The sequence below is a fragment of the Rissa tridactyla genome, chromosome 8, assembly GCF_028500815.1.
Source record: "Rissa tridactyla isolate bRisTri1 chromosome 8, bRisTri1.patW.cur.20221130, whole genome shotgun sequence".
Lineage (NCBI taxonomy): Eukaryota > Metazoa > Chordata > Aves > Charadriiformes > Laridae > Rissa > Rissa tridactyla.
Genome location: NC_071473.1, coordinates 39759898 through 39904076, shown reverse-complemented (window position 1 = coordinate 39904076; position 144179 = coordinate 39759898). Strand labels below are relative to the sequence as shown.

General features: G+C 38.4%; 2 protein-coding genes and 1 long non-coding RNA gene across 20 annotated transcripts in view; 1 reads left to right on the top strand and 2 right to left on the bottom strand.

Annotated features, from left to right (window-relative positions):
• TTLL7 (tubulin tyrosine ligase like 7) overlaps positions 1-47791 on the bottom strand; it is a 74638-nt gene extending 26847 nt beyond the window's left edge. For 3 of the 10 annotated variants that reach the window (XR_008468215.1, XM_054212878.1, XM_054212871.1), the window contains exons 1-14: positions 47652-47783; positions 45942-46061; positions 27181-27356; positions 26898-27026; positions 25857-25978; positions 25093-25160; positions 20660-20818; positions 19059-19275; positions 16345-16509; positions 15364-15522; positions 4375-4469; positions 3581-3728; positions 3426-3499; positions 353-488 (exon numbers count right to left, since the gene is read on the bottom strand). Coding sequence is in view for 9 of the 10 variants with exons in the window: in XM_054212878.1 (XP_054068853.1) it covers positions 353-488; positions 3426-3499; positions 3581-3728; positions 4375-4469; positions 15364-15522; positions 16345-16509; positions 19059-19275; positions 20660-20818; positions 25093-25160; positions 25857-25978; positions 26898-27026; positions 27181-27205 (1497 nt within the window). In the remaining variant the exon portion in view is untranslated. Of the gene's footprint in view, positions 1-352; positions 489-3425; positions 3500-3580; positions 3729-4374; positions 4470-15363; positions 15523-16344; positions 16510-19058; positions 19276-20659; positions 20819-25092; positions 25161-25856; positions 25979-26897; positions 27027-27180; positions 27357-32788; positions 33045-45941; positions 46062-47651 lie in introns of all 10 variants that reach the window. The other 7 variants (XM_054212872.1, XM_054212873.1, XM_054212875.1 and 4 more) reach the window with 7 other exon arrangements.
• Positions 47792-57252: 9461 nt separating this feature from the next.
• Positions 57253-67112, bottom strand: LOC128913297 (uncharacterized). Of its 4 annotated transcripts, none has more exons than XR_008467902.1 (5): positions 65936-67112; positions 63664-63982; positions 63121-63572; positions 61431-62054; positions 57253-58480 (listed from the first exon to the last, which is right to left on the bottom strand). It is a non-coding gene; the product is annotated as an uncharacterized LOC128913297 (long non-coding RNA). The 4 variants fall into 4 exon arrangements; XR_008467904.1 differs by having other exon boundaries at positions 66442-67112; XR_008467901.1 differs by having other exon boundaries at positions 63664-67112.
• A 646-nt stretch (positions 67113-67758) lies between these two features.
• PRKACB (protein kinase cAMP-activated catalytic subunit beta) lies at positions 67759-143837 on the top strand. 6 transcript variants are annotated; one of them, XR_008467900.1, is made up of 11 exons: positions 106560-106835; positions 123628-123689; positions 124643-124771; positions 128467-128565; positions 129585-129667; positions 130200-130326; positions 132598-132693; positions 135138-135260; positions 137327-137491; positions 141520-142498; positions 142948-143837. XR_008467900.1 is itself a non-coding variant. In XM_054210560.1 (10 exons), exons 1-10 carry the CDS (start codon positions 67786-67788, stop codon positions 141643-141645), a joined length of 1056 nt encoding a protein of 351 aa, XP_054066535.1. In that variant the 5' UTR covers positions 67759-67785; the 3' UTR covers positions 141646-143837. The 6 variants fall into 6 exon arrangements, 5 of the variants coding, with proteins under 5 accessions (XP_054066535.1, XP_054066537.1, XP_054066532.1 ...); XM_054210560.1 differs by lacking the exon at positions 106560-106835 and adding an exon at positions 67759-67831 and having other exon boundaries at positions 141520-143837; XM_054210562.1 differs by lacking the exon at positions 106560-106835 and adding an exon at positions 73464-74065 and having other exon boundaries at positions 141520-143837.
• Positions 143838-144179: the final 342 nt, after the last annotated feature.

Genomic DNA, 144179 nt, shown 5'->3' with positions numbered 1-144179 from the left:
TACAAGTGGATGAATAGGCTGGGGACGTTACTGGAGGAAGAAGGAGGCAATTACCAGCTCAAAAGCAGTTTCTGCCAACCTCTGGTTTGGCCAGGGGTAAGGCTGAGGATCAGGGAAATGGTAAAGTAGCTTAAAGCCATCTAGCCTGTCTCCACCCTGGGTCCACTGCAGTTCATCCAGATTCAAGGATCTGGCCCACAAGCTGCACAAAGAATAATAATAATGAAATGATGGAAACATTATCAAATGCTATTTATTAGCCATCACATATGATTATTGTGAAGCTAATCCACAAGGTCATGAATTCCAAAATAAATAACTCGTAAAGCCAATACTTCTTGTGCTTCAGTACCTTCATTCTTTTTAAAGGGTTATTCATTTCCCGCTGAAGTGAAGCTGCTCTCCCAGCAAGAAACGTCTGAAAAGCAGTGGCTAATAAACTCTCATACTTTTCAAGTAATGTCTTATCATCAGGAGGGTAAATTCGCCTAAAATAGGGGGGAAAAAAATGAGTTTAAGATAGAAGCTGAGCTACTTACACACTAGGAACAAAAGTAATGCGGCTAATTCACAGTCTCTTCTATAATGCATCTCATCTATAATAATTATATAATATCATATCATAAAATATATACTCTGAACATTGCTCTCTAAATCTAATTTTAACTCAGTGAACACACTGATATTTAAACCAGCGATTAGCTAGTCAGGTCACTCCAGAGATATACCAAAACTCAGTTTTGCAGTACTCTGAAACTTCAGTGGGTGTGAATGATACACACAGGTGTGAATGATTCATGAAATATTACAAAATATTGCATGTAAAATTCAGAGCCACAAAATAATTTGTATTATCAATAAAAGGACACAAAACGGTGAAAACCTGAACAATTGCTTTGAGTTAATGGGCATGATGTAAATTAAAGATTGAATAAGGACTGCACATGAATGCTAAATCCTCCAAAATAATGAACAGGAAGAAATAGGTACTATAAGAAAAAAAAATTTCTGGTACACAGATGTAAAGGGTGACTCTGATTTTCCATTAGACCAGCTATGCCATTATTCTCTAAAACCGCAGGTAAGGAGATGATGACAATATGAGAAGCAGGACTTGGCGATTTATTCATGCTCATCAAGCAACAAGGGGCTTTGAAGAAAACCACTCCAATCCATTTGTCATGAAAGCCTGAAACACAGCCAGAAATTATGAAAGTGGAAGACTAATTTCTAATGTATTGCAAGGAGTAATCCATAATTAAATTCTGCCCGCACTGTGCAAAGCATAGGTACCATTTGTATATTGACCGGCATTATGTGACTTTTATGGTTTTATGGATCTGTTGTGAACTTTTTTACAAGGTCCTTTCTCCTCCCTTTTCAGTCTTTTTCTCCTTGAAAAAATTCATTTCATGATGATTTTGTTGCAATGAAAAAAGGATGATTCCATTAGACTCAGGGCAGTTTTACAGAAAGTGAAGATGGTTCCAGTTTGCATAAAATACCTGTAGGAGCTCTAATCTAGTTGCGGTCAACACTTTTTAACGGTGTTGATATTTTTGCTGAAAAAGTGCCATAGAACAATACTTTAAAGAAAGGATATTCATTTTGATATATGTAGAAATACACTGCAGCTAAAAGCCATATATATCCTTTTCAGTTCCTCATGAATTCACAAATGTTTGAAAGTATGGTTCCTACGCTGACCACCCCAGGACTCCTACTAGAATCAGTGGGCTAGTTATGCTTGCAGACACTCGACTAAGCCAGCTGCTGAACTGACATCCATAGATTAAATCAAAGCCTGCTGAGGTTGATTGACGTTTCTCTGGATTTTTGTTCAGAAAGCAATATTAATCCATGCAGCAATACTAGCACCCAAAATTTCCATGATTCTATGGCAATGCCTGACAGAAGTTAGTCCTTCTCTGCAGAAGAACATCACAAGGAGAAAATACTGCATAATGCTCAGCTAAAATTTCTCTGCGTCTCTAGCCAAGATTCCTTTACTTCTCAGGCTCTGCTGATTCTTCAGCCTTTTTGCAAACACATGGTAATAAGAAAACACAAAGCTGTTCTGCCATTTCACACGTGCACATTCCTCATGAAATGACACTTCATTTTTTCCCTAAGGCAAAAAAAAAATATATTTTTGCATTTTTATTGATTTACATTAACCAAAAAGCTAAATAAAGAGAACATTTGGCTCATTTTCAGCCAAGAACTGAATAAGCAACCTACAATGTGATCAGTTAAAAAGTTAGACTATAAAGTTATCAAAAAAGCAAAATGTATTAAAGCATCATGATGTTTCTCTTTCTTATAGTCTAAGTAGCACGAAAATAACTGTTTCATTGTGGGGGGGTTTGTTAGGTACTAGTTGAGCTCCACATATGTCAAGAAAGGATGTGATTAAAACTGGGAATGTTACAAAGGAAGGCTTTTTGTAAGCAAAATGTTAACTCATCAAAAATGAAAATTTCAAAGAAACATCTATCTGTTTAAATGAGAAATTTACTGGGAATTATAGAACAACTGCTCAAAAAAAAAGCAGAGATCAAGAAGAGCAGTAAAGGCATTTTGACTAATTCAGACTAAAAGATGTGAACTCGGACCTCCCACATCCTTGATGAATGTTATAAAGAGTGGGCAAATACTCCCATCATCTCTTCTAGACATACTCCACTCCCTTTTGCCAAACATTCATAGGCCTTGCTTTCACTTCTCATTAAACAAATATAAAGAAATAATAGTAATAATAAAAACATCGTAAAACAAAATTATTGTTTTCTGGCCAATACCTATTATAGCCAACAAGTTAAGTTAAAGCTTCCTTTTCAGTGTATTTTACCAAGCAATCTGAAGATACTTACATTTAAGCCTAGTAAGATCCGAAATCAAAGTGCAGAAATATGAATATAGTATTTCAAATGCCCTTCTATCAAAAATGATGGAAGCACCAATAATGTTTCTGAACTTTTGGCAAGCCTCATAGATAATATTCAGATTTGATTTTTTATAGGGGAATACTCAGATTTGATTTTTTTATAGGGGTATACTCACACCCATATATTGTCCACCCTAGAGATAAGAATCATCGTACGTGATTATAGAACAGGCCCATAATGACAGTCATGGTTCTTGGTACACTGAATGTGAACAATCATGTCTTTCAGGCAAATGTCTTGTACAAACACTAGGAGTAACTGATGTGATATAAATTCCTAAGTGCACGCACACATTCGAAATGAGAAAAAAGAACTTATCTAAAAAAAAAAAATTTACTACCTGGTGTACATGTATATCTTCTCTATAAATGCCTACATATTTCTGGCAGAACATGATCATCTACCACAAATACTTGTTTCCATTATTCCTAAAAAACGCATGGAATACTTCCTACAAATACAGTCAAAAATAGTTACCTGTAGTTCCCCATGTGTTTATTTTCATGCTCCTCTTTGGAAATCTGTTTACGTACTTGTGCAAGTCTTTCCTTCTACAAATCAAGAAAACAAGACAATTAAAACAAAGAGAGCATAAGCCATGGGCAAGAAACAGCACATTTTTTCCTTCCTACCAGTTCTTCTTTTCTCCTTTCCAGTGTGTGGCGCTGCTTCTCCCACTCTGAGGAACCTGGCAACAGTTTTTTCATTGAACCTTGACCATAGAGTCTTTTTTGAGCCTCAGCCTTCTGTTGAGCTAGATTTCTCCTTTTATCACTTGTCCTGAAACACAGATGATATTAAGATATGTCAATCCAATGCAGCTGACAGTGCAAGTATATCATCTGTATTTTCCCATCAGTCATGTGCAGTTTATGATATAAAATTAGAATTGACACATTCATTATGAATTTTTTTAAATATTAACTTTTATGGCTACAATATTTTCATGCTTTAAGGTGTACTGTAATGACTTTGTACTATAATTTAATGTACAAACATGGTTGTATCTATTTTCCTGAAGTGTAGATTTTTTCCAACCTATCCCAACTACAAAGTTTTCCTGTAGAGGAATATGGCTTTTGACTATATATGGAACTATCACCAAAGCAAATTTCCTGTATGGCCACATGCCCATGACTGCACTTACATCCCCACTTTGAGACCTGTTTGAAAAATCATTAAAAAAAAAAAAAATGTACAAAAATTACTATTACCGCTCATTTTTTGCAAGCACATGAACAAGAAGAAACATTAAATTTGGGTTAATTTCAGTAGCAAAACTGACAGCAAGGGAAACATTTACATTCTGAAAATATGAAGATGGAAAAAAAGTCTTCATTTTCTCCTAGTCTGGTTGAAATTAAAAAAAAAATAATAAAAAAATAAAGCAACAGAAAGAGAGGCAGACTGAAGAGGACAAGTTTACCGTATGTTGAGAAGCTTTAATGCATTTAGCAGAACGCCTTTTTTTACATCATAGTCTATTTTTTGATCAGTTCCAAAGCTTGGGGCACGATTAATCTGAAAAAACAAGATACAGCAGACTCAGGAATGTTCAGCTTCACTGAGAATCTATATTCAGTAGTAGCTGAATATAGTAGTAACTATATAGTATATATAGTAGTAACTATATTCAGTATTCAGGAGAAGGCTACTTGGACTCAGTAATAGCCTTCGGAGAAACCATTCTTTCAAGCGTAGCAGAGAATAAGAGAACACATGTTGAGAAGCTCATTTCTGTTCATATTTTTAAAAAAATAGAGCATTGAATATCACAGATACTGGGAGCCAGATGTACCTTTCAACCACCAAGTCATCCAGACACTTGCAATGAACACCGTTCAAGTACTGGCACTGTGAATCCAGTCTAATCTATCCTTGGGTGCTGCAACCAGAAAATTTGCCGTGCAAAGTGCTGTTAAACACATTATAACAGACTATGTGCCATGCTACGGTAGTCCAGCACAGGCAGAGTTAAACTCTTTTCTAGTTCCCAGTCTGAAAGCAACTTTGAATAACTTCAAACTTCTTTAAAAAGTAACAACTATATAAGGACAGAAAGAGGCTCTAATTCAAGGTCTTCTCATGTATATTTAAATAACTATTCAGCTACACTTTACAGCAACACCTAGAGATCTAAGTTATTAAATCAGTACGTAGTGTGAAAACAAAAAATAATTAACAGTCTCGGTAACAAAAAGCTTATAGCTAAGTACAAGATAAAAGATTAACATTGTCACCATAAATACAGAGGGACAAGGGAAATGCAACTGGGAATCACTGAGACTAAACCACACACTTTATAGCCAGGAGTCTCAACCAACCACCACCAAGCTTTGGAGCCCCTGCAGAAGAACTTCAGCTTTTGGAAAGCTTTGAGGAGGGATCACGAAGTAGCCGCATCAACACTTCTAGGAACACCTTCCAGGCTGGTACAAAAATTTAGACATGAGTAACGGGTTCTAATGAGAGGCAGGAATCCTCTCGATTGATAGTGAACGAGCAGTGCTGGTCACAGAAGGGACAGATACTAAAGAGCTTCAGAACGGAAAACTAATACCTTGTGCCCCATGCAAATAAGATGTGGGATAGTCGGTATGTCCAAAGCAGAGGGCAAGAGTGGTTCATTAAAATTGTGTTTTAACACTTTAGACACATTAGAGCATCTTAGAACCTCTACAGTAATGGGACAGAACTATTCTGGCTGATGAGCCACCGCCTGTCCTGTTGCGGAGTCCCAGCTGCCCCACCACTTATGCTTATTGCTGAAGGGTACCCTTTGGCTTCGAGAATCAGCTTCTTTGCTGGCTTTGCACACAGGCTAGCAAAGTGGGCAATGAGATCTGATGTTGAAAGAAAAATAACAGAAAACCAGCAGAAATAGCGAAAACATGTATACATATTCTTTTTTGGAAGACTTTCCTCCAAATATTTAATTGGCCAACCCCCTTAGACTGACCTGTTCATCTCCTCTCACATCACAAAGACTAAATTTTTTTTTCCTGTACTGTGATAGCAAAAACATTTATTAACTTTTTCTTTTTAAAAATGTGAATGTTCCACTTGCAGCTAAGCAAACATGTAAACATTCAGAGAAACAAACACAAGGATTACAACCCAGTTCTCCAAAGTTCCATTAAAGAATACTGGCAGTTGACAAGACCACAGACACATTGCATCTCATTTTCAACATGAAGTTTAAACAAAACACGTCAACAAGAGCTGCATTGATTAAATTCAGCTGATAACTGAAATAAGTTTGGAAATACTCTGATTTTGAGATATCATACTGTCTGATCCAGGAAGGACCTATGTATGTTTAAAATCATATGCATGAAGATCCAATATGCAACACTATGCTTCAGTCCAGCGAATACCTCAATACACGAAAGGCTCACTGGACTGAAAACAGAGACATAAAATCAAGCCCCACCCCTTTATTCTGGAGAAATGTTAGGTATTGAACAAAATTATACTCTGTACCATGGTATTGCTTTTTTTTACTCCATATCAACATGTAGAAACTACCGATATTCTACTTTGAAATAATGGTTTTGCATGCATTAAAAACAGGTGAACAGACAGAAAGATATTTATTAGAACTTCCAACAAATTAATTTCTAATTTTTTTATGTATAACAAATCCTTAAATCTAGTGAGACTGCAGCTAGATATGACAACTTATTTGGAACATGTAAAATGCTATGTTGGTCCAATAGTGAACTCCTAGGGATGCACAGACACACACAGAGCATTGAAGCATCCAACTTGAGAGCATACAAAAGTGCACACTGTTGTATTTATATTTAGTTTAGGTACTTGCTAGATTTACAACAATTTGAAGTATAATATTGGGCATAAATTCTGCATTAATAAAAATTTTATAAATATGTGTTACTTATATGAGCACCAGTGAGAATTAACACTATGAAAAGTGTAAAATAATTTAAATAACGGTTTCTCTCCTACAGAGTGAATTTTGCCAAAAATCTACCTCTGGCACTTCTGAACAAACAAAACCATATTGACTGTGTTAATCAAGCAGAAAATTAAAGTGAGGTTAGGAAAGATGTAACAAGGCATTTGAAATGCTATTATGAAGCAAAATGCTATTATGAGACATTACGCAATCACTCCACATGAAGGTTTCTGTCACTTTAATGCAGTCATTTAAAAGCTACGGCACTCATAGTGAAAACTGGAGCACTGCCGTATCACCTACATCGTCGATTTTTTTGGCATACCATTCATGACTAATGTTTGAGATCTGAATCCTACTGTGGCCTCAGTCCTGGGTAATATCCTCATCCAGCATTGCTACCAAAACTTCATAACCTGAACCCACTGCTTAAGTCTCTGGTGTGCAAAACCACCCATACTCTTGAGGTAAATCTGCAAGAAATCACAATTAAGTCACAAAACAAAGGGTTGAATCCACAAATAACATTTTTAGAACATAAAAGCCCTCTTCGATGCCAGAAAAAAACCCCATGCAGCAGACAACCTAACCTCCAGAGCATACAGATAATATACTCCCTGCAAAGAGCACAGCTGACTAAACTGGCTAGCACAACGTTTCACAGCCTCACCACACAATACCTTTTCAAGGCTCCACTCAGTTGTGCTCAGAGGTAACTAACACATTTTTCCTTCGCAGCATCTTCATATTATAGACTACCTGGGACTTCACTCAAAGGAATAAAATAACTACATGCTTGATCTATCTGAATGCCTTCCATGACCAGCACTACTCTTACAACTAGCAGTTAACTGGTTGAATCTAGTCATCACAGATTTCATAACACTAATTCTGGAGTTACGGCACTGTCGTGCATTAGGTTTCTTTGGATAAACTATCTTCAAAACTTCAAATTTTCTAACCTGTTGTATACAACAATGCACAGAAAAGAAATACTGCTTAATAAACAAATACAAGTATTCCTCTATATAGACTCCTGGACATAGTGTTTCTCACATCTCTTATTTTTACAATATCACAGTTTTATCTCCCAAGTATCTGCTTTACTGGCAATGATACTTTAGCTTCTTTACTTTCTGACTTCTCAATGGCTATAGAACTGAATTGTCCACATAAGCTTTTAATTCCTCCAACTGAAATCTTTAACTTCAGTTGCATAATTAAAATTTCACTGAATATAGCACATACAATTAAACAAACTGCTTGTAAGCACAGCAGTTGTGTAGCTCCATGTATTTCATAATTACACACTGGTCAGTAGAGACCTCATATCTGTAATGCTTAAATTAAGAAACCTATGTTGAAGTACCTCCTGTGAAGGCTCCCATCCACAGTTACATTTGCAAATGATTCTGATTTTACAAAAACTAAACTCCGTAAATATGTAAGATAGATACACTATTTTCTTCTTCACCAAGACATGGGATAAATTTCAGCCTGGCATTTCACCTCTTTACCAAAACAGTCAAAGAACATATTCTCACCTCCCACTGCTGCAGCCTATTAGTATGGAGTAGGAAAAGAAATTTTCTACTCTCTGTCACACATACCTGTTGAAAAGGCCGTTCAAATATAAAGAGAGATTATATGAATGACTTTATAAACCTAAAATCAATTGAATAACATATTACATCCTTTCAATAACAGGGATTTAATCTCTGTTCAATCTGTAGGACAGCATTAATGTTTTGGAAAGGATCTCATTCTTTATTAAAGTGATTGAGATTGCTAACAATAGAATTCAAAAAGTCAAAGAAATTTATAAGCCATAAAAATCCTATTATACGGATTGCTGTTAGTGGCTATCATTGAGCAGATCTTTGATTAGAGACAATCATGAAGTTCATTCTAATCACTCATTTCTAGACTTCACAAACTGTGAGAGCGCTCACCGCCTTTTTCTTAGCTTAAGCAGAAGGCTCTTTTTCCATGGCAGTTTAAACAAATACGAATCCAAGCTGCCGTACTCTGCCTACCTCACTGTCTTGCCACTCGGGTTCACAGAGAGCGCAGAAGCTGATCCCAATGATCCACACAAAGATTAACCTCACCAAAAATTATTTCTCATTGGTCCTTGATCATCTCAGGAAGGAATCCTACAAGCACCAGTGCCATCACAGGGAAAGGAGCATGCCTTTAACAAAGGCCAGGAGGAGGGAAGAGATCTCACAGCCGGTACATTCGTCAGTTTAAGCACCACAGAACCGCCTCATACAGGTGCAGTTTCACATTTAACCTAGTCCAGTGTGACTGCAGGCTGCCAGAAAGGACTGGTGCTGCCCCCCTCTTAGTCCTGCCTTCACATCACTTCCCTCTTCTCCACACCAGACCAAGCGTTGGGAAGTCCCTGTGTGAGGAAGTTTTACAGGTAAAATTAGTGTAAAATTACAGTTTGCTTCAAATGGTAAATGAGACATTAATCCAAAAAGAAACATCTCACCCAATAGACATGATCACTGGATAGAGGCAAGTTGCTAGACCAGCTCTTTGGGCAACTGTCCACAGTAATACCATATTATACGTTAAACCAAACTGCAGCATTTTTCACTCTTTATTCACTGGAAAAGTGGTAAGAGTAGGAGTTACTACAAATATTGAGCCAGTTAAAGCCATGTCTGCTTAGTGGGTTCACTGCTACTGTTTGAGAGCAAAGAAAACCCATGTACAAGTGTCAGATAGAAGAAAAAGCCAGCAGACAGCAGGAGAAAGAGCCCTAAAAATGGTTCTCCAACATAACAGAGGGAGAGACTGCCTGAGCACAAAAATAACTGAAAGGAAGTCTTCTTTGTTCTACGTAAATAAAATTAAAAAGAAGGAAAGAATTGAACCAAAGAGCTAGATGAACAGTCTCATCTGTTGCTCTTCCTAATGGTAGCTGGCAAGGTTCTAAATATTACTAAATGCTTGGGTCAAGGGAGAAGTGAGCTTTTGCAGCTTTTCTTTTATACATATGTATATATACACTCGTCACATAATTGAAATGCTGACCTTGCCGAGGACCATGGGAGGGCAGCATTAATGGCGCTCTGTGCTCACCTCACTGATCATTAACGCCTGTGCACCACTCCTTTGTTAACACTGCCTCACTGACTGATATAAAAGTGCTTTGTCAAACACGTACAGTTTTTACTAAAGAATATGAGTAAAGGAGGTGCTCTCTGTTGCAAACCTACAAAGAAAGCGTTCCTTTTCAAACATACAATAAGCGGCAATAGAGGTTTTAAGAAAAGTGTTAGTTACATCAATGAATATTTGAAAAATCCAACGCTTTAATAGAGATATATTTTCAGCTTTCATTATGTTTTTACAGACTCTTGGAAGCAGAAGAATGGGAATTTCCCATGCTTAAAGTTTATATTTACAAAGCTCAGAATTCCTTTGTTAAAGTTATTAACTACTCATTTCTGGACATAATGTTAACAATTCTACTTTATACAATAATGTAACTATTGTACTATTACTTTTCATACTATTCTTATTTGGACTTCATACAACTTAAGTGAGACACTGAAGTGAGCTCTTCTCAACAGAGTAACAGTGGAGGCTGCTCACCCTGACATCAGAAGTTGCTGGACTGTGCTTCAGTAAGAAACAACATGAACTCTCAGGTTCTCTATGTGTTTTAAATAAGCTGAAATTTGATTTACAACGTCGTTATGTATTTTGAAACGTACCAGTTCAGAGAAAAGAAAACATCATGGTCTCCCCAGTAGATATTTGTATAATACACATACTCTCAAAATGGCAGCCCAAGAGCTGTGCCTGATCATGTAAGGTGGTGAACACTTCCTTCAAACAGAATGCTTTTAAATCCTCTTAATTTTTGTGACTGTTAAGAGCAATCTGAATATCACAGAGGACTGTCTGTACCTGACAAATTACTCAAAATGTTCTCCATCCACCGGTTTGAATATAATTCATGTGCTTTGTGGAAAGCTGACACAATACGCAGCTGGCAGAATTCTTTTTTTTTTTTTTTTTTTTAACAGTTCTAAATTATAAAGTAATAATGGCCAGCCTCACAGTAAAACCCAAAGGGGTTAAATCTGTGTGGAAACCATAGGGGCATAACAAATTTGCGTGCCCAAAATGCCAGTTCAGTTGCTTTTCTGATGAGAATCTCACCTTAAATTTTCTGTATGAAGTTTAAGCTTTTTCCCCTTGAGAAATAATTTACAGCACATTTGCTTTGCATAGTTATCTATGTGCATTTATCAGAGCATCACCAAGGGATGTATTTCCCTATTTCAAAACAATAAAAGAAATCCAAAAGATCACAGAGAAAGCTTTTTTTCATACTTGTTTCTCTTATTCTCTTTCTCTTCATTCAAGCAACCTTTCCACATCATGCTGTTATGCACGATTCCGGAATTCTTCCAGCCATTTCACTGTGCATCTCTGAGGAGAGCCTGACTCCGATGTCTCTCAAAGCCCACTTCAGGTCTGCAGTTAGATCCCACAAAACCCTCCCTTTCCAGGCAAAGCAAACCCAGTTCAGCCAGGTCTTCCTCATACAACATACGCTCCAGCACTCTAAGCACCTTAGCACCTTTCTGATGAATTCACTATGGTTCATCAACGTCTCTCCCTTACTCTAAGGGATAAAAATGGACAGAATATTCCAGATGTGGCCTCACAGGTGCCAAACAGATCATTGCCATCAACCTGCAGGTCCAGTTAGCCAACGTCACTGTAAGTACACGTTGTTGACTCATGCTCGACACTTTGAGAGAGATGAGATGTGACTGAATCTGTTTTGTTTTGCTGAAGGTCAGTCATTTTCCACAAGCCATGTTGCTGATTGAGATGCAGAACTTGATCTCAAACAAAAAGATTACATTTATGCAGCAGCTTTATGAAAAATGGTATCACAGGAAAAATTCAAATGCCAATGAAATGCAATGAGATACATAGGAAATGTCTGTCATCTAAGTAGTACACAAAATGCAGATACCATTACCCTATATATTCAGCTGTTTGATATCTGCATATAATTTTACTCACGGGGCTAAATACTTGCTATATGGAACAAAGTTTCTTGCATTGTCAAATGTGATCATGGGTGAGAAATCTTGAGAAGTCTTGGGCAAAAGCACTACCTTAAGAAAACTGCTTTTCCCTTAAAATATCCCTTAAAAGAAAGTACTGTCCCTTATTTTTCATGTGGCTATCCCTTGTTTCCAGACAAGAAATATTGTTGCTGACTAATCGGTAAGACAGCAGCATTGTAAAGTAATCTTGATAACGCACCAGTGATACTGTCACAATAGGTATTCATAACTGGTTACCAGAGCATTGTCTATGTATCTGCCTCCTGAGAGACGATTATTTAGAGTTCAACGACCTGAGAACAGGACACATACATTACTAGGTTGTGTTAATATAACATGTAATTTTATCAGAAAGGCACATCTTGAAGATTGTTGGCAAAACCAGGATTCTATGAAGGCCCGGAAAGCTACAAGCAATGATAGCAAAGGCCTTGAAAATCCAGAGACTCTGAGATATACACTGATCACAGTGGCCAAGTAGTATTCACTACAGGAATGCAATAAAGACAACCCTAAGTGAAGCTAAGAGCAATGAAGAAGAAACCTTCACCATCAACAGTGTGTTTTTCCTGCTGAAGAACACAAGACACTGAAAACTTGCTATAACCACCTACCCACCTTTTTTTTGGAGAAGCAGTCCTCTCCTGCCCCTTGTCGGCCTTTGGATCTCCAGGGGCATAGGCAGGGTAAGCATAACACAAGAGAAAGGAGTAGATACCAGAAAGCTTATATATGTGAGCTTTAACTACTTTATTAATAGAAATTTGCAATAATTGGATACTTTGGCCTAAGATGCCCAAAGTCCTTTTAACTGGATGGATAGCAAAGTTTGGAACAGATTTGCTAGTTCACTTACACTAAATAATAAATCTGTGGACCTGTATATAAGGTGAGTTTCTCTCACCCACATAAATCACAAGGGAAGTGGTAGACCCTGCACTTTAGGCAGTTATTAAAATGGGATCTCCAAGGATCACAACTTTGTGATCCCAACTGGATATAACAAGGTTGAACAATGCTGGAGTCCATCCAAGAACTTCAAGTGTACGATTTTCCTATGTACATAAATTAATTTAGCTTGGAAGTTTTAGACAAAAAGAGTAAAACTGGATTTCCTGGGAGCAGAAGGGAGATCTAAGTAGTTGTTGCTACTCAGAAAGGATGGAGGCTGCTGGGGCTGCACGGATGCTTGCCGGAGACATTTGGTGCCACAAGATGGCAATCACGCATTTCCCACAGCCCTCACTTCGGTAGAAGGTTCCGGAAGTTCAGTAGCATCAAGGAGCAGGAAAGCTACATCGCATCAGGGCAATATAAACACAAGTCATCTCAGGAAAGCAGGGTCATTATAATGTTGCACAATTTATTTCTTATAATAGCTTATTAAGCTATCTTTATAACAGAAAAACTACATGAGCTATGGAAACATGAAACTAGATTTACCATCTTAATCCTATTTTGGCAATTTTCCCATAACATTGGGAACATCTGGAGCCTTGTGATTAGTACTTGTTACCACTGTTAGAAAGAATGATTCACTCCCCTAAGGGGGGTTTGGCAAGAGGGAAATAGTGGAAAAAGAGTGGTAAGCTAGGGAAGAAGCCTGAACTAGTTTAAGAAAAAAAAATTATAGATAGATATACATATATACACTCGCTGTATATATATATATAATTATGTATAGTGCATATTTTATCTTTACTACACTACATACAGTATACATACAGTGTGCACACATATACACACTGTGTGTTTGTTTTGAGATCACTGCAAAAAACATGAACAAGCACAGTAAAAATGAGTACAGAAACTAAATTACTGTTTCGAAGTTTGACATTTCTGTTAGTTTAGTTCAATATCTGGCAAAATAAGTTCAAGGATACCTGTATCACCAAAAGCAGAAGAGGAAATAATTAGACTTCTGTATTTAAAGAAATCATAACGAGGCATACAACTCAAGTATTCTCCAGCAACACAAAATACCAGAGCAGCATTTACTACTTTATGAGATCCCTCCTTCACAAACAAGGAGTCTGGGATAGTATGATTCTCTTCTCTGAGACCCTTATCATAAATGATGAATCGAACCCCCTAAAATCTCCATACTGCGTGTAAACATCCACAGAGACAGAGGGGTGTCCTTCAGCGGATTCACTACCCAGGCTGATTCACCATCTCTCACAGCAGAGGTCTGTCACCATTTGCTTCACGGCTGGATGAAATGCATACACAGACCAACTTCAGTCTGTACTTAAACAACTCCATACACTTATGTGCAAGCTACTGGCAACCTATAGAAGATAATCTGGAAGCGTAGAGCTAAATCAAAGGGATGGTAGGCTTTGATCGATAAAGAGATGTCAATGCAGTACAGACTAAGTTCATGTCATGTGCTGCTTTTGGCTAGCACATCAAAGCCAGCAAATATGCCTATGTCTGGCATGGCAACAGTGACGGAATTTGTGCTTTTGTAATTAAAATTATACCGAACCCCTGAGAGAAATAAGCGCAACAAAGCAACTGTTGACAGTATTAATGGTCTGAGAACAAGGTTATAATTTAGTAAATTAATTGTGTACATTTTGCTCATCAGTAGCCAAACAGATTTTTTAATACATTTTGCTTTTTAACTCCAGCTGTACAGCCTCCCAACCAGTTAGCATAATGATATAAGACAATCTGAAAAAAGACGAGTGAAGCCCATGCATATATTAGTAATAGTGTAATTAAAGAAACACAATAGACAAACCTCAAACATTCCTGTCTGAAAATGTGTTCAAGCACCACTTAAGCTTAACTGTAACCAGTAACCACTTAAGCTTAACTGTAACCAGTAACCAGTCAGAGGAAAAACATTTCTTCCAGTCCATTCAGGCCAATTGTTTGACAGCATTTCATGTACTCTGAATTAGTTTCCTCTCTTTGTGTGGGTGCTTTTAAAACCCACAGGAGAGGAAAAGAACACATATCCCCCCAAAAAAGAAAATTAAGACCATACAATCACAAAAGTTGCCAGAACCATATAACAGAGCCATACTCATGAAGGAAAACTACGTAGCATCCAATTGCTATAAACAAGGTCCTTCAGCTACAATAATGACTGGATTAACATCACAACATCACATTTTTCATTAAAACTTTCGAAAACATATGAAATGCTGCACTCCTCCAGGAAGACAATTACCTTTACCAGAGTCTCCAAACATCACTGCAAGTCAGTGTTTCCATATGGACGCTGCAGAAAAAGCACCATCTATGTACTCAACAACAGTACTTCCTGCAATGCACCGATTTTCATTGTAAGCTTTCTTACATAGATACATTTTCACCAGGGGGCTTAGTTAACTTTACTCTTAAAAATTTACGTTTGTTTAAAGAGGTTTACCTCTAGGAGCCATGGTTTTAGTTTTCTGTCCAGCAGAATATCAAATCCCAGGACTTCAAAGCAGACACTGTCACTTCCAGGTGCTTGCCCTGGCCTGCACATGCGATAAGCATGAAGAACATGTGGCTCTGCAACTATGAGAGTCTTCACTACTAACTCCTGTAGGGATTTTTTTCAGAAAAATTCATCAGGAGAGAAGATACCAGTATATGTTGAACTAGTGTGTTTCATACTTTAATCTTTTACATGTCATTAAAGTATCTACTAAAAAGATTTAAAATACCAAATAAATGGTCTATAATAAATAAACTATTCCTATGGAGTAACATATATGGTTTCTTATATAACTCTGGAGAATATTGTTCTACTTTCGATAGTACATACATACCTTTAGATATGTAATAACTAAAATGCTAAATGTATATTGGGAACAAAGTACAGTATAGCAAATCTTCACCCATATCATTTTGCAATATAATTTTCAATAAACATTCTCAGAATCATATGTACAGATGAGGCCTAAGCTCTAACAATCTTAGGCCTATTCCTCACCTAAAGATACCTGTAACATTATCACTGGACTTCAACGGCACAGGTTCCAGTCCACCGATACACGCAACGCTGACTACAATTTTGTAAATATTCACACATAAAATTCACTTTATATTCTAGAAAAGTCTCCAAGAATTTAAATGGCATGGTTCCTTTGTATCACGTTAATTACATGAATTGCAGTTTGAAAGGGCTTTTGTCCCTCAGAAAAATTTTAACATTAAATTTATAATCAAACTCTGAATTTAGCCTTTTAAAAACCATAATCATCATTTATAGTATGTCCTTTGTAGCATGCATCACTGAGAATTTGGATAAATAAAGTTTCAAAAATCACTCTGGATTCCAGTAAAGTGGATGGCAGAAGCAATTGATTTTTTAAGAATATACATACATAAAACAAGGAAAAGTGTATTAGTTTTATCTTACTGAAATATCACTCCAGAATTTGGAGACATCAAGATTATTTGTTTCTAGAAACTCAGTAAACCATTTTATGGAGCGTTTGCTTCCTTTGTCTTCCGTTTCATCCCGTTCAAAGTGTTCATTATGTTTATTGACAGAGTAGTTAGTCAGATGCATATACAACTGACTCTAAAAAAAGGGAGAAAAGACATTAAAAAGACCTTAAATACAACTCTAGAATGGTCAATTCAAAATAACTGCAAGAAAAAAAATACGTTAAATCAATAATGACAGTTCACAAACAGTTCACATTAGCAAATAACACTATGTGCAGATTTAGCATTTCTGAATCTTGGAGATTTCATCTACTAAATGTTTTAGCCTTCTTATAACAAAACCTGTGCTCGGATTTAAGCCAGCTGCAGTCAACCGACTAACCACTCAACATCTGCTTAGGCAATATAGCTGCCATTTTTACAGGTCTGCATGTAAACAACTATCTGAAAAAGTGAAGCGCAATTATCATAACTTACAGAATAATTACATTCCACAAGAAGCAAACAATAAAGATGGTATCTGAAGTGCTACTTTAAAAGTGCTAAAAAACATTCTGGCATCTGCTTCATAGACAATCCCACATTTCAGTTTTCACTGTAGTTTATTTATGAGAAATGTTCTCATGATGGTGATACTTTAAAATATCTTTTACATATAAACTCATCTGCCATGTTGATATCTGCCAAAATTGCTCATTTTCAACTGGCTGGTAGCCATACCTCAGAGGGAGGTAAATTTCAAGATATACATTGCATAGATGAGCGAGTGCTCTAGTTCCTTTATGGAGCAATATGTCACCAGCAGCAGATTCATGTTATCAGTTGCATTTAAAAAAAAAAAAAATTACCTTTCCAAGGCTAATTTATAAATTATGATTTATATGTTTACATTATCTCCCAGTACAGATATTAACTCAGCTTTCCACCTACACTACCATAATGACCGTCCTCATCACAGCAAGTTCTCTGTCATGTTTGATTGTTCGCTTGAGTATAGCTGATGTTCTAGCTGACCACAAGCCTTCTGTTCCAATTCCTTTTTGATAAGATAGCCAATAGATAACACAAGCCTTCTGCTGCCATTTATCACACTGCACTTACATTTAAAAAAACCCACTTAACGAAATTAACAAAAACAAGCAACTTAATTGCAGGCTAGTTAGCAATATATTGTATTAGCACTACAAGTAATTAATTTCTCCCATAGCTTCCAATTACTGCTTTGAGAATCATTCTGAAACATATTGTTGTTGAGTCATTATAAATGTCATCTTTCCATGACATTCAAATTATTTCAGACAAAAGCAATTATTTTTCAGACTACAAAAAACAGAAGTGTTTTTAGAACATTTGTTAAACATCTTAACTAATCTTCAGTCTGAAGTTATCTGGAACAATGTCACTGTGAACAATGTCATCCAAAGAAGTCATCAGTGATAAGCCAGGTTATTTCATACAATAGACAAACTGCAACATGAACAGTTGTGAGAACACAGAAACAACTGCCTGTTCTGTTTATCCACTCAGAGCATATTTCAGTGCTGCTAATGCTGAGATTAGTAAGAATAGAAAAATATTAAAAGCAAACTATTCCAAATATAATATTGGAACTCTTCCAGTTATACCATTTGTACTGGGCTCCAAATTATACCTGCATTCTTCAAAGGAGCACTAAGAGACAGTCACGATTTTAAGTGACAAGTAGGGAAAAAAGCTCTCCATGCGTTGTCTATTGCATAATTACACTGAAGCAGCTCTAAAAGTATGTGGTACGGAAAAGGAAAGACATGGTAGTAATGGAGTACAGTTAGGTATGAGAAACTCAAATCTACTGATGCCTTTCAATGCTTCAAACCTAGTTCTTTCTTAACAGACATCTGCATTTTGGTCTGTGCCAGAAGAGAGGGGTTATACCTCTCGAGAGGGGAAGATGCTATACAGTGAACAGGAGGATTTAAAGAGTCCAAAAGCGTTACCACGTCCCTTACCATTTCTTGTTTCTCTGCAAGTTTCTAGGCAGCCCTGCTGCATCATCCTAAAGTTGTAAAGTACATACTCCTTTCCCTGCTGAAGCAGTCACTGACAAACAGCACCACCAGCAGATTCCCTCGCATTCAGGGATTGCAGTGACCACTCTCACGCGCTGGTCTTTGTATTGCTGCTTCTCTGTTTTCTGCATAGGTTCCCAAGACAATGGCTGAAACATTGCAGGATCCTCAGCAGAAGCTCTAAATTTCAGGGACGTTAAACAAGGATCTAGCAGGAGAGAAACCTTACCTCTTCCACCTAACCAAAACTTAGTCTCAGATAAATCTAAAAGCAATGTAACTGTTTTTGATGTGATTTGCTTTACTTCATTTTTTCTGAGTTGAACGTCAGTAATTGACATCTATTGCTTTCTTTTAGGAAATATTTAAACTATTTAGCATGCATACATGCAAAGTTATATAAAATTTTTATACATAAGCAATAACGTGGCTATACTTGTGATTTTGATAGAAAAGCATGAGTTAAATATCTTTCATTTTAATTTTTTTCTCTTCAATAACAATGCAGAAGTTCAGCCAGATGAATACCAAATTAAATCTCATGTCACAACTTACTTTATTTTACCTCCTCCAAACACAACACAGGTAAAAGTCTACATGCATAAGCAATAAATTGGAATAAACTTCAACTTACCAAATTTGAGTCACTGGGGGGATGGTACTTTTCTGTGCCCATTCTCACCAGTCCATCATGATATAAAAATACTTTTAATGGATCACAGGAGGTTACAAGAATATACACACGTAAATCAAACTTGTAGCCTTCCATAAGAAATGGCTTGTCAAGATATTCCTGAACAATCAAGTGATCCTGAGCTTGTAACTTTTCTCCATTTCTTATTAAAGAGATCCTGGTAAAAACAAAAGTTCTTTTGAAAACATGGAACTTCGACATTACTCTTCATAATAGATTTTCATGGTCACCCAGCCAGGTAGCCAGGCTAAAGTCTACCTGGAGAGAGAGACTTACATATCTGATTTGTATGGTAGAGAAAAAGTGCTGCATGGCTTTTGGTTTCCTGTTCTTTATGGTGCTTCACTGGATGAAATGAGCCATTTCAAAATAACTTTCTGCTTCCTTTGATTCAACGATTTGTAATAATGGGTTCCCTCTACACTTCGAAATTGCTTGGCAGAACGACCAGTTTCCAGGTTCTGTGATTACACCCCATGCAGCAGTAAAAATAGGCTTCCAGTCTTTGTCACAACTTCTGCCCGAGGTACACATTGTAAGGAACTTTCAGTGCTAACCTGACTCAGCGATGACGTTTGCAAAGCAGGACACTGATCGGTACGACTAAGGATGGCATAGATTAAGCTCAGTATTTCTGTATTCCAGTTTTGCCACATCCGAATGAAAAATGGTTTATACACAGACTATAAACTGGCAGTCCCTAACCACACAGGCTTTTAAATAACTGTAATAGCTAATTTTCAGCATATAATTATTAACCTCGAATTCTCATAGCTTTGTTGCCTTAATCTTACTCTATTATTTATGATACATTTCAGTGTTCTCGTGCTGAATACGTCGAACACAATGAAGTACTTTCCAGACATTTCTCTGAATTATGCTGCTACCTCTCCCTTCAGCTTATCCTTGGCCTTATCAAGATGAATGAAAATTAAGGAAATGGAGAAGTTTGGTGGCCTTACCTTTACAGTAATTCTGATATATTTTTAATAACTAAGAGCTTTACTATACTGTATAATCCAAATTGATATTAAAAGCAATAAAAGCTAAAATTGAAATATCTAAAAAACAAGAACAGAGTGAAGAATGAAATTGCAATATTTATCTCATTGTTTTTACTGTGCAGCCCTGTCACAAAACTGTTTCAACTCAACTGCAGGTCACAGTCTCTTCAGGGCTGTCCCTTCTCCGGCATGGGTGTCACTTCCTTCCAAGAGTGCACCTCCAGCCACATCCCCAACAACATCGCCTCTGTTTCTCCTACACTTTGTGGCTGCCGCTTAAATATGTTTGTGCTTCTCTGACTGGCTGCAGTTTTGGCATGCAATAGGGTGGCCGGGCTGGTCTCAGAGCTCTGGAAGATCCTGACCTCCTCTACACATGACACCCCTGCAGCCCCCAGCCACCAAAACTCTGCCATTTATGCCCCATACAACTTGAAATACAATCTTCTTACTAATACACAGCTTCTGTTAATGTTGTAAATGGCACTGAATTTCACCTTTAATGGGTAAGAAGACTGAAGTTAACGCACAACTTACCCATGTCCCATTGCACCGTTAGCTGGTTTGACTATGAATGTTTTCTGTCTACGTTTCTTCTTCAGTTCTTTTACATAGTTCTGAAACTGTGTGTATTCTGCAGGGAAGATCCATGTTCGAGGAATAAAACTATACTCCTGAGGCTGACTCTTGATCATTCTGCAATAGTAGAGCAAAACCAAATACAAGGTTAAGACATCGTAGGGAACAATCTCCAAAACTGAATCTGGTTAAAGGATGCGGCAAGGTCTTGATCTCTCTGCTTTAATAGCTGTGGCAGCTGAGGTAGTGAACATATTTCATTTTATAGCTCTGTTGCCTGTGCAGAAAAGACAAATAGAAGAAGAAAAATGGTAGAAAATTCAGTCAGTAGAAGTTTCCATCACCCAAAGCTGTGTATCTGGCAGACAAGAAGATTATACTCACACCAGACTGGCAGTATGCGCTAGATACACATGGGTTAGCTTTAAACAAAGTAGCTTTAATAGTGGTTAACAGCCAAGTTGTAGGAGCAATGTGGACTTGGTGGTACTATGCAGACTGGTATACCACAGTTCCCAGCAGACTAAATTTAGTCTTTGCTGAGTTAAATACTGGTGCAGCTAGCTTGTTTCAGGAATCAGAATACCTGAAACTTCATTCATAACCTCGTATGAAATTAGTTCGGGTAACTCAAAACTACTCTGTAAATTAGGGTGGACACTTCTAAAATACAAATTACCCCAGACCAACAGAAGGTGACTGGCTGAAAGAATTAAGTGACATAGGAAGTTTCCCAACTTTGATTTTTTTAAAAATCACACTATGATGAATTCTAATACTTTTTAATTGATTACAGACTTAGGTATACTTCTCCTTTTGCAAAGAAAAGTAATAGCATGAGGATAACTTAAATGTAAAAGAGACTTACAATATCATTTCAATTTTTCATTTCTACTATGAGCCTACATAATACTCCTGATGCAGCATAAGAGACTTTTTCTTTAAGTAGCTCAAATACTAATGGAAAAAACAGAGCTGCCACCCACATCTGTAAGGCTAGGACCGTAGCCAAGCCCTACTGGTATAATAGATACGCTGTCACCAAATTGTTTAGCCAACTACTCAACAAACACTCTGCAGAAACCACAATAGCTATAGTAGTCTTGAAGTACTGCATGAGGTTCAGTGCTTCCGCAGCTTCATTGCAGCTATTATTTTTACAAATCTGGTTTGATGAAAGCCACCAAATATTCATAATCAGTCTTAAAAAACATAAATAGATATTATAATTCGTAATTCATGCAAATTTTTAAACAGCATTCCATCCACTATATATTTACAGATGTTATTACCTCGCTAACTGAATAGCATATCTAGGCAGAAATTATATCATTTTTAGGCAAAAAGCAATTTCTGTGTTATTTTCCATCCCTCTCCAAATGATTTACCATATGCATCCTGAAGTGCTACATGATAGAGACTTGCTATTTAACTTACTCACAGTTTCAATACACATACTCCCTACTCAATGAATGGTATTCTAGATATATAAATATTACTTTGTGATGCCAAGTACATCAGTTCTACATGCCTTTCTCTATCTTATGCATAACTGGGTAGACTACAAACACTTAATAATATGAAGCAGAATACTTAAGCAGTGTTTACAAGTTCTAGTGCTCACGAAAACTTTCAACAAAAGAATTCAGCTCTGTTCTTTCCCTGCTTGGCCCTATTCAGAAATAGCTTAGGATCACCATGAAGTAGCTTGCAGAATCAAGGCCTATTCCATTACAATAGCCCTGTTTTCCAGCACATCTGCTATCCACTACTGTGGGTAACCACTTTTTCACTGTGCTGTTCTATCCTTTAGCCTTTGCAGTCCTTACCAGGAGATCTGAGAATTAAACAGCAAATTATTGCTCTTCTGAGTGCTATTTTAGCTAAACAGATGTGGTCAGACTGTGCTCTTGTTTTTCAGAGTGCTTTCTGTGCCAAAGAATAAAAGGTGTTGAAGAAAACGTAGGTAACTAAAGACATGACTTCTCAGTCTAATAATGCAGGTTCCGCTGCCTAGGTTTCAAGATCCTCTGACTTTTCAAGTATGAAAGGAGGTTAGGGGGTACGTATAGATGAGAACAATTCTTGGTCCATGATCAGTTCACAAACCTTTTAACATAAACAACAATGGTGCAGCAAGAAATACCATCTCACACATGGGTACGTTCCCCTTCCCATTCATTCCGTACACCTTCTCTCCCACTTATTGTATTCATTCTGTAACCACACTTACCCTTAACATGAGGAGGTCTCATCTAAGAGACCATTTACAGAAATTAAGATCTAGTTGGCCCTGCAATGGCACGTCTTTTTTTTTTTTTTTTGTCTCTTTTTGTCTCTTTTCTGTGTTCTGATTATTCCCCTTGAAAATGATACTTGTGTCTCCTTTTGTTCTCAATTACATTCCTGCTTCTATCTCTTCGTTTACTCTGTGTCCCTAGACTTTCTGTGCTGGGTTGTCTTCTTTCATATCATATGACGCTCCATTCCACCCTTCTGCATGTGAAAACCACATTGTCCTGTGATCCAGAGTGCCTGGATATTGCTGTAAGAGGAATTCCTGAAGTGCAATTCCTCCTGAAGAGCATTTGCCTCTCAGAGTCCAAAGATTTTTTTTGCGCTTCATTCCCAACAGCTTGCATAAAAAGGAAGGGCAAGATCAGCACAACAACAAAGGTGGAAGTAAAAGAAAAAGAAGAGTCTCTTCTCCACCAATTCTCAGCAGTTGTTTCATGAACTCTCAATGGTATAAAACCCACAGCTATTCTGTACGAGTCAGTACCACGAATAGAAAAGGCTGCATGCAGCAAAAAACCAAGAAAATAGAATTAGTGTTTCTGCACTATCTTGTTCAAATAACTTTTAAGACGAAGAACAGCAGCTGTATGGAACAAAATCCTCCACTCTACAGACAAGAGCCTGCCCAACCATGTATCCCAAATGACTTGTGATTTCACATACATATGCCTATTTCACAAGCAGTCTCAACACATATAATTTTTATTTTTATAAATTATGAACACTACGTATTGAATTGTGAGGCTGTGAAAAACAGGCTGATTAAAACCCTGCTATATCTAGTGATATTAAGTGAAGTCGCAACATAGATATGTCTGACCCAGAGTTACTGTATCAGAGAAATTATTCCCATCTTATCTATAGGATGTGAAATCTCTGCATCAAGTACCTTTAAACTGTTTCAAACTCAGAATTCAATAGCTTGAGAGAGATATAATCAGACTGTATTTGAAAACAATGTGTGCCTTTTGTCCATTTTGCACGTTTATTTAAAAAAATCACAGAACTGTCGCAATACACAGGGATACCACTCCCTACCACGCTGACCAATGTTGTTCCACTGTTTCCAGGACCTCTCCAAATAGCTGTTTGCTTCCATGTGCTATCTCTATGATTTTACTTAGAGTTTAAATCTGGAAGGGGCAGTGGAAAGTGCGTGAGTAGCACGCACTGACAAAAGGGAGTTCTGGCCCCACACGTAGGACATGGAGACACCATAGCAATGCACGTAATATTTGCATCATAATAGTTACAATACATTCTACATGCTATGTGCTGCGGGTACAACACAGAAAAAGAAATGGAGAAAGAGAGAGAGAGAGAGAGAGAGGAGATATCACATTAATCACATTAATATATGAAAACAAATTCTGTTCTGGTAACAGGAAATGCAGTGTAGGTAATGTTGGGGGCCAAAAGATTAACTCTATTAAACATTGCTCTTTAAACTAATTGAGATCAGAAGAATCAAAATATTCACACACATTTATCCCTAAACTTTTCCTTATTACCAGACTGTTGAATCATTATTTAGTATTGTCTTCTTACAGGTCTTACTCACAGATTTCTCAGCTAGGATAACTCCTCAGAACCCAGTTATTCCACTAGAGTGAGGAGAATTTATAATTAGACAAACGAGCCTCTCTGACATTTCTTAGATAAACAGTAAAATGCTTCCCATTTTTTAAGGTTGATATACACAAAAACATAGTCATTAATTATTTTAAACAAATAATATCCATCCACGTACTAGTTATTTTTTCTGTTCTACCATTACAGGATATAATGCCTGGGTGTATTATGTATTAAGTGTATTACACAATAATTTAAGGCTCTCCTACATTCTACAATGCGTAGACAGAGAACTGAATCCACATCATATTCCACTGGAGTCAACTGGAGAGATACAGTGGCCCACTCTACTGCTACACATCCAGGACCAAAGCCAAAGTTATTAAGAAACTTTGGAAATTATTCTTGGTCCTCTCATAGCCTCTTAGTAAAATTAAACAAACGTTACAAGCAATAATTCAATGTTGTACTGCATTAAATACTATGGCTGAAAAACTTCTTAATAGTAAAAGAAAGATTACTTAGTCATGTTTCTCGCCAGAAAATCCTTTCTGCAGATCTCTCCCATTCCTGGAAAATGGTTGATTCTCTAAGGAAGAAGAAAAAAAGAAAGTCAGTTGGTACTTTTTAGTTTTACTGGCATACCTAATATAATCATTTAATATGTTCGAATGCATAATCAGGCAAACATAATTAGGGTAACATATAAATGATTTAAGATAATATCTTACATTATACTATGTATTCTTAGCAATACTAAAGATGCTGTAAGTTGTATTCTCCTCCACCAACATGAGTATGCCCACTGATTCCATTTCAGACATGAAAGGAGACTATCACACTCGTACTCACAAAGCTATCTAGGAACAAAGAATGCTATCACAAAGTAATGGTAAAGAAAGGAATTATTTATTCACAGAAACTGTGGAGAGCTCTGCTTGTTAACTTAGTGCTTAAAAGCTTATGAGCAACTGATAAATGATGTTCTGCATCTTCTTTCAAACTCTGATCATTCACAACACCCAAACTGGCAGACAAAAGCATGAAAGAACAGCCCCAAATATTTAAACACCACATTCCAAGTGGTATGAACAAATAGCTCTGGAAAAGAGTAGGATTTTAAAACATGTAGTAGTATAGCCTTAGCACAGTCTGGTTGGTGGTGGTGTTTTGTGGGTTTTTTTCTCCCCATACAAATGTAACTGACCACAAGTGACACATTACTGACCATTTCAGAGTGAGGCAGTTTACTGAAACCGGTGAGAAATCTTAACTACCACTCTACCTGATAGTTCCGAAGTTCAGCGATCTTTTCTTGTTGCACAGCAGAATCACTCCATATAAGATTAGCTGTTTCATCTTCATCACGTGTTTTCACAAATCCCATTTCTTGTATTACTACGCGTACTACGGAGAAATCACATACTTAGGGAATATTTTGCATCTCTAAAATAGATTAATTTTCAAAATTTAAAAAATCAATTAAGATTTTAAACACTTCCAATATTCAACCCTTGGTCCGAGAACTATGTTAGCATGCAAGCTACTCTTTATCTTGCAATATTTCCATCAGTCTATTGCTAACCTGTCATTACAACATTACAGCACCTTGTACTGAGGCTTGAATGAGAGCACAACCACTGACGGGAACTGTCAGAGCTTTAAGGCATTCCACAATCATCTAGTAAAAGTCTACTTGCATGGCTTTTAAGACTTAATCTTGGCTATCACATACGTTAATTTTAAAACAGTGATGACTACAAGTGTCACTGCAGACAGGGGACAAGAATGCCTCTTTAGTCAAGGTACAGTAGTTACAAAAGCAAATGCATACATTATTTTAATATAAAAAAAAAGAGAAAGATTAGGTGGCAGGCATAACTCAGATTCTAGAAGAAAAGATTTCTCTGAAGTAGTCCCAAGCATCAAAATAAAAAACATTAGTAGATCTTATTGAGAAACCTCTGCATAATAATTAGAGTATTTAACATGAAATTTACACTGTTCATTTTTCAAGGCTTTAAGTAAACTTCCAAACACGTACGTAATTCATAATTAGAGGGGTTTTCCACAGCCTTCTAGGTAACTTATGTTTTTGCATTTCAAGGCCCTTCCCTGAGTAACAAATGGGGAGTAATAGATGCACAGTGTTCAAAGCTATCAACTCAGTATTACAAAAAAAAGAACAAAGATTTCTTACAAAGGAAAATCCTTTGGAAACGTCTCACTGTCAGACTGATGCAAAGTCCATTAATTCACCCCATTAGTTAGTAATTCCCTCACATCAGTAGCTATTAGGATGAAAACAAAATACGTAGCTTCCTACCAATTTCATATTTTGTGCCAGCGACATTTGCAGTGATGACTCCATTCTTCTTCTTTCTGACTTTTCTTTTAATTGTGCTTTGATAGGGTAGTTCCGAACTCAAAGTCAGAGGAGCAGTTCCATGGTTATCTTTGAAAACCAATGTTGTAACTATCAACATCTTTATCTCTCAAATAATATATACAAATAAACTAAAAATACAAACGTTTCTTTTGCTGCAACTTAGAGGTACAAGCATACTGAATAATTAATAGGCTATATTAAAAATCCAAGACTAGCATACCTCCCTCATTAGGCAAGGATGGCATTATAACCTAGGATAGTGCAGAAGCAGAGCCCAAATTCCGTTCCAAGTTCTCAGAAAACGATGGAGCTGTCAAAGCCAAATTATTTAAAGCTCCAGTCATACCATTTCAGTCTCTGGTTGTAGCAAATATTAGTTCTGGAATGGATAAATATCTGTGTTAAAAAAAATATATGAGAGACTTTGTTATAGAGAAATCCTGAAAAAACATAAACAGCAGAAAACTAAATACTGAAATGCTTTTAATAACAAGTCAAAAGCAACACTTAATTTAAAAGATTGATCAAGTTATTGTAAATATAAAACTTTGTTCATTACAATTCAATTGTTTTGTTTCTGGCAAGAATCATTTTGCAGAATTGATTTTCAAAATGAGATTATATTAACTCATTTTCTTATTTTCATTTGTGTATGGGAGATTTTGGGCATGAAAATAGGTAACACTGAATTCAACCAATACTGCAAACTTTTTATCTCCACAAAGCTCACTGAATTTATAGCAATTTTAAACCATATTTTAATTAAAAATTTAAAATCAAACACACTGTATGAGATGTTTTCAGGTACCAAATGGGAAATAACTGAAATCATCTTAATAATCCTTTTCCCACTTTTTCATTTTTCAACATTTTTAAAGCAATTGTCCAATAATCACTTTGTAACACATGGCTGCAGTTTCATGACCACTTCATGACACAGCAAACATAATTTGAAAGACACTTTGGGTTGGCCAGTATCTAAATTGTCAGTTTGTAAAATTAATCAACTGTTTTTCATGTCTACACTGATGCAAAATTTCAGGTTTTTTCCTCTATGAATACACAAACACATATGAAAATCCGACATATTAAAAAGCTTTTCAAGTGCAGCTTAAGCACATAAGAACAATGGGCTAAATATTAGGAAAGAACCTCAGGAATAGAATGCCTCTAAACACACTGCTACGTGACTTCAGGTGTGCAGCACTGTTATAACGAAGTCTGCAAGAAAACAAATGCTGTTTTGGCAGGTTGTCTCAAACAAATCTATGAGTTTTCAAAACATATACAATATAAATCACTGGTTTTTAAATGTTTTCATTTCTTTTCTGTAATTATGTGTATGGCAAAAGTTCCTTACACTAGTTTTAGGTTAGTTTACATTGACACTTGTGATTGCAAAACTTATTTTAAATAGCTTTATCTAGAGCATGATGAATTTCTTCTGCTGTCAATAGCAGAAATTTACAGTAAAGTCAAATTCAGACATGACTTATGATGTGAAACATATTTGGTAGTAAGATTGGACAAAATGTGTATTAGCAAAATTACCAAAATATTACTGACAAATCCTCATTTTTTATTTGTGTGTGTGTGTGCGTGTGCGCACGCACACATCAGAGAAAGAAAGAGAGAGATACAATTATATTCTGGCCAAGTCACCCTCCAGGTAAGAAAATATAAAAGCAGATACCTTAAATTGCAAGATCTTATTTCCTTTAAAGACAGAAATTTACCCTTAACAGTCCATTAACACAAAAGGATAAAAAGAAAAGATTATGGTTCCTTTATGACTGTTGCCAACATACTAGGGGCCAAATCCTGCTTGGTAATGATACAACCAAATCTCCCTCATGACCATTTACTGGAGTGCCACAAATTAACACTAAAACATGATCCTGTGTACTTAGCCAGAAAGCAGGAGATGTTTTATACACAATGTTCGACAGCACAGTAGTAAAACCCAGCCATACCTACTTGCAACATACTTTGCTGAACCATAACTCACTAAGAAAATCAGAAAATCCCCCCCAAATTGACCTAAAACTGGCAGGTCATTTTACAGTTTTAATGTTTTGGATGCCATCATCTGAGAAAGTGGCCTGAAAGTCCTCTTGTCCGCTGGCCTACTAAAATTAGACACAGAGATGGGAAAGCAAAGCATTCATCCTCCTTAAAACCACTGTGAAGGAAAAGCAGTGCTGGGCACAATGACTCACTGAATATTGCATGTTATCTGTTTCTCAAGCTAAGAATACCACCAGCGTACACAACATGTTTAATTCCTGGGAATAATACTGAAGTACGTCCGTTAGCCAATTAAGGACTTCTATGCATGTACACGAATGCCTAGCAGTTGTTCCTCTACCACACTGACTAAAAACTTTTAACAAATTTGGAAGAATGTCAAGACGACTAATATTTCCCTGTGAGAAACGCCAGCCCTTACTAATACAGCATGATTTACAGGCTATGATATGGTAATGAAAAAAAAAAAGTTGCTCATAGAGCTTTCGTTCAGCTTATAATCACAGAAAAATATCTGCCCAAAGTTACTAAAACACATTGTATTCCGAAGGTGGACGATAAAGCTCCAAACTGTGTCGGAGACAACAACTGCCACGTTGAACTACTGTTTGTCTTGTTATAGAAACTATTCTACTCTTTCGAGAAGAATACTCTTTTGAGTTTAAATAGAAAGCACCAACACTCAAGGCCCATGACTTTCAAGCAGTCAACTTCTTAGCGCACATACTCGAGTTTATGGCAAAGATTTATGGTCACCTTTAGAATATTCTACGGACAATTAGTAGTTTGGCCATATGGAAAACAAAGGAATTAGACTGACGAACCCTCGCAAAAATTTCTGCTAACTGATCACTGAAATAACTCTTTTCTTGACAAGATTATGAATGACATAATTTTTATCATCACAGCTGAAGCATGTACTCGTCTAATGATGTCAAATCTTGTTACAAAGACACATGCAGTCTATTTGTCAAATCCTGATTTAAACTGAATTCTTCAAAGACAGAAGGGATCATTACCGTACTCTGTATTTAAACTTATTCTAGGATTTTGACTTTTCACAAGCAGTGTCCATATCCTATGCCAATAAAGTTAAACTGTAATCCACTTTAAGCTTGTATATAATAACTCAAAATTGTCTCACAATTGCTCCACTTCTCTTACGTCGCCGTTCTCCAAACAACCATTTCACTGAATACCAAAACACCAGCAGTCCAAAATTAGAAGTAGTTTTCCAACATATTTTACATTTACATTACAAGATGCAATCCTTTCCTTTGCTCCTACCGGAACCCACCTCCTTTCCAAAGGGCAAATATGGGTCCAATGAAATTGGACAGTCTCAGCTTTTCTTCCCACCACGTCAAGTGACAGATGAGAGGTACAGCATCTCATCTCAGGGAATACGTTACCCAGAACACTAGCTGGGATTGTACAATAAGCCATGGGAGCAGCAGACTTGCTCCTGCTTAGGCCTCCATGCTTTGTAGGTCCCCAGTGCGGCACCACGAGAAGTTCCAATTCTTCAGCAAGAAAACCAAGACCAGGCTACTGAGGAAGTTGTAGTCCTCCAAACTAAACTGCAGCTGTTCCTCAGACTACACTTTAGATGAGCAGTTCTCTCACTGGGGGAATGGGTCACTTGGGAGAGACAGGAATACATCTCCGAGAGCAATAAAGGAAGGGCTGTTGCTGCAGGGAGGGAGCTGGAAGGAGAGAGGCACACACTGACAGAGCACCGAGATGCAACACTGCAATGCCACGGGCCCTGGCAGCCACACGCCGTTCCTCTTTTTGACTTCTATACAGCAGAAATCACCCCTGAGTCACTTCATTCTCTGACCCAGGTCCTCCCCAGGCACCTTTTTCTAGCTCACATCTCTTGATTTGTTATTATTGCCCAGCCCTACCCCCAGTCAGAGCACGGTTGTCTCAGGCCTGCTGAAGGAAAAAGACCAGCTGCGCAGACCACTCTGTGGGCAGCCTCTGCTGCCCCGACGGAATGGCCAGGTACAGGGCGAAGCTTATTGCAGGGCCCACCGGATCATGCAACAGGAACAGGAGCAGCATGGTCAGGTTATGAATACATCAAATTGCGAGTCAGTTCTGACAACTGTGACAAGCTCTTACTTCTAAAATAAGCATAACCTATAACCTGCGTTCAGCTACAACAACATAGAGACATTACCTCTCTAGTAGCCTACCTGAAAGACCTGTTTCCAACAGATTGCTTTTAATAACATGGAAGAAAGTATTTTATTTCCAAACTGGGACTGACAGAGCTTGCTTAATCTTGGCAAGTCACCTATCAGGAATCTTTGAATTCACGCTCAGACAGAAAAGGATCACAGTTCCTGCTGTCCGTGCTGTATATACCATTTCCCTCCTGAAATCACGATAAATAGAAACTAGTGGAGGTTTGCTGTGCACCCATACTCATTCAAGGGTGGCTGAACAAAAATGGTTAACCTATAAATAGAGAAAGACTTGTGAAGAAGAAATGAATGCACCTTCATCAGGTTAGCACATTCTTATACAAACAAGCACTTTGAATAAAAGTGTTCTACAGGGAAATAAAAAGATGAGGAGTTATCTTTAGTGTTGCCTGGCAAAGGTGTGAGAGAGCCAGCAAGAGAGATACACTGCACACAATCCTGCCCTAGAAAGAGACAGAAGGGGGGGGGGGGAAAAAAAAAAAAAACCACAAGGAGCTTTTTTTCCTCCACGGACAGCAGAGGCGTGGTACTCTTGCCAGAGAGCAAAGTGTTGCACACAGACAGAGACCAATGCAGATGCTTGAGTCCATCTAAGGGAACAGTCTAAGCAAGGTATGAGGGTACCTGGGCTGAAGAGCAGAGGATAGTGGGAAGAAGTGCTTTCACAGTTAATGGAGTGATCCATGTTTCCTTAATTACAAGTTGTAATAAGTTATAGAAAAGAAAAAAGTATTTTTTGCTGTTACACAAATTAAGTGTATCATAAGTTAGTAAACTGCCTGAAAAATATTCTTCTAGATTATATAGAAGTATTTTTAAACAAATCCCTCTCATTTCCTAAATTACTTGCTCCTTACTGCTCACAAGTGACCTCTGCCTTTCATGATCTTTTACTTTATGTAATGATGCAGGATGGAGCTGAAAAGGTTATTTTTAATCTCTAAATAGGAACTACATACCACCAGACCCTTCCCCCCCTGCCCCCCCAAAGAGTAAGCATCCTAGAAAAAGGTTGAATTAATCCAATCAAAATAGAGAAGGGAGAGTCCAATCAAACTTAAAGTGGTGCACCTTGAGAATCTGTTCCGAAGAATACTCAAATCAATGAGATTCTTATAGCTAACTTGGATCATATCAGTAACTATGAAACCGCTACTGTGTACCCTAGTAAAAAGAGACTAGCTTGCATATGCACATTTAAAATAGATTTAATCTAACAGATTTAAGCATTAGGAATGGTAGGATCATCTGCTATCAAAATACTCCATGTTCTAAAGGAGAGGCAACGCTGTATCACTCAATACAGTTTTTCATGTGAACCTCCTCCTTCCTTCTAGCTATTGTGACACTACTGGCGACCAGTTTGAAAAGCTCCACGGACTATGCATGTGCTCAGCTGTACATACATGAACTGAAAATGTGACTTCAGATCTTAAGCCATGCCACATACGACGAGACCTCTAAAAGACAACTAACATTTTTTAAGTGTCTTCCTATTTATCTAGGTGAAATGCATCAAAAACTAAATTGTCCGTTTTATTTTCATTTCCTGCATTCTTTGTGTAGAGACAAGTAATCACTCACCAACAGTGGAATATTTTAGAGTAGATTTTAAAACTAGCAGACTGCTCTCCTCTGAGCCCATTAATGCAATTTACTCAGTGCTGTCAGAAGTGTCTGGAAACGCACAGCAGCCGGGAAGAAATCCTCAAAGCTCCTGACATAAGGAGCTTTCGCCCTGAAATGGAGACACGCTGAAGATCTAGTTACAGAACTTGGCGGATGACCACAGGGATGGAAGGACAACATCACAGCACCGCAATCCCTGCTCCCCGGTTGGCTGGAAAATTAAAATAACAAAAATTTCACAGAAACATGAAAAAGAAAGAAGTGAAAATAGTCTTCAGAGCATTGACCTAGCAAACATCTGAGTTCTGGGGTTTTTTTCAATCTGACATAAATAATTAAGCTTTTTGCTCCCTTAGATCTCAGAGTGTGAAAGTCTGGATACACCGTAGTGAGGGGCTCTGCTCTTTATCACAGTTATACAAAACTATAATCTACTGTTGATCTGGAATTAAGCTATAAAATGCAGATTCAAAATGAGATTAAGACATTAGCAGAAATTATAATAAATAAAAATGCCTTCTTCACTACCACCCTCAAATAGCAAGGTAATAATAATTTGCAGTAATTAAACTGCAGAATTAAAAGCATCATACCCTTTCACGATTTTTTTTAACGTTTGTCTTGACAAAACCTATGGTGAAGTGTTCCTGCTACAACCAAGCAGTTTTATTGTAACATGCTAAAAAAACAATTTGGTGGCAAGTTCTCACTCCTACAGAGAAATTTTAGATGCAAAAAGCAATCCTCACTTTGAGGCTCAATGTGTCAAAGTGACAAGCTTGTTTTTAAAAGGCTATCTCTGCTGGCTTAAAAATGCATATACATTAAGGCTTGGTTCAAAATACTCTGAAGTCAAAGGAAACCTATTAATTTCAACAGCCTTTGCTCTCACCATCAAACAAGACGAGATGTTTATTCAGCAGCTCGTTCAGATAAAGTGAACGTACAGAGTTCTCGGGTGTTTGATTTGCTAAACGGACAGCTACACGCTACACAAGAATACAAACAGCATGATTTACACAACTTAAAACTTTTTTGAATCATGCAGTTCTGTACAACAATTCTCTGAAGTAGTTCATCCAAATGGCCAGCATTTCTAAAACTTCCAAAATACCTCTGAAAAGGACCAAACCAAGCTATGGTATCAGCACTCCACCTTTGAATTCATAAGTTACAGTTGCTTTTGTGTGAGTTTAACTTTACAACCGCCATTTACCGTTCAAGACCCCAATCAGTAAAGGCCCCAGAATCATTCTTAGCCTTCTGCACCACAGCTTATATAATAAACAGCATCTTACAACACCTATTTAGTAATACTGAAAGCATAACCTATCCTGACCCTCCCAAGTCTACCTTCAAAACACAACGCAAAACAGAGTTTGTGTCACAGTTGTGAACCTTATCTTTTGCTGGAGAACATAAAAGGTCTGTTATCTTAAATGGTTGGAGTCAGGTCAGAAGACAACCCTTCAATGCCAGCTCCAAGGCTCAGCCACGCATGTCAGCACAGAGCCTCGGCAACTTTGCAGTCTCAGTTCATGGGAGATTTTCTTTTGTTTTTTCCTGACTTTGTACTTCACAGCTTTGGGTTGGGTTTTTTTCATTATCATAAACGGCCAATGAAATGGCAAGTATATATCCCAGACTCAGAAAATGGGAAATTTATTAGAAGCTGTTAAGACAGTGGAAGCATCACAATGTAAGTGTTTCACAGGAATTAATCACTTCACACTCACAATTTAGAGATCAGGAGTGGGCACAGAATTGGCAATTTTTTTTCTTTTCATTGCATCTTCAAGCAATATTGCTTCTTTTGGCTCTCTCATTCATTCATTTCACAAAAGGAACCTTAACATCCTTGGCCAAATTCAAATCAATTTCAAAGCTTTCAAAGCTGAAGATTGATTTTCTCTTTAAAAACGACCTCCAAAGTGTCTTTCATAGCAGAGCACACAATGTGAATATCTGTTGGCTCATTCTCACCCTTCAAAAGCCCTTTTTAATGTGATAACATATTTCAGACTGTTAGCAAAATGAGTGGTATAGAGTTTCACATTTATGTTCTCAATATTGAAAAGAGGGTCATCAAAGAAAGCAAGACAGAATTAGAAGACCACAATAAAAAGGACAACGCATGAACCTTTCTCTTGTTCAGTAAAACAAAGGAAATATATTAATTGTCAAGGCAAGTTAAAAGAACGTGTAAGACTTAGAAAACAATAACATAAATAAAATGCAAGGAACTTTAATAAACATTTAGCATTCATAATGGCAAGGAAAAATATTGTCAAAATATCCCAGGCAAAATGAAGCACAACCATGTTTTTACACAGTAAAATCTTAATTTCAGAAAATTTATATCTGCATCACTCACTGCTAAAAAAATATCAGCTCTAACGTTATACTCTGTCAGCAAAAAGCATAGACAACATATAGGTCTTGTACTACTGTTCGCCACTTTGTAAGTGTTGATAACACCATAAATCTGTCAGCAGGACAGCATTTCACTAACTCTAGAACAGACAGTATTCCTAGCCCCTGATCACAATGAGTTCCACTGAACAGTGCTGAATGGAAACCCATCTCTATTTAGTGTAACTACCTACCTCAGCAACACCAGCAACCATTCCACCTTCACTTAAAATAGCGTTGGAGTGATCTAAGCATTTTCAGCCTAGAAACGTACCCTATGTAGAGTGCACTGGCCATACCTACTCTGCATGCGACAGCTGAGCAGCACGATACCTACCGCCCAGAGGAGGGATGGACCCCTGTCACCTCAACTGAAGTATTCCCTTTAAAACAAATAGCTGAAGGACCCTTGTTTGCTTTGTCTTGGGGACCAGGAGTGCAGGAAGCTGCGCTGACTATCAGACTGCCGCACACTAAGGGCCAATGTTCTTTGTGGTGAGACAACCATGGCCACTAATACGAGAAACAGAGATGATAATGTGCAATAACGATTATGTGTAATAGCGATACTGAAGCCTGACATTAACCGTGTGGTTTTGGTAGGGGAAAGGGTAAAACAAGAGAGAATTAGGAGAGGAACTGAGTTGTAGCACCTGTGGGAAGATCTCTGCTCTGCTTTAGACTTTGCAGTGCACCATCCATGCTTTTCCTTACAGCATGCCAACATACACCAACACATATCACAGGATGTTTTAAATTGTGTTCACCATACACTAATCACTGCTGGAATTAAATTATTCCTTTCTTTTTCTGTCATTCACTTCTCAAAAGATTTATTTCTCTAGCAAGAGCTAGAGATCTTAGGGATCTACAAAACAGGAAAATTTAACATTTTGCATGTATAAGCATAGTTGTCTTAGTATAACAGAAAAAGCAGTAATCCTTTAATGAAGCTGATGTATTTGCAATGATTCCTTTTATTATAAATAGCCCCTGAGGGGAGATTTACTAAGGATCCTGGGGAAGAAACAAAAAAAAAAAAAAAAAAAAAAACAAAAAAAGGATATATTTAGAAGGTTCCCCCTCACACATCAGATTCTCCCTCCCTTCTTCAAGTTGGTGGCATTGGCTTGGTGTGAAAACAGCCTCAAGTTCAGGGATACGGGTACACAAATATGGTTACAATTATTTCTACAGACTCAGTGTGTTGCAAGAGCCACACCTTAGCCCCGCATGAAGTCTGCCCCATTACATCTCCTATTCGACAGGCCTACACTTCATGGACCTATTTCAGCATCGCTAAACGTGGACTGCAGTCATCACACATAGCCTACAACAACTCTGATTGAGGATTACATCATCCTAATTCACATGCTGCCACGTAACAGTGTTTTCTAGTTTAGCAACAAGGATGACATTCCCACAGCAGCCTGAGCTATAAATTGGCACACATTAGCATGCCGTTTCAGCACCTGATGTGAAAACGTTAAACAAAAATCAGGCGTTGAATAAGCTACCAAGGGCACTGACAAGAAACATCTATTCAAAGTCTTCTTGACCATGAAAGTACAAGAAAGTTGCTCATACGTGATCACCGGATTGCTTATCATATTATACTGACACTTCCAACCAATTTGCTCAGCTCCACTGGGAATACCTGTATGCTTGTATGAGAGTTAGTAGACTTCTAATATTTTAATGACTGTGCCATATACTTCTACTCCGTAAAGAATAAATGACAGTCAGAAATACTCACAGTTGGCCTACAGTATCACTAAGACTACTGTGACCAACGCTCCATGCTAGTAATATTTTACAAACAGCTGATAAAGCCAGACAGAAACTCCAGCAGCTACAAAATATTTCAGCAAAAACATGCTTTCCTCCCTACAGCTTCTTATTTGGGGCTCAATGGGGTACCACTGATTTGAAAATATTTTTGCAAATGAAAACAGGAGTAAATCAGCAGTTTCAAAAGGATGCAAGTCCTCAGAAGCTTCTCTAACTGGAAATGACCCAATTTAGAAAAATTCCGTTAAAAGGCTGGATTGGCTCCAAATGCCCTGTGTCACGCTATTTTTATCCATTGTAGGGGATCTAAATAGAGTCACTACCCTCATCAGTAATGAGATGAGACTCCAGTAACTTCCTATAGGAATATTTTGTGTATATACTGCTTACCCGTAGAGAAATACAGCATGTAGTCAGAAAGTCTAGAAAAATAACATGCCTTAAATATTGACACTGAATTGAATACTTTGAATATGCAAAACAAGAAAGAAAAATGAAGTGCATCAGATGTTACACACACTACCTTTAATTTTTGCTTAAAAGAACAAAGCATGAGAATAGCCTACCAGAAAGTAATTTTCTGGGATATGGTTGAACTCATAGGATCAGAATAATGCACCTTCTGAATGAGAAGTACAGCATTATTGATGCAACCCTTTCATATTGAACAGTTTATTTACTGAGTAATCATACATTGTCTCTGAGATACAGAGACCATGCTGACAATGGCATCATAGCTTTTAATGCAGTTTAAAATAACTCCAAAATCTGAGGAGATAACTGCCTTAAGCATGCCTACTTGCCTTCATGACTTTAATCACAGCAGCAGCACAGTTCCAAGTTTGGAACAATAACACAGTTAGCCCTGTCCTCATCCATCTTGGTCAGCTCCCAGAAAGCAACACTTGAAAGCAATTGGCTGTGGAGTGTGTCTTTGGTGTTTGGTTGTGGTTTTGTTTTTGTTTTTTTTTTTTTTAAAAAAAAAAAAACCTCATTGTGTGTTGGTTAAGAGCTACGCTTGAGAAGTGTACTGAAATAAAAGTCCTCAGGCAGAGGCTAGAGCAGTGGGATATTCAATTCATTTAGCAGGGCTCAATTTGATTTTTCATTGCTTTAATCTTACATTGCTTTAATCTTTTTAAAGGCGCGTTCTTAATGCAGCACAAAGGCATGAACTTATACAGTCAAATACATGCTGGCTGCAAAGTTAACTGGTTTTCAAATATTGAAAAGAAACATACATTCATTTTTTGTTATGTTATAGCAACACGCACCACCACCACCCAAAATAAAACATGACTGAGAACTGATCCACACACTTCTTTTTTTAATCATCATATTATCTTAGGCTGAAAATTACAGTGTTTATTGTTTGGTGCTTCTGACTCCCTCAGACGTATCACATCATTCATATTACAGAAGAATTTTTTTGTAGCCAGGGAGTATTATATTTACGTGATGACCACAGATAAGGAAAAAAGAAATGCACCAAACTGAGCCAAATGCATTTATAAATGCAAAGGTATGGAAAAGTTACAACACATCTATTAACAAGAAGAATAAATCTTTCAGTAAATGTTTAATGCAAAGTGTTAGTAGAAGTGAGGAAAAAGGAGAAGACCATTGATAATCCAAGCAGAAAGAAATAGAGAATAAGCCGGGATTCATAGTTGGTTATTGATCCAGGACTCTGATATTATTTCACAAATACGAAACTACTTGCCAATTTTCACGCTCCTTTGACTGCTCAAAGGAAGAAAGCTTTTCTCCAGGAATTTCCCAGTTCCATTATTTGGAAGAAATGTACACAAAGTACAAAATTTGTCTCAAGACTATAGTGTAAATGAGATCAAGCCATATGTAGCACAATCTTTTCCACAGCCCAATGATGTAAATACAGACATTTCTACTGACTTTTGTGGACTTTATAACATAGTGTTTCAGTTCCAGAACAGCCCTGCTGGTGGTACGATTCAGGAATATCATTAAGACACAGACTCATTTGGTAACAAGACCAACCTATGTCTCATCCATGTCAAAACTACAGTCTATTTAAATCAAATCTTCATCACAGTACCGATTACTGCTAAAAATAACTGTGTTGCCTCTGAATTTCTCTCTTTCTTGACAAAGATTATAAGCTTCAGGTAGCACTTTCAGAACTGCTTGGTTGTCTAGATGCAGCACGTCCTATTTCATAGCTCATGTAGGATGCACAGGGACAAAATCAGGGGTTACTATGCAGGCGATATATAGATATATCGCCACAGAAAAAGCTTCATGCTGTTCTCCAGAAGCATATTTTGTCTAGCTAATGGATCAAGATTTACTCTATTCAGAAGATGCTCCTGAATCCAGTTCTCTATTATAAGGAAAGATAAACTGGAAGTTCAAGGATGGATGAGAAAGAACATAAAAATGGAGAAAAGGAACAAGGAGCCTGGAAAAACAACACATTCCAAAATATACGTGGTGGACAGAATGCATAAGCATTCAAACTAAAGGTATTGTATTTCAATTAACACAGTCTGCAATAGAGAGCAATAGGGAAAAAAACACCAAAAACAACTTAGCAGCAGCATGTAGCAGGATGAGATGATATACCAAATTCTTCTGCATACAAATTACTGACAAGAGTGCAAAATGTTTATTTATTATGGATTTAACTGACAACATTACATACTGCAGAATAAACAGTCATACTAGGACCTCCCACAGATATGGAAACGGATTTAAAATAATTCTGCAGCAGAAGTAGCAAAATGAAATCACTTACCGTTAGTGTTGCATTGCTGAAACTATCTGAAGAGTCAGCCCTCGGGAAACAGATTTTTCTATCCATAATTGACAACCGATACAGCTTCAGGCAGCGCTGGTACACCAGGGAAAGACATGGTGCAGCACTAGCTCCTTCCCATTTAGCCTGTCCCTGGCACTTTTTAGATTTCTTTCTTAACCCTTTCTAGGTATTTTCTCCCTCTGTTTTGGGTGAAAAGAGAAAGGCACGATACATGTTGTAAGAAAAGAATGCATTATTTCCCACTTTACTTAGAGAGTGGCAAGAGCCGTGGGAAGAGAGTCAGTAGGATTTAGTCATAACAATAAGCTAAAGAGAAGTAAAATCTAAAAGCAGAAAATGACTCAGTGACTGGGAAGGAGTTATACCAGAGACATGAGGTACTGCAAGCAGAACAATGACTTCTCCAAATGTAAAATTAAGAGGTCAAGACCACAATAGCATAAAATAGTAGCAGAGAAGTAAGCTAAAGAAGATTTATAGTTCATAAATTGCTACAAGAAAAACGGTTATGATTCTCTTCCAGCCTTGGACCAATGAGATCTGGGTTTTGAAATCAAACTTATTTGGTTTCACTGAGGCCAGGATTACAATCTCATAGAGCAATTTTTAAAGCAAATGAAATCTGAAGTGATGGAAAGAGAAATATTACTTCCTTTCCTAGGATAACTCTTCCTGTAGTATTCTGAAACCATCCACATTTCTTAAATTTGGTTGTTTTCTTTTACAATGTCGATTTATATCAATGAGATATTGTTTTCTGACATCATTTCACAAGATGATTTTTCTTTGTCATATTATTTTTCTTTTTCATTAAGAAAAGATTGGTCTGATCTGACAGCTCAGTACATGTTAATAAGGGTGGACTGTGGACCAAGGAGGCCATCTGATAATAAAAGGTTTGGAAAGTTCTTTTGTTCAAATGGGTTATTTCTACCCACGGGGGGGGGGGGGGGGGGGAAGAAAAGGAAAAAAACACCACCAAAACCTGGAGAAAACTCTGGAAAAATCAACTGCACTCCATTCTCTTGTGTGAGTTTTACAGCAGTCAGGCCCAACTGCACTGCTACTGTCACACCTGTAGTACAAAGTATTGCGGAGAGACAGATTCTAGTGAGGTGGAGAAGGACATATTCACATAAAGTGGCTGTAGTCCTACTAGCTGTACTGCCATCCTTCAGGAATCACACACAGGCAGAACGAAGCTGGAAGCCAAATGTGCAAAGGCTACAATATACATAAAAGACATTTCCTCTTACTTCCTCCCCCCTTAGTTTATGAATTGCAAGAGTAGATGTTCTTTCTGAACCACAGAGAATGTCTCTCTTGCTTGCCCACTCGAGTGAAATAGAAAATAAAACAAATGTGTATATTTGTGCATAAGTGCAAAGAAATAAGGCTCTGAAAACTCAGTAGCTCTGCCACAGTTTGTTGCCATTTTCCCCAGCTTACAAGAAAGTTCTCCCTTTCACCCAAATCAGTATGGAATAACACTACAATGAAATCCCACAGGTGACACTGCAATCACATTTATTCCTCAAATATGAAGACACAACAGTGGATTCATCTGTATAAACGTAGACCCCCTACAATGTAGATTTTAATCTGGTTTCTCTGGAATGCCTTCACTGACAGCCTACGTATAGTCAGTGTAGGCAGCTGCAGGTATCTGCATTGTAGATGTATAAACATTGGTGACATGATTCCTATACAAGTTGCTCAGCATGAAAGTCTCACTCTACTTAAAATAAACAACAAACGAACAAACAAACAAAAAACAACCCACCAAAGATTAAGACCTCTAGCCTAGCCATAATTGGACAGATACATCTTTCAGAACTGAAAAAGAGATGAATTCAAGGACTTTGAAACAGTGGGAAATGATGGGAAGAAACTCAGTGCAACCAAGATGCAATGTCCCGTGGAAGCACAGAACTGGCAGTGAAATCGGGACATCTCTCCTGAAGTCTCTTCCCACAGGCAACTTTTCCCCGTGGCTCCTCATACTGTCTTGGTTCCAGTTTTCCTACATCCAGCTGTTGCACAGAGTGAGCCTCAGCTGGACCATTGATCTGTTATCCTCAAACAGCTGGAACAGCATTACGCATGCATGTCCCATGACTGACTGAGAGGTATTCTTTATCAATGAAACTAAATGGTGGGCTGACTGTTTGCATCAGATATTCCCAAACATCTACTCACAAAAATACATCTTTTTTTTTAATTTTAGTTTTTCATAAATTTTATTTAATTTTCTCAGAAAATATCAAAGATTCGCTTCCTATACATGTTTGTATTCCTGAGTGTTGCTTTAGGCAGAAAGGCCACAATGCCCTTTTCATTTTCTCTTTATAACTAGATGCAATAGAAGAAAGTAATATATAGGCTTTTTTAAGCAACTGCTTGGGGTCATTAACTAACTGCATCATTTCTCAACTGGTGTCCAAAATTTCAAATCTAACTCTGTATTTTTCCTTTACTTTTCTTCTATTTCTTCACTTGTGGATGCTGCTCTGGGTCAATATCCTACAAGATTCCCAACTCTACTGAAGACCTTGTAACAATTCACAACAGCACTGATCCCTGCCTCATCATGCAGTGACGCTTTCTTTTACTTACTGAATATACCATTCTCCATCCTCAGAAACATTCTTGTCAGAAAATGCTTCCATTTTTAAAATGGTACAAAATGTAACAAAGACATGTTCTCACATCACTCTTGTTCATTTTTAAGCAAAAAATCTTTTATTCAAATTAATGCCTAATTGTTAATGCTCACTAGTAATTTATAGTCTTTCAAAGACTTCAGGTTGACATAAAGATAAAAAGTTAGGATAATATTATATCCCTCTAAAAAGCCACATGAAATAAAATGGAATAAAACAGGGTGGTTTTTTCCTTGGTGAATAAATTGCACATCTTTCAGATCTCTTTCATCAATAATTCATATAAAGTGTTTTAGCACATTTCTTCCACCCCCCACCCCACCAAGATAAGCTTGAAAGAATAAAACAACGTAACAAATTCGCAGAAATTTCATGTTCGATGAACACTAAACACACGACAACCACCCACAAAAGCAAAGAAAATGCAGAGTTCCATCACATAGCTCTATTCTACATTTTTCAAGAAAAGTCCATTTTTGATCAAGCAAATAAGAGCAATTTCCCCATCAAATCTCACAATCTTCTGCCCTGTCAGTCCACTCTTTTTTGTGTTCATGAACAGTATCCAGATCATTGCCTCTTCACCTGCATGAAATCAGTATTAAGCATCTGATTTCATTTTCCCATGCTATACCCCAATGCTTCCACTGCACCCTATAGGGATATTACTGTGCTGGTTTTCAAGCGCTAAAAATAAAACAAACACATGTCAACCCAAGGACAAAGTTGGAAGGAAACATACTTTAATGTAACCAAAGAAGAATATATTTAGCATTTTGCTACTAAGCAAGGATGAAAATAAACTTGTCAACACATCGCTGTGTCTAACTGCGAAGCCCACGCCCCACTCAATTCTTTCTGCAGCGTTTGTTATATATGAAAAGTGGATCCAGGCTTGCTTTCTTAAGAGAGTGACTCTTAGTACTCTGCTACGACTGCTGGCCAGAAGAGACTTCTGAACTGCAGCATAAAGCGCTTCCATCCTTCTAGTCAGCCAGGTTTTCTATCAATTAACAGTAATATGGCCACCTAAGGTGCATTTCAACAGTGGTACCTATTAGACTTCAGTCTGGAATCCTTCCAAAACCAAATACAAGCGTAAGAGGGAACTGGCATGCCACTTACTCCACACAAAGGAAAGTGAAAAGTGAGTCCTAAACCATAACGTTGTTTTCTTTTGTATTTCTTTCATTACTACTATTGTTAATTTGGGCTCTCCATAAAGCAGAACTGTTTCTGTGTCCCCAGAGATGAACGCTCATCAAAAAAAATGTGATTATATTCTTCAATATTGCCTTTGAAGCAAAGACATTTTTCAAATGATCACCTCTATTTTTAACATTCTAAACTATTTGCACTTATATTTTTAACATTGGGAAAAGAAATATTACAACTATATACATTGGTCTTTATTTTGGAGATCCTGTATTCCAATTAAAACTGATAGTGAAGGCAAGAACCATTATCCCTGCTTTATTTAGTCCTTCAAAACACAAAACCAAAAATTTATTCTGTTATGGTAAAGCTTGATTCCTGGTGGATGAAATTCAAGACAAGTGCAAAAATGTCGACAAATGTATATAAATTAACATGGTAGTATTTTAAAACTATTTTGTACAGCTACAAGAACATTTAAGAGAGAAGGCAGGGAAGAACATTGGGAACAAGCAAAAAGCTAAGACTTTAACCCCTACAGAACCTGTAGGTTCCTGCATCCACCACCATGAAGAAGAGTATCCAGTAGACCGAGGCACAATGGAACCTCATGGTCTGAAAAAGCTTCTGGCTCCAAAAGGGGTGCTATTGTGGAACAGGAAGACTTGCTCTAATACCCAACAGATTGAAAGATTGACTACTTCAGTATATCACATTTTTTCTCCCATATTCTCAATTACAGATTATTCTCTTACCCATCAGTGTAGCAGACATCTACGAATTCCATTCTAAATTTAAAATACATTAGTATTTTAAATATTAATGTTAAAAAGTCTTATTGGTTCCAGTAAACTTTAAAGGAGGCTCATAATGTCTGCGCAAAAGGAGTTGCAAAGTACCATTCTGGCAGGGGTTTAGGTAAGCATTAATGGAGCTCTAAAGAGCTTCCTCATGCTTAATAAGGGCCATTTGAATCCTACTGCCGGAAGTCAAATGGCCCCAATTAACTTCTAGGTGTGTAGAAAATAAGACTGAATCTGGGGCTAAATATTCTAAAATTCACAGGGAAAACCAAAATCCAGCTAATATGCCCCAATATGTATGCTGTGGTACTTGCAGGAAATTTTCTTAACTTTGACAGTTTGTACGCATATTTCCAAATAAAATGAACGCCCACTATCTTCATACAGACTCTAACCTTCTTTTAGGAAAATACAACTATTCCCTCCCCCCTCAGATCATTATAAAGTCACTGTGTCAACTCTGGATGATGGAAATACCCCATCAAAAAGGTAAAAAGACTGAGAAGCATTTGTGTTTTTCTTCCAGGACTGATACAGAATCTAGCAATACAATTCAAGGTCTTCATAATTTAGGATTGGCCCAAAAGTCACAACACTTCGAGGCAGTAATAACACTCAGAATTTTCTGAAGGTTTACAGAAACTTACAGATACGAGAAATAAGCATTGTTGATTTCAATAACCTGTCTTTACACTGATAAAATTATAGCACAAAACCAAAAAACATTAGTGACACACACATCAAAATCTTGTCTTGCAACATGTTATGCTAATTTTTCAAGACAAGACAGAAGCTTTATAAAAGCAGATGCAAGGTAGCTTGGGAAATGTTATCAATTTCTCTATTTCAGACGTTAAGATTTCATTTCGGTTTTCTTGGTTTTCTAAGGATTTCCATCCTTAAATTAATAACTTGTTTTCAATTTGTACAAGACACCTGCAAGTATCTATTACATGCAAAAATACTGCTTAATACAACATTAAAACATAGGGAGGAAGGAAAGGAAAAAAAAACCCAACCCAAGAATATCAGAAAATGCAAAAGTTCAAGAAATGACTCATTTGCCATATGTATCCTACAGAGATTTTTAAAACCTACAATAAATATCCACAGATGGAGATTCAAATCAAGAAATCGTATTTCAGTCTTTCTTGATGCTGGCAATTCAGAGCAAGCACATTCAGCAGTCAGCATTAGTCTGCCACATTTTACCTTCAGAAATACATCATGGCTCTCACTATCAACATACTGTATTACAGAGATCTCAGAAAAAATTCTAACTATACAAAAGATTGCAAGGTGGTTTAGTGTCTAACTGCTTGTTGACCAATTCATCTCCTAGTTCTTCAGACGTGTCCACAACTTAATCTGCACGGCCAATTTAACACCGTCAGCTTTGGAAGAGCATGGGAACAAACCTTTATTTGTCTGCTAACCTGAGCCTCAGATTACTAAAATGATTGCTAGATTACTGGAATAATTACCTAATAACTGCTGACAGGCTTGATCCCCTGGCCTCTTCTAACACTTTCAAACTGGTGGTCAGATCCGGAAATATGTGGAATGTATCCAAACCATCAGAAATACAGAAAGGGAGTGTTTTTCTAAAAAACAAACAAACAAACAAAACCCCGTTGTTCTAGACATTCTTGCATAATACTGCCGATCCCTACAGGTAAAAACCACATTCTTTCCTTATGAAAGAAATTCCATATTTTATATGGGATAGCTCATGTAATTTTCTGAAACTTCGTAACATTTGTCTTCGGAGAATCTAGCTTCAAAAATAATACTTCCATATGTCAGTGTAGACGTGATACTTAGTCACCGTGTAGGAAAACCCCTGGCGTAATAACTGCTTCTGTCATTATTTTTTGTTCAAAGTAGCACTGACACATATCTTATTTCTATTAAAAACTACACTCTAGTACTAAAAACAGGGGCAAAAGCTTCTACTGATGCCAAGTCACTGTATATTTTGAGATACCCTATAGAATTTGGGGGACAACTGATTCCCACATAGAAAATTACTTCTAATCTTTCAATTGGGAAAACACCCAGCATAATTTCTCTGAGCATTATTTAGACAGGTACTAACACCCTGCTACATAAAACTAATGAAGGATTTAGGCAGAAAGGTATACTGAACCAGGAGGGATTTGCTTGCTTGGTTTAGGGTTTTTTTGAGAAGGAATAGTATCTAATTTTGGTGCTCAAACCACAAATACATAAGAAAGGCACAAAAGCGATCAATATCGAGACCTTAAGTCAGTTTAACAGAGTTCAGCAGTATGTTCAGATTCCAGCATCAATTGCTTTTCCCTTTCGCTTACAATTACATGTGGTTTCAATAGCAAAAAAATTCAAAAAGATCCCACAGATAATGGGCTTTCAACGAAGCGCAGAAAGCACGGCAAGATACTTGACTTGCATCTCCGGAGATTTAACTTGTTCTACATTTCAGCTTCCACTGGGTACCACTGCCAACAGCCGAGCCCATTTTAGCCTTAACTGGCTCCGAAGAGACGGGGCCCTACGTGCGACACGACCCGCACCAAGGATGGACCCCGCATGCAAAATTTGGGGGAGGGGAAGGGGAGAAAATTAATACCTTTAATCGCGAAACGCCCCCCCGTTCGCTGTCGCTCGCACTGCGACACGCGCGCCGCTGCCCTCCCCTCCCGACACGGGGGCTGCCCGCTGCCTCCAGGAAACTTCCCGCGGGGTCGCTGCCCGCCGGCACAGCGCGGTCCCGCCCGCGGCCCCGGGGCCCCGCCGCCGCCGCCCCGGCTGAGGGCCGCGGGACCGGGGGGTGCCTCTGCGGACAGCGCTTCGCCGCCGTCCGCAACGCCCTCAGGCCGGGCACCCGAGGAGCAGCGTGGGGCTGGCGGCCCTTCCCCCGCGCTCCCGCCCCGGAGCATCGCCCCGAACAGGCGACAGACCCCGAGTCCGCAGGCGGGACCCGTACCCCGCGGCTGCCCCAGCGGCCCTGCCCGCTCCCCGGCACCCGCAGCCCCCCAGGCCGGGCTGCCCTTCCCTGCCGCCCCTCCTTCGCGGGCGGTGATGCTGAATCACCACAGGCGGACGTTCCGCTGCTTCTCCGCGCGGACGGCAGCCTGTCCCCCCGCGGGGCGGCAGGTGAGGAGAAGCCCGGGGCGGAGAGGGCGAGAGCCCCGCCGGTCCCTCACCGTTACCTGTCGAGGCGGGGGAGCGGGAGGCCCCCGAGCGCTCCGGTCCTCCCGGGCGGGGCGGGGTGCCGCGGAGCCTGGCCGGGCCGGGCGGAGCGTGCAGCGCCTCACGGGCGGCGCGGCGGGGCTCTCCCCGTCGGCAGCACCCGAGCCGGCGCCTGCCGAGCCGGGGACTAGCGGGAGGAGGAGCGGGAGGTTACGGTGGGGAACCGGGAAGAAACCATTCCCCGCGAGGGGGCACCGCCGGCAGCCGGCCAGGCGGGGCGGGGAGGACGGGCCCTCCCACACAGGTACGTGCGAGGAGAGCGCCCGAGGGGAGGCGGGCGGTGACCGCGGAGCGCGGCAGGCGGCGCCGACGGCGGGAGACAGCCCCCTCCGGGCCGCCGGTCTGCCCCGCTCCCCTTCCCGCTGGTGGTGGGAGCGGCCCGCGCTGCCGCCCTGCCCGGGGACGCGAGCCGAGGCCCTAGCAACCGCCGCCGGCCGCCCTGAGGCGCGGGGCGCGCTCCCCTCAGGGCCGGGCGCCGCCGCCTCCCTTCGGCCCCTCAGAGCCGCGGGGACCCCGGGGCCGGGCTCCGGCTGATGGAGGGCTGCCGCGGCCCGGGAGGGCGCTCCCTCCTCGGCCTGGAAGCACTGAGCAGGCGTCCCGGCGCCCGCGGGACGCGCCGGGGCAGGTGGAAGGGCCTGCGGCACGGCCGGAGCGCAGCCCCGGCAGCGGCTGTTTGCGGACAGATGGCCGCTTCCCTGGGCCCTGCCGTCACCTGCTGAAATCCGTGGGTCTGTGCTGATTTATACCCGTTTTCAACCCATTACTTCCCGCTCCTCTCCCCCCCTCCCCCGTTCTGTTTGGTCTTGTAGCCGGTGTTTTCACTCCTGCGTGCATAACTGCTGTTTGAAAGAGGCATTTCAGCCTTTTCCTGAAATACTTTGTGTCCTAGCATAAGGCACATGACCTAATCAGATAAATGCATTAAAGATTTTTCAAAAATGGAGAAACATTTGTCAAATACAGATTTTAAAGAATGCTATTAAAAAATAAAAGTAAAAAAAAAAACAACTTTTTTGAAAGGAATAAATAAAAGCCTGACTGAAATTTAATCCATTATCTCAATAGATTATGTAGTATCCTCTTTGTTTATCAAGGTTTAGAGCCAGATCCAAAAACAGCGGAAATCGCCATGGCATTGGATTTAGGCTGATTTATGTTGGCTGTGGAACTAGCCGTAATCTTTTATTGACTTACTCTGCTTGCTAATGTTTGGGTTTTCTTCTGTTTTATCAATTAATTAACTCCCTTTATTGATATATTACACTGTTACATCACACATTCCTCATTACAACATACCTTTAAAATCAATTTCAGTGTAACATTTTCTGCACAATCTCTTGGCTAAAACAGGCCTTCCATGAGAATCTCTACAACTACCTTTCTAAGATAGTTAGACATCAATATATTCAGTAGGCTTAGTTTAAACTTTTCTTGGTCAGAAAGAACTGGAACAGAGAGGGTTGACAGTGTTAAATGATATGAAGCAAGTTGGTTGAAAATTTAATTACAACTTGATCACCATTATGTTTTTAGTTCTACTTTAACATCTTGCAAGGTAAGCTGATATTTCAATAGGAACAGATTGTGGGCTTTTGCAAATACTAGAATGATTGATAAGGACAGAAAGCTGTATGAAAAATCCTTTAGGGAATCCTAGAGAGATGTCAGACTGTTTTCTCATGTGTGGTATGGATTTATAGCCTGTAAAGTTGAAGAATTTCTTACTTTTTACAAACATGGTATTTTTCATTGGGTTTGATTACAGTTTATATTGTATTTTTTACTGATATGCAGAAATTATCATTTATTTACTGCTCAAACCTTTGTTAGGCCTGTCAAAAAAAGAAGCAGAGGTATAATTTCTGCCCACAAACATTTAATCTCATGCAAATTCACATGCTTGTTTGCATAGGTGTTTGTAGGAACAGACCTATGTATTTTAATGAAAGAAAGCCCATGCTAAAGCAGAGGCAATGGGATCTAAGCTTGTCCCCACGTAAGCATTTTTTATTTTTCTCACAGCTGTGAGAAAGCTGTGTTACAGGATGCTCGTAGGGAAAGGTTTGATTTTCTTTCCGTTAGTCATTTGGAATGCTGCCACTGACTGCAGATGAAACCATTTACAAGGCTTACATGCATTGCATGTTATCTCCGGGTCAAAGCTTGCTTTGGGCCTACAGCAGATCCTGCCTGCTTTGTTTTAGCCATGTGTCTGTGTTCTGTACCTTAAACCAGGTCTCTGCACCCCAAAGTCTGAGGTGCACCTCTCTCTGAGCTAATTATGTTACATGCTGGGAAGAACAGCAAATCACACATGAGAGTTCACGATGAGAGATTGTACCCAGCTGTAGCTTTATACGTCTCAGGCAAACCCAGAGCCTGGCAATACGACTGTGCCCTTGCTCTGCTCCTGGGAGGCTTTTTCCAACAGCCTCACTTCCAAGGTGCAGTTCGTGCTTCCCCTTTCCAGGGGAGGGCTGGTACAAACGGACGCTGGTCTCAGCTGGGAAATCACAACCTGTGACACAGCTCCCAGCAAAGACCAGAGCCTGACAGCACAAATGCTTTTTCTCATCTCCATTCCTGGGAGGCAGGAGGCATTAATCTCTTTCAGAATGTGCTTTTAGTTGTTGTTTCCCAGAAGCAGGTCAGATTTACTTTTTTTTTATTGTGATCTGCATTCTGAATCACTCTGAAAGTAGATGGTGTTTCCTACCTCCATGTTGAAACATTACAGCTAACAAAATTTAGTAAGAAACCAAAACAGGGTATTAAACACACAGATGCTTGATTAGGAACATTAAATAGAGTTTTATTTTTAAATTGAGCTAGTTTAAATATTGAACATTGATGCACTTGAGACAACAGATGTGCCTAGATAATTATTGTAAACAGGACTAGCAATAAAAATACATTTTTATGGCATGAAGATCATCTTCTGAATTTCACAAATAAACCAACATAGGCAAAACAGAAAACTAGAGACCAGGAAGAATGCGCTTTCTCAGAAATCTACATATTTTTATGAGTTTTCTTAGGTTTTTTCCCGGTTTTCCAACCAGGGATCCTGGGTACCTTTATGACTTTTAATTGTTACAGTAGAAGAACGAGGGGGGCAATCAGATCAATCCTGTCTTTGAGAGAAAGGTTGGCTATGTATTTGAGCACAGTTCCTATTTCACCTTTCCTGTTATTAGTAACATACTCCCCAAATAATTATGAGCGCTGTAATGCTGCGTATGCGTAATCCATCTCAAAGTCAGTAAACATAATTTCTCCAAATTACAAAGAGTTTATTAAATTCTCTAAAGAATATTGGTCTTTGAACAAAGTTACAAAATAGGCTTTGAACTGCAAACCTATTTCTCCTGTCCACTCCACCATCAGCTTGCAGAGTAGCAGTAGGATGTACAGTCTGATATGGTCCAGAAAAACTTGAAGTTGCGTTTTGCCTCTGCTATTGAAACAGGTTGTATCTTCATGCAACTATTAGTGTTGTGGAATGCCAAAAAGACAGAGTTTCAAACAGGACCAGCAAGTAGCTGTACAATATGAAATTTAGCTATTCCAAGCGTGTTTTCTTCTGTTTTCACAACAATCACCTTGGAATATATTTACAAAGTAGTTAATTAGGCTTTTTCTGAACAGGTTTCCCACTTGCTCAAAACTACATCCAAACATAGTCTGTGCAGTCAAAAATCACCCATTTCCTAGCGACTGACTAGCAAACGTTATGAGTGAAAAAACAAGGTTTAGCTCAGGTTCCCTGTTCCCTCAGGATTCTCGCTACAAGACTTCTCAGCCCAACCATATTTTTTTGTTTCAAAGAGCAACACCCATTTCTTTTATAATAAGCCATCTGCTCACTGTGTTAGTAAAATCCATGCAACAGCTTCCCAGCAGCACCAACACCTGCTAATAGGGGATGGTGTTTCAGGCAGATACTGCCAGCCTGTCACAGCTTCTTATCTCCTATCTCTCTAATCTTCAGAGCACTGTCTGGGATTATCTCCTGGAAATCAAATGCCCAGCAAGATGGCTTGTTATTTTTTTTATATATCAGCAAACATGTGCTTGATTGAGTTCATTGCTGCTGTAAACATCTTTTATTATACAGATCAATGTGAATTTACAAGCTGTAGCAGTGTGATATTGACATAACATAGCTTTTCATATATAATAACTTTTTATAGTTCTCATCACTCCAAACATGCTCTGTGTGAAACTCGGTACTGATGTAAGCAGATACCGTAACACCAAGGGTATCCATAGACTACAGTCAATTACACTCAAGCTTAATGGGGCCCCTTTGGTTCAGGCATGTTTTTGACCAGCTTTAAGACATGAGCACTTCTATTTTTAACCACACAAAATATCATTTCAGAGCGTCTTTATCTGTTTAGTAATCAAAGCTTGGAGGTTCCTTTTCAAATAATCTCTTCAAGTTCCCATCTGCTGCCTGCCCCTGAGAAAGGGAGTCCCAGAACTTCAGCAGTTTGGAGAGGCATTTCTTTTTATTGAGCAGCCATCAAGCCAGTAAAAAAAAATAAGTTATTTCTGCTTTATGAAGGCTGTAAGAGCAAATGAGGCATAAGTTGAAGAAAATTGGAAATTTATATCTGCTGGTCAACTAAGTTAATGTGTTTCTCCAGGAAATAAGAACAGTTTTCATAAGTATTCCCAAACTGGGGGAAGATCATACAGTGTTACTAAAGGCTACCTATGCTATTGATGACCTGCAGGCCCAAGCAGAGGGCTGTTCCTCCTTTGCAGTTGGACGTAGCAATTTAACCATTATTTAATAAGGTCAGGAATCACTGAGAAAAGTGGGAATGAGAGAGATTTCTGCCCCAGCAAAGTTGTGCTGTTTCTCACATAGTTAATGTGTCCTTTCACAGTACAAAAGTTGTCAGTATCCCTTCAAGCCACACCTTACCAGGTACAACTGAAAATTGTTCCATAGTTTTATTGAAAGACATCTGAAGTGATCAGTTCATTAGTTTGATATATAGCAATGTGACATCTATTGTGTTTTATATTGTATTACTATAACCATTTTTAAGGAAGATAATTGGTATCTAAGCTTTTTGACCTAAAGGAGCTCTAAATCTTTCGAAGATGTTGATTCAATTGACAGAAAAGTCTTCACTTTTCATTATTAGGGTCTCTTGATGCTTTGTCAATTTGAATTTGGGCTGGGAGGAAAAGTACGAAAGCTTTTTGCATAGAATATTAGAATTTGTTTGGATAGGCTAGTATGCCTTTGTCATGAGCAAAACTTATTCACTTAACTGTACAAGAATTACTTTCACAATGTTCCTATGAGGTAAATATTATGCATCTCCATTAAGGCAATGGATCCAGATCCAAGTTTATTCCAATGCCATTGGTTCAATGTCATGTGAGCAATGAATTCATGCCTATCAGATAAGTACATTGTCAAAAGCCACACGAGATAGTGATCTGAAATATGTACAAGGTTGAGAAAAATCTATTTTCAGCATTTGTCTAAGTTACTTCACACTTTGTACACTGCTTGGAATATGAGGCAATTCTGGGATTCTATGAACTCCGGAGTTCCAGGCAGAACACAGCGCATGAGTCCTCCCAGTTCCCCTTCATGTGCTCAATAGATTAGATGTCAGAGTGACTTACAAAATTTAACACACTTGAGATGTACAAATTTATAGCCTTGTGATGATTCTTAATAAACTGTTTAAAATAGAATTATTTTTTCATACAATAGTAGAGAATTTGTGTTCTGCAGAGCATTCCTACAGTAAACTATCAAATCTGTTTCCAAAAATCTTAGTTCTAGATACAAGTCTTTACATTAGCTAAACTACAGAGAATGTCATACCACAGAAATAGAATACTTTTCATATTAAAAGGACTATCAAAGAGTTGATCTTTACTTAAATAGAACAAAACTGTATGCAGACTATTAAACTGGAGTTTGGATTTCATTAATATGCACCATTAAAACACGTTGGTTCCTCACTGTTTCTACATAGAAATTTCTCAAAAAAAACCATAGGTGATATGAGAACCTCTTTTTTTTGGGACTACTGTTGTACCTCAAAGCAGTTTCCAGCTGCATGGATAATAGTTTCTGGGTCATAGGGGAAAGCACTTTTCTTTTATGCCACTGTAAATTAATTTTGCAATGGCAACAAACAGTTTTTAATGACAGGACTATAGAATTCTTTTAGATTTTTTTTCTAGTATACATGCTTCATTTTTTTTCCACCTATAAAATAGAAATAATACTTATAGCCTTCTTTACAAAGGCATGTAGCTGTATCTGTGCCATAGGGTACACTGATAAAATATTTCCATAATCAGTCATTTCATTACTAGGTAGGTGTTTGAGAGAAACCAACATAGTGAAATGACAATAGAATCAATACAGCCTTCTCCAGGGCAGGGAGATAGAGAAATTGCATTAACAGTGGAAAAATCTTCCTAATTCCAGTACTGCAAGATGCACTGGGCTGCAAAATTCAAGAACATCTAACTACATCCATCAGGGATGACTTTCCTAGTCAGAGTCAGATGCTCAGGTGCTTCCCCACTGCAATTCAGATTCCTGGAGTGCCTGTTAGCCCAGCAAGCTGGGCAGCATGAAGTCAGCATACATCGTTTTTCACCCACTCAAATTGGAATGTCACAGCAGATGACATAAAAGTGACAGAAGTGGGAAGATATTTCTGCAGAGAAAAAGTGGAAGTTATTGGAGTGGGGTACAAGGAGTAGCCATTTGCTTTTATAGGAATACTTAAGTCTAGAATTATAGTAGCCTCTTTTGCAACATATAGTAAATCCTAGCAAATCTGAATTTGTGCCATACAGCAATAAATAACGCAGGATCGGAGGCTATTTAGGTGGGACAGCTCTGCACACAAGAAATACAGAACACAGGAAGGCACTGAATGGAGGTACTCACTGGATCCGGGCTATGGGCAGCAGTCTGAGTCTTCTGCAAATTAAGTTAACCTTTAAGAGTTCAGATTTATATTACAGAGATGTAACATGTCAGGAGACAGCAAGAACAAAGCTGCTCACTAAGAGAACACAAACCAAGAGAGATGTCACAGCAACCAGCCCCACAGTACCTAAACAAGGTAAGCAAGACAAACCTGGAGATGGTGGACAGACCCAACCAAGAGCCTGTATCATAAGGCAATACCATTGTGATGAGGCAGCTCCAAGGTCAAGCCAAGAAGTCAGTCCATAGGCAAGGCCAAGGTCCAGCAATCGTCAGACAGATCCACAGCGACGAGGCAGGGCTGATATTGAACAGGAGGCCACCCCACAGGCTAGGGGTGAGGACCGACAGGGGCAGGGCCAGGCTGTGACTGTGCAGATCAGCAGTCCTCCAGCATAGCTCTAACAAGAAGTGATAGCTCAGGGCTGAACTTATATAGATCTCCTGAGCCCATGGGTGTGGGGGAGGTTCCAGGTGAGGCTGCTCAGGGCTATTGAGGTTTATTAGTGCCCCCACTGCCCTAATGCAATAGGATTCAGAGGAACTTGAGTATCTTTTCTTTGAAATTCTGTTGTAGAGTTTGTAGTATTTTTTTATTTTGTGTTATCTTTCACAAGGAAATTTTATTGCTTGTCTCCTGTGAGCTTGATCAATATTTGCCCAGATAGGTATGTGAGGTTTAATTCAGGCTGTAGAAGGAACTTCCCTGTTCTGCAACAGAGTTTTGTTTACCTAACACTTTCAGTCAGATCTTGCTTGCTATTTACAACAGGAATTTCTGGTTCTAGAAAAGATAAACAATACAGGGGTTAACCTGCAGGAGAACTAAGAATACCCCAACACAGGTAATATTTTCTACATGCTGAATAACGCCTATTCACTCTTGTCATGTTGTTTTTAGAGACTGAAAAATTGTCTTGATTGTGTAGCATTCACCGACAGGAACCGTTAACAGAGATTATAAAATGAACTGAAATACGTGGAGTGAGGACTTGTGGAATACCACACTATGAAACGATCTCACTGAGTTTATATGGTTTCCCAATACAAAAAATAGCTCATGTCTTGAAAGTTGTTTTATTCCTCTTTAAGGTAATGAGTAGGATGCAGATGTAGAAAGACAGCCTGATAATAAACCTCATTTCTTCAAAGCATTGTGCTTCTGTTTAAAAATAAATGAGTTTTTCAGCTGATGATCCAGAGCCAACAGTGGCAGATTACAGGTTTGCTACTCTCCAAATCCTAACCCACCCCTACATTGGACTAAAAATCTATTGCAACGAAGTTGGTAGAAGAGAAATGACTCAGTACAACTCCACATTTTATAAAACGTGCACTGGAATCAGCAGGTCTGTGAAGACCTGACAAGATCTTACCATTCAAAGTTCCATCCACAGTTACACAAGATTTAAATTTACATTCTATTTAGTTGTTCTGCATTTTTCCCTGTTTGACTCAGCTGCATATTCTGGTTACTCTGCTCTCATTTGAAAGACTGTATAAGATTTAAGATTATGTGAATTTGGATTACATAGGCAAGAATTGCTTTAAATTCCTTTTTCTGTCTCAGAAAAAATGAATGGAATAGTGACATGCACAGGATTCAAACAAAAGTTCCAAATAACTTAGTATTCATTTGTGAGAATCAGTTACTCTAATAAAAGTTACTCCTTCAGACTTTTTTCATCATTTAATCACAAAACCACAGATTTTATATATGACATTGTGCCACGAGTTTTTCATAGCTAAAGTTTTAGAGGTGTATTTTTATACTGAGTACAAGTTAAAGAGCTACAATGATAACAAGAACTAATGGAGGTTTTAATCTTAAATATTACAGACATAAAATGAGCTCAAAGTTACCTTGTTGTTCATGTATGACCAAGTTCACCTGTCTGTATATCTCCCACAGATAGCAATTATTTTATAGACAGCAATGAAAAGGAGGGATATATAGGAAGAATATCACATTTTAAATCCGGAAAAGTAGTAGTATAATAACATACATAGCAGTAATAGTAATAATTTTCTAAAGCAACTCATTGTAATGAAACACTGCCAGGAGAGAAGACAAACTAGATAAACTTTTAATCTCATTTCTAAAACATTATCTGAAAAAAAAATTGAGTTCTGAAATATCAGGGACACAGAACTGCCAGATTGTTGGGTTTTTTTAATTCCTCAGAATTGTGTATAAGAAAGAACCTGCTGTTTCCTGTCAGTAAGAACAAGCTTTGAAATATTTATCAGCTAGCTAATATTTAACCCCTCTACTTGTCATGTCTAATTGGCAACTCATATTGCAAAGGGTAACATTTTCACTCTTATTTGAATTTCCCCAGCATTTTTAATTAGCTTTCTAATAGGCTTTTCACCTTTCTAAAGCTATCGCCTCAAAAGGCACAATAAATCACACTATCAAAATAAAATGATAAGCAGAGTTGTCACTTTTGTATAGTCAAAGTCTTCTTTCTCTTATTCTTCTTTCATTATATATGAATATTTAATCAGTAAATATTTATGTCGCAACAGAAAGCAATATAGAAAACAAGAAAAAAAGCTGCTGCCAGAAAATGTTTATTTTTGCCATATATCACAAATTAAAACAGACCATAAAAGCATGAAGCATTCCAAAAGAAACGTGCAAAACAAGTCTCTGCAAAAGTATTTTTTTTCTCATACAGGTACAGATATACGGGATCTGTCCCTTCCAAAACAACCTAGTTTTTCCTCAACGTCCCAGCTTTTTGAAGGCCACGTGTTGTTGCACTGATGTTTACAGGGGTTGTCCTAAGCACCCAGATAAACCAGAGGGCTTTAAAGAGGCCTGTCCTGTCTCTGCTATAGTCTCCAAAATCACAGAAAGGAAAGGACGGTTGCAGAGGGCCTGCCTACGGGGAAATGCACAGCCTGGGGTAGGAGGAGCCTTCAAATTCTTCACAACTACTTGTAGCAAAGAAACAAAAGACTGCTACAATTATATTTTGCATGATGATTTTCAGTTTTAGTTCAGACAATGGATTGTAATTATTGTAAACACAACAGATAATATTAACATAATTTACATTTCCTTATGATTTTATGGGATTTTGATGTCTAAGAAGTGATAGTGACAACGTTATTGAGTTGTTATGATTTATTATTTCAATTATGGCAGAAAACAGAGACCCCATTCAAAATTAGGACCCTGTTGTGATGCAGCTGTCCAAACATACATTAAAAGCCTGTGTCCAGACCAGAGGTCTGCAAATTATTAGACTCAGAGCGATCAGGGAGTGAGTAGAGCTCTACACATGGAGCAGGCACACAGGCAGGGATGAAACTGGACCACAGGTGCATTGCCGAGATTGTAACAAAATCACAGGTTCTCCTAGTCGTAAGAAGCACTTTTACTGTACAAATGAAATAGGTCACCTCCCCTACTGTTTTATGTCTTAAAAGACCATATTGCATATTTTCCTGTTGAATGAGGCAAGTTCTACAAGTTCTCTTCCATAATGACTTTATCTGTTTTCCTTCCTCTGCACGTGTATGTGCTCCAGTTCTTCTGGCTTTGTTTTCCTCTTCCTTTATCGTTGTCAGACCCTCTTCTTTTCTGTCCTGCATTCTTCCATTCCTTTACCTGTGACTGCGCTCTCTTCTCCGCAGCAGGGTACCCTGTACCTCCCCCAGCCTTTCTCCTCTCTCCTCCCTTGAAATCCCAGCTGCCATGGGATTGCTGCTCTCCACCACCACCAAAACCTTCAGAAGCCTCTGACTTCATCTGTCTGTCTCACCCTGAGACTTACGGATGAAAAAGCACTGCATAAATGATAAGTATTGGCATTGATATTATTAAAAATATTTGCATGTTAAAGGATCATCATACAAAACACTTAGCTGCCCCTTCAAACAGGTAACGGATGGAAAGGAAATATCCTTCCCCTGTCCTTCCATAGGGAAAGTGCTTGTAACTGAAGGACAACAATGTAACCTGCATTTATCATTCATAAGAAATTATAGGAATAAATTATTTGCCCAGGAGAACCATTTCTAACGTGTCTTTTGTGCCCATTCAGTATACCGTCCTAGGCTAACCTTAGAGGGACTAGATATGGCTGATCGTACTCTTGTCTTTGCAATATATTGATGGAATGTTATGGCAGAAATGAAAGAGAGCATGTAAGCAAAGTATTTCCTTTAAGATAGTTTATGAGAAGTAACAGCTGCAAAAATAGAAAACCAAATGTTGCAGGTAACATCCCAATGCCACTGACGGCAAAACTTCGATTGGTGTGAAGAAAACAGGATTTCATTCAAAACTTTACAAAAATAATTTTCTCCTCATCAATGGCTTTTATGGCCTTTGCCTCTGTGTGCATGCACTCAGGGGATTAGAAATCTCAGCTGTGGTTTGTCTTTTCAGTAATGACCAGGTAGAGCCACAGCTGATTTAGAAACGTCCGTGTCTATATGTTCAGCCCTATTAATGAAAATAAGATCTAATGTCCCAATTATTTGGATGAAGCAAGGGATGCTAAACATCACCAAGTGTGCTGCTGAATTTCATTAACTTCATTAACTCTTTTTTTTTAATTTTAGCAATATAAAGAACTAAAACTAGAGGGAACAAAAGAAAATTATGTTTAAATCAGAGGATAATTTTTTTTGTGATAAAAATAAAGTAGACAGAAGGGAATATTTCAGAGGAGAGATATCAAAGGACAAAAAAGCAGCTGTCTCAAGCAATCTACACATAAAATCCCATCACATCTGAGTTAAAATGTTGCACCTGGACATAACATAAATAAGTGCAGACATTATCCCTAACACAGTCAGACTTCTATTTATCCTCTATATTAGAGACCTTGATTTCTTTACCAGAAATTATTTGAAAGGAATTACAGCATTGGAAACGAGAAATGCTTGAGGGTAATTTTTGTATGTAGGCATTTATTGGTTAACGTGTTACTTGGGAATGGATCTGCCCTTTGCACAAGATTGAATGAATAGAGTTCTTTCATGTAAATGTGATGATTAAAATGGTAATACCTAATACCAATTAAAAAGCCCTGTCTTTCACATTCCTGTGAAAAAAACTGTATTTCACATGGTAACCATTTTTTAATGTGGAGTAAAAAAAAATAAAAAGTTTCACTGGGAGCACTGTATTTATTTCAACTATTATTAGAAGATGAGCTCAACATTTCAGATCTGAAACTGAGTTTAAAGAAAATCTGGCTTGGACTAAATGCAAGTAGAAGTCAAAGATCTCTGTTTCATGAGAGAAAAAAATGCTTGAAAACATTCAGTTTCTCTCTCTTGGTGGATCAGTCATGCATCTATCGAATATACAGAACATCTACTCATATCAAACCACGATCTGCTTCTCAGTTTCTGGAGTTGAGACGAAAAAGCTTTTACATTGACATCTGCATTACAACCACTTGAAATAGCCACTTCTTTGTGTTGCTGAGGATTAATATGTTCTTCTTGGCTAGCACCATAGATATTTCTCCTTCTAGCTTTGTCAGTCAAACACAAACCAAAAATAGATCTACAAATATTAAATAAACTTTCTAAGTTGTTTTGTTGGGCGCTTTTTTTCAGATGCAAAGTGGCTTTTGCTGTTTGTTTCTTGCATGTTTTGGGGTTTCACATCTATGAATACGATACTATAATTTTTTTTGCTTATTATTTCCTCATAATGAAAGGTTACCAGTGTAAATGTTCTATTAGACGTTTAGCTTTCTGGCTTGTAAGTGTGAGGAAAAGGCACTGCAGACACACATGATTAAAGAACATCTCCTGTAATCCTCTGAGCCTCATTCGTGGCACCAGCAATAATAAGAAATCGAAGAAAAACACCAAGAAGATATTGCAGCATTTAAAGGCTCAAACTCTGGAAATACCAGAAACTACTAGAAAAGAAGGCAAGAACACTTCAATGTATATCTGGAAGCAGTAAGTGTTATTTAAAAGCAAGTCAACCAGAAGGAGGTTTTCCTTCTGAAAATAGCAAGTGCTGATGCATTTGCCGTATTTAACAGTTTTTGGCAATCCAAGCAAAGGAGGATATTCATGAAGCTGTTACAAAAAATATTGAGTATTGCATTTGAAATAAAAATGAAGCATATGAAAGTTATATGCTTTGAACCTGAAGGTTTTAAAGTATTTTGTAGTTTATAAGATTGGGGAGACAATTTTATGTGCTACAGGTGTTACGATGAAGCATGGAGTTAGTCTGCCTTAGGGTAAGATCTAATGAAGATTTGTAGATTAAAAAAAACAACAAACAAAACAACAGACAACTTTCAATTTTAAAAAGCCACTGGTTTTCAACAGAAAGGGGAGCAAATAATACTGAAATAGACTCCTGGTAGAAGCAGACTCCAGATGAGGCAATTCAGAATCTGCCAAGAAACTGGTACTTGAGTAAGTGTTGGTCTGGACAGTGCTCTGACACCTTAGATACGACCAAGAGCTCAAAATAGCATAAGACAAAGATATTAGAGGCAGAAAGGCATGCAGAGCTTGAAATCATAAGCAAGGAATAACAACACAAATAAAGCAGAAGGGAGAAGCTGAACATTAAGCAAAAGCTTCTATTAATTTGACAGCAAGCGCCAGGGGTCTGAACCATGAACAAACTGCATGTTGTTGACACCTCTGCCTTGGATGACCATTTTCTTAAGAGCAAAGGATACTTGCAGAAAAAGATGGTGTGTGCAGAAGAAATAATAATCATGACAGCAAATGGGACATGTATTACCTTCAATTAGTCATATGTGCACATCTTGTAGTATTTCTAGGAACTGTGCTGTAACCCTAAGAGAAAACCAACAGGTTGCAGAAAGATAAACAGGTAAAATTCCAGGTTTAAGAAAGTGATTTTGTTTCTTTTAAAAAATATGCTTCTAGATATAAATAATAAAGCAGGAAAAATATCTTAGACTGTTTTTCTATTTTTAGATGGCACTACTAAAGATGTTACAGCTGAAGAGGTGATTATGCATTAAAAAAATTTTTAGCTAGACATCTTTACCCAATACAGTGATACGTGACACTGGGACACAATTTACAGGACATGCATTTGAGCAGAATACAGTGAAGCTTAGATTTAGATATGTGACTACTAGTCCTCAACATTCCTAATTTATTGAGTGCAGAGTATGTACAAAAGCCTGGTGAACTCTTTGTGGGAGGTCCCTTAGTTAGAATTAAAGTGACCTTCATTTAACATAGTCTATTTATTTCACTTTTAAGGTGAGTGAGGCTAAATTAAATTAAGGTCATTTTTAATTCTGAAGGAAAATACATACTGAGGCATTTAATATAGCTTAGTCTACTTTAAATTAACAGCTGTAATTAACATGGAGACCTCTGTAGAAAAGACCTAAAAAAAGAAATTAAAACATATCACTATTATTGTTTTTATTCGTCTTCATTCTGTAAAAGTGATTCAGGATCTCAATATACTGTAAGAACATCAAGATAATATCAATCACCTTTCAATTATGGGAAGCATGCAGATAATGAAGTCAGCGCCCTGAAAGTGTTTTACTATATAGTTTTTTAAACAGCTATGCATTTGAATAACTTTGACTACACAAGTAGTATTTCTGTTCGAATCTGTGTGACTAGACTAGAATTTAATGTCAGACAACTACACCATCAATTTTGATTCAAGTTTCCTTCCTTCCATAGATCACGTGCAGCAATTCAAACACATTGCTGAACTACTAAAAACTACTAAAAAAACTAAAAACTACTAAGAACAAAATGTGCAATTATTTTTTTTTGTTTTTTCTCTACTCGATTTTTGTACACAATCAACTATTCAGAAGTGCAGCAAATCATGATAATATAAAATATCTCGCTTTTCTTAGGCTGAGCGATCTATCATGTGTTCAAAAAAAATTGGAACACCGGTGTAGAAAAGCAAAGAACTTTTCTTGATGCGGATAAGGAAACTTATAAAATGAGCCAGATAGATACCCACAAAAGGATCACAAAGTCTGTTACAGAGGCAGGTCAGTAAGAATTTTCCTTAACAGTAATTAGCAATTTCTTCTGAATCACAAATTTGCAGGCAGTATCTTCTACAAATATGCAATAATCTGCAGAACAATTATAAGCAACTGAAAACGGTGCTGCTTGGCTGATAGCAAGAGACTACACCCCCTCTCCCGAATGATCGCAGGAGATAAAGGCCAAGAACTGAGCAGCTGGACTTGGCCATTAAGGAGGTCTGGAGTTTATCTCTGCAAAAAACATGTCTACTCAGTGGGACACTGTTCACGAGAGAGCACCTGCCACCTCCTATGAATGAATATATAGCCATTATCTGTAAAAAATTTGACAAATGCTATCTTGTCAAGGGGCAATACTGACTGCAAAGGCATAGCCCAAACATACTTGTTTCTTTAAATTATGTTTAAAACATCAGAAAAAAACCCCACCTTGCAACTTTATGGCTCTTGAGAGGTTTGCGGTGAAATAAGTGTAGTTAAAAATCAATAAGGGAATATATAAACCCTTTGCTTCTATGTTTACATGTTTTTTTGACCACTGTCTGTCTTGGGAAACATCTAATGCCGAAAAGGGAAGGGTGACAGTGGTGAAGTGTTGGCTGCTGGTGTGAACTTCCTTTGGAGCTTCTTGCTTTAAGTGTACCTAATCACATTGAAGGAAGCCCAAGTTACCCCTAATTAGGAATCTCTCCTTTGAACTAAAATGTCCCTCAAAATTGTAACAGTCACAGTGTGCAGAACACTTCCCTGAGGCTCCATATTCCTTCTGGATTCACAGTCGAAGGGCATCAGAGAATATTTTTCAGAAGATCTGGCAAAGCAAGTTGTTGGCCACGTTGCTCTAGTTTCATCGTGGATTCAGGGGCTGGCAATCTCAGGTACTGTGGGAACACGATGTAAGACCTTTTACTTCTCTCTGTGAGGATGGGTCCTCAACAGGAACGAACTGGGTGTCACTGGATTTGGTCTTACCGGCACAAGGATGTACTTCATCACTCTCTGTATAGCTAGTGCAGGGTGCAGGGGGAACTGCTGTACTCCAGCTTTCATCTTTTCCCTTAGCACGTCTACATGACATAATTGATGTATTCTTGGCAGGCCTGAAATTATGCTGCAGTGATGAATATTCCTGTTTCTGGGTCAGATGCTGTAAAATTTGGAAAACAACTTCCATAGTCACCAAGAGATCCATATGCTTCTTGGCACGTTAGCAGCCTGCTAGAAAAACATCCCACGCTGGCAGAGCAGGGGTTAGCTAAGAGCAGGAAATGTGCCAGTAGTCTGAAACGACCTGAAAGGAAAACAAAGAGTTAAATGCCAAATATATCAGTCTGCTTAGGAGTAGAGAAGGAGGCTGCCAGGGGTATTCAAAGATGCAGGAATGTGGGATTTGGGGAATAGCAGTCAAACCCGGCAATTTACAGACACTGCTGCAATGGTAAGAAAGGCTGGCCGTATAAAGAGAATTACAACTAAGGCAGGTACATATTCATAACCCGAGCAAAGCCTACATCCTCAGGGCAAGAATCATCAGTACGGATGGGCAAACCCATCCATCTATATCTGCCTATCCCTTGCAATGCAGGCACACCTTAAATGCGAGGGAAAAAAATTAAGATGCCTAATGATTTAAATTTAGTGACTTGTTTCAAATGTGTATTGAAAACAACCGCTGCAGTTGCTACAGAAATGCCACTATCTCGTCTTGAAATTGGAATGATTATGGAGTGAAATGATATGTGGCTCCAGAAGTAATTACCGTATGAAAAAGTGATTTCCATTAAAAGCACATGAGAGCCTTTGATCTAGCAGAAATTTATCTTTTCTGTCCTGAAATGACCCTCTCATTTCTAGTTCTGAGTCCACATAGAGTAGAATATACAAGTTTCATCAGGGAACTATACATCTGCTACAGAGCTTTACGCTTTATCAGAGAAAAAGATTGGTCTTGCTAGGATATTCCTAATCGATAGTTCCCACCAAATATGTAGGAAAATGGATTAAAACCCGCTGTGAGTCACTGAAACTACATCATTAAATGTGCATAGTTCTAAAACTGCTGAGCTGACTTTCTTATAGTTTTTTTTTTTTTAACTCTTACACAGATCAGCAAAACAAATGAAATTTGAATTTTTTCGATTGCACCATTACTGAAATACTCTAACATCCACACAGAACATTTTTCATATTTGCATCATTTCATTTTTAACCAATTTTGTTGAAAGAAAGAAGACAAACTGCTTTTATATGAGCAGTGATATGAGACATTTCAGCACCAAAGGATTTTATATAAGAAAACCAAAGGATTTTATATAAGAAAATTAAGGCAAACTGAAGATTAGGGCTAGAATAAGAGTTGATGCTCTGAGTGCTAAACAAATATATATACATAACATATATAAGCAATACTACATTGGTATGTTCTGCAATTAATTAGTAAGTACTAACTTGTTAACATAGCATAAGTTGTGTAAGTGGCATGAACAAGAATGCAAATGTCCAGCCCTAAGCCCTTGTTTCTGTTATCTTTGCTTGACATGTAATGCTAGGATTGTGGTTCATTTAATGTTTCACAGCACTGTTGACTTATATTTGTTATGAGAGTGTTTGGGTATAAGCAGTTATGCAAATCCATCGGTGCTGCATGTGTATTCAGAGCGTGTGCTAATTTGCGTCATGCATTGCTGCACACATATATGCAGTGCTCTGCGTGTATATATAGGTTTTTGCTGGAGTACGTGCAATGACCTGCTGATCTTTGTCCAGCAAATCCCAAGAGTAATGGCTATTGAACCTTGGTGGATCCTCACATATGGAGCCTATGCAGCATAATTTGCTAGTGAAGGGATGAGCTGTGATGCCAAGAATATGCTAAAGATGCTGCTGCGTATCTCATTTGTTAGTGATGCTGCTGCTGTCTTCTCAAGGATATCAAAATGCCTATCAGCACCTGGATGAAAATCAGCTGACTCAGATTCAATCTGGCCAAAATGAAAATGATGATGGCTTGAGCGGGGAAAATGTTTAAAAGTGGGGTAACATCTATACGTATGTGTGACAGCGTCTTCAGCCATTTATTTAAATACTACAGCACCTCAGGTTTCTATTTTTTGTCATTGAGTGATCAAGATGGTCGATGGCAAAAGTTCCCTCTTTTCCCAAGCTTAACTTCTCCTCCTGGTGCAGACCTGGCTATTGCAATCTACATGCCCTTCCCTGGCAAACTGAATTACCGGTAACTTACTGAACCTCTGGGCAAGTGTGTAATGAATGCAGAGATTCTAGCTTTGGCAAAATGTGACAGCCCTCTTCAATAGTAGCAGCTTCACCGCCCCCAATGGTTTGCAGGTTATTTCCTCACTATGTCTTGCTTCTGATCTTCAAAGCAATAAAGACCTGGCTTCCCCAGAGACTGCTTCTTTAATCTTAAAAACACAGGTACTCCTCTGAAGCAAGCAGTATCACACAGATCAGGATAATGCAAGTGAAAAGGTGAAATCAAGAGAAAGTCCCTTAACTGAAGTGTCCATCGGTAGAATTTCAACCTACAAAACATCAAGATAATTCAGGTAAGCGTTCTCAAAACTTTGCAGCTGGATAATCCACTGTCAAGGTAGGGCCACACGCTGGCTACATCTGCCCAGTGTTCACATGCAATGTACTCCCCTGCACCAACTCGGGAGATTGGGAATTTCCCAAAGGTATCTGCTTTAGTGTTCATTAGTGCATAGGTATAAAATCCTGTCTTACAGAGACCAAGGTAATTCAGCATCAGGCCGTGACAGCATGTTCTCCACCGGCAGGCAGCCCAGGGTGTCAGGAGAGGATTTTGATAGCCCTTGTGAAAGACGGTAGCCAGGATGGCTGCTGCTAGAACAACTCATGCAGCCTGCAGCCTTGGGGAAAGAATGCTGCCAGAAGAGGCTGGGTATTGCATAAATTGTCCTGGCAGAATATATACAGTTTGTGATCCATAAGATTAGCACTTCTGCTCTCCACTCTCCCCGCTTGAAGGCATATAAAATAGAGCCTTCTTTTTGATAAGCATTTCCTTCCAGGCCTAAAACACCCAAAGCATTTCACATGGTAAATATATATATTTAAAGAGAGCTATCATCAACTTGAAAGTCACAATACTGTTTGAAAACGTGTAGCTGTAGCTATTTATGACATGAGTGGCAGCAAAAGGGGGGAGGAAAAAATAATCTTTCCTGGCAGCTCGCTTCCTTTCTATAGATTTTTTTTTTCTATAGTCTGTTGAGCCATGTAAATACAGTTTGCGAACAGGCGGCAAGTGCGAATCTCCCCGTCTACGCTCCCGGGGTGCAGGCCCGGCGGGGACGCTGAGGGGGCCGCCGGGGCCGGGGATGGCGGTTCCGGGTGTCCCGGGGCCGCCGGGGATGCTCGGGGCGGGGTGGGGGGCTGTGGAGGCGGCCGAGCCCCCGGCGCGCGGCGGGCGCAGCCGCAGGGCCGCGACGCGCTCGGCCTCCCGGGGTCACCTTGGGCAGGGCGCGCCTCGCCCCCGCCTCAGCAGCCGTTCCCGGCGGGCGGCACGGCCCTGCGGCCGGCGGGCAGGGCGCCGGGAGCGTTCCCACGCCGCCGGCCCTGCGAGGCCGGGAGCTGACCGGCGGTGCGCGGAGGCGGCCGCCGCCCCCGCCACAGCGGCGGGCGCGGGGGCTGAGGGCAGCCCGCCCCTGCGCTCAGCGAGGCGCCCCGGCCTGCCGCAGCCCCCTCCCTCTGGCCGGGCGGCGGTGGCGGTCCCCCCCCCGCCACACCGAGGCGGCGGCCGGGTCCGCGGACGGCGGCGTCCCGCGCCCCGCGCGCCCCTGGCGGGCGGCGTAGCAGGGAGGAGGCGCCGCCCCGGCCGTCATTTCCGCCGTGTGTCGGGGTGGGGGAGGGGGGCAGAGCGCTCGCCTCCTCCTCCGCGGCGGCCGGAGACACAGAGACCCAGCGCGGGGCCGGGGGAAGCTCAGCCGCCGCCGCCGCCGCCCCGCCAGCCGAGCCCTGCCCCCCCCCCCCCCGCCCGCCGCAGCTGCCCGGCATCCTTCCCGCCCCCCTCCCCCCCCCCCCGCCCCGCGCCGCCCCGGCCCGGCCATGGGGAACGCAGCCACCGCCAAGAAGGGCAACGAGATCGAGAGCGGTGAGTGAAGGGGATCCGCCGCCTCCGCCTGGCACCTGGCTCCGCTCCCCGAGGAGGGGCCGGCGGGCCGGGCCCGGCGCGCCCGCCTCGCGCCGCCGCCGCAGGCCCCGCGGCCTAGCGGCTGAGGCGCCGAGCCCCCCGCCCCGCGCAGGCCCGGCCGCCCGCCGGCCCCAGGCTCGGCGCGGCCTGCTCGGTGCCGCGGAGAGCCCGCCCCGGTCCTGGCCCCGGCCCGCCCGCCTCCCTCGGGGTTTAGCGTCTCGGGAAATAAGCGGGATAAATCCGCCTGCGGCCGCCGGGCCGAGGCCGTCGTCGGGCCGGGCGTCCGGCTGTCCCGCAGCAGGTGTCCGGCCCCGGCGAAGGAGGAGGTGCTGGTGGGGCCGGGGTGGCGGTGGGCAGGTGTCAGCGCCTCCGCCAGCCTCCATCCTCGCCCCGGCCGGCTGGCTTTCCCCACCCCTGAACACACCCTTGCCGGCGGGGGAGGCCGCCCGCCGCGACGAGCTCCGTCTGCGGCGGGAGGGTTTTCATCCCGCTGCGGGGGGAATGTAGGTCAGAAACCGCTGGGCCCGCCCGGGCGGCGCGGCCCCGGTGACCCCGCCGGTCCTGCCCGCGCCCCGCCGCTCAGCCCCGGCCCCGCCGCCTGTTTACATCGTTCGGCAGCGCGCCGGGAGAGCCCGCGGTGCAAACGTTGCTCTCCCGAGCCCTGGGTAAAATGGAAGACAAAAGCATTGAGCTGAACTTGCCATCGCGGGGGGCTTTTTGCTGTTGTTTTTTTTTTCCCCCTCCTGTCTACGTATTTCAGCATAATCTTTAAATAGTATAAAGCCGATTCGATTGTTGGGAACCACCCCCCGAGTTTATTTTTAGTAAGTTAACTTCCTTACTTGGCTTCTAGTGGAAAACTTTGGGTATGTTTGTGATGGATAAGGGAAAAGACAAGATGTAGAGAGCCGCCAGTTGTGCGAGCTCAGTGTTCCTACAACAATAGCCTTTGTTATTGGAAATTGCTTGGGCGTTATTAAAATGGAAATAAGTTTAGATATCAAAGTTACATTTTGGTCTTTTTTTCTTTTTTTTTCTTTTCTTTTTTTTTTTTCCAGTTTGTTTATTTGTTGTGTGTTTACTACTGAGGTCTGGGGTACAACCGGGTAACCCAATTTGCGTAGGCCAGTGCCTGCCCACGCAACATTCCTCTGGCTGACCGGGGATCTGCATGGGTGTCTCCAGCTGTGGGACCACGGGCTCGGCTTGACCTACCCGGTTCTGCTGTGTGGTTTTGCCTTTCAGTTCTTGCATCTTATACTATTATTATTGTGGATTTCACGATCCAGATGTTTTATGAGTATTTGACCATTATTGTTTAGTGGTTTTATTTTTTATTTATTTAGCTGAGTGCATTAATTGTTGATGGGAAGTATTTTAGCCTACCTGTAAAGATACGTGTGAAGAGAGAGAGCGTGGATTGTTTTAATTACTTCAGATGACAAAACATTGCATTTTGTACTTCACAGTAGATGTGTTGCTGTTAGTCTGTGCAGGTAAATAACACTACACCAACAAGTGTTTACTTGCACTTTAATTAATTCTTTTCTCATATTACCAAATACAGTGATTTTTGAGTTGCAGAGGAGTTTGCTTCAGATGTCCTCTCCCTTTGTTAGAGTTTAAAAATGAAAAGCTTCTAGAGACGTCAAGCTCAGATGTTCAATTACTCAGTATATTTAGCAGCAAAAAGCTCCGTAATGATACAGCTTCTGTAACTAGGAGAAGAAATTGATCATCATTGACATACTGCTGGGAAAGACCAGGATTCACTTACTATGAAGGATCAATAATATATGAATACTATACACATAATAAATTATTAGAAGCAATATTTGACTTTACTGGCAGTGAAAGTTGGTGTGTAATCTATTCATACAATACACAGCAACTGAACACTAAGGAAACATAAAATGCGATGGAGCTTTAATGTTTCTGATACATACTTGCATTGTTGAGCCAGTTTTCCTCTTTTATGTGTTAAGTGGCCTTAGTAGCACATATTCCAAACCTCAGGACACTGAAAATGAAGTTTTATGAAGTGATAACAGAAAAATATCCAGGTTTGACTTGTAAAAGGGATGTTATACCCTTGATCCACGCATGGAGCGTATGGTATTGTGTGGATCAAGGACATGCTAAGGTCCCTGAAAGAACAATGAAGGGTAACGCAGCTTCCACTGATAACTGTGCTTACTAGTTCATGAAGTGTAATTTGAGACCTCTTTCACTGTCTGTGGTCTGCACTGTAAATGCTGTTCACCTAACCGTGGCCCTTATATTCTTCTTGTTTATTTTAGCTTTCCATGTAGATTCAAATATCTTCAGTACTTGTTACTTCACTCGGAGGAATAAAACCAACTGTATGTGAACACTAGCAGTAGAATGTAGCAAATGTTTCAGAGTATTTCTAGGCAGAAGTTGCAGGTGAATGAAGTCTGGATGCTGGTTAGGTTTCTTAAGCTTAGCCACCAACAAAGTGAATCAGGCTGGCATAGCAGGGAGGGCAAGATGCCGGTGTATAAATACAGAAGGTGGAAAGCTTCAGTGTAGTCTGTTAGGGTTTGTTTTCTATTCCTTTCTGTTCCAGGTTCTCCTAATATACACTGGATTTTGATTTGGAGGACCAAAATTAACAGTGATCTTTAATAAGGAGAAGCTCGAGGGTTCTGTACCTGTTTTAAATGGGCTCACGGTTTTGCACAGGGCACAGCAGCCTACAAATTCTTAGGGTCTTTTAAAATAATAATAATATAAGTATTTTTCATTTGAAATGTCAAGAGACACAATTGTCAGTTGTCTGACAATTTCTCTAAGTTTGATCAAAGTCTCTAAGACAAAAGTTTCTCTAAGTTTGGTCCCTCATTCTAATAGTGATTTCATTGTACACTTCATTGTTTGGTGTTTTTTCCAGCCGCTCAATTTACAGTAGCTGAGAAAACTTCTTCTGCAGTCTATGAGTTAAAAATGTCAAGGTGTGGTAAATTACATTTAAAAAAAAAAAAAAAACCAACCCAGGGAGTCTACCTTAACTTGTTGCAGTTAATGTAGGAAAATGTTAGCTTTATTAATATTCATTATCTTGGAATAATTTGTTAAAGTAACACACAATGTAAAAGGAACATAACTACAACACATCTCTGAGTTTAAAAAAGGTCACATAGTATTTTTTTTAATTCAGCGAGCAGTTCTGTTACTTTCAAGATTATTGCTGCTTTTATATGAGACAGGAATATTTTAACTTTACTAGGACTGTTTTCTAAACAGGAATGAATGTCAGCCCTTCAAATTGTAAAGTTTGTAGAAAGCTTTGGAGTTTTTTTCTTCAGATAACTCAATAATACAGATTTTTAAAGTAATTACTGTGTATGGTTCTGAATTACTTGCCCCTTTAGATATGCAAGGTAATGTCACACATAACAGCAAGAAACTTCGTTAGAAATTAATAGTAATCTCACTTGGTGTTTTGTTTGTTTTGTTTTGTTTTTCCCTAGATTCAAGAATACTTAGCTGTGTTATTGTCTCTTTCTTTTTAATCACCAAACTGGATTAGAGACCAGGTGACTAGAATACACTCTTTGGTGACTGGAAGACTTGTGTACTTTCTTTTACTGCAGTAGATCTTGAAACTACACAGGTTTGGCTTTTGAGGCATTAACCAGGATTCAGATGGTCCTTGCTGCTTTTCCTGTAGCAATATGTGGTAGTAAATTGCTCTTAAAATGTATGTTTAAAATTAAACTATACGTGATTTTCAAAACATAATTCTTTACACATATCTTCTTACCTAGTAGTGAGATCTCCAGCTTCCAGTGCATTAGGAATTTATTAATCTAACATGACTTCACTAACTTCAACTTCTGTGGTCTTTAAATAGCTGAGTACAGCATGTGTGATGTGTATTCTGCATGTGAATTTTATGTTCATTCACTCCTCCTCCTCCTCAAAGTGTTCCCACTACAGTATCTTCAGTATGTCAGAGTTCCTATTATAGTCAATTCTCCTCTTTTTAACTGTTATAATTATTCTGTAAGTAGTGCTCCTGTGAAATGCGCTTGACAGGAAGATGCAGCCTTCTTAATTTTCCTTTGCCAGTAGATTTTAACTTCCTCAGGGGGCATTTCTTAGAACTGAGATTCCCCCCCCCCCCCCCCCCCCCCCTATTTTTCATGTGCATTCAGTGCTGGGTCATTCTGCTGTATTTACTCCTTGAGGACCAAAAGAGACCAGAAGTTTGTTTCTTGCCAAGACTAGAGGAGGGAAAGCTCTGTCACTGCTGACATTGATTCAATTAAAATTGGTGAAGTAGAGGTGAAAAGCTCCGTGTCCGTTACTATTCCAACCTTGCTGATTCCCTGTCACTTTTCCAGAGACCCTTGTTTCGGTGTTTTTGATCTGAGTGTAGTTTTGTTCAACAGCTGTTGTCTTTTTTCTTTTGCTCATTGTGTTTATGCTCTCTGATCTTGAAATGGATAGCTTTTAGAGCCTTGTTTACACATTTTAGAACATCAGCTGTAGTATGTATTGTATAAAGAGTAATTAACAATATATATTCCAGTGATCTGGAATGGACTGTATGGATAACATCTCTAAACAGTGCATTTAAAGCTTCTTTCCTTATATTTTTGAGATTGATTTGCCTCACTATTGATCAGTTAGGTTTCAGCAATATGGAACGCCTTCATCTGGAAATCAGAAGTAGTTATAATTACTTGCTGAAGAAATATCTAAAAATTCCTTTGCTGTAATCACCAGTGTAAGACTACCAGTATGCACCATGTGAAAAGAGGCACCATCTGAAAATTCTGCTTTAATTAAAACCAAAATGCTTATTCACAGCTTGGACTAGCAAAGAGAGTGGTTATCGGTCAGTAAATGATAGCCACCTGGTAGCATAACAAAAGGTCAGAAGGGACCCCTAAGTGATAAATTAGTTTACATATTTAGCTGTTGTAGTTAGGCCTCTATTATAGGCTTAGACTGCTTTAAAGACAGAATATTTTAAATTACTTGATATTCCCTTGTCACTGGTTTTCTTTAGTGTTCATTCACTTACCCATATATCCACATTTGTAGAAATGACACAATCAAAAATACTATCTTGAAAAATACTCAGATTTCTCATATTTTTGGCAACAGTCATGCAGTTCCTTAGTGTAATTAAGGCTGCGTCTGTGCTGGAAAAGTTAACTATCTCATTGGTACGGGGAGACGCATGTGGACAGAGAAGTAAGTGGAAGAACTGTAAGGACACAATGCTGCAAGTTACGGTGTCGCGGGCTGCCCTGCCTGAGCCGGGGGCTGTGCTACCTGCTGTGTGTCTGGCTGTCAGGGAGTTGTCTCTAGTTGGTTAAGTTCTTCCGTAACTGACACATCTCTCCTTTGGACAGAGCTGTGGAAAGGCCTTTGGATGGCTGTCAGATTTTGTGCGTTTTGCCTGCATCCTCACTATAGACATGATGAAGGCCTTGTTTGCCCAGAAGCTTTGTTTTTTTAAATTACAGCAGGTAGTTTAATAAAGGATATTGTCTCTGCTACAGAGAAGGTGGGTTCTGGATCAGATCCAAGTAGAGTGTATTTTTTTAATCAATGCTCCTGGTCATTTAAGTTTGCAGAGTTTTCAGTGTTAGGATCCTTGAGTCAGCGTGGATTTTTCTTATAAACTTGTGAAACTTAGGGCTAAAACTTGGCAGAGAGTCTGCCCTGCAGTGCTGCTCTCGAGCTTGGTCTTTGTTACAGGTCTAAGGTGTTATTTCATAAGCACTTCTTTCAGTTGCACTTCTGCTTTTCTGTCCCCTACCACTTTTTTCCTGCCTCTGTGCCCTCAAGGGTGCTGGAGCAACTATTTATGAGACAACAAGGTGGACTGAATTTGAGATTGATCTAGGTTAAAAATAACCCTGCAGAAAAGGGAAAGCAGAAGGGACTTTAGTTAACCTGGGTTGGCTTCCTGATCCAGTTCACTGCAGCTACGCTAATGGTGGTACCACTGCGGGTGGGCTATGGCAGAATGCATAGCCCGCACAAAATAGGGGCTGCCTGACCTACTGCTGTTGCCGAAAGGAGAGCTGTGGTGCTGTGGCCTCAGGCTGTGCTGCAAGTCTTTTATTACCACACATGGTTTCTACGCTGTGAGATAGAAATGCTTCCTGGAGAAGGGGAGAGAGGACAAAGTAGCAGTGGAGCTGTGAGGAGGTAAGTGAGAAATGTGTTGTCTAAGGAGTTGCAAAACTGAAAGATAAAATCACCCTCCTTTTTCCTTTTATTTTTCTTCCTCTGTTATGGTTGGCAAAGGGTTGCGCGCATTCCTCTGTAATTTTATTTATTTGTGTTATACTGATGTTCAGGAGGGCTAGTTGTGAATCAGGACCCCATTTTGCTTGTACAAACACAAACCAGACAATTTATTCTCCGAAACCCACATGTTCTATTTTGGATAATAAGGTGAGTACAGACAGATGGGAAATACAAGACGAAAGTGAGACTAGTAGTTTGTGTAGCAGGAGAATTGGGATAAAGCAATTTGAGGGTATGTTGCTGTGCAGGAAGATAGAAGGAAGACACTGGGGTAGCCCTGCCTACGGTGTTTGGGATCAGCACTGGTAGACAACAGTCTCTTCAGTGCTTGGTTGAGCCTCTTGTCTCTCTGGCGTCCTGCTTGCTGTTTCTTCAGGGTCACAGCAAAACAACATCCACTAAGAGTAAAGTTTCACAAAACAGCTGATCCCATCTGGTGGCTTGTATTGTTGAAAAATACGTTTTTATTCCTAGACCCTTCACAGGTCGCAGTTCTAGTGTTTTTCTGATTCATTGATAAGCTGTTTTATATGGCTGGGAAACTATGTGGGTTTTTTTATCGCTTTGGGTTATCTATAATTATTTTGCACGCCAAATCAATTCACTGAGGTGTCAGATGGCAAGAGACAGATGCAAAGGAAGCGATGAAAGCACTGTGGGCAATGAAATAGTGAGGTGGCAAGAAAAAGGAGTCTCTTTTCTTAGCATTGAACCCTTACATTAACTCAACAGTTTCCAAAGACCTCACCCTACTAACTTCTTGGAAAAATTATTACTGCAAACTACCCCTTTCCCATCTGCCTTTATTCATATAATGAGTTACTTCAAGGCTTGAAGTTTTTAGTGAGCGATGTAGCACCTAGCAGTTGGACTGAGCTTTTTAAAGGTTTTGGAGTTATATGAAGACAGAGAAAAGACAGCAAAAAAATTAATTCTTTTCATCTTCACACTTACCATATGGATCTTTAAGACAATAATATTTTAGAAGAGTTTTTTGTTTATTTTTTTTCATTTTGTATTTAGTTTCAGTTATCTTTTTGTGAATATTTGATATTCAAAATAAGAAATGTGCCAAAGTTTTTGTTTTATTCGATCATTTTCTCATTCGTTAAATTGTTTTCTACTATTCACTGCCCAGAGGGGTTCATCTGTAATCCTGGAGGGCTTGGTACCTTGTGATATAATGAGTTTTGGATAGATACACATGTAGTAAGGGTTAGGCTAGCTGTGTGAGTTACTTAACATTTTACCATGTAGTAAAGGTGTGGAATGGCCTTGTTGTTTTGGGTTTGTTTGTTTTTAAAAAGTCACAATTTTTGTGATTTCATACTAAATAACCAGTTTGGTTGCAGTGGTTTTTTTTTTATGTTGGGATATCATCTATCTATAGCTTTGAGTGTTTTAGAAAATCTTTCAGAAAATCTTAGAGGTGTATAAATACACTCTGCATGTTAGAGATAAATGGGTCTCCAGACTCTGAGACAGCAAAAATCTTTTCCATGACATAGCTGTTCTCTACCAGAGAAAGCCTGATGAGCATTTTGAGCCAAGGTCTCTCCATAGGAAGGGCAGAGAATTACTGTTTTACCTTGCACTGACTGTTTCTTCTGAGAGCTACAGTATTTGTGTGATAGACTAACACTGAAATAGTAAGATGTCTTACCTGTGATGTTAAAACAAGAGGCACAGAAAATCCTCCTTCAACACATTGTTAGATGAATGAATATCTAATCTGGTGGGCGATTTGTAAAGGTAAGCGTTAGTTTTGTTATCCCTCTGCCTCTTCTAAACTTTTATCCTTTTGGTAAAATACTGCGATGTTTAAACAGAGGACGTCGGGAACTTTTTGTATGTTTTATTTCATTCAAGTTAAGCTACTTCCAGCAAGTACGTACTTGTTAACCTACTGCACTTGCTGTTAGCACTTGTCTATAAACCCACAGACTTCCACAGCTGCAGTGAGGTTCAAGAAACTAAAAACAAAGGAAGCTGCATTTCTGGCACGGAGAAAGAAACTTTCAAGATAGGAAAGACTGTTATTTTTCCCGTGCTGAGAATCCATTTGCTCTTCCCTCTCATGAAATGACATAATTAAGGGTGTATGTACTCAGATACACCAGCAGGTGCATTGTAATAGTAATTAAGGTTAGTTTTGATTACTGTGATATTAGACAGTCTGAAATCCTTTGTTTGTCTTGTAGCAGGTAACAGTAATAGGTTTATTGTATATTTAAATTCTAATTGTTAAGCATATGATAATCTAGCCTTACTTTGCACAGGGGAAAAATGTGACTTAACTGCACCAAAGTCTATCATTAACACAAAGGTTTTAATGCAAATTACCTGTATTCAAGCATTTTTTTAACTGGTCCATAGATTAATGTGGAGCCCAGAGGTTTTAATCAGGGTTTCTCATTGAAAAACAGGGTGGGTGGTGAGAGAGAGAGAAAGAAAAAGCCTTACATAGCTAAAATCATGCCAAATCAACTTGAAAGATCGTGGTATTTCCTTCTAACAGGTGTCATTATGATGAAAGGAGATATGTTTTCATTGACTTGTCGAGGACTATTTTATATCAGACAGCTTTTAAAAATTCAATGCCTCAGTCATACATTTGGTCCTTGTGAAAACTTGAGCGATGAGAAGGGGGGGGTCTCATTGAAATCCAGACTATGCATGCACTGCAGATCCCAGCACTGGTATTCTGCTTTGGTTAAACATCCTAAACAGCAGACTGCAACACTGCATCCCGTGCTCAAACCCGTTCCTCTCCATTGCCTTAAAAATATACATCTTAGAGGTACTTGTTTATGTGAACTGAACTTCAGAGTGAAAAAAGGTGCTAAATAATTTTGCTTAATTTAATGGCCTATATGAAAATCAAATTGCAAAACAAGTAAGTTGTGCAATTAGTGCAAGTCTGCAGCAGCTTCATGGGATGTGGAATCACCTGGGAGGTTCAGGGTGTGTAGTGCTTTGCAATGGTTTGTATGATGTCTGCTGGTTCTTTTGCAAATTAGCAGATTTTTTTCTTCTTTAAATTTCTTGAGGACTAACGATCAGATGCAAAACTGACACAAAACCCAAATTACCTTCAGTTTTTCACAGATTGCTCTAATACCTAAGAACAGCTCAGTTTCTATCTAAATTTTGTCTATTGTTATGACACGCTTTCTGCCAAAAGATTGCTCTTTCTGTTCTACCTACATCATTATCCAACTGCTCATTTAGTATTAAAATACAGAATTTTATTTCATTTGCATATTAACTTAGGTTTTTTTATATTGAACTCCAAGGTAGAACATATTTGAACTTCAAATTGAATGTGTCCACAGTTTGGGGTTCTCTTCTTCCTCTGTTTTCACTGCTGAGTAACATTTGTTACCATTTTTAAGTGACACACATATCAAACATGCTGCATCCAAGGTGAACACTCAGGAAAAGCTTGGCAGGGATGGCAAAAGGTAGTGAATTATTTCCATATGAAGAATTACTATGTAAGTGACATCTCTTCTATCTAGAATAGATAGAGGATATGATCTGTAGAATTGTGTGTGGCATGGCAAGTGAGAAGTGCCCTATGCTTGCCCTCCTCTTGCTTTTCTTAAGTAGTCATTTTGAGCCACTGTTTCTGTTGGCTTTTTCCTTAGAGATGGATTACAGTTTATTCCTTATAAAACATTAGAGCCCTCCTTGAGAATGAGGTACTACAGAAAAAGAGAATGGAGAGAAACCAGGCAACAGCTGGTAAAAGAAGGAGGAGTGTGCGTCAAAAAATGTGAAAACAGGGAGCCAAAGGGCACACTAAGCAGAGTTTGGTCTGGGTCTTTGTCCATGCTCTCCGGTCCGGGAAGAGGGAGCTGATGAACGCTGGCCAGAGATGCTCTGCCCAAGAAGGTGAAAGTAGATGCCATGGGTATCAGGGTCACCTTGTGAAGTTTCTAACTCCTAGTTGCAGCTTGGTCAGAGCCGGTGGAGTTGATGAAGTGAGCCTGCATAGAACCATAGAAGGGACCTTAAAGATCATCCAGTTCCAACCCCCCTGCCATGGTCAGGGACACCTCCCACTAGACCAGGTTGCTCAAAGCCCCATCCAGCCTGGCCTTGAACACTTCCAGGAATGGGGCATCCACACCATTACCCCTTATCCTATCGCTCCACTCCCTGATAAAGAGTACACCCCATCTCTCCTGTAGGCCCCATTTAGGTACTGGAAGGCTGCTGTCATGTAAAGTCTTAGAGGGGAAGTGTATAAATATAAAAGTGAGTGAAGAGCATGTTAGTAAGAGGTTTTAGAGACGCTGGAGGAGGGGTTGCCACTTGTCCCACGTGGGCCATGGCACACATGTGTGTTCCATCTTATCCCAGAGGGAGCTAAACTCTCAGGAGCCCATCAGCAGCAGTATGGATGTGCCCATCTCTTTAAAGTATTTTTCCTGGCTGGGCTCTGGATTTAGCCCAGAGTACAAGCTGGTCCACCTGGCATCTTGCCTCTTCTGATAGAAAGAGATCATGTCTCCTGCTGTCTGGGCAGGGCAAAAGGTGAGAAAGTGAAGTACGAGTGCATAGTGGAATTTTCCAAGACAAGGCGTGAAGATGAACTGGATGTCATGAAGCCTATTGCAATACTGTGTGGGGAAGCAGGTATGTATCACAGGGACAACAATGTTCTGCTGGTGTTACAGTTCCCTCAGTGTTGCGACCTGGAGTTACGCTGTTGCTGTAGAGGTGGCATTGCAGGTCAGGGCACCAGTGATGAGCTTCATGCCAGATACCCAAAGCCACATTCCCTATTTTGGTTCTGCCACAGATGCCAGGTATACTTGGCATGTTGTATAGTTTAGCGTTTTCCTTTGATACCGGTTGTGGAGTCCTTTGTTTACCTACAGTCCTAATCTTCTTTTTGCACTTAGCTCTGTTCCTTGCAGTCCTCTCTTATGTTTTCCTGCGGTCAGATGTAAGACAGTTTTACATGGCACTGAAGAAGCCCGTTGTTTTCTGTACCAAGGCGGTACTTTTTGTCTGATATCTGTCATGATAATTGTAGGTGCTACCTGTATTCCTTCAAACAGCATTTTCTTTTTTTTACTGGATGGTGTCTCTTTAGAAGCTTGCTATTTTCAGGAGCTACACTGATTTTACAAAGTTGTTTTCTTCAGAAGAGTTGGGGGTTTTTTGGTGATGCTGGATTTTGGGTTTTGTTTTGTTTGTTCTTTTTTTAAGCAGATGCTTGAAACTATGTCATTTATTAAAGAAAAGCATTTGCTAAGTAATTGACAGCAGGAATATAGAACATAATTTGGCCAAATAACTGTTGTGCTTTTCAGCCATAGGACAGTGTTGTATGATGATGTGGTTGATTTTCTAAACCAGTTATAGCTACAATTATTTGTTGGCATTACTTAGAATGTTTTTTCAGGACCTCTTTTAGAAGCAATTTTATAGTTTCTGCATGGCAAGAGCTGTGTTTTCAGAGTAGAACCTGTTTTTAGCTGGTAGGATGCTCTTTGAAGAAAAAAACAAAATATGTTTGTATTGTCTCCAGCTTGAGGTTTGAGGCTGTAATTATGAAACTTTCTTCAACTTGCCGCTTACAGAATAGTTACATGACTGGTTTTCTTTGGCAGTAAAGCTGACTTGAAGAATTCCTGCCCTGATCACCCCTGCTGCTCTCCTTGCAGCTGCAATTTGCTGCTCCTCCTGTGCTGATACAGCTGTTTGCGGACTGCTCTGAAGTGTCACCCAAATGGTTACAACCCTTGCTCCTGCCAGGCTCTGCTGTTTTAACCCATTAATTTCATGGGCCACTTTCAAGGCCCCATCTTGTGTTGGACTGATACAAAGGAGGGATGTGAAGGAAAGGTTGAAACGTTGTAAGTGGATTTTGCCACTGAAGAAAAGGTACTAAGCATTTTATTGAAGGGGAGGAGGAAATGCTAGTGTCTCACGGTGTTGGTCTAAGCTTTTAGATGTGTTAACCTGAGATGGTTTTTAATTTGATGGGCTCTTTGCAGCCTTCGCTTCAAGTAGAGGTGCTGCTGACTGATGTCTGTAATGATGTGCATCACCATGCCATTCTCAAATACTAGAAGCAAAAGTTGTCCATTTTTGCGTACTACTGAGACTAAAATAGTATTTGTAACATTTTAGTTCTGTCAAATGTGATTGCCCTCATGGTCATCAGAGCAAAATTTATTTTGACAAAGTTATTGACAGGATCACCAGCCTTCCTCTTCGTATTTTTAATTACTCCAGAATGTATTCAAGTATTTTTTAGGACAAATAAAACTGGAAGACGACTAATAGGTGCACACTCATTTTAGATACAGCAAGTGAGTAGGGAGTGACAGGAGGAAGAAGAGAGACATGCAGATCTGTGCAGTAGCACAATGAGAGATGTGAAGGAACGAGATATCGAAGCTAGACTATATGATACAGTAAGGCTAGAGGTGTAACCACTGCAAATCTAGTATGATCTTCAACAAGAAAAATGAAGGCATCTCTGGCATTTATCTCCTTCTGCAGTTGAACTGAGTTTTCCACTTAATGGTGAAGACAACCAATATTCTGCAGGATGTATTTTTCATTTAAAGTGAAAAAGTTTGTAGCCTTAACTGCCCTTTCTTTCAAAAGATAACTCGTGGTAGTTCTGTCTTTCTTTGTGTGAAAATAATCCCAAACAGAAAATAGTAGTTGGCTGGTTTTCCACAGTTCTATTCAGAACATTGTAATTTTCTCCACCAACTAAATTGACTCATTTGTTTCCACTAATATATGCAAACTTACTTGTTTCACTGCCAGTCTTGTTGTTAAGAGGACTAGCTCAAAACTCAGTGGCTGGGAAAAGAGAGTAGTAGATGTTCAGTATGGAAAGCATATAAACGCAGGCCTTTCACACGCAGTCCCTTCGGACTTGGACACAGGGAAAATTTTTCACAATGCGAACAATCAACCACTGGAAGCTGATGAGGGGTCTGGAGAACAAGTCTTATGAGGAGCAGCTGAGGGAACTGCAGTTGTTTAGCCTGGAGAAAAGGAGGCCGAGGGGAGACCTCACTTTCTACAACTACCTGAAAGGAGGTGGGAGCGACATGGGGGTTGGTCTCTTCTCCCCAGTAACAGGCAATAGGATGAGAGGAAATGGCCTCAAGTTGTGCCAGGGGAAGATTTAGATTGGATATTAGGAAAAATCTCTTCACCGAAAGAGTCATCAAGCATTGGAACAGGCAGCCCAAGGGAAGCGGTGGAGTCACCTGGAGGTATTTAAAAGATGTGTGGATGTGGTGCTGAGGGACATGGTTTAGCGGTGGTCTTGGCAGTGCTAGGTTAACAGTCGGACTTGATGATCTTAAAGGTTTTTTCCAACCTAAATGATTCTGTGAGTCTAATCTCCCCAGGGAAATGGTGGATTGTGCATCACTGGACACTTTTAAGATTCAGCTGGACAGGGTGCCGGGCCATCTTGTCTAGACCTTGCTTTTGCCAAGAAAGGTTGGACCAGATGATCCATGAGGTCCCTTCCAACCTCATATTCTGTGATTCTATGACGTGTTATAGAGAAGCTGAGTAGCAAAGCAAGTCTCTTGAGATTGAGTGTTACTTTTGCAGCACTTGAGAGGGGTTTATAGAAAGTGACTGCAAGTTGGAGAGGAGAGAACAGAGATCAGGTACATTTATGAGAAATAGAGCAGTGTTGAGAATTTGGATTTCTCTCAAATGGCGTGGTGGTGGTTGGATGGCCTGAAGAGGGCAAGAGTTATATGAAAAGCAATTTTGATTTCTCGTTGAATGCATATTTAATCATGAAAAAAGAGAGACATTTAGTGACGTTGGGGAAAATGGATTCTTGAGTTACAAAAGACGGAATATATTCAGTATTAGGGGTGTAAGACACAATATTGGCAGTTTTCTGAGAGTTGTAGTAGTAAATACTGAAGAAGGAAGATGCAAGGGAATAAATAAATACTATTATTAGTCCCTATGAAGTATTTATTAATGATATAGGTAGCAGCAATAGCATTATACCATGAGGAATATTTTTCCTCTTGCAAAACACAGAAGTGCACTAGTGTTTTGTGTGTTAAAAAAAAAAAAATTAAAAAAAAAAAAGAACTGTTGACACACACAAAAGCCCAATTTCTATTTATTCATAATAAGGAGCATTAACTTCTTGATGTGGTAGAAAAACAGGTCTGATCATCTGCTGTTACATGAATCTCTTAATGTTACTCTTCTTTGGGACCCTCACTGACAAGAGGCTGTTGGACCTTTACTTGCGCTCCAAGAATATGATGAAACAGTAAATCTCCCCATTTGTGGTTACATCAAGATCTACTGAATAAAAGGTAGCACTCAGTTTTTTCTGGTGTTTCATCATATGGCAGAGCGTATTCTCTCATGAAAGATTAAATTGCAGATGCTGCTGACATCTGTTACCGTTTGGGAGGTTCTTGTTTCTTTATGTATTTGGAGGAGGGTTATCCGAATCATAATTACTTGTCTGCTGCAGCAGCAACCACTTTGCTGTATCCTTTAATAGGAGACAATCTGGAATCACAAACGAAAACAATACTTCATTTTTATAGATGTCTGTTCTTACTGGTGTGGTTTTGTGGTCTAAACACAGCTTAATTGTCACAGCGTTGGATAATTTAGAACTGAACTTAGAGAACTGCTATGTGAAGTACTAAAATACTGTGCTTAGAACTAGACATTGTTGCTGTTTAAAAAGTACTTCCAGATAATTGTTCTTCTCAAGTACTTCTTCAGTGGTGATAGTATTTAAGAAGAGATATCAAAATTAGAACAGTTTTGAAAGAGGACCTGCAAGCAGATATAAATCTGGTCCTTCAAGTTGTTACAATTTAAGAAGGCAAAAACGTAGTCATAACAGTAGCCTAATATTTATAGCTTCTTTATAATGAGGTATGCATATACTGTACGTGCAGATGGAATTCACTTAACGGAAGGAAAATCTCTGAACAGCAATTCCACCTCCCCACCCCCCATCCCCCCCGTGATTTTTTCAGGTTAGAGAAAGTGAGAAGGAGGATAACAGTTTTATTATAAAAAAGATAATTATGCTCTAGGTAAGACCATTGCTTGTAAATACTTTATTGTATTTTGACAAATATGATGTTGCTGACTGATATATTTGAGTTAAAGTTAGAAAAATGGGAAGAAATAGTAGTTAATGTATCAACAGTTAACAGCTCAAAGCATTCATGTATTCGTAACTTAAAATTCTGTAATATACATGAAGATTCTGTAGAGTTATGTAAGATACTACAGGAAATTGGAGATCAGTTTACCTTTTTTCAGGTAAATGCACAAAAGAGTGGAGATGATGACCAGTTATTGCATTCACATCTTAGTCATCGTTTTGTCCAAAGTGACCAAAATAATAAGCCTGTTTCAAGGGAAGGGCTTTTAATATGTTGTGGGGTTTTTTTAGTCAGGTATATATACTTTATTCATTTATATAAAAGGGAATAAAGTGTATTTGAAATATTTATACTCTTACAGAAATTTTTTATTTTTTCATTTGACTCTCAGAATGTATGGATGATACTACTATTCCAAACAGCAGTAATTTCAATCAGAAGATAATGGTAGATATGTAGCCTCGTTGTAAATACACCATAAACCACTGGCAGTCTAGTGGTGGTGGTGGTGAGGTAGTTGTATTTTGTAACTTGGTTGTCTGGTTAAGGGTAGAAAAAAATTGGACATTTATGTTCAAAGTCATGTATTTTTTAAAGTATTTCACTAATGACTAAGGGATCTGCTTTCCTTCTGTTGGTGCTTGTTCATGCTAGTATGGTACAATTAATTTTTTTTTCTTCCCTCAATGAATTTTTTAGCCTCTTAACAAAAGCATTTTTAAGAAGTCCTTTTCACTTTAAGAAACTGAAAAGCTTTTTACAGTGAAATCCAATATTCTTGTGTTTTGTTAGACAATGCAAGTACAACATTTTCATTAATTCAAGTTGCGTGATGCGGTATTACTTGGCGATTTATTAACAAAGAGAGTCTAGCTTATGAACAAATTATTTTATGAGTATCAAGACAGTTTGTCCTGATTCAGTGTTTCTATTTTCGTATATGTAGCAACATAAAAAAATGTATCTCCTTTATTGAAGAGTATTTTCTGTTAAGTTCTTTCCATCAAGTGATTTTAATTACAAGCACTATTAGTGTTCTCACTGAAAGAAAATATTTTGAATTTGGGGTGTATCATTCCTGCCAACAGGTGTTTATGTACCACGTGTCTGTCTCTTTCTGTTTTGTCTTCTAAAATTTAGTGTAGAAATGACCACAGGCTGCCAAGATTGTCATTCTTGCTGAACTTTACCCCTCAAATCCTGCACCTCTTCAGGTAATCAGGAAGACATTTCCACTTATAAAAAAAGAGGATGTGTACATCTTGTTGAAACAAGGTGTCATGGGGGACTTTTTAACTCTTTGTATTTCAAGAAGATATTTTTATCTCATATTTCAGGTAATAGCGATGTTCTAAGTGGTAAACACTGGTGTCTATTTCAGATTAAAAACTTTGCATTTTAGTATTCTTAAGTACTGATATTACTTAAAATTTGCTTAGCTTAAAGATTACGTTATTTCAGTGCTGGTTTTGGTATCTTAGTTTGCCTGATAAAAATACGATTAATCAAACCCTGTGGAGATGTTTCTTTTGCTGCCCCTTCTTGCTGTCGCATTTGTGGTAGTATGGGTTGGATAAATTTTCAGTGCAAGGGAAGGATGGAAATGCAGCTTTCCTATTATTGTGAAATAAAACAAACAAAAAAAAAAAATCCACCAAAACTCAAACCAATGAAATTAATATTTTCAAATATAAAAAAACCAACAGGCATCACACTGGTGAAATATTTCAGGAATGAGAACTATAGCAATTGAGAAGTGTAGCTGGATATCATTTGGTAAAGGTGTGTGTATGTGTGTTTCTGAAAGGGGAATCAAAGACCCAGCAAGAAAGCCCCAGATACAGTTTGAGCAAACAGTGGAACGTGGCCTGTGAAAAATGTAGCAAGGTATCTTTTGTCTGAGCATGGCTAAAGAAGCCTTATTATGGACTACTTAGGTTCGTTTCTTCTTTGTAGAGGTAGGCTTTTATGCATTCTTTGTAAATATCTGAGATTGAATCGAGATAATCTGCAGAGAGCAGCATCTCACCTGTTTCTATTCAAGTGGTGCGTGGATGATGGGAACAGGTGACCAGCTCAGGTCGAGTAGGTAGTGATGTGCATTTGTGTAAGCAGCGTGGGTGTTTTCTGTCTTGACTGACTTACAGCTGTAGTGATACGTGCAGTCCTGAAGATTCTTTTGCTGTACTACCTCGTCATATTTCCTTGCTTTTGATTTATGGATTATTGTTTATATCAACAAGATAAAACATGAACTTTCAACATCCATTTCCTTTCCTGGGCAGTTAAATACCAATATATGCTTTCTCTATGGAAACTGCTTCTTGGAGTCTGTGGTCACATGCCACCAGATATGCAGTGTGTCAGTTTATTTTGCAAAACTGATGCTTTCTTGCTGCTAAGAAAGTTTGCAATTCTTGTATAAATTTATAAGCTTTAAAAAGATTCTGGTGCAACTTTTCCAGTTCTGTCAGACCTTTATTGTCGATGAATGGAGTCAGCTTAGAAATGAATACAAGTTTAATTTGTCTTTCAGTAATTTTACTTTTCAGTAAGGTCTTTTCTAGTGCGAGGGAAAACTGCATTTTTAGAAGACTCTAGTGTCTGAATTGGTGAAGATATTTACTTTATAGCCAGCTGTGGTTTGCGGGTTTCAAGGTCTCAGTGTTTTCGAGCTCGCCAGGTGCAGGGACAAGGAGGAGCAAGACCTGGACGCTTGACCCAAGCTGGCCAACAGGATTGTTTCATACCATGAACATCACATTCCATATAAATTAGAGAGCTTGCTGAGAAGTTTCTTCTCTTCTATGGTGGCTGTGATCCAGAGAACTTCTTGCCCTGGTGTTGGACCCTGGGTATAATCCTTGCATATTTTGTATTGGCATCAGGATCAATATTGGTTCTTTCATATTATTAATGTTAATTACTTAGTATTACTCTATTCAATCTGTTTATATTTCAGCCCTCGGGTTTCCTTGTGTTTCACGATTCCCCTTCCCAGGTGGTGAGGGCTCATTGGGTGATAGAATAATTGTCTAAATGACGGTAAATTGTTGTGGGTTCTTCAAACCATAAGAAATGGTCATAGAGCTCTGATAACAATTGGAGGATTCCTTCCTTGGGCAAATTAAAATCAGCATCATGGGGAGATGGGGAAGGTTTTTATTAAGGAATTGAACTTGTTTCTCTTATTCCTGTGTATTCTGCTTACGATTCTTCTTGCACCTTTTTTCAAGCTGTCTTTCTATCTTAAGTCTGTTTCAGCCAGATTAGTTTTATGTCTCTGTTATGTTTTTGTTCAGATTTGAATGTGTACAATAACACACACCCATCACTTCAGACTATTTTCTGTTGAAGTTCTATGTGAAAGTTACTTGACTTGATACGTTACTAAAAGTTTAGCAATACTAGATAGAGAATAAAATGAAACAGTAGTTTCCTCACTGCTTATGTTCTTACTGTTCTAATCACCTTGTGGAACAAAAAATTATTCTTAAACTCGGTATCGACCTAGCTTTCTCCATTGTTTTATGAAGTGAAATGTTCAAGTAATCTTGAAATTTTAGTAATTTTGACATTACAGAGTTCTTAAGTTGGTATGGTATAGCTTTGGTTTATTCCTGTGTTTGTTACCAGTTAGGGAATCGTAAGATTCTGTGACTGTAGATGTAGTGGGTACCATTCAGAACTGTACTGCAGATAAAGTAGATGTAAGGATTAGGAACAAATCTGAAAAGAAGGCAGGGAGATCAATAGGACTGTTTTGTCATCATAAATATGAAAGGAACCCAGTATTTTCAAAATTTGCCATTCTTCTGTTTGAAAACTTTTCTGAGAGAGAGACCGTTTGTGCTGATGTGACAGAGATTTATGGGAGGGTCTGCTGATGAACCACCTCTTAACCTAGATGATGCCACAAGGTGATACTTGGCTTTTAGGTTTCCTTTTTAAAAACCTCTAAGTTTCTGTAATCAAAATGAGAAAGAAAGAAAAAATAGTAATGGTGCAAAATGAAATTTAAAAGGCAGGAAATGCAGAATTAAAATCCTGGGTGTATTGTATTTTACAATTGGGTCATTGTATTTTAGCTCCCTTGCACCTATGTGTTGCAGGAGAGAAAATTGCATTATATGTTCCTTCTTCCCCCCACCCCCAAAGGGTCTTTCTACTTTCAGTGCACAGGACATTGAGCAGTACTCATTAAGCAAGTTTTATTTATATTTTATTTTCAGTGCATGTCTCTCTGCCTTATTTATTAAACATTATTCTTTTCCTCGGGAGCTTTTTATAGAAATTATCATCTAAGTATACAACTGTTTCGCAAACACTGAATGTACCTTTACAACATCCCGCTAAATGGGGAGGGTTTTCTTATTCCTATTTTACGAATAGGAAACTAAGGCACAGTGAGATGATGGTAAAATGTTTCCCTTTATTTAGGAAGCCGTGTTTGATGTGATAAAGGCTTTATTTCTTGGGTCACATAATACATGAAATCCTCTGAAGTATTCAGGTGCTGTTTATATAGATTTCTGGGGCAGCTAACAATTGCTGCTGCTTCTTTGTGAAACAGGCACCCAAATACCATTTGGTCATCACGGGGGATAGAACAGCAGCAGTACGTGCAGCTGAAAATAGTACGGTTTAAGGAACTTGCACGGAGCAGGGATAGTGCCCACTCCTCGAGGATGGCATTCAGTAGCCTTCATCATCAGCATGTCCTGCTGCTTCCCAGAGTTGTGTAGATCTTTCCACCCTACGCAAGGAGCCCTACAGCTACATTTCCTTCACCGCCTAATCCTGAATGACTGCCAGGGCACTTCAGTACACTGTGCTGCAGAGGTATCAGTCCATGGAAAAATGAATACGTGTCTGTCTGTTGTTACAAAGCATGTGTAAGAGGGCCATGCTGAGGTTACTAACATTATGCTAATTCTGACTTTTTTAAAATGCTTTTGAATACCAAAATATGAAATATCATTAATGTTTTAAAACATAGTTTACTGTTTGAGATAAGTTACGTAGACAAGTACTTGTTTATACAGTTTGATTTGTAAATGTCTTCCTGTAAAAAGGCAGTAAGTTTTACTAGTCAGTTATTGTCTTTATTCATAACTAGTATGGCAATTGGTTGATAATGGATTAGTTCACTTTGTGCAATGTCAGTTGAATTTCTGCTTATTATTTATCAAACGTACAATAAATCTAAGGGATAAGGGTAATACAATAGCTTTTTCAATGGCAAAGTTTGTAGCTTGTATATTTTTATGCTCAAGTTGGAGGAATTTATCAAAATCTTTTATTAATTTATTAAAAACTTTGAGAAGACATCAATTTGTATAGCTATTACCTTAAGTTTAAAAAGAAAACTTGGGATTGTAAGAAGGGAATATGTACTGCCTTTGCTCGCCAGAACTATTAGGAAATTCTTTTGCTAAATTCAGAAGTACTCTTCAAAACTCCATAAAAAGCCCACCCGTCTGTGTTTTGTAAGAGTAACAGAAATGTGTCAGGCTGTGGTATCACACGATGAAAATTCTTTGTAGATACGATTTGGCTCTTATCCAAGGTCAAACCACAGTATTTGTTGACCTTCCTGCTTAGGCTTGATGCACTGAAAATCTGGGCTGTTAAACTTGGGAGTCATATGATTGTCTAAATCCTTACTTCTCAGTCGCGATGTTCCAGAAAAACAAGGCAGAGGCAATGCAATCAGGCTTAAAGTCCTATTGCTTTTAACCATTTCTGCATTTCTGCTAGGGAAAGTACAGCTTTTAGAAAAATTATGAGCTTTATAAAATTACTTGACACTATTAAGCACCTTTCATCTGAAGACTGGCAACTAACTGCAAATATTTGTTAAAAAATTATCTTTTTAGAAGACTTGGGCATACTGCAGTACAGTGAAGTGACTTCTCATAATTACCGTAGGCTTATAGTAACTCTTCTAGTAACTTAAAATAATGTGTATCTTCAGTTTTCGCCAGTCATACATTTAAATTGGCAAGTCTGTTACAGGGAGAAAACTATACCTTATTTTATAGCAATTAGTATATCAATTTACTTCACGTTCTCAAAGTGCTTATTAATTTTAGCTCAAAATAGATCAAATGTACCACATGTGACTGCTGTATCATAATACTACTTATCTATTTTTAAATCTAAATGGACTCTGGGAAAGTACTTTGCAAACTTCTGGCCTCTGTTGCAGAGCAGGTTTCTTATGTATTTCTGGGTGAAGTACCTCTTAATGGGGTCCTGTATTATCCATTGGTCTTTCTGGCCATGTTTCAAGGCTTTTAGGGTTATTAATAAAAAAAAAATGAAATAAAACTCAGGTGAATTGTGTAAGTCCTTTTCCAAAGTGAGCAAGCTGGGGAAACTCCATCTTCTTCATATCAGTCCTGAAAACGTTCTGATACTGCAAAGGAAAATGAGCTGTGTGCTGTAAGTCATGAGCTCAGAGGTGTAGTGTGGTATTTTGTTTTGTGAATATTTTCTTTGTGGACTTACATTCAACACCAAAAAAAAAAATTATTGTTTGCCTGTGTGTATGTCATAAGCTTTTTCAAAACGTATTAAATGTCTCTTATTAAAAATATATTGACTAATGGAAAACAGACCTTTCTTCCTTTCTTCCTCTGTAATCATGGACTCATGGCTCAAAAGTTATGTATAAGTTAATATTTCTTTCATAACGGTCAGTTGGGATCTCTACCTCCACAGTGTGGTCCAAGTTAAACGTTAGGACTCTTGTAGCAGGATCTCACCTCAGCAAATTATCATAGTCATGAAAATGAATAAACTAAGAGAGAATCTTCAAGACAGTGAAGAATTTTAGTATTTTCTAGGTTGAAGGCAGCTGTAAAACAAGACAGATAAGTCTAAGGAGAGCAGGTGAAATGTTACTGAACTGGTTGGTTTCATGGTTGCATCTGAGTATGCAGTTGTGTTGTACACTAATTGTAGTTTGGCTTTTGAGTGGAAATCTGTGTAATTGCCGTTTGTAATAATTCAGTCTGAGAGTTACAAAGACAAAAATACCGACGGCAAGCAGCACCACAGAGATGATGTCAGTATTTAACAAAACATGATAAAGGAACATTAGTTATCTTTGCAGTCTGAACTGCATCATAATTTGGGATCCAAGGGAGTACCCTTAGGTGACAAACATTGACAAACACAAGCCACAACAGACTGTGGATATTTTGTTTGCTTAGCGTATGAGCCAAACAACAGTAGTGCTGTGGGGGTTTTCTGTAGTCACTCTTCATGCTGTAGTCTTGTCTCTGGCTGAAGAGATAGCACCGCAGTGTCATATTTTCTTTTAAATTATTATTTCATATAAAGACATCAACATGTTAATGATACTGCAGCCACGAAGTTTTACAACTTAAACAACTCAATCTGTTTATGTAGTAGCATCGGATATAAATTAAGGATGATAGCAAAACAGATTTAACCAACAGTAGTGATTGAGGCATTCTTTTTTCTCAGCATGCCCAAAGTGTATCTGTAGTTTGGTGTTCTTATCCTGAGTCAGCTATTGCTAAGTCAGAAGTCGCTAAAATATTGAAGAATATTAAAGAAGTGGGTGTTTCATCTTTCATTTATGTACAGTTGGCAGTCAGTAACTAAATTAAGTTTTCGTTTCAATTTGAGAATTGTAATGAAAAGAGTAGAGATACTGAGATTGTATTGAATCAGTTTTTGGCCTTTGACCTTCTAAAATTAATGTCTAAAAAGAATTAAGGGTAGAATTGTATATAGACATGGAGCGTTGTCCTTTAAGTGGCTGAAAAATTAGGGTAGTGAAGGGTTAGGCTTTTTTCCTTTTCTCCGTGAACGGTGATAGAGCAAACCTCTTTTTCATCTGTAAAAGTTTTGCCTATGCACTTGGGGACTTACATCTCTCATTTGTTGTCTGATTCTGTTTTTTTAATGGGGCTACAGTTGGCACCTGACTCTTTTTTTTTTTTTTTTTTTTTTTTTTTTAACATGAAAGAATTGCTTGGGGAAATGCTGGTCAAGATGCCTTTTCTTGCTCTGTACCTTACACTCAAACTCGGGTTTTGCCTCCACTTGCAGTAGCTGTTTCAGATGCAGAGGCCTTATCCTGTCCTTCCTTAGCTCCTCCTTTCTGTTTTACCTCTGTCCTGTGTCAGCTCCCTAATGCAGTCTTGCGTCAGGACTCAGTTCCTTGCCTCTTGGCCCTTCCTCTGCTTTTCTTCTAACACCTCGCCCTAGTTCTGTTGCGAAATCTTTATTTTTTGACTTGAGTGTCAGAGACGTTCTGGTGAATACTAATATCGTATGTTCTCCATGTTTGTATCGTAGTTGTTCCTGAAGTGGACACTTGGTGGCAAAGAATAGGAAAATAATTTTGAGCTGTGTATTAAGAGCTGACTAATTACATCTAAGCAAAGAAGAAAGCATAGTTTCCTTTAAATGTGACTATGTATACTTTTTATTCCCTTAATCTGTACTGTGACCGCTAATTTAAATTGTTTACTGTCAGAAGTCTGTTTTTAGTCCATTTTCTTAGCTGATGCAAAAAATAAATATCAACAACGATGTTTGAACTTGGGGATGACAATTTAAGCATATGAACCACTAAAATAAGTCTTATTTTTAATTTAAACAAAACCCAGTCCAATTTTATTTGAAATTGTTTCCATATTTAAACCTTAGTTTCAGATTAAATTTCAGGCTACCAATTATTTTTAGACTACACTTATAAATTAATTAAAACAGATGGAATGTATGATTAGAAATTTTGGCATATTGAGCAGTCAGGCTGAACTGAAAAATATTTGAATGTTTAATATGTGGGACAAAATTATATCAAAGAGCTATTTGATTTCAAAATCAAGGGTGAAAAAAGATGCTTTGAAGAAAGGCAGAGAGAACATCTGAGCTTGGCCCCACTGCACACTGTACAGGATGTGAGTACATGGCCTCTTCTTGTCTTCCAAATGGCTGTGTCCCAGTCAGGTGTCTATATACTTGTATCTCTAGATATGAATTCACTCCTTTAAAGGAGTGAAACAAATAATTTCGGTAAAAACCATCCAGTTGAGAGGGAGGAAGAGAGATAGGCAGTTTTTCAAAAACACTGCATGGCATACATATTCATATAATGATGCTTATATATGATGTCCAGAATTAAAATACTTACCAAGAAACATGGGTTGCATTTTTTTTTTTGTAATATTGAGAAGAATTTGTCTTTGTAGACAAGGAGAGGATTTAAAGGTTCATGCAGAGTTTCTTGCCCTGCTATTTTCATATCTATTCTAGGTGACTGCCGGCATTTTGTTATCAAGGTTGTTAGTTATGGTTTTGTTTGGAGTTCTACTCAAAGTATGCTTTTCTTATCTCTATTCCTTGAGCGGGTTGCTTTAAGTAGAACAAAATTTGTACACAGGATATCAGCTTTTCTTTTCTTTTTGTTAAGGTGAGTATATACATATCTATTTTTCCTTAGAGGAAGGAAGGAAGAGAAACTGTGTTTCAACATGAATGGCTGTGAGGTTGCAAGTTTTCCATCGAAGTGTAAAGCTTTGATCTTCTAGCTGAAGTTGTTGCAATTAAGGAGTAAGAGAAACTGATTTTAGGTTAGATTTAGAAATCTTTCCTGTGTGGGCTGGGTAGAGTGTTAGGAAGGAACTCAATAAGCTACATCCAAGTGAATGCATGTGAAGCAAGCATTAAGAGAAGGTGGAAACAAATTTGATATCCTGTATTTGCTTTGGACAGTTTGCCAAGTGTTCTTTGTTAATTCTGTAAATTAACAGATTGATGAACTTTATACAATTTTAAATGCTACAGTCTTGGTGGAGGGTGGTGATGAACATTGATGAGGTGCTTTTGATAAAAACTGTTCTTGAATCTGAACTAGTGGTGTAGCTTTTCAGTTACACGAGCATGCTGCTCTGTTCCTAGAGTTTGAGTTGGGTTATCCTACGCAAAATGAGGAGGTAAGATACCTTCAGAGCTTGACATTCATATGGTGTATTTTTACTGGGTTTGGAATACTGTTCTCCATAGGGGCTAGCCCAATTGCTGGCGGATGTAATTTAGAGTTACTGAAACAGTCATCATTACTGGAGTATGGACTACTGTTTTATTTAATCTGCTCTTAATTAGCTGATGGACAGAGATTATTAATGAACATATACCTGAAGATAATAAGGAGGGTACAGAGATATACTTAGCCCAGTGATTGCGACAAGTGAATCTCCAGAAAGAGCAATAAATGAGCAGATTATTAACTGTTAGCAAAATCCAGATGAGTAATGAGTCTTCTAGTGCTGCTTTTGTTTTAACTAAGGAAGGAGCAGCATGATTTGAGTTAGTTCAAATAAATTTCTTCATAATCACCTCCTGGCTGTTTCCTCCTTTCTCTTCCTACCCATCTTTCCATATGTGCATTTTAGCCCTGCAACATCCTTAGCACCTTGTGACATTCAGAATTGGATCGTTAGGACTAAAGTAATACGTGCTCGTGTTGATGTGTTTTCCAGGTCCTATCTATTCATTCTACCCTCCAAAATGTTCTGTAAGAGACTGTATTCAGTGTGCCAAAATAGTATTTTACTTTGGTGGATATAGTAGGGGTTGCATGGATTTAAAGTGTACCTGAAAAGGTAATTCAAATATAGATTTCAAAATGAGTAGAACTTATAATTGCATTCAACATGGAGTCGCAAAAGCCATTCATCTCCAGAACTTGGCCGTGTTTGACATCCTGAGCGCCCAACAAACCCTCCAGGAACCCTGCAGAGTTGCATTAGCCAGCTTACTAGTGTTGTTAACCTTTTGCAACTTTTCAGAAAAATTAGGTACTGGCAGTGTTTTCAAAAATTGCCATAATACATCGTTTGCCTTATTTGGTAGATAAGTCAGTTGATATTTTCTTCTGAAAGTGTCGTCTTTACAGAGGCAAGGAATGGAAATGTCAAAGTAGGTTACCGAATAATACATAAGCAGTTGTTTTCACTTCAGAGAAGTATTCATTTAGGCTTTCATTTCTGCGTAATTTAAATATTGGGTTTTTTCTATCATATAAGAAAAGTGAGGAGAGGACTCAGTAATTGCAATTACTAAGTACCTTATTTTGATATTTCACTTAAATGGGATGCCATGTGGGTTTCTTCCCCCTTCCGCCCCTCAAGAGTGGAGGAAGGTGGATCTTATAGTGGAAATAAGTTTAAAAATTTGCCCAGTGTATTGCAACTGGTACGTCATTTTGGCAGTTTTCTTGGGTAGAGTTTAACTTGAGAGGAATTGGAAGAAAACCAGAATGTTCCCACATGCCATGTGACTCCCAGAAATAACAACTCTGTATTGAGGTTGTTAGGAAAAGTTACAAGCATCTGAGAGCAGCTCTAAGTGAAATGTGTTTATTCTTCCAGGAGGAAGAAAAAGAAGTCTCTGGCTAGTTAGAAAATTTTAGGTGTTTTTCTCAAAAGTGGTTCAAGTAAATTAAGATAATAAATTCAAGAGATAATGTGTCTTCCAGCTCTGCCAGATTAGAGGGATTTTTGCTTCCCAGAAATTAGAAGGGACCGCACAATGCTATCATAAGGTAGACTTACCTATGCAAAACAGGAATAATCAGAACTTTTGTTTTTTAGTAGTAATCATGAATAGGATGCCGATATTACTGCAAGATTAAGGATAACTTTAACAGGAATCCCCCCAAATGGTAAAGGCCTGCGTAGGCAAATTCCCTGTTTTTCCTGTGTGCAGTCTGCAGTGGAAGTGTGCGGTGAAGCTGTCAGTTACTTCAGATGTGCGCATTTCTGTGACTCCAAACTTTTTGGCAGAGATCTTGCATTTACGGATGAAAATATTTGGACGTTTATCACTTGTCACAATTCTCAAATTGTGACCTGCGTAGGTTTCCTGCGTGCGGTTTGGGGTGGGTTTTCTTTGCAAGAGTTCTGCTGATGAGGACAAATCAAAAGCAATACCAGTGGCATCTCTCAGAAACAAACCAAAAAACTGTCTTTGAGTAGTTACTTGGTTTTTTTGGCTTGCTTTCACACATGCAGTCATCACATAATAAGCCTAAACAATTATAATAAAATCTGTGGAAGGTCAGAGCAAGACTGAAAGCTCTCTGCCCTGGGAGTTGTTAGCTCCTGGGTCTGAGAGAGCCATTTCTTATCAGGTGGGTCTCCTGGCTTTTGAGACTAAGGTGAGAATGAAGTTGAAGGTTTGTGTATGTTGAGAGGACTTACGTTGTCACAAACATTTAATTTCTGTAAATATCGGAAATAGAAATCTAATGAAAGAAAACTGGAGAGTGAGCTTTGATAGTTAATATTGTTTGGTACCAAATGCATTGCATCTATGCCACAAAAATTTCTGTAGCTGTTAGAGTGTTGATTAGCCCTGTAGGCAAAGAACTGCATGGTCAAATTTTCCTTGAATACAAGTTTGGGGAATTCTTTGGATAACAGTGGTATAGAAAGAGTCTTGCAGTATCCTTGTTGAGGAGAATGTGAAGTTGAGTGTCAGTGCTTTGAGGTGACCTATCGTGAGAAGCTGCTCTTAGTGGCATTTTACAGCATGAAATACAGCGATCTTTCAGGATGTGTCTTTCATTATTATTTGCTCCTATTTCTCTTTAAAGCAAATTAAAGATAAATGCAATTGCAACTAATGGATGTTCTTGTATCTAGTTAAAAAATAACTTCAAGAATATTTGCTGTTGTTCACCTGTCAGTTAAAAGCTTACATTACACTTAAGAAAAGAAATCCTTTTAAAGCAATTGAAATATTGTTGAACTGTGGAAAAGTTTGTTCTTTGCGCAGTCTAGTAGAGCTAGCCAGCATCATGAAAACCTGCTTATTAGAAAGAAAATCTTTGATTTTTGAACAAAGTGCAGAGTTGTCAAACTTCTTGGAATAAAGATGTTATGTATTATCAAGCACTGATTTTGCAGTAAAAATAAGCAAAATTTGTATTTTCAGCACAGCTTGTAACTTATTCTCTGTAAGCTGGTGAAGGACATCACTGGTTTCTTTTGATCTTATTAAAAAAAAAAATCTTTGATCGTTCTGCTTTGAGAGTGATAATGCAATTGCAAGGTTATGGCTGCTTGAGGACACAGGATTAAGGAGTTGTATCTTTCCTCTGCTGTCATTCATGCGGCATGCTGAGCTGGCATGCCATGAGAATTGTTTGATTTTCTTCAGAGAATTACAAGTAATGGTATGTTTTATCCATACTTGCTTCTAAAGCTTTTTTCAGGGTTCAGTGTTGTGAATAAAGATATAAATATATAGGAACTTTTAGAATTTTGTTTTATGAATTCTTATTATTCTTAAAATTGTCTTTACTCGTATTAATAAATATCAAGTGAAATAACATCTTGGCAAGTTTACATAAAGAAAAAAAAAGAAAAGGGTCAACTATGCATTTAATCTTGTAATGTGTCTATCCTGGAAAGTGCCTTCTGCTTTCCTGTGCTTTAAACAAATATAAGAATAAATTAAATATATTTGTAGTCAGTAAGCATGAGTGAAAGATAAATCTTCTGACCATTCTGCCTACTGGCAATTGCATTTTGCAGTAAAAAGTTTTCTTAACTTTAAGATACCCATCAGAGCTTTAGTTGTTTTGGCCTTTATTGTAAAGTAACACTTGGGAATGCTAAAGGATCCTATGGACTGAGCAGTAAAGGGCCCGGTTGATTACCAATAGCCGGAAAACATATTCATAAAGCAAAAGGGAAATGTTTCATTTTTAGTTGTTTTTTTAACTTGGTAAGTGATTTCTGTTACATCCAAGTGCAAATACTATTTAAGAATATATCCAGACTGGTAATAGATAAATTCACCTTACATGAAATGAACTGAATATAAATTCTAACTTATAAATGAGAACCCATCACAGATAGGGGGGAAAAAAGATCTGTGCACTTTGCTGCTACCTTACTAAGAAAAATAGCCAGTAATGAGAGAGTTGGTGTGTGAATTATTTCCCCTCTAAAAAATCTGAGATATTTATTTGTGTTTATACAATACATTACAGATGAGTGACTGAGTACTTTTGAAACTTACTGTTTGGGATTACAGTTTTCATACCTCACACTTTGTTTGGTCTTAAACTAGCAGATGGCATTTGTTACTCTATTTAAGTGCAAACGAACATAAATTCTGTAAACCTAATGTAATTAACTTTAGTACGTAGAGAAATGCTGTTGTCTGAGCTGTACATCTGATGCCTCTGTATTAATGCAAGTTCCTGTAACCGGGTTACTGCTTACTTAGCACAATGTGTTTTAGGAGCTTTAACAAACTTCAAAATACCCTCTTAAATGTTCTGCAGCCTCTTGTCTTGGGGCCAGCAGCGTCCCCTCTGCTTTTCAGGGTTTAGTGCCAGTTTTCCCCTCTAGCTGCTGTGGCGGATAGTGCTAGATCTTTACAAAGTCAGTCTTTCCCCTCTTTTGTAGAACATCTGAAGCTGGGCAGGCTGGTAGGAGTGGAGGGAGCAGGGCAGGTTGAAGTCTGGCGGTAAAGTGCAGGAATACAGGATCTGGTCCTAATACAAGTAGAGGAGCGCACATCTCCGCATCACGTGACCAGGTGTTTTGTACTTTAGACCATACTTTATGAAAGCCACTACTGGATTCTAATTTGCACTCTGTACTCTTTCATTCTATGAAAAAGCACTATATCTTCCTGTGAAGTAACTTTGGGTTTGCTCTTTTTCTTATTTGGGTATTTTCCTAATTGAACGTAAATGTCATATAATTGAGGAGCACCCCAGTTTTGGAAGAAAACAAAAATATTAATGTAAAATATTTAGCTCAAAGTGGAGTCAGTTGTTTTTGTTTGGTTTTTTTCCTCTAGGGAATGTGCTCCTGATTTAAAATGCAGACAGGCTTCCTGAAAGAGGTACTAAAATGATTCTAGTTACTCTAATATATATCATTCTGGTCTTTTACCATACAATACAGATTGTGATAGTAGAGTGTAGCCATTACTATAGTGAAGAACTTTTATCTACGGGACTTTAGTTTGGTGAGCATTTTAACCGTTGTCCCCTCTTTTACTTCCTTCCATTATCCCACATCAAGAAGTAACTCTAAATGTAACCCCAGATCTCTCAGGTTTAATTTATGTGAGACACTCGACTCAGGACACGTAACGCTTTAATTTGTCCTGAGCAGCATGTTTCAAACACAAACGTGCCTCTTCTGGGGCAATTCCTTAATATAGCTAAGTGGCTGAACAGAAGAAGAACAGACCAAACCTGCAGATTCTAGAAAAAGTAGAGCTCATCAGCCTGAAGCTTTCTGTAGCCAAGATCCCCTCCACAGCAGCTGCTTACCTGCAGGAGCCTTTATGGTTTCTGTGAGAGAGACAGATCTTCGGGATTATTGTTCTGATGGAAGATCGGCCAGAATTCAAGCAGGTAGCTTCTCCTTCAACCCAGTCAGATATTGAGCAAAATGTCCAAGTTTTTAGTGGTGTTTTTTTTTTTTCCTTTCTAATTTAGGCAGTTCATCTTACTTATTTTGATGGATAACACATTAATGCTTATTATTAATCAACAGTATATTTTGTTGTAAATTAAGTGGATCAAAACCTTTGTCTGCTGTTAGTTTTTTCAGAGAGGCAGGGTTAACTGAGGTCATCTGCTAATTTCTTCAACATTTAACCTTGGATTTTAATTTAAATGTGTCCATTTACTTATCTTTTTTTTCTAGACTCATTTGTCCAAAGGCAGGAGCATCTTATTTAGTCTTGGCAGACAACTATCTTATGCAAGTATAACAAAACCCACTTACACAGGTGTTTGGGTACTTTCTCTTTTGCTGAAAAGTGACAGGATTTGTACAAAACTTCTGATTGTATGTCAAACTATCTTAAATAGTGCTATGAAGTAACTATGAAGGGTTATTTGAGTAGCTTATGATCTGGAAGGGCGTGGACCAAGCAGATATCTACAAGTACTTTCACAAGATTTCTTGTACTTACGTGAAAGCAGCTATTTTAAAAATGGATCATTGCTAAACTTCATTTTATGGTGAAGCTTTTGTATAATGTTAATTCACATTCAGAAAACCTCTTATCTTGCAATGTGACAGTCCAAACTGTAAGCGCCAGCAAGCACATCACCTTGAAGGAAGGTGTAAGAAAAGCAAGGAGGAAGGAGCCAAGTTAGAAAGGAGAGGAATCCAGTTCTCTTTGGTGAGTTGGACAATTTTGTGGAAGGTTTGGCTTGTAATGAGAGAGTTCTGTCTCCTTCTTCTCAACAGTAGATTTGGGACTATGGCTACAAGCTATTTGACTTCAAAATAACCAGATAATGTGTTGATAGGAATGAGAAAACTTGATCTGCTGGCATGGTATACGTACATGGAAAATCACATTATCTTCAATGATGAATTTGTCAAATTTTGACAAGAAAACTGATGGGAAGAGTGAGAGCTTTTAGTTTGCATGTGAAAAATCCAGTGCAGAATTTGACTTCCACCTCCTCTCAAGTTCTTAGGTATTTTTTTTTTATTCCTGTTGTATCATCATGGATAAAGAATAAATTATTCTGTTGGACCATGCAAGCCTTAATCTCTCATCAGGAAGCACAAATTAAGTATTAGATGCCTGCTGCAATTAAGCTTTTGTACAGTAGATGCCAGTAGAGGTCTACTGAGTCAAAATAGAAATATGACCAGCATTTCCATAGCAACAACTTCCTCTTGGCAGTCCTATTTATAGAAGTGCTGCAGTCCCAGCCTTAGCACTGCTCTCAGAGGGGCTCTCTAGTAAGGGTTAACCTTTTTAGAAAAAATGTGCACATAAAGGTACACTAAGACTGCATGAGTTCACTTCCTTGTGGTTTATTAAACAGTGAAGGTGTTGGTTGTGTTTATTTTGTTTATATACATTTTGAAAAATCTTTGTTTCAAAATGGAAAGCCATTAAATCTGTAAGAAATTAGCAAATACTGCTCTTTATTCCGTGTGTTTTAAAAAGAAATGCAAGCTAGTGGCATGGTGCTGGATGTATAGTGAAAATCAAAATACATCTGCTTTTTCAAGAAGCCTTTTTCTGCCTCTCTTTCTACCCATAATTCTTTCTGAAATATGCATGCCTGGCAAGACTTAAAATGGATTGTGTTTAATTATATAATTTCTGATGAAAATGTTCCTTTATTTTTTAGTTATGAAATGGCTATCTGCATACTTTGCTTTATGTCCTTTTCTCTCAAGCTATATATAACAACTAGAAAAATATCACATATTTCCTCAGGCTTATAGCACAGAACACTCTAGTTTCCTTAATATATATTATTTAAAAAATTTTAGAGTTAGTAAATGCTTATAAACTCCTGTATTTTCTAATTCAAAATTAGACAATTAAATTATTTTCTTTTTCTTAAATGTGTTGGCTGCATCTTTCAACTTAAATATTTTATTGGTCAATAAAAGACCTGCTAAATTCAGCAAGATCTTCAAGCTTTAAAAAAGGAGGAACCTCATTAACACTTCGTATCAAATAATTGCTCACTCCTTTTGTAATAAATAATAAATACTAAAGTTGAACTTTCATTGTTGAAATAACATGCATAAAGGAAGAGATATGCTTTATCAAGTCATCAATTTTTAAAGGAAATAAATAAACTTTCTCTAACCTCTATAAAAAGGTTCTTTATTATGCATTTAGAAGTTATCTTTCCATAGATTACAAACAAAATAATTATGCAGAAAATGTCACACTATGTCTCTTTTACTTGTGGGTGAAGGCCAGTGCTGAAAAGGAGAAATGCTAATTTTAAATATTTAATATAAGAAGATAGAAAATAATATTTTTATTTAGCCCTTAAAGAGAAGTAGAACATGCAGCAACAGGCAGATTGAGACTCAGCTTCATAGGTAACCAGGACAATACTAGGTTTCAAGATTTGGAATTAAGACGTAGATTTTAATTTACTGTAGGTAATCTGAAATTTATTTTGCATCACAGATCCATTTTCAGTGTCCTGTCAAGGAATACAGTTAATTGTCTTAAAAACTGCTGTATGTTTTTGATTGCCAGATATTCATAGTTAACCTTCGTTAAACGCTAGAGGAGACACTCCAGTTTTGACGTAGTGTGGGGGAATTTCAGTTCTGTGTACGAAATGAAGTAGTATGGCATTCGATCCTAGGAGTAAAATAAATACATTCAAAAAACATATAGATGTGCTGTATTTTTAAATATTTTTCTATTTTATACGTCTTTAAAATTCAGGAATTTCACAGTAACTTTACTTGGGAAACATCTTAAATATTTTAAAATTATAATGTAGGCATTTTTCAGCATTCAATAAAAGTAGGCCTGTACAAATCATGCCATCACTCAACCATCCAGATTCTTTGAAGAAAGGAGGGTACTCTCTTTCTTAATCCTTAATTTTTAAGGCTTGACTGGTAGGGTAGAAATGCTTCTTAGAAATTGAGAAGTGATGTTTTAGCAGAGATTATTAAAAAGAAAATGTCCACATGCATTTATTTCCTGATTCTTTTTCAGCAAGAAGCTGAAAGAGTCTGTGGCTGGGCTATAGTGCTGTGTGTTAGTTATGATCGAGAGAGGTACACTGGGCATCAGCTGCTGGGAAATGCACGTGAGGTTATGGGGTGGCCATCAGGAAAATTATAAATGGTTTTGTTGCCTTTATCAGATAGGACAACCACAGTGTTAGTCCTTTTCTATGGCTATCATCATTATGTTGTTTTTTATAAAGTTGTGGGAGAATACCTTAAAAAATTTTTACTGAAATATTATTTATGAAAATACTATAACTTATACATGTGGTGTTCACATTCATAGCTGAATCTCTTACCCACTCCCTGGGTGTTTTAATGTGTTTTAAAATATTGCCAAGATTTAGTGGCTAGAATTTAGTGAAAATAAAATATCTGCCTAAAGGAAATTCTTAACATTTCAGTATTGACTTTGGTGGCAAGGAGAAGTTGGAGCTTCGCTATCAGAAATTTTAGAAACGAGTTAGAAACATTGAAGCAACTCTTACATTTTTCTATGTAACTAATGCTTTACTTAAATTGTGTGCCTAGCCAGTTTGAACTGAGTGTGTTTGGGAGCACTTTGGAAGAGATGGAGCTCTGCAGGCGAAGGGCACCACTGCGCCAGCACTGAGCCCCTGCGCTGATGTTGCTCGGTCAGGCACCGGGGTTGTGAGCTACGGCATACACCAGGTACCACATACACTGTCTAGCCTGTGCAGTTTGGGTTTATTTTGCAATAAATATGAACAAAGAGGGTATTTTCAGCACTGCCTGGCTGTAGAAACTAATAGGAGACCTGCATGGCAACTGGCTAGTCTTAATGTCTTCAAACATTAATTTTATTTTTCTTTAAAAAGGGGGGAGAGCATCTGTCATCCGTCATTGGCCAATCTGGCCTAAATCACGACAATAACTGACTTGAAGTAAAGTTATTTTGGTGGGTTTTTTTTTGTAACAGAAAGGTTTCCTAGGCCACAGAGACTGTCTGTAGAGTAAAAGTTATTCCGTGAAAATGAAACACATCTTAATCAGGCCTGATATTGTATGGGTCATACCTGTGCACACAGCTGATCAGACAGGGAACTGCTGGAGAGGGTCCAGCAAAGGGCTATGAAGATAATCATCAGGGGATTGGAACACCTCTGTTATGAAGAAAGGCTGAAGGATTTGGGTCTCTTCAGTCTGGAAAAAAGACGACTGAGGGGGGACCTTATCAACGCTTATAAATACTGAAAGGGTGGGTGTCAGGAGGATGGGGCCAGGATCTTTTCAGTGGTGCCTGGCAACAGGACAAGAGGTAATGGGCACAAACTTGTGCATAGGAAGTTCCACCTAAACATGAGGAGGAACTTCTTTACTGTGAGGGTGGCAGAGCACTGGAACAGGCTGCCCAGAGGGGTGGTGGAGTCTCCGTCTCTGGAGACATTCAAAACCCGCCTGTATGCGTTCCTGTGCAACCTGCTGTGGCAGGGGGGTTGGACTAGATGATATCCAGAGGTCTCTTCCAACCCTATGATTCTGTGATTCTCTGTGACTTTTGCTGCACGGAGTGGGTAGAACATCTGGATGTTCATGGGGTGGATGGAGTAGAGCCAGCTTCTGCTCTTGTGGGAGGGTGTACAGGCTTAACCAAAAGAACTGCACAGCTTTAGGTCAAAGCTGGCTCGTGTTCTTCTTCCAGCTTGGAGCGTGAGTAAAATGACCTCAAGTCTGTTTGCATATGTCTGTATAAGCATTTAATTTTGTTTAAAGATTTACAAACTCTTCTAAGGAAAAGCAGTGCTGGCTAGCAAGTGGAAATCCTAAAACAAGCAGAGCCACAGAATTTTGCCTTTGATAAAGCATCATCCATTGCTGATTACTGAGCTTTTGAGTGGTAAACTACTGTCTCGGAGCTTAGGGACTCTGTGCTTCATATATAACATATAAAATATTTGATGTGCATAAAATAATATTGCATTGATTTGGAGATTAGTACGTCAATAAAATGAAAGGTTAGATAAAAGGAAATAGGAGATTCTACCTTTGAAAATCATGGAATTCGTATGGAAACATTGAAGTCCACGTTAGATGTGGGCTTCACAGAAAGTCAGTGTGGTAGTATTTTGTATTATCATTCCCTAATGCTAATCAATGCCAAAAATTTCTGAGATTAGGCAATTGTATTACTATCTGTGTATAAACACGACCAGTACTTTCTTTTCCATGTTTTGCATGTGGAGAAGAACTTCTATAGCAGAGTTCGCTGGCAGTAGTTTGTAAAAGTCTGGCAAATCCAGGTTTTCTCTTAAGATATCTTTTAATAATCCCTTTTTGATGACCTGTTTTCACTTCAACCAGTTTGCTTTTATGGTCTCAGAGGGTGAATATTTCTTCTTCCAATTTTTGGCACCTAATTCAAGTGTCCAGGTTAGTCACTTGGATGCACTCAGAGCTCTGGATTTTGGTGGGCAAAGTCGCTCTCTAGCAGTTCCCACGTCTCTCCATTGACTCTAGAGGGTTGGCAGACTAATTTACGTAATGTGATGTGAATTTTGTAAAATACCCTCTTTGAGATCAGGGAAACAAAATGGTTTCATTGAAGATTTGTGTGAAAAATAAGGCGGCGGTAGTGTAAAGACTCAGAACCATGGGAGGGGGGAGGAACAAGATGAGCACACCATCATATGAGGTGGATTTGTTTACTGGAGAAAACAGCCAAGGTCAGAGAAAATAACAGCCGCTTGGAAGGATTCCCTGGATGCCCAGAGACTTGCAGTGAGCTACAGGGTAGCATGGCTGAACAATTCCATAGGGGCTCTTCCAGCCTCAAGAAGTTCACCAGACAGGGAAATAAACACAGTGTTGTTGTCTAAGTATTTCTTATGCTGCTGTATGGAAGGTGGCCTAGCGTTACTCTGTCGTAAAGTGCTTGGTTATGTATGGCGTATAATATATCCCCTCTGCCTATTTGTGACCGTGCAAATGGATCCCCATGGTCTTCGTGAGCTCTTGTCTCTGTCAGCAGAGCCTTGAACCAACAGGGCGTCATGGAAGTCAGCATTGATCCTGCGACAAAGCAGGTAAAAGGCTGGAGGGCGTAAGGTGGAAAAGGACCTGTAATGGTTTCCAGGGAAGGCTGCAGCACCAGGCCCTTACCAGGGAGAGCAGCCTGGTCACCAACAAGACAGCAGGTGCTAATCCAGATTTGCAGAACGGTGTGTAAAATGTAAGCGTCTAGACATTTGGTTTCAATTTTTGACAGGTGCTGGAGAAAGAAATTACGTTTCCAGAGTGTATCTGGAGCCTGGCAGCAAAGGGCGCTTCTGTGCTTTGCACAGAGTCTAGACATTTAAACTGTTGTGTTGACTGAGGCCAGTTACAACTCTGGAAGTGCCTGTTAGACGGAATATAGCCAAACCCGTGAAGTCTGTCCCTCGCATCTTTATTGGTTTATCATTATCATAGGCAGTTTGTCATCATGGGGTTTTTTGTGAAGCACAGAGCTGTTATGAAATAGTTATGTAATGTCCAAGGATGGAGATCTGCTGACATTTGAAAACTATTCAGTGAGAAGTATGGTGGTGAAAAATGAGAGGTATGTCTTTAACACGTGTTGACTGTAAGACAGGAGACAGATTGTGGAAAAGTTATTTCAATCTTTCTTAAGAAAAACCTACATTTTTCAGAAGCCACATCTTATATGTGCAGAGGATATATTGAGAAACCTGCCTAATCTATGTGTTTCCGTTTTCACAAAAAAAACTATTACCCATTGTAAGCATGCAAAATTATGTAATTTGAAAATTAATGTAATTTAATGTTAAGTACGGCTTTCAGTTTATTTTCCCTAGGTTTTGTGCCATTAAAAATGGTGCTTTCTAAACTTACTCCACAGTTGAAAATAATTGAATTTCTTGTGAATGAAAAAAGGTTTCTTACGCAATTGCAGGAGACTTGCATGCAAAGCTTTTACATAAGCAGTGTCAGGAGCTGGTGACCGTGACTTTGTGACTCTCCTTCCGGCTGCCTTTTGGGCTGGAAGATCGAGCATTCTGCTAGATAAGGATCTGCCAACACTGGTTGTTCTGGTAATTTATTCCTGAAAAAGTTAAATGCATTTGGTTCATTCTTGGAGTAAGTAGAACCCAGTTTGGATAAGCATAATGCAGTCATGTTTATATGTACATCAGAATTCAGCTTCTTCAGTTTGATTTGCCTTAAAGGAGGAGAATAATACTTCCCCCCGCAATAAAAAAATAATCGTTTCTTCAGTGGTTTTTGCAAGTAACTTCCTTGCTTAGAAAGTTGTTTGGTTGAAAACATGAGATTACTAATGATTACATTACAGCTGGCTATGTTAGCTATGGTGATGGTAGTACTCCGTAACAGGGCAAGAACTGCAGAACAGTCACTTTTTTCACGCATGGTTGTGGTAAATTAAAAAAAAAAATAATCTGCCTTCTGATCTTTACTTCTGAACAACTTGTTTATAGTATTTGAACGTAAAATGTATATTTAAATATAAAATATGTGATGCATTAAAAAGCTGTGAAAACACATGCTAGAGCAATTATTGCTTTTTTTTTTTTTTTAAAAAAAACCCACTTTTCGATTGACATGAAAAGAGACTTTTAGCAGTATAAACCAGTACATTATAGAGCTTTTCTTAACAGGAAGTAGAAGAGAGTAGTGGTTAGAAAACACTGCATACAGGAAGCTTGACACATGCATCGCTCTTAGTGGCTCTGGGTTGTCCAGCTCCCTTTAGATATTTTCCCTTTTGTGAAAGTCGGCGGTGTGTATACATGGCAGCTCAGAAGGAGGTACCGTGTAACCAGTGCACAGGGACGGCCACGGCGCTGCAGAGACTGGAAGGTTTTGCAAATCGCCTTTTCCATAGACATTCAAAGAGCGGCGCACATGAACAGAGAGCGGCTCTGGAAAATGAGAGCCAACACTGCTCTGAACTTGCTGTCCTATGGGACAAATCAAGTAAGTTGGGGCTTTTGTTTGTTTTATTGATGTTCACTCTTCAGCTTCCCTAGCGAGTGAAGAACGTGCATATTTGTAATTGAATCTGGACATTGATCTGTGATACGTTCTGGGGGCAATTTTACAATTCATTACCTAAAGTTATTAATTTGGAGAACAGCATATTGCATCAGGCGGGGGGAGGTGGGCGGCTGGTTCCTGGACTGGTGGCTGGCAGCAGAATTTATCCCTCATCTCTTCTTTTCTCTTAAAACACAATTGACTTGTTTTGGCAAGACCCCACCCCAGTTTTTACTTCTAAATTTTACTTCCGTTATTTTCAAATTAAATCAGCTAGTTCAGCAGACATAGAAAACTCATTAAAGAGTTTAAACTTTGGAATAGGTGGATGTTGCTGCACAGATTAAAATTCTAATTGTAGGGCTTTGTGTAATTTGTAATTTTGTTTTAAGGGATATATACATCAGAATGCTCTATACAGTGGTAAACGATATAAAATTGTTTGGTTTTAACTATTAAGTATTAATTTAGTATGGGAATGCTGACTGTCATTAGCTTTAATTTCTTACTCAGTGAACAGTTTACAGTATTGTATGAATTAAAACTTTTCATGATTGCATTTTGGGTAATAAGTGAGAGATTTCAAAAAATATCACAATCTAAGTAAATTGACATTTCATTTTGATTTTTTTCTTTTAAAGTCATGCATTATTTTGCAAAGCAATTATTGTCTCTGTGGTTAAATACTCATTTAAAAATGTTACAATATGGTAATTGATGATAATTTTGTTCCAGATTTAAGATTCATTGATGGATTTGAGATAGCACAATTATTTCAGTTGAATAATAGGCCTTATTGGAAATGCTTAGCATCGCAGCGTTACCATGAAGAAAATCAGTGTTTATACATCTCCTTGCGTGCAATTTAAAATATTATATGAGTAGGGAGTGAATCTGTTCTCAGAGGATAAGCAGTAAACATGGGCGGGGGGGAGGGGAGAAGGTGTAATGCACTGACCTAAAATAGATTCAATCTAGGTCTCCCAGATGAGATGGGGAAGGATCAACGAGTTTTGTTGGTAAGATAAAGAATGAAAGTGCATAAATTCTGAGGTTCCGCTTCTCCAAAATATTTTCAGCTTGGTAAAAATAGAGGCATGCTTGTGTTTATGGAGAAGCTCTTTTTTATGTAAATAGCTATTTGAAAAAAATAACACTGAGGCATTTTTGTTTATATAACGTAAAGAAAAAGATGGTATTGACCTACTGACACTTACAAATTGTGACCTGTTTGTGTACAAGTCTCTACCATTTTTTTTTCCCCTCTATTTAAGGCAGGCTTCCTTGTATGACATGCTTGATGAGGAAATGGACTGTCGTGTCTCTTGATGATAAACATGGTGAAAATGGCTGTTCCGTGAATGCTATTTTAAGTTATAATTAAGCACAGTGGCTGCATGCAATTTTTGTGACCAAAGTTACAGAACTGGTAGCTGAATGGTGGTTGATTTACGTGGCTTTGGTTTTGGGGTGAAATTCTGAATGTCTATCCTGAACCTTTAGTCTCAATTTGTAGTTTAATTTTTTTTTAAATAACAAATAAAAATACTGTAGGTACATATGGACTAAGTCTATGTTTCAAGATTCTTGTTTCACTCCCGCAGTAGCTGAAGGAGTGATAGATAAGGAGTACAATGGAGGGAGTATTTCTGTCTGTTACTGACTCCTAATTATTTCTTCAGAAAAAATACATAATCTGTGAAATTTCTTTGTGAAAAATGAAAGAGAAACAGTATTGTTTTGTTGTTTCGGGTTTGTTGTGTTTCGGGGGGGTGGGGGTGGTGGTGTAGGTGGGTTGGGTTGGATTTTTGTTGGTTTGGGTTTTTTACCCGAGGGTCACTGAATTCAGGTTGTAGATTAATTTCCCAGGAGGTTTAATGAATAAGCAGTGGTTTAGAAACATACTGGTGTTTGTCTTGTAAGGATATTGGAATATTTGTAACTATTCTGCCCATATCACTCCAACTTGTGAAATGTTGGTGTAAGGTTTCAGGTGAAGCTCCATAGGCGACAGCGTGAACTACTCTTGAAGTTCGAGGCAAAGGCATACTTTGGAATTCCTGGAAAAAAAAGTTTGGAAAGTGACTTCTCAGAATTTTTGTTGGTTTAGGTTTGGGTTTGAAAAGAAAGTTAATATATTTATGTAACAGATTTCTGTAACAGATCTGTTTCTGTGTGTGTCCCTTTACAAGCAGTTACTGCTGTAGGTGTGGGTTTGCTGGAGGGGAAGGAGCTGGTGCTTGTTGGGTGGACGTTTTGTTTGTGATGTCAGTCATAGTGTTGCGGGGTGTGAGGAATTGGCCATGTGCTCTAGGCTGTAGGGTTTTTTCAGTGGTTGATTTTGTAATTTAACATCTTTGCTTCATTATTTTGTTATGTAAAACATAGAGGTTTTTCTAATGTGCCTTGGATTCTTGGTTGATGCGTGAAACGAATGTGTTGTAAGATCCTAAGGATCCAGTAGGGCAGATATGGCTCAGGACACCGCGGGCCTTGGAATCTGTTTTAAAAAGCTGACTTGAGCGCACATGTGATTGTACAGCCTGAACTGGAAACCAGGTCAGTTGTGCTGCACAGCCAGAGGATGAAAGGGATGTGATGGTAGTCATCAGAACAATGTATTTCATTCTTAGTTTAGATGTCTTGACTGGGACCGCTTGCAACTATATGGAAACTACATTTTGATTTTTGTTTTGTTTCCCTAGTTGCTTGTTGCTCTTTGAAAGGTAGAAATGGGAAAGGAAAGGAGAATGAGGCTGCTTGGTTTTGAATGTTGAGGCAGTAAGATCAGTGTCAATCTGTTGTTCTTCAACAAATATTTTCGAAATCTGTGCATAATAAGAGAACACATTAACAACTTGGCTGAAATGGTCGGGGAAGTCACCACTATTGCATCTTTCTGTCGTCTTCGTAGTCTCTAAATTGCAAATGGATGGGTGATGAATAGTCAAAGGAATATTACTTGGTCTCTAACCGATTCAAAATAGTATCAATATATTTTCAAATACTGTGGAATGTCTTACAGAGATATAGCTGAATAATCACTATATATATATATGTATAGAGAAAAATGCATGTGAAATATGAAATAATGTACAGAGTACATTGTGTGAATTGATTAAAGCTTTAGAATAACTACTAGTTGGGTACAAGTCAACAGATAATTCTGGTCTAAGGTTGCCATGGAAACAACCAGTGCTAGATATAATTGAGAACATCTTAAAACCTCCTGGTGTTTGCATGCTTTTTTTCCCCCCTGCCATTTTGAGTTGCTTTAGACATGAATAGGTAGCATTGGTCAGAGCAGAAGTAGTTAATGAGAAAAAGCAAATATCCGTGTCCTGAATATTGATTTTTGGTTTACTACTGGTAGCTTGTGCTTCATAGTTTTTTTTTCATCACAAGGAGCTCGTAAGAAAGAGCGGCTCTGGATTCTGTGTTCTCTCTCTTCCCACTTAGTGTGTAAGCGTGTTTAGAGATTGAAGCACTGATTTTGCAGAGATTAACATACTTCATCAACTGTTGGATTAATATTGGGAGCAATATGTTTCTGAAAACTAGCTTTTCAGCATGAATGGTAAGTCTTTTCTATTACCTTTGGCACTATTTTTTTGTTCTGTCTTCACAATCAGGATAAATCTACCAGGTTTTCCTTTCTCGTCTGCATAGCTGCATCGACTACTGATCTCTTTGTTTTTGTAATCGACTCACTGTGGATTTCTGCAAAATATTACTATTCTTAAAGATTTGCAGTTTTAATTAAACATTTTGCTTTGCATAACTGATATTTGGTATTTGAAATTCTATCAGTATTCTATTCTATCAGTAAATAAGGCACAGAATCTGATTTGGAAAATCTTATAATTGAATGATGTATGTGTCAGTTCATTTAATTTTTCTGTGCAGCTCATAATAAATTATTTTATCTGAATTGACTCAAATAATGAGGCCTTCTGAAATTGATATAATTATTACCTAAAAATTCTGAACTGGCTTTTGTTGTTTTTCATCTGAACCAGCTTATTCTTCTATGGTTTTTATTCTTTCTAAATGATGGGATAGCAGAATAGTTGAGGTCGTTCATGGAAGTAGGGGAGGAGAGTCTCATTTGAAATGAGATATAATAGATCTAGTAAACTTATTAGGCAGGTATTTGCTTTCCAAAACCACTGTGACTACTTGTTATAACGTACTTGGAATTTATTTGAATTATGAAGTACTTAATTTGTACTTGGAATATTACTGGAAGTTGTACCTAATTATATAAACTAGGTACGTTTATTTCCTTAGAAACAGATAACCTTTGAAAATTGTTTGCAAAAAGCCCAAATATATTAATTTCTGAAATGATTCTGTTTTGTTTCAAGCAGGTAGTCTGGAGCTTTGGAAAATTACTTTGGAGGGTTAGAGATTGCTTGAAAAGAAAAAACAGTCGATCATGTATCCAGGGTGTGTGTGTGTGTGTGGTTTTGCTTTATCTGGCAAACTGAAAGGACCATTTTTACGAAGGTTTCAGTTTTGTACATGGCATGAGATAAAGAGTGGGAGGAGTCATCCCACTGCCTTATCTAATATCAGCGTATGTATACTTATCTCATACGAATACGTTGAGGTCATCTTCTCTGAAATGAAAAGCGTGGCTGTCATTTCCTCAGTATACAAAGTACAGCAATACACAAGTGTCAAAACCAGTACAGATACAGGACAGGGTTTCAGAACTTTGTACGCACATTGAGGTATATGTTACAGCATCATGGCTGTTCAAGTAAACCTAAACACGGGCTGTCCCTGAAAGAGTTGGTATGGCCTGCCCTGTGTGCTCCCAGCCGCCCGGCGGGATGCTGGCAGGCGGGAGAGAGCCTGGTGGGAGCCAGTGTTGCCCCGCAGGCTCATGGCCGGCCTGTGCTCCTGCCGCAGGGATGCGATGGCAGTCTGACCTCCTCACTGACACCAGCCCCTGCTCAGCCCCTCCGGAACGTGAGGGGGCAACTCAAGCCTCCTTGCACTTCTCAGTGCCCTGCGGCCGCCTTTGGCTACTGCTGGAGAGGTCTCTCCTTGGGTCAGAGTCTGCTTCCCACCAGTTACCGGGCCGAGTTTCCCATCACCCTTCTCTCTGTTTCTCTTACAGTTAGGTTGTAGTTTCCACAGGAATTAAGGTTTGTGGAAATGAGCTCTATGAATTTGCTACCTGGTGGTTTGTTGGGGTTTTTTTGGTATTCTGCTATGATTGAGTCATTTGAAGGGAAGAATTTTCTTACAAACTAGGTGAAAAAGAGGTTACAGGTGCTCTGTTTTGTTTTGTTGGTTGTTTTGGTTTTTTGGGGGAGGGGTGGTGGTGGTGGTTGTGTTGTTTTGTTTTCTTTTCCCTGGGGCTTTATTCTGCAATTTGCATCTGTAGATTTCATTCATCTTGACATCCAGGCTCCCAGTTCCATTAAAAATAGGAATAAATAGCTGCAACTTTTACCAAGTGTCAGTTCTCAGTCAAAAGGATTTATAAATCAGAAGTCTAATTTTGACAAGGGAAAGGTGACTATTTCCTCCTCCATCAAGTGAGGATTAGATTAAGTCTTCGGTCTAAACATTTCCCCGTTTAAACCACTTCTGCTTTTCGTTGCACCTTTGTGGCTGTCTTCACTGCAGCAGTGTTACATTACACCCTGTCAGTGGATAAAATCGGATGCTCTCCTTGTGAAAGATTACCAAGATGCAAGTGAAACCTTGATGAAAAAGTGATATATTTTCTTCAATTGCAAGTACAATAAATACAATTGGATTTTTTTTTATTTTTTTTTTTTTAACCCCAGGAGAGCTCCAGTTATATGACTTTTTCTTCTGGAAAGACTTGAAAGAAGGAAAAACTGTTTTTCTGTTTTTCTTGGTTTAGCGTTTTTGTTTTGAACAGCAGAACATTCTTGAACAGTTACAGCTGGAAGGCCAAGTAACTTTAATAGCCCCAGTTCTGCAAGATGCTGCTCTACTAGACATCTGTTTCATTAGGAATACAGAAACTTACACGTGTAAGATAGTAGTTACCAAAGGTGCACGGAGACAGATGGAGCAGTATGAGAAAAGAGTATGAGCAGTGCTGATGGACTCTGCTGAATTGTTGTCCAGCTCTGCGTGCACTGGAGAACAGGAGTGTTTCAGGAGTGAGAGTGAAGGGAGGTAGTGTAAATATTTTAGTTATGTGCATTGGGAACATCTTTTAAGGGCAAGGGACAACAAGTAGCAACTAATTATTCTTGCTGCTGAAAAGACTGTAGAAAATGGATGGATGCCATGGGATTTCCAGGTGCCAGAGCTATACATCTTGTTATATAAATCTCATGGGACTAATGGTTTCTTCCTTTCAAAAATTCCCCAGTGTTACCCGTTACGCTCTGACAGCGGACGAGGATAATTTCTTAGGTGTTGACCTGGGTTTGTGTTTTGTTCTGATTCTTGTACAAAATACTTGAAAAAAGGCAACAGAAGAGTTGCTGCGTTGACGTAGTTCTTAAATTCAACCATTCAGTGAACAGTCCTTCAGGGTGCTTTGTTTGGGGCATAAGCAAAAAATGAGTTTAATAAATAGAGGTTTCTTCCAAAGGAAAAGGGTATGTTGTAATCTTGCTTCTCTTGAACTATGGCTTACTTCAGTCCCTGTTGTTTCATTTCTTACATATATTTTGTTACCAGACAGATTTTCTTCGTTCTTTGGTTTTCAGTTTACATCTCAAATTGTTTACATAATTATTTGGTTGCTGGTTCCTTTGAGAGTTGCTGCTGCTGTTGCAAGCCAAAGTTGACAACAGGAGTTTCCCAGCTTTAATTATTGAAGTTCTTATGGGCAGTTTCGTAACTTGAATGATGATTTTCCTTTATTCATTCTAGTTCCTGACAGATACTCTTGTCCATTAAGAATTCACGCGGTTTAGGTTTTTTCATTTAAATTTTTTTGCAGGATTTGCAACTCAATTCTGTGCAATTTTTATGCCTGCTTTTTATCCGAATAAGCAATAACTTTAACCAGTTTCTCTCTATAAAGTCACATTCTTTATCAGGATGGATAGTAAACACTCTTACCTACTTTTTGCCTGCCATAATCAGGCAACCGAAAACTTGTTGTTCACTCGATGTGTTGAATTGTGAAATGTGTTTATTTACATAAGACTTCCTTATTCAGGAAGTCAGTCTCTCTGCTATTTAAGGTTATAAATGAACTTCTCCTGCTTGGCTAGTTACTGCAGGCAACCCTTTCCTGTAAGTATTGAAAGCGTGCTCTGCGGGAGATATGTCAGTATAGCGATGTGTCAGAATCTCAAATCTTGCAAAGAGATGAAGAGCTATTTTGCTGATTTACCCTGACAGCTGTGAAGATGTGTCTTGCTGATCCCAGCACACGTATTTGAGAGTTTGTGTGGTTTTGTTAGTGCAAGGGCTGGCTTAAAGTAGCTTTGTGGGAAGCGGACGTAGACATGAGTGCAGTTAAACCAAGACTGGTGTATCTGCCAGTATTTTGATGCCTTGAGTGAATTATTTGAAAAAAGAAAAAGCAACCCAAGAATTGCTCTTTTCAAGTAAATTGTGAAATCCATCCGTACAGTGACCAGCCCCTGCAGTTTGGTTTGGAGTGTAAGGAAGAACCGAGTTTAGTAAAACTCGGGTTACTTCTAAGAAAAGGGTATTATTTGTGCATGAGTGTATCTAGTATTGTCAGAGACATTGCCTGCTTGCAGGGAATTTGTTAGTCAATATGGAGATCACATCAACTACCTGCAGATTTTTGTTTATTGCTTCTAATAATCTAACCATAAAACATACTCTCAGTGATGGCTGCCCAGTAACATGTTACCCACTTTAGCCACTGAAGTTTTACGCGGAGGGAAGGTGGGGCGGTAATATGGGTTGGAAAGTTGGTGCTATCCAGTATCTTCCAGTGCAGAGGGGTGGATAGCTTAATTAGAGGGAAACTGCAGCAGATGCTGTAAACATTTTGCTTGGTGTGTGGTTTTGACTGTAAGAGGAAAATCTGATTATTTTGCATATTTATATTGAACTACTAGAATTTTCTAAGAACCTTTACTCAAGAATGTGATACATACACAAGATATTTTATAGTAGTGCCCTAGAAAATTTTGTTCTTGGAATTCATTCTTAAAATGTATTCTTTTTTTTTTTTTCTCCACATGGTAACCATGGAAATATATGCACTGCAGAAATAGAAGTTTTTGAATTTTCACAATTTTTGCACAGTTTTCTATTTTCTTTGTGAAGTAATACCTGTTACATTTCACACAGGAAGGCAGTCTTTTATAGGTCCTGTAGTAGTTGCAACATTTTAGATTAGTTGCTGGATAAAGTTCAGCTACAGCTATAGAGGGTGGTACTGCACAGATGAAGCTTAATTCCTAATTGCTCACAAAGCACATCATTGTATGATAATTGAGGATTTTACATGTTAACACTTCTTCACATAACCTTTTGTGTAAGAGCTAATTTTATATGTGAGGAGTGTTAAGTACCGCAATCGAACATAATTGTATTAAACTTAAAAGTATTAATTTAAAATTTTAAGTTAATAGAATTAACTTATCTAATAGAATAATTAATAGATTAATAACTTAAAATTACAATTATTGCTCAAAGCCTTTTCAGTAGTCCAATGCTGTACTTCCATGGTCATGTAACACTAGCACAAACCAGTATTCCTTCAGAAAAGGAGTGTTTCTCTCTGCCCCATGTATTTGCCTGTTTCCACCCCACTTGTCCCGTCCCTCACCCCAGGAGGAGCATTCACATGATGAAGAGAACGGGGTGCTGCTTTGCATTAAAATTAGCTTCACATGTCCTCCCCTGCCTTCTGTCCATTACATTTTAATCTGGCCTAATTCCCTGACCTGGCTTGGCAGTCAGCCACAAGGATGCTTTTGCTCTTTCAAGGAAGGTCATGATAGGGAGGCAGGAAAGAGTGACCGTGGAAGGACAGGACTGGGGATTTTTTTTATTTATACCAGCCCATACTGAACACTGAACTGCAGCCTGACAAACCAAATGGCTATTTCTTGGACTTTTAAGCCTCAGAGCATGTGGATTGTTGCAAGAGAGGAAGCAGATTTATGAATGTGTCGTCTCCGGCAGTCTGGAATAATTCCCTTCAATGAACACTTGAAGGGCAGGAAGAAGGTATGAGAGAGACTCCTTCCCTTAGGGCAAAAATTAGTTTCAACATATTCCAGAACTAACTGTATGCCAGTTCTAATGGGTTGTTTTGGAGAACTGAAACAAAAAAATCAACGCCAATCAATCAGCAAAAGGTTGCTAATAATTCTTTAATTTGAAAGGGAAGCTTGGGCAAGAGAGAGAGGTGCCACCCTGAAGGACCAAAAGACCCAAAGGGGTGGAACAGCTCTCACCCACCAGGAGTCTGCAAGAGACTTCAGGTCATGTCCCGTGCTTGGACGTTAGCTAAGGTATTCTGCTTGTCTGCCTTGAGAAGTCTTGCATGTGATCCATAATTTAGGATTTGAATAATAAATCCCAGCTTGGTTCATAGGTTTTTGTTGTTTGTTTCGGGGTTTTTGGCAGAGAAGCAGTTTTGGTGTAACTGAGAAATGTAGCATTTATTCTGTACGTGTCCTGAGGGAGGAGTCAATTGTTTTAATGAAGTGTATTTGTTTATAAATTTTGATGAGCATTGGGTCTGGATTATCTTTTAGATTAAGAAAGCGTGTTTTTTCTGAGCTTGATTGTGTTTGTGACTGAATAAATTTACTGATTTACATTACACGTTTGGGGGTTTTTAACCAAAATTTCAGGGATCACATTTTAAGTGACTTGGTGTTAGTTGGGTTTGGTCCTGTCTCCTGGGAGTGATCTCTATTATGTTGTACTTTTGGCATTAGCAGGGTTCACTGCCTCTGTTTATACCGGTACTTTATGAATTAAGAAAAAGAATAAGGGGTAAAGACTGAAAATTGGATTTGGAAATAAAATTGATTTTATTATCTCTAATAAAAATAGGAGAAGGAAGAAGAAAGCCAGTCTGACTGTGGCAGTTGCATGCGGTAGAACATCTACTGCTCAAAATTCAAAAAAGATAGGTATTATCTCCAGTAGCTGAAAACCTCGCTTCTCTTTTGGTTTGTCTAAATCTGTCACATCTCTTATGCAGGCTGTTGCTGTCTAGCCAGCCAAGTAAAGAGGTGAAAATTAAGTAAGACTTCATCTTTGTTTAACTTACAGCTTAAAGTTATAGCCTGTAGCACTGAAAATTAAGGAGGGGGGAAAAAAAAAGAAAAATTGGGCCCTTGATAGAGCTCTTAACTGTTGTAAATTTGCTTTGTAAGTCTGAGAAAATACTATCTAGCTCAAGACTTCAAAGTCGAGGACAGGATTAAAATAAGATTTTTGACTACGTTCCAAGTTTTGAGTTGTAATGGACAAGAACAATTTGTATTTTACAATTGCTGCATTAATTCCTGAATGTGCTCCCTCAAAAATTAGATTCTAGTGCTCTCTTTTAATCTTTAGGCACTGCAGCTGTATTTGCTTTTAATTTACTGTTTATCTTGTTCCTCTCCCTTTTTCTCCATGGTTTTTCTGTGCCCTTCCCTTCTCCACTTCTTCCCAGTCCTTCGCAGTATTCCACAGAAGTGTTTGCAGCTAGATTTATTAATAGGGCTTCCTTTAATAGCAAATTTGTATGCAATTAATAATTCTTACATGATCTTTCATTTACTAAGAACTTTTAGGTTTTTTTATTCTAGCAAATGAGTTTTTTCAGAACTGCCTGGTGTGTTTTGTGATTATTTTTTTTTTTATTTTTTTTTTATCTGGATGTTCTTATCTGTTGCAGCTGGGTAAGTTAGTTTGCTCTGCATCCCCAGTTTTTAACATAATTAATGTTTAAGCAGAAATATAAGATCCAAACCTTGCTCTGAAGGTAAAAAATGGGATAAGTGAGATGTTAAATTGCTGCAGTTTATTAATTTAGCCTTTGTGACTTTGCATCTGTTGGAGCAGAAACAGGACAAAATCCTCGCTGGTCAGTTTTTCACAAGAGAGCCATTAAGTTGTCTCACCGCAATGTTAAGACAAGATTGACTTGCTCCTCTGCCTGGCTTGTATCACATTGGGCTCTTTTCCCCACCATTTTCATATTGTGAGAAACAAAGCGTTTTGTTCTTGTTGACCGTCTGCTTCAACGATACCATTTTTGTGTTTTGTCGAGTTTCGCAGCTATTAAAATGTTAACTGGTGCTCATGCTACTTCCTTTGAGGGTATTAACACTTGTTTGTGTTTCTTTTCAAAGACTTGCCAGGGTAGAAGAATCTTGCTGTAAGCCTTGGGATGTTTTTCCTGCTAATCAAAAGAGAAATTTAAAGATATTTAAGACAACAGGCTAATGCTAGAAGAGTGGCACTTAGAACTTGAATCGTATGCCTCTCACTTACCTTCTGAAATGCAGTACCATAACCACAGGGTTCACTGAGGCATCTGTATCCATCTTCATAATGTTTAAGGCTGTAAATATTGTTTTTATAAAAATGAAATATAGACATATATTTACCAGAATCTCTTCATACGTACTTATTTTCCTGTTAAATGAAATTTAGAGATTTAATTAAATAGCCCATTTGATTCCAGACTTCAAGCGATTATATTACAGTTTTGGAACAGAAATTGAATTGTATTTTGATAAAGGGCATTTTAAATACCAAGCAGAGATTGGCATTTAGCATAGCAGATGGGGGTTTGTAGCGGTGCCCAATGTTTAGTCTTAATCAGTTTAGTTCTTGCTTTCTTGCCATGAATCCTATTCAAATACTACTTTTTTTTTTTTTTCTTTCTCCCCCAAAAAATTAAATTCTGGTTTGCTAGCTCTTGCTGGAGATGTGCTTGAGAATAACAAATACAGTGGACGTGGGAGGTGGGAGAAAGGCAGAGTAATTCATGGTGACTCTTCAGGACTGCTCCATCTGTGACCCTTTTCTCTCTGCTGTCGTTGCACCCCTGCAATTGAGAGGTCCTGAGCCTTTTTATTTGTTTCAGGAGCTTTCCTCCGATTCACTCTTAAACTGTGTTTTAGACCAGAGTAGTCTTTATAGTACTAATACACCATTTGTTAACAATTTATTTTTATAAGCTTGCTAAATTTTCATACAAAAGTTAATCGATAAAACAAACAAAAATATTGTACGCTGTGTGACTATACTGTTAGATAACAGATGTCCTGCTGTTTGGGGGTGGGTTCAGAGTCTTTTGGGGTTTGTGTGTGGTAGGGTTTTTTGTTTGTTTGGGGTTGGGTTGGTTTTTGATACCTTCTTGTATGTCAGTATTGCCAAGGATCCTGAGTTCCACTTCCCTTAGAAATCTCTTCCAGCAGGCTTTCCTGCTTATTGCCATGCTGCCTTGGTTCGGAGTACAGCTCTCGGTGGGCCTGGTCTGATGCCACTGGTGATATGCAAGGGGACAGCTTACCCTGTCCAGCTCTGTGTGCACCTTGAGCCTGTCTTCTCACCAGGCTTTGAACTGAAGCAGGCAGAAGTTATAAACCTGCTTGAAGTCTTTTCAGTTGTGACTGCTCAGCCGTTACCCCATTTCTTACTACCTTTTTCTGAATCTCACCAAATTTCCTACTATATGCTTTGGGTGTCACACGTGTAAAACTTGCTTCTCTTGCCAACCATTGCTCTTGCTGGTGACGAAGGGCTAGGTTTGCGCTGTGTAGTTGTGCTTGCCTAATCTCTGGACTACTTGTGCATCCTTTCCAGTTCCTGCTGGTGCCCGTACTGGCGCGTCCAGTTGTTTTGGCCACTGCTGCAGCCCTCATTGTGCCCGTGCTGTTACTCCTGCCATGCCCTCTCCTTCCAGCACCTTCCTTTCTTGAGTAACAGCTTTTCTTCCTTCAGTTTCAGCTTCCTTCTCTCCAGCTTCTGCTATACCAGTGAAACCAGTCTGAATAGGGTCTGTTTGCTGGTCTTTGCATACACTCCTTGCATCCTCGTCTTTACTTCGCTCAGCCATATATGAGCGATCCTTGCTCTTCAGTGCTTCTGGGAACCTGTATGTCAACATCTCATTCCTGGGTTCTGTTTTTTTGACAGTCTTACAAAATTAAATCGTACTTGTATGGCGACTGTACAGGATTCCCGTATGCATTCCAGTTTGCGTACAGCCACTTCAGCTGTGTGGTTTAGACTTTTCAAGGGATTTTGTTGCTATTGTTGGGTAACGGGACTGAAATTTGATTGTGAATTATTTTTTTTTGAGACTACTTGCCATTTCTGCGCTATCTACCACATGCCGTGCAATTCACACATGCTGTCTTTTGGAACAAAGTGCTAAGGAGTGGGAAGATCACCCGATTGCAGGTTTTATTGTGATCCAGCATGCTGCGATGAAGATAGATACACTTTTGTTAGCAACAGTCCCTTGAATGTGTGTGTCTTGGAATAGATTAACTATTAAAGATGCCAACTTGATCTCCTGAAGTTTTGTAAGCTGTGCTTATTTGTGTGGTGCATCATCTTTTTTTCATACTGAATTTAGCTGCCTCTGTGTTTTTTTTCTCTTTTCTTTGCTCAAACGTTCTGTGATTTAGCATGAGTCATTCTATCTGTGTGGGAAAGGGCTGGTTTATTACAGGGTCCGTTCTGGAGTGGGGAGGGGAACGGGTGAAATGTATTTGTGTTTTCTATGTGTTTGTTGTGGAAATGCATAAAACTTTTTTTTTTCTTCTCTTTCTTTCCTCTCTTCATCATCTCATCTGTGTGGGTGAATGTTCCTGCAAACCTTTGGGGAACCTATAGAGACTTTTGGTATGCTCATTCCTTCATTAGTGCCCAAAGTCATGGATGCTAGGAACAGTTTAAAGACTCGAAAAGCAAACAAGAGTCACATTGTAACAATGTAAAGTGGCTAAAAATGTGCACTTGTGGGAAAACTTCTAAGTCATCATCTAATAAACCTATTTGTTTGCATCACCACGATAATACCAGTGGCCGTTACTATCTAGTTGGTGTAAATTTTGATTGTGTGCTCGAAAAGCAGAAATGAAATGTGTTCTCCCATAGCAAGAGCTAATGTTTTGTGATCAAGATATAATTTTCGGAAGTACCTATCCTGTTTCAAATTCTAAGTCCTATTTTCAGAAGTGCCTCAAGTGTATATGCTTAAGTTGCCTAAATTCTATTTGAAATCACCTGCTGAATTGTATTGTGGTGTAGGAGCCCAGGTGATCTCTGAAAATGAGAACCAGGCCCAATTTGGCCCACTTTCTCTTTAGGAAGGAAATGTAATTCTAATAAAACACCACAGAACATGACACTGTTTTTAAAAGATAGCTATTTTAAGATAAATGAGTGCCATTAGGTAGGTTTATTTTGAAAATACATGTTCAATGCTGCTTTCCAAGAAAAGAACGCAAAAGTAAAGTAGAGTAAGGTAGAAGTTTTGTTGAAGGAGAGCTTGTGGCTTATTGATATTCTAGAAATGAGATATTTTTCTCATGCTTCCACACTTTGAGTATTTCCAGCTGGATCACATTTTTTTCATAAACAGCATTCTTTATTCCGTAAGTAGAACGGAGACAGAGATGACTACATGTAAATGTCATCGTATATTTTTATAAATACTGAACAATTATATTTCAGTGCAAAATATGTGGAAAATTAAAATATTTTTTATCTGAACAATGGAGATAGCACGAGGGATGTTTAAGACGCACGTACTGTAATAATATGAGAAAAAAAAGAAACCAATTATTTCATGTTTAGGTTGTGCTATATAGTGTTAAAGTTAACAACTATTTCTAAGCTACAGCCACTTAAGTTTGAAGGCTCAGCTTTTTTGTAATCTTAATGATCATCCCAGGATTTTTTCTTGTCATTAAGAGAAAATAATGTTCATGTCACTTTGACAGAAATTGATGTTTAAAAAACTTTATTGATAGTTTTCACTTTCTCAAGTCATCTCTGTTCTAATGGAAGAAGGATCATCAGGCATGAATTTGGACATGGTTAGCTTCCCTTTTTTGTGTTGAGAAATTATTTCATGCCACAGGAAATCCTGTCCTTTTCTGAAATTGGGATCATTAAAAGTCATTACATGAGTAACCCCCATAATTCAAAAACAATGGAAATATTTTCCCCATACGGGATGAATATGTCAAACATTTTACTGATTATCCTACTGAAATATTTTTAACTCTAAGTTTTAATGCCAATTAAAAAAATTTCCTTTGATATAAACTATGTTTTTCTTACTCTACTTCACCATAAGTTTAGGGTAATAAATATTTTCCTCGTCTCTGATACTGCTTGTCTCTCTTAAAATAAAATTTGTGGATATCTGCTGTGGATAACTGAGTGGATATCATGCTTTAAACACTTTTCTGACCTTGAGGTCTGCCAGAACTTTTGACAATCTTTCTGAAATTTCTATTCTATTGGTGTTGCTCCATTATAGAGCCAGTGATGGTGGGAGCCATAAACTTCCCTTGAGTATTTTGTGATAGTGGAGTCCCATAGCGCACTTGGCAGGGCGGCGGGGAACAGGCAAAACAAAAAAATTCACGAACAGCCTTCTCCAGGGCTGCCATTACTTTTACTGCTGCTGCAACTGTCCTGGTAATAGAAGAGTGATAAGAGAATTTTTGAAAAGGTCTCTGTGTAGACACTAGTATTCTCTGACAAGTACAAAAGAAATTCTGATTCATCAGGTGACTGTTTACAATCCCTTGTAAACCTAATTTTTTATGACCATCAGAAGGTAAAATACAATTGCTAACATATTTATTTCTAGATATTGACCAGAATAATCTTGGCACATTGCTTGAGTATTTTTAGAAATTGCTTGTGGCAGAACATCGCAGTACAGAAAATCCACTGTTATTAACACTATATTATGTGAAATGATTCAGAGAACACAAGAACAGCATATTTTCTTCTTGATTCTGTTACTCTTTCAGAACCACAGCAATGTCTGAAACTCCTCCCGATTATGACTGTGCATTAAGTAATCTGTATTGATCTGGCTAATAATTGATATAAAAAAAAAATAGAACAGCTGAAAGACGATCTGAACAAAATATGTTGGTGCACATTTTAAACAGTCATACAGAATTTTGCTGTTATACATTCCTTCAATTTCAATGGAAAATCAATATAAAAAATATATTCTCTGACTGTGGGCATGCCTAATGTGCAGTGTCGTTGTAGCCCTGTGCTTTGTCTTTGCTTGCTTCTGCTGTCCATTTGGTACTTGAGCTTGCAAACAGCCTTTAAATAAAGGTGATGGGGGGAAAAAGCAATGAGATTGACATTACGGTCAATCAGTTGAAAGAAAATGTAACTTTTATTTAACAAAAATAGATAAAAAGTCTGTCTTTGTGGAATGACTATTATAAATGTCAGGTGTTTGTGTTTTTTTCCCAGTCAAATTAAGAGCATCTTACATCACCTTAAAGCCTGCTTGCGTATACAGTTTTGTGAGTTATTAGAGCTGATGTAGTTTAAGTAATTTGTGTAGAATGATGTAGATACTCCAGAAAGCTTAGAGACCACCTGGAGATATTGTAGAAGTTCTAGAGGCATTGGTGCTTGCTTTTATACACGGTGAAAATTGCATATTACAAGTTGAAGAAATAAGTTAATAATGAAGCTTACATATCTTACTAACAAAGCATCTCCATTGCATCCGTGATGAATTACATTGATTAAAATGCACTTGTTTTTCTGTTTTCAGTGAAAGAGTTCCTAGCCAAAGCCAAAGAAGACTTTTTAAGAAAATGGGAAAGCCCCCCTCAGGTACCAGTCATTTAAGCATTCAATAATTTTCTCAGTTGCATTTTTTTGTTGATGTTATCAGTGTGTTATCAGTCTGTAATGACCGGTGCAGAGAAGAGAAATATGTTTAATGCAATTTCTAAAGGCCTTTCCATTTTTAAGGTCAGTTTTGTCATTGAAGTTCATCAACAAAGGCTCTCGGGTCTTCTCCGGATTTGAGCTGATGAAATGCTCATACTGAACAACAGCTTTCTCTTACTGAGAATGATGTTCACCATCAACATGACAAGACTTAAAAATCTATTGGCAGGTTTTAGCTGGCTTTTTATAGCACAGAGTGTTGGCACATCTGTAACTTGCCCTGTTTAATTATTTCCCCCATGGTATTAAGGGGAATTAAGAGCATTAAGTCTACTGCATGGGGCTTGGGGGCAGGTTAAGGAGCTTGTTAGAGAGAAATCTTTTAAAAGTTAAACTTGGGGTTTTGGGAAGGGTCATTGTTGTTTTTAAAGCAGCATTTGAAACACTATGGTAATGAATATCTGAGAAAATTTACTCAGTGATATACGTTCCAGACAACTCTCATGTAGAGCTGTCTCCAGAGCCTGGGGTTTTTCGCATGTTCTAATATTCTTGTTTGTGAAGCGTGAGGGGGTTATTTATTTGCATCTTGAATTCATGATCGGTTTACTCCTAAATATTTCTTACTAAGCATGTGTCATCTGTATGGACAAATTATAGAAGTGTTGATACAAATCAGTTAAGTCTTTTTCTATTTTAATGAGTGCAATATAAAAATCTCTTGCTAAAATTTGCCAGGCATGAAATTATAACAGCAGTAATGTTGGCTATAGTTGTCTTTAGTAAATATAATTTTACTCAATTTTCTTTCATAAATGAATTCTGTTCATACAGTTAAAATTGTCTTTGGGTATTAAATGATAAATGATGTCATTATATTCTTGTACATGTAGAATACTGCTGGCCTAGATGATTTTGAGAGGCAAAAAACCCTTGGAACAGGATCATTTGGGAGAGTTATGATGGTGAAACACAAAGCCACAGAACAGTATTACGCTATGAAGATACTGGACAAACAGAAGGTTGGTGTAATTTGTGCTGGTTTTTGTGGTACAAAAGTTTGATGTGGACAAAGATCTGGTAACTGTCTGAACTTCGTTGCACTTACTGTGCTTTTTTGCTTATCTCACTTGAATACTGGTAATACTTTAAACAGTTGACTTTCTTTTTTAGGCAGCAGATTCAGTTGTTGGGATTGTGTAGAATTCTTACAATGGCCAATAACATTAATGGTGAGCTAAAGAGGTTCTAAGTAGTATCCAAGGCATTAATTAAATGTTATCAGTTAAATTCTTTGCTTACCTTTTGTAAGGTAGCCTATATATTCTTTGGCAATAGCAAAAGGTAGTGCTCTAGTTAAAATAAAGGAATAAATAAATACGCTTTTGCAGGGTAGCTCAAAATTCTGGAAGACTCTTTGGATCAGAAGTTCTCAGAATTTTCATTTGTGAACCACAATTTAACAAATTGTTTGCACAAGTAATTTCTTTTCCATTCTTGATCCCATGAGTTATTACTTTTTGTATGCATAATTATATAATAATCCTGTTGCATCTTGAGTAACTGCATAGATAGAACAGTAGTCTCTCTCTCCCGGAACAGCTGTCACGTAATAGACGTTTTCTGTGTTGAAAACTTAGGTGCAGTAGTCTGAATCTGTATTGTTACTCCAGCCTGATTTTTTTAACAGCTTATTACTCTTATATTAAGTAAGTGGTGTCATTTGATAAAGTTTAAATTTGAAATAAAATAGAATTCCAAAACTCTTAAGTATTTTTAAGAAATGTATCGGTACAGTTAGTTTTTAATGGTTTTGACAAGTTTTTCAGACGTACATTATTTAGATTAGTAGATTGTAAGGTTCTCAATATAAGAGCTGCTCTTATAAGGCAGTATACAGAACTTTGCTGCAGTATAACAAAGATCATATTAAGAAAATATTAATCTGGCAAAGAGAACTTAATAATCAGCAACTGACAAAATGAAAGTCAGCATTGCCGCAATGTGGGCTCTTGCACTTAAGCATTATTAAATTCCTGAGTAATTTTGTATAATGGAACTATGACAGTGACGTAATCAAATTGTTTTCCCTGAGTTGCAGTTCCAGTATTCTTTGTGTATGATTTGGGGTCCTGGAACTGGAATAATGTGTCATTTAATTAAAGACAGCTTTATAATGGCCAGACAAGAAGAAACTGAAGTAAACTTAACTTTTAGTGTCAATTCTGGCATTTTTTTTTTTTTTTTTTTACTTGGAAAAGCTTAATTTTTTGCAACTTCAGAATTCTCCTATAACAATGGTTTCTAACTTCTATTTTAAAAAAAAATACGATTGAATTAAAAAGACATTCCAACATAGCACAACTGAAAGAGAACCCAGACTATTTGCACCGATGTGAAAATTTACCTCATCACTACTTCAGTATGGCTGGTGGCATCCCGCAGGGAGTGTTGCTGTAACACGAGGTGTGATGAGCAGCCCACTGCTGCACAGAGACCCCAGCGTCAAATTTCAGATTTTCAACTGTTTTTTCTTTGAACCCTTTTTCATGAATAGCTGAGTCTTTGTCACTGGAGCAATTTAGGAAGTTACATCTTACTTCAGAAAGTTGCCATAAAAATAGTCTGAGGATTTAAAAAAAAAATGTTAATTAAACTTGTTACTACCTCTCAGCCTAAAATAAATTGGAAAGCCACAGATATAAAGTTATCTGGTAAAGCAAAAGATCACATTTTTAATGATTGCAGTGGACTTGCAGTAAAAGATTCACAGGATTAAATATGTTTGCATCCACGTATCGGTCTTCTATTAGAAAATCAGATGATTTAGTCTATAATCAGAAGTCTGAAGTGTTCCTTTATGAAATACAACTCAACTTAGCATATATAATGGTATATTTATGTATTATATTAGCGTTCTGTTAGTATCTTGTATTAATTGATCAAAAAGTAGGAGATGGTTTAGGGAGAATGCATTTCTGTCACTTTGTATATTATAGAAAGCATATAGGTGTCTGAAATTAGGCAGTGTGCTTATAATTTTTCATTTACATTTCACTCGAAACAAGAGAAAGCATATTGTGGGTCCCTTTGTTATCCAATCTTATACTTGGTTTATCAGGATATGGAAAAAAAAAAAAGTAATAGATGTAGCCAATAGTTCTGTGTGTAGGGTTGTTATTCCTTTCTCTGCCTTGATTTAGGAAGGCCGAAACATAACATTGCTGTGGCTAGTTTCTTTACGTAATTGCTTTTGTAAAGAAAATTTTGTTAATTAAAGCTCCGACACAAACAAGATGTTGGAGAATCTGCTGTTACCAGGTACTGATTGATCTACGGGAAGCTGTCGTTGAACGTGCCCTGAGCTCAAGCTTAAATGTGAGCAAAGCCGTGTTATCTGAGGCTCCAGTTTGATGTGATGAAGTGTTAAACAGCAGCTTCAGCCTGTGGTGTTGCTGCCATCACCCTCCAGTGTCTAACCAGCAGAAGATGCAGGGAGGGTGGTAAAGTCTTGTCCGGCATTGCAGCTGAACGCTTCACAACAGCATATTAAAACCGTAGCTTGCTTTGATGGCCAAGATCATTCCAGTACCATAGCATTTTAGGGATGAAGGGGATACTTCCCACAAATGAGCTGATCTGAGCAAAAATTTTATTTGTTGCTAAAGATCCATGATTAAAAAGAAACTTAATATTTTTAACTCAGTATTTCTTTTGCAGTGGTTTGGTTTTTTTTTTATAGGTGCTACCTTTTGCATATAAAAGTTGAATTTAAACACGGTTTCAGTCAGAGTTGGAATATCTTGGTTATCTGTTATTTATAGCAGTTGGATTTGATTTCCGAACATGGAAAAACAGACTTGTTTTGATCACTCTTGCACATTTTCTGCATATTTCCTACAAAAAAAACATAACTTGGAAATCATGCCATTCTCAAAATGAGATATAGATGAATTTTGCAGTAGGGATTAAGTAAATGGAAAGAATTGATTGTGCAACATTGGGGTTCAATACAAGGAAACCAACTGTTAATTACTGAGAGAGCAATGATCAGAAATCTGCCACTTGCTGCCTTGTTAGCAGCATAACATTATAACGGATTCCAAGAAGGTGGCATTTAATTTTTTTTTTAATACTTTTGCTAAGCAGTTTGCTAAGCAAAAGACCCATTGAAAGGTCTAGCAGAAGGAACTATTGTTTATAAGAACGGAAATTTTGAATTTGTGTTCTCTGTAGTCTTCTCCTCACTAATGTGTGAGCTGTGTAGAACAAGTCAGTTTGCTACTGGTCACACATAACAAAATTCACAATGAAATGTGTCTGACAGTTTCCTGCCTTTCTTAGCAAAGGGTCCAAAGATCAAATGGATTTTATTGAACTGTTATCTTGCTGCAAAAGTATCTCCATTACAATCACAAACAATTCTTAAGAAAATTTAAAGAGATGTTTTCCTTACTGATTTCTATACTCAGCATGTAGTAGGAAACACTGTTTCTAGTGTTTTCTAATGCAAACCATATTGCATGAATATTACTCTTTAAAATGTTGTTAGACTTCTTAATCCTTTCTCGGCACTGTTATTGTGCTAGTAATCCATAAGGTTTTTCATTATCTGTAAAGTTACAAGCTTGTTTTCAACTAATTGTTTTGCACTGAAAAAATTATCCATAACTATAAAATGTCACACTTAAACTGAAGATTGTTTTTTCTCTCCCAGGTTGTCAAACTGAAGCAAATAGAACACACACTGAATGAGAAAAGAATATTACAAGCAGTGAACTTTCCTTTCCTTGTAAAACTGGAGTATTCTTTTAAGGTAATCACTATTTTGAAAGTAGTTGTTTGGGTTTCAGGGAAAGAGATGCTCAAACTTTAGATACTAAAACATTTAACTTCTACAGTACAATAGTTTAACTATTTTTGTTTTCAAAGATGCTTCGCTTGGCACCGTTGCCAGGAGTCCTTGCAGTTGTGGGCACACTTGCACGCACCTCAGTTCACCAGGTGATGATTGAAAGGATATCTCCAAATAAATAAATAAAAATTAAATTAAACTCTTAGAAATTTCCCCTGTTTTGGGGGGGGAAACTGGCTTCTGTATACAGCAGGGAGCTTTTAGGCATCAGTCTGTCTTTGAGAGAAACCAAAGCATGTATTTCTGTACCAATATATGGTAAATTTGTAGCTGTTCTGCAAATTTTTCCTTGAGATTTATACCTGCGGCAGGTAGGTCTTAATGACAGTCTAAACCATGAAGGAGAGAACTTTGAGGTTAGCTTCCGATTTCATGACAGTATGTGCTAGTCAGTCTGTAATGAAATTGAGTCTTTTCCTAATCTATAGTGTGGTAGGTGTCCTCTGTGTATTTCCTTCTTCGTTTTCTTTTACTTTTTTTTCCTTTTTAATACCATTTAAAATGAACAAACATGTTCTACCTTAATCTTTACGGTTTTCGGGTTTGGGGCTGGGGCTGTGGGAGATGACAAACCTCAGGTTGTCAGTTTCGAATTTTGAAGAGTGCAAGGTCTTGTCTTGCACTAGGCATCTTATCCTCTCTTCCTTCAGGGTACTTACACACCATTCTGTGTCTAGAACTCACTAATTATCTTTATTTAAATTTACTTTAAAATAGATTTTTTTGAGGTATGTGATGCTCCTTTTGTCACGCGTCTGTACTTTTTTGAGAATTTCTAACTGTGTTGCTTTGTATTTGTTAAGGTCATTGGATGGCTACAATTTTTCATTTTCATTCTTTAACAAAATATACTCTATGTAGGAATTACAGAGACTATAGGATGCCTAATATGTATTTTGTGTGTTTACATGCTTCCTTAGGACAATTCTAATTTATACATGGTAATGGAGTATGTTCCTGGTGGTGAAATGTTTTCACATCTAAGAAGAATCGGAAGGTTCAGGTAAGAGTATTAATGACATTATTCCTTTAAAAAGGCTTATGTCGCTAATTTGGGAAGAGGGTTTTATAAAATTTGTCAGTATTGAAGAAAAAATTCTGAAGGGGTAAGTGCATTTAATTTACCCCTCTTTCAGTGGATTTAACTAGTCAGGCAATGAAAAAGTTGTAATTATTTCTTATTTTTCAGTTAGTTAAAGCAGGCATTTGTGATCTGCGCACAATAGAATCTTGGAATTCCTATGCATATTGTCACTGAAACTGACGATAGTTTCTAAAAGTAAAATTTAAAGTTTAAGCTCTCTATTGTGGGATGTGATTTGCATGTGTATTTTAGCTGCAAGACTTAAATTAAATTTAGGGAATAAGTGTATAAATTCTAAGATGTTTGCTGTTTGTGCTTTTTTCTTTTTCCTGTTACACAGTAAAAGAACCAGTTAAAAGATAGTTAATTTGTCTGTCCCTGGCAGTTACATGGTTGTTTTAGTATCTTAGCATAGTATCGGGGTACTTAATGTTCTTTTAATTCTTCACAGTGAACCACATGCACGGTTTTATGCAGCTCAGATAGTGCTAACATTTGAGTACCTCCATTCATTAGACCTCATCTACAGAGATCTAAAGCCTGAAAATCTTTTAATTGATCAGCAAGGATACATCCAGGTATGATATTCTTCATATATTTAGGGAGTGGAGTCTTGTGTAGGGTTAGGTACTTCTAGTAAATGTGTTTAGAATAAATGGTCTGAAGCTGGTTGGCATGTTAGCATGTATTCAGGGAGCATTACAATACCCTGCTGCTTGCTTATGGTTAAAACCATTGGATTGTCCTCCCTCTGACTAAAATTAGGTATGCGCAATGGAGCTCTCTGCAGTGGAGCGAGTTGTCAAGGTTTCCCTTGGGGTCTGTGGTGAGAAGTAGGTGATTACATGGCTCTGTTCATCTGACCTATTTTATACCTCTGCCCTAGAACAAGACGGAAGGTGCCATAAAATGTCTGGTTCTCTGCATTGTCTAAATAAGCAGTTTAGGATAACCAGCTTGGATGTGAACACTGGCACTATGGTACTTAATTTTGGTTAGATGAATCCTACCCTTGGAGAATCCTAACTTTCTCAGCACATCTGGAGTAAGAGCTGAGTTGAGATCAGATCAGGATTGCAGTGCTGCAAATGATGACTTTGTTTTTACAGCAGCCTCTCACAGCACCTCCTCATTTTCCGTTTTTGTGCTTTTGTTTTTGCTCTAAATGGCAAAGGTGGTATAGAGGAACAAGCACTCTGCAATGCTTTGCAGTCCTTAAACTATAGAAGCTCTTCTTTCCTCATTGTGTCACCTTTTGCCATAGCAGAATCTAACAGGAAAATACATAATAAAAATGTTTGAGTGAATTGGAAAGGAGTCGTACCTTAGGTTGTTTATAACTGTGAAATAATTTTGCGTGGAGAATAAAATAACACTGTAGGGAGAAGAGAAATAGAAGTTCTATTAATGTGTTTAGGGAGCACCATTAACGTCAAGCTATGACTGGCTTTGTCCAGAACTGGTGACTCTATATGCGCCAGTGTGTTTTTGTGGTGGTGGGCAAACTGCAAACGCTGATGTGTCCAGCAGTCCCTCTTCCCGTGCGAGGCTGCTTCGATTCTGCTTCTGAACAGAGGGGGGCGTTTGTCTTCATATGTTGATACTGCAGCTCCAATTAAATTTTGTTTAGGAACTCCATTCATTTTCTTTTTGAATTTTAAAGCCATTACCGTTTGTCCCATGTCTGCAGTATATTCTTCTTATGTAGACTGATGTGCATTCAAAAACACAGAACTGATTCTTTGCTGACTGAAGCAGGTCTGTTTAGTCAGCACGTCACCCTCTCCATTCAGTTCCAGCTGTGATTGCTGTTGTTTCTACCAAAAATGAAGCAAAAGCTGCCTTGATAATTTGGAGTTTGGCTTGTTAAAACGTGACATTCGTGTATCAGAAACATCAGCACATGTTATTGCATAATTAGCAATGATTATCATTGTGGTAAACTATATTTTCCCAGGGAATGGGTTGAAAATGATACCAGGAAGGAGGAAACAAAAGAAACAGATCCCCAAACAAGCATAGACTTGGTATCTTGAAACTGATCCCAGAATTTCACATGTAACTCCCTGGCCTCCATATCTATTCCACAATACAGTCCAGGAAAAATCACAGAGAGGAAGATACTGCATACAGAGTTCTGAAAACTTACTGCAGAAAACATGACAAGTGAAATGAAGAATTTATAATGGCCAAGAACTTGCCATTTGTGAATACATTTACCCCCCCGCTCCCCCAGTCCTCAAATAAACAAGCTTGACTCCGGTGATGCTTTCAGAGATGTTCAGAACCAGAAGTTACTGGAAGACCTCTTTTATGTTGTCTTATTCCCACACTAATTTTACGTATAACCTTTATACATTTATGCAATAAAATTCTAAATTTACAAGACTGGCGGATATCTTGACCCTTTTTGCGATTCATTTATTTGTTAACTAAGGATAAGATAAATAACTTGTTCATATTCATGTTCTTTAAACTTTCATCAGTATAAACAGTCTGATGTGAATAGTATAAGAAAAATTATCAATGTAATTGCAGTACATGTGGAAGATTAGTAAGACATAGTTCCCACTGATTTTTTAAATTATAAATAGGAGCTTGTGTCAGGGGGAAAATACGTGTTTTGTGTTATTTATCGATTTCTATCATGAGAAACCTTCTATCTGTCTGCATTAGAAGTACCAAAAGGACTGGCTACTAAACGTGCATTTGACTGTATGATACTATGTGATTTGAGAAACGAATTTTTACTCTGTATGAAATAGTTTTCCAAAATATTTCAGAAGTACTTAATTTTAAATTTGTTTGTAGAAGTGCACTTACAGTCAACTTATTTCTTCTGATCACAGGTCACGGACTTTGGCTTTGCAAAAAGAGTAAAAGGAAGAACTTGGACGTTATGTGGGACTCCAGAATACCTGGCACCTGAAATAATTCTCAGCAAGGTACTTCGTCGTCTTGTTCAGCCATGCATTTGATGCAGTTAAAACTTAGCATCCAATTATTAAGCTCTGAGGGATAAGCAATTGCTGATACTTAAACTCAAATCTTGACTAGACAACTCCTTATGAATTATACAAAATGCAATACAAAATTGCATTGTAAATATTTTGTTAGTATACTAAAACTTACTTCAAAGCATGGATTTTCACATAACTGTACAGAACTTTCTACATATGCTTGCCATTTAACTTGGGTAAAAAAGTATTTAAAGAATCTGTAATTAGTTTTTTTTTAACTAGCATCAGAACAGCAGATCTGAATGATTACATTCTGAAGTGTTAACAGACTAGAACAGGAGCTCCAGAGGTAACAAGAACCACATACTGGATGAATCAGTAGTCACAGAATCATAGAGCAGTTTGGGTTGGAAGTGACCTTAAGGGTCATCTAGTTTCAACCACCCGCCCTGGGCAGGGACACCTCCCACTAGACCAGGCTGCTCAAAGCCCCATCCAGCCTGGCCTTGAACACTTCCAGGGATGGGGCATCCACAACCTCCCTGGGCAACCTGCTCCAGTGCCTCACCACCCTCACAGCAAAGAATTTCTTCCTAATATCTAATCTAAATCTCCCCTCTTTCAGTTTAAAACCGTTACCCCTCCTCCTATCACTACGCTCCCTGATAAAGAGTCTTTCCCCCATCTTTCCTGTAGGCCCCCTATAAGTACTGGAAGGCCACTGTAAGATCTCCCATGAGCCTTCTCTTTTCCAGGCTGAACAACCCCATCTCTCTCAGCCTTTCTTCATAGGAGAAGTGCTCCAGCCCTTCTCTGGACCCGTTCCAACAGGTCCACGTTTTCCTTATGCTGGGAGCCCCAGAGCTGGATGCAGTACTCCAGGTGGGGTCTCACCAGAGCAGAGCAGAGGGGCAGAATCACCTCCCTCAACCTGCTGGCCACGCTTCTTTTGATGCAGCCCAGGATGCGGTTGGCTTTCTGGGTTGCAAGCGCACATTGCTGGGTCGCATTGAACTAACACCCCCAAGTCCTTCTCCTGAGGGCTGCTCTCAATGCATTCTCTCCCCAGCCTGTATTTGCATCTGACCCAGGTGCAGGACCTTGCACTTGGCCTTGTTGAACTTCATGAGGTTCTCATGCGCCCACCTCTCAAACCTGCCCAGGTCCCTTTGGACATCCCTACCCACTAGTGTGTCAGCCGCTCCACACAGCTTGGTGTCATCGGCAGACTTGCTGAGGGTGCACTCAATCCCACTGACAAAGATGTTAAACAGCACCAGTCCCGGTACCGACCCCTGAGGAGCGCCACTCGTCATTAAATAACTAGTTGCAGAGTGTTTCAGGTTTAAGGCACTTTACGTGAAATCAAACATGACAAACCTCTGGGTTTACACATAAAGTACATGCAGTCTAAGCTTACTGTTGATCATTTTGTGTCTGGAACTTGCACTAAGTGTTCGAACATAGAAGAAATACTATTTATCGTATAGCTGTTCCGCTGAACCCTTTATGTTTTGCGAAGGAAAAATATCCTTATAGGTTAGGGAAGTGCTTATGATATAAACAATCATTAATGTTAAATTATGCATTTAATATGTGGTTTAATTAAATCCCCTTTGCAGGTCTTTAAAAGTAAACCGATGTATTTTTTTTTATTTGGGGAGAAAGTGTTCATTATTTGCAGACTTTTTGCCCCTATGCAGCTAAAGCAGCAGAAGAAACTGCAACGTGTCTACTACCAATTCTCCATAGTAGATTTTTCAGGGAAGACAGTCTTAGCCCCGAGCTTTGTAAAAGATGTCAGAGAGCACAAATAAAATTGATAGGGTTGGTGGGGTTTTGTGGTTGGTTATTTTTTCTTTAATATTAAATAGGATTTACTGATGATTTTATGTTCAGGCTTTAAAGATCAGGTCATAAATGACTATAACAGCTAATAAACTAAACTTTTAAGCTCTCGTAGCTAGTTTACTAAATATGAAAATGAATGTTCTGAAATGTGGATAATCTAGCAAAAAGGTGATGGTATACAAGATAGGAAGTGTTGTTATATTTAATGAAATATCTAAGATTTGAAAGAAGCTTCAATCATTCTGTAACAAGATTATTTTTACTTTAAATAATTAAATAAACAAATAGTGCCCATTTCTGTCAGTTAGGGAGTTTTGTCACATCAGTGTAAAGACATCACTGAAGCTCAGCACAGGAATGTGTGCAAAATGTTTCACTTTCATCACTGTTTCACCCATCACTGTATTAGGTTTTAAGTAAATTGCTGTTGGGATCTACAAGCTTCATTTTGGTTTGAACTAGGCTGCAAGTTCCGTATGAAACAAGCAATAATGCATTTGCTTTCTTTGTATTCCATAGATGAATACCTTAAACTATGTTAGAAACGTACTAGCAGTGGTATTTCTCACTTTATCTAGGGTTACAACAAGGCAGTGGATTGGTGGGCATTAGGAGTGTTAATCTATGAAATGGCAGCTGGATATCCCCCATTCTTTGCAGATCAGCCCATTCAAATTTACGAGAAGATTGTGTCTGGCAAGGTGAGTGAAGGCTCTGTGTATTTTCGCAAACGCAGGTTTTTTGTCTTTGCAGAACGTGGTTTTTGTGTGGAGTAGATGCAGAATTTGCTGGCTACTAGGCAGTGAGCAGTTTGGAAAGAATATGGGGAAAAGTTTGTAATGTATACTTCTTAAGTGCAGACATTGTTGCAGTAATATTAAAAATCAAAGTTCTAAAAATCTGTTCCCTGCCTTCAAATTTGAAACGCAAGTTATTAAATTTACAGACATTGTGGTATTACATCTTTTATGCTTGGATAAAAATGATCCAACAACTATTTAGGTGTATGCATAATGAGCTTAGCTTTTTCTTTTCTAGAAGTATTTTTGCAGCTCTTGAGAAGCTCTAAAGAGTTTCCATAATTCATAGTAGGTTTCTTTACTCCTTTAGTCCTGTAGTTCAAGATGTGTCTAATGTTCTGTTCAGCTTTCATTGTTGCATAAGATTTTAAAAAAGTGTTTCCAACTTTTCCCTTTAATTTTTCATGAATATCTCTGTGTGCCAGGTAGCATGAAAATGTGATCATTCTGTCGGTTCTCCTTCTAGCCAGTGTTGTCTCTTCATGTTTCTTTGTGCTTACTTGAGTTGTTAAGGTTCTTCTCCTCCTTGTCCCTACATAAACACATGCCATGCCTCACCCTACGAACTTCTGTAATTCTAATCAAGAGAAATGCCTCAGTAGGCCCTGTGGTGCGCTGCAAGGAGATACATTCCTGTCTAGGATCTTATTCAAATCAAGAAGGTGGTTGAAGGCTGTAATACTGTGACCCTTCAGCTGTCTCGATGAATATATGGGAACTCGTTTATGAAGATATATTTTTAAAGAAATATTTATCTCCTAAACTAAAAAAACTTGGGCATTTTTTGCAATTCTGTCTAATTTGTTTGACATTTGTACCATTGATCATCTGCCTTCTTTACTGTGTCCGTGGACGGATGCTTGCAGAAACAGCACTGGACTTGAACTATGGAAACTAACATTCGGGTCTCAGTTAGCAGTATGTTCCCTTTATAACCTTAAGTCTTTCATTTAATCTACCTTATGCACTTAGTTCTCTGCTTAAAGAATGGAGTTAATATTTCCTTACTTCTCGCCCATCTAGATACTACATTCATAAAAACCTGTGAGTTTCTCATGTGCTACAGTAGAGCCATGTTGACAAGTGAACTGAAGCGGTGTCCTCGATTATCAGACCTCTTGATTTTTGCAACACCTTTTTATGTTAAATAATGGCATGTTCTGCATTTATGTCATAACTGATCAGCTAACTACAGGGAGTGTCAAATGCTGAACCTATGGGAATGACAAATACAACTTTCTGCCTCTTCTTTTTCCCCTTTTTTCTCTCGTCCATCTCAAATGGTGTCAGTAGATCCTTTGCTAGTAAAACCCTATGTAATTACATCCCATAAATCTTCTTCAAATATTTCTTAGAGAGGTTTGAATTAATTGTATTGGCAAGTCACTCGTGTGCTATCTTCAGACAGTGCTGTGTTATTTACGTAAGACTTTTGATGTTGGTGTATTTAGTTATCAGAAATAGATTACAGTACAGCATAAAGTTCCAGATTAAATTTTAACGATTGCTGAATGTTAAGTTATTTCCAATTATGTCTATATATTTATATGCTATATATATTCTCTGCTGTACTGTATCTCCTGTGTGCATGTGTGTATGTAATACAATCTAAGAATTTTTTCCTAGAAAATAGTTGAGAATGATCTGAGGTGAGACACCAAGTTAAACTTAGCTTTTTTTTTTTTCATTACATTAAATGAATATTTTTCCTCAACTCAATCAGATCTAGATTTCAGTTCAAAACCCAATAAATGCACAAGGTAGTGCTACTGATAAAGGCTCTGTGAAACGGAAATACATGTGCAACAATAATCATCTCTCTTTTCATGCATTCCTGCTTGATTTGTTTTTAGAGGGAGAACAGAGAATGGCCCTAATGTTTCCTTCTGTGTGAACGCTGTTTTATTTCACAGGGGGAAGAATCAAATTTTTATGTTGTTTTTAATGTTGTGGATGTATATTTTTAGGTAAGGTTCCCATCACACTTCAGTTCAGACCTAAAGGATCTTCTAAGAAATTTACTCCAGGTAGATTTGACCAAACGATATGGAAATCTCAAGAATGGTGTAAATGACATAAAGAATCACAAGTGGTTTGCAACTACAGATTGGATTGCCATTTATCAGAGAAAGGTAAGACCCTAGCCAATCAAAACTATTATACAGGTCTTTACGGGGTTGAAGTAAAATTTCTAATTATTCTGCTTATCTATCACTTTTAATTAAAGTAAGAAAAGGTGAAAGTAGTTCAATCTTCAACATTCTGAAGAGTTTATATTGATCGAATTATGTTTGTTTCTTGTTGGTATTTTATCCTGGACCTCTGTGCACGTTCGTGTTCTCCCAACAGGTGTTGTGCTGTAGTCTATTTCTGGAATATCTCAGAAGGAGCCATCTCCCGCCTCTCTCGCTTTTTATTTAACCCCTGCTATAGTGGCATCTATAAATACTCCTCCACAGCAGAGAGGAATCTGTTTTCCTTTCCAGCTAGTTCTTAGCAGTCAGGCTGTGCTTCAGTGTGGAGGAGCTCTAGCCAAAGCTGGAGCTTTTCTTTTTCTGCTAAAGAAGTATGCTCCCTCCTCCTTGTTCTTCCTTGATCTGTGATTGGGACAGGGTCAGATGTCAAGAGCGTCTACTCAGTCCTCACCGTCTACTGAGGAGTTTTTCCCTTCTGACGCCGCACTTGAATTGACTGCGGTTCCATAAGCTGCGGTAATGGAGAGAGCCCTGCTGAATGCTGTCTTCTGGCATTTGTTAGAATGGTTTTCTGCCCTGCTTTACCAACATGACTTGCGATGTGGTTTTTAGAAAGTCTGTGCCCAGTTTGCACCATGAACTTCAGGCTTGCATAGGAATGAAAGCAACAGAGAGAACTGAGAATATTTTCAGAGCACGAGCAGCCATTAACATATTGGTTTGAGAGGAGCACGTTAGTGGCTGCCAGGATGAGTGAAGCAGAGCTGTGAGAGGAAACTGAGGAAAGGGATGAGGATGATGACAGTTCAGTCTAGGTCTGTCTTCCAGTAGCTCCAAAGCTCCCTTTCGCCTTCAAGGTAGAGTCCAAGTTAAGTATCTGTATAGTAGTGAGTTACTAGAAACAGGTTCTTAAGAAATTATTTTTTCTCTCAGGTGCAACCTCTGAATTCTTTTTTTTTTTCAATAGACAACAATAAAAGACTAAAATAACTTCATTGGTGGTGTCTCAGAAGTCTCAGGTGGAGAAATAACTTTATGTCTAGATACTGGTAAAAGGTTAGAGTCAAGCGGTAACACGTCAAGGAACTGGTTGACGATGTTGAAATGCTAACAGCCTTGATTATAGAGGCATGAACTTTCGGCTGTAGCAGCAGTATGTTAAAGGCCAGACCTAAATACTAACAATAGTTTCTAAAAAGAAACTGGTTGTTTGGCTACATAAACTGACAGTACAGTTGTTGTAGTATTCACTAATGTATTAATTACTAGAAGACAGGGTAGAATTAACACATCTTGTATTGTTTCTATTTATTAAGTATAGATGTGTTAAGAAAAGATTCCCCATTGCAGAATTGTAATTATCTGTTCTTTGCTTTCTTAATGCCTGTTTACAGGGCAGTTTTATATGTGCTGAGTTTCATTCCCCAGTATGCCGTTAGGGGACACCCAGGCCCCATAATATTAAATCAGAGTGTTTTAATAGTGTACTAAATATTTTTAGCATTGCTAGTGCACTGCTGTAGAGAATTACTTTCACAGAAACAAGAAATATTTTAAAACGTGAACTAGTAGTACATTCAGAATAGCTATTACTAGTTTTAAAGGATTGTGAAAACTGATGTTGAGTAAGTTTGAAGCTCCTAATTATAAGGAATAAATATTGTAATACTAAGGGTCTGAAACAACAGCATGGGTTGTACTGTCATTTAAACAGTCATAGAAATACAGCAGTAAACTTTGGGTTTATACCAGGTTTTCACAATGGCTGTTACCACAGCCTGTATTTTTCTGAATAAACGTGCTGTTCCTTGGCAGCTAATGGAATGTGAATAATTTGTTGTGCTACAGTCATAAGTGAACCAGCCAATTACTTAATATTTCAGATAAGATGAAGTCTTGTTTTCTTTGTGTGTTTGTGTAGCTGTTGATTAAAATGCTGCCTGATAATACAGCTGTACTTAGGGCCAAACAGGTATTTCTACTATAAATCAGTGTTATCTCCTGCTATCTCTCTTTAGCGATTTTCTTAGTGAAGATAGTAGGAAAAAGTCTGAGGCATCTTATGTAAACATGTATTAAAATTCCAGCAGTAAATAAGAGATTTCTTGTGCCCTGAGCTTTGTTGTAAGGTAGTAATTGAAAATCAATTTGAGAAGACACAGAGACATAATTCAGGTAATGGTAAACGTGTGGCTTTGTGGGCTGGGTATGTACACAGGCTGTGTATTCTCTCAGCATAAATCGCCTAAACACATCTATTGTTTTAGGAACAAAAGGATACACGCATGACAATTGTAGCACATGCATGCGGAACTGTATGTAGCACTATACATGCAGAAAGTTGGTGTTATTTCTTGGGGTTGTATAGTGTTATCACCCAAAGTCAGCAGAGTTCAATTTGTATTAGTTAGTCTGTGCTGTACCTCTTTAATTTACTGATTCACACACACCTTGGTTTAAATTTGCATCACCTCAATAATTTTGCCTACCATAAAGGTGCATAACTCAGGCACCTGTCAGATGAGGAGGAGGACTGTGGTACTGATAATCATGCCTCCAACTCCAGTTTGCCCTAGCGCTGTTTCAGTAGAGTATCTCGCCTTCTCCCTGGTCGTCCGTTCTCTCTGGTTCCTTCCTTACCATCCATTCTTCATCTTTGCCTCCCATCAACCCCGAACTCTGCTTATTCCTTCTTTCAGCATGCAGTTGACTCTAAAATTTAGGTTATTTAAAAAAATAATTAAGCTTCATTTTGAACTATGAGGTGTGATAGACTAGGAGGATTAAGATTTTAATTAATATTAGCTGAGTGAAGGTGGAATTTAGTAGTCTGTTACCTAAAATAGCATTTAAGTGTCTGCAAGTTGGGAACAACTCCTTCTTCATTCTTTTTTCTTAATTTTTTTTTTTTCCCCCTGACTGTGTAGGGACAGTATAAGCTGTCAGCCAGTAAAAATGCAGGTATTTCCCTGCGCAGACCTGTGCCTTTGTTTAAGGTCATCTTTAGTTTAACTTCCAAGATGAGTAGAGACTGAAGTGCACCAGTTGGGACAGAGAGATTGAGACTGTGAAGTTGTAGCTAGACCCAAGGATTTTATTTTTGAGGTCAACCTCAAAAAGCTGCAGGTTCCCTAAACTTTAAGAAGCAGCAGTTAAGAGGGTCCTTGGAAGACGACTGGTTCCAATACCTGAGTGTGAATGGCTCACTGCCGTACAGGTGATGCGAGATGCGCCAAATCTCAAGGCTAATCGAGCCTGTATGTGGATTTGAGAGGATATGCAGGCAGTCTTTACCGGAAGGGGTTTTCCATCATTAATTGGAGCTGCACTGGCTTTCTGTACAATCTTTTAGTGACCCCTTCGAGCCATTGCTTGCCTCTCAGTTGCGACCTAGTTTTGAGAAGGCTTTCACTTCTCACAGTTAGGTCCTCGGAGGAACTTTGTAGGAGAAGCAGAACAAATTGTTTTAAACTTGTATTAGGTTAGTTTTTGTTTGGAAATAGGGGATTGTTGGTAAGTAGGAGGAGAGGGGTTCTAAACATCCCTGAGATTTTTGAGCAGTCTTGATGGCAATCAGTCTACTTCTCCGCTTCTGCCATGGCCGTGCGACTGTTAGAGGCAGCCCTCGCCACGCCGGGAGCTGCACCACACAGCTGATGGGCTGAGAGCAGGGTCTCCTCTGCAAGAAGAGAACTAAACTTTGAAGTGGAAATAATCTTTTACTGATGTTTGTCTGTGAGATATTTAGTCTTTTTCAATTTGGATTCCTACATCTAGGCCTGCACCTTCTTAGGCTGGTTTTATGTACGTGCCACGACTTTAAGGTGGTTCACTGTAATAGCAGTTTTCTTGGCAGGATTTGAGGAGTAATGGGAGTATTGTTGTGCTCATTATCACAGTGTTCAATCTAAAGATATTAGGCCAATAATATTTCACGTGCTTTTTTTTTTTCTCACGAAATACAGGTAGAAGCTCCGTTCATACCAAAGTGCAGAGGCCCTGGAGATACCAGCAACTTTGATGACTATGAAGAAGAAGATATTCGTGCGTCTCTAACAGAAAAATGTGCAAAAGAATTTGCTGATTTTTAGTAGGCGTAAGAGGACAAGATGACATCAGGGCTCACATTGGGATCTTTGCACTCTGTTAACAGATGAGGTGGAGCTGAGACCATCATATGTCAAAACAGTTACCTAGTTACTTCATTCCACAAAGCTGACTGAGGTCTTTATTGCCATCTTCCATGTGTGCAGTTTGCACCAACCCTTCTAACTAGGCACAATTAAGCAAGCACTGTTTGTGCAGTAACACAGAATAATAGACCACTTTCCTACTTAACTTTGGTTTCTGTCGTTCTTCGTTTCTGTGTATTGTTCATTTTCCCCCTTTAAAATGAAGTAGTTTTTTACCCAAGAACGCTCCATTTTATTTTGAATAATGTATTATTTGTGTGAGTGAAATGGAAGGTGTTGCGGCTAGTGTGATTTAGACTGAAGTGAAAGATAAATGTTGCTTCTAGTCTGTGCCAGCCAATAATTCTTGTCTGTCTTGTGTCTGATGCTACAATTTATAATAATTTTTTAGTAGCTCAGACTAAACCTAGCCAACATTTTTAGCATTTTTGAAGGTAGTATTTATCGCCATATAAATGTCTGCTAAATTAACTTAAAAACATTTCTCCTGGAGACTGACCAAAATTCAGTAGAATCAATTGGATGGCTTAAGTAGGGGACAGTAGCTAGACCCCGTGCCTTGGTTTTCTACATCCCTGCAGTTTTCGTCACTGCCTCCTTCCTTTGTATTTCCCACCTAGGCAGTAGGTAAATTGCCATAACCAGACTGTACCACGGAGAGCTTACAGTCTCGGGAGAGGGAGTAATTCCACCTGGTCTGGATTTTGGACCATATTTAACCAAGTCAACTTACCAGCATTTCAGTTGGCAGGTATGAAATGGCTTTTTAAGAACATGAACCCTAAACTCTTAAAAGGAAGTTTTGGTCAGTATTGTAGACAATATGATTCATTTCGATTCACTGGTTTTTTTTGTTTGTTGTTGTTTTGTTTTGTTTTGGGTTTTTTTAGGAAAAAAAAAAAAGCCAATATTTGGGCTCCCAAAGTATTCCTTGTTTTGAGCCTTTTTTGATTAAAAAAGGCATCCGTTAAAATCAAAACCACCACACCACAAAAAGCAAAATGCGCTCTGCCATTAGCTATGAAAAACAAATGGTTTAGCAAATGCAAAGTAATGTTCTAGATGCATTGCTGGATGAACACGGTTATTTTTTTGTTAGCTGTTAAGAATAAGAGGTAATTGCCAAGTTTTTATTCTGGTATACTATATTAGTAAACTGAGGATGGAGTACTGCTACAATCATTTTCTTTTTAATTACAGCACTTCATTCACGAAGAAAAGAGACAAAGTTTAAAAACTGCAACAGCTGGGTTTATTTTAGTTGCGTTGTGTCTTCATTTCTAACCTACTTTCTTTCAATCCAACAGAATGTATGGTCACACAGATATAAGTATTTGGGCTTAATTATGTTTTGTATACTCTCACCAACTGACTTAAAAGGTATTGCTACCATGTGCTAGCTTTGGGCACTTTTACACATTTATTTCAATGTTAATAATCAGTGGCTCAGCACTTTTTTGGGGGTTGCTTTTAAACTTATTCATAGTAGTTTTATTTGTACACTTGATTCTGGCTGTCTCAGTGACCTGTCTTAAAACAGCACATCTAAACAGTTGAAACTAGACTCATATTTTATGATAAATTTACATGCATACGAGGATGAATTGTTTTTAAACAAAAAAAGAGCTATCTTGATACATAGCCATTGTATTTGTTTGGATGTCAGTGCAAAGAAACCGCTGGCATTCCTTCCTTTTAATCTGTATGACACTCCTTTAAGAGAAGCCTTTGTAGACATTTTACAAAAGAGTATCAAACGTCCCATCCAACATTCTGTATGTTTAGGTTGTTGAGCATTTTTGCACAACGTCATTAGGAGGCTGACACTGAATGCAGTCTTTGTCCACCCATATTTACATATGTGCAAGAAAAGTATAAGATACTTTGCTGTAGCAAATTTTATGTAACAAAAATATATCGTCACATTAATAAATTTAAAGAAATCCTTTGTATGAAAATGTTAAAATCTTTTGTATTTCATTTAGACCAAGGACATGCTGCTGTATGCTAGCTGTATGCGATAAATTCTACAGTAACTTTGTTGTCGTTTATGAACTTTAAAAGATTTTAATAAATGTTGGAGATCACAATTTGATTCTGTTATGATTTTAATTTTTAATCATTACATTTATAATTCTAGTAAGGTTCCGAGATTTTTCTGTTTTGTAAAATACTGTAATCATTCATCTTGCGTGTACAATAAGACAAAAGTCTAGGAAATTGGTTCTGACATGTCTGTCTGATATCCAGATTAAATTCTACGTGGGCATAAGTGGAAAAGTCATCTTAATGCCATGATATTATGCTATTTTTTAATTTTATGAAAATCCTGTTAGAAAGTAAAACACTTTTCCAATATGGCATAATAGACTTCAGTATGGAAATGAGATTCTATTTTGGAAAAGGAGGGGAAGTGTGCAATTTCCAAGGCA

Coding starts and splice junctions, on each gene's coding strand:
- PRKACB (XM_054210557.1), top strand. CDS start 106,649: ATGGCAGCTCAGAAGGAGGTACCGTGTAACCAGTGCACAGGGACGGCC. Junction 128,566..129,584: donor AACTGGAGTATTCTTTTAAG/GTAATCACTATT, acceptor ATGCTTCCTTAG/GACAATTCTAATTTATACAT. Junction 137,492..141,519: donor TTGCCATTTATCAGAGAAAG/GTAAGACCCTAG, acceptor CACGAAATACAG/GTAGAAGCTCCGTTCATACC.